This window comes from Loxodonta africana, chromosome 15, assembly GCF_030014295.1.
Source record: "Loxodonta africana isolate mLoxAfr1 chromosome 15, mLoxAfr1.hap2, whole genome shotgun sequence".
NCBI classification, from domain to species: domain Eukaryota; kingdom Metazoa; phylum Chordata; class Mammalia; order Proboscidea; family Elephantidae; genus Loxodonta; species Loxodonta africana.
The window spans coordinates 77508610-77651098 of NC_087356.1; the positions used below are offsets into that span (position 1 = coordinate 77508610).

Consider the following 142489-nt stretch of genomic DNA (forward strand, 5'->3'; position numbering starts at 1 on the left):
ATCTCCTTCCAAAAGGTAGGACCTGAGGACCTCCCCCACTGTGGTCCACCCCAGCATCCAGGCCTCTGTTGGCATCACCTTTGAGCTGAGCCTATAGAGAGGGCCCTAGACTCGCCCACCACCTAGAGGGTACCTGAGCACGAAATAGGAGCCTGGCCCCTGGGAAGCCAGATGGGGCTGTGATGGGGTCAAGGCTTCCTGCCTCCAGTGGAACGCTCATTCCCTGTGAAGCGGCATCTCTCAAAGGTAGGGCATCCAGGAGAACCCAACTACATCCCCAGGGATCAGAGATGCCATTGAGTGTTTCTTCAAACAGGGAGTAGAGCAAGAGGGGCAGGCAGCTGGATCTCTTAGCTGGAGGGGATGGGCCCTGAGTGCCTGCTAGATGCAGTGTGACACCCATGTCCCCATGGCAGCATAAATATTCCATGTCACAGTAACTGAGTCTGACGTCTCCTCCCCAGTGCTCCTGGCATGTGCCTTCCCCAGCCATCTCTGCCCCTGGACCCAGAAGGTCAGGGCCAGGCAAGGGAGGGCCCAGGAAACCCCCATGTTGTCAGAGGGGATTAATATGGCAAGAGCAAACCCTGTACGTGTCAGGGGTGGGGGGCAGGAGAAGGGAATTCTTCTAGACCTGGGAGTCGGCTGGGGCAAAGGGAAGGGCAACCCAGGAGGATGGCAGTGGGGTGGGGTAGGGAGAGAAGGCAAACAAGTTGGTACAACTGGGGGCAGTTTGACAGGATAGAAAAAACCCTGGAAATGAGGAGCCCAGATTCCTGTCCCAGCTGGGACACTCACTTTGGGCAAGATACTTAACCTCCCTGAACCTTACTGGTGGTGCAAAAGGTTAAGCGCTCAACTACTGGGCAAAAGGGTGGCAGTTTGAACCCACCCAGAGGCGCCTCGAAAGACAGGCCGGGCTATCTACTTCCAAAAGTCCACATTCTTGAAAATCTTAGGGAGCAGTTCTACTCTGCACACATGGGGTCACCATGCTTGGAAACAGATTTGACAGCAACTAATAATAACAACAGCAACAACCACATAGAGTTCTTGTGGGAAGCAAAGGGAGTGATACATATGACAATCCATTGAAAAGAAAATGCTGAACAAAGGTTATAGAGAGATGACCCTAGATCTTGTGGCAGGATTAGCCACGGGGAGGTGGAGGGCAGTGGTAATACAGGACTAGAAGGCTGTGTGAGTCCGGCTCTACCGCCTGCCCCAGGGAGTGGTCAGGCATGGCGACTCTGGTGATTCACCCTCCCCAAAGCCTTAGTAAACTGTCCCTTCCCACAGTCTTTCACAGCCTCTCACGACTGAAGGAGCAGGTAGCCACTAGGGCCGAGGATGCTTCAAGGACACAAGCCACCCTACCCCAAGCCCATCACCCAAGGCCCCACCCATTACCTTTTGTGGTGGACAGCTTCAGAATCCACCTTGGCCTTCAAGAGCAAGCCATCTTCCTTACCAGAACCATCTTATGTTTTCAATTGTATCAAGCAGAAGTAACAAAACTGAGTGCCTTTATGGCTAAAAATAACAGTAACGATAGTTACCAGAATTTATACAGCACCATAGAGTTTTCAAAGCACACTCACATTTAATTATCTCCTTTAATTTTTACTGCAACCCTAGGAAGTAGATGCTTAATCACTGTCCCCATTTTTCAGATGAGGAAACCGAGGCTCAGACAGCTGTGCAGCGATAGAGTCAGTGCCTGAACCCGGTCCCATCCTACTGTTCCAGCAGCACAAACTTCTATACTCTTGAAGTTTCTCACAGAGCTCTACATGTGCTTTACCCACTAACTGGCAGCCCAAAGGAGAGCCTGGCACGCTAACTCTGTTCTCCAGAGGGAAGGGGAGAGATTCTGGCTGGGGAGGGGTCCAAGGTTCCAGAGATGAGCATGGGCTCAATTCTGTTTGCTCCTGAGCTGTAATATCTGTCCCACCTGGGAGATCTGGGGAAGGGGAGGTGGCAGCCACGGCCCCTGCAGGCAAGAAGCACACAACCAGTGGGGAGGGGTAGAGCTGCGCTGCCATACTGCCAGCGGCCCCTCCTGAGCTGGGCATGGGGTGTGTGCTGGACCCAGCGATAGAAGGAGAGTGAAACGCTCAAGGACAGACCAAGAACGATGGGTGCAGAATTATGTGATTTCACACCAGGAAGGAACCTTTGTGGTATCTAACTCAGGCCCCTCGTTTTTCAGATGAGGAAACTGAGGTTCAGACAGAGGCATCTAGAGCAAGGGCTGGCAAGCTTCTTGTGTAAAAGGCCAAGAGAGCAAGTGTTTCAGGCTCTGTGAGCCACATATGTCTCTGTAGCATATTATTCTTTTTTTTTTTTCTTTCACAACTCAGCTATTTAAAAATGTAAAAACCATCCTTACTTAGCTTGAGGGTCACACGAAATAGGCTGGCACAGGCTGCATTTGGCCCACAGATTGTAGTTTGCCAATCTTTGTTCTAGAGGGTCTTATAGCCAGTTGCTTCCTGAGCTAGAGCTCTTTCAAGCAACCAACACACCAGTTTTTGAGCACCTGCTATATGCCCAGCACTCTACCAAGTCCTGGAGGTACAGAGAATAGAATCTCATAGTCCCTGCCTACAGCTTGGGGTGAGACAGATAGACAGGCAAGGAAATAATGTCACATCGACACATGGTGGAAGGCTGTGCAGGGGCAGGACACCGGGAGCAGGGAGAAGCCAGCTCTTCTGGGGGTCTTCCGTGCGCCACCCACCATGGATGCAGGCATCACAGGGTATTTTAATCTCCTTCCCTCTCCCCCAGTCCTTACATTACATGAAGGCAATGATCTGTGTCCATCTTATTCCCTACACTATCCCCAGCACCCAAAACAATGCCTGGCAATAGTAAGAAAGCAATAATTTTTGAATGAATGAATGAATGAGTAGTAGCAACTACATAACTATAGCTCCCGACGCTAGGGTGGGTGGATGGTGAGAACTACTACAGGAACTGAAGAGCCTGAGGGATTGTCAGCCTAACCCCCTCAATTGTTGAACAAAGTGGGTTTATTGAGCCTGGGAAATACAGCCCTGGGCCCCAGAAGCCTTCTGCTCCATTCTCTCTCCAGCCCCCTCAGTCCTCTCCCGCCCTGGCCCTCTCTGCTGACTCACACAGCAGCCGCTAATCACACCCTAGTCAAGCATGCTTAATTAAGCCCCACTTACCCACAGCTTCTTAGCAAGAGGAACGGATGGGACTCCCATCACGTGCCAGGCCACAGGGACCTGCGCTGGGGGTCGGATCTGGTGGGGAGATGCAGACTGAAGACAATGAGGCAGTCATTTGGGGACCTGTGGTAGAAATAATAATAGTTAAGATTTACAGAGTGCTTCCTCTATGCCAGACATTGCTCTAATACTTTATGTGCAGTAACGTAAGCACCTGCATAACAAACTTATTACACAGCTACTATTATTAGGTCCGTTTTACAGATGAGGAAATTGAGGCTCTCAGAGTCTACCTGGCTTGCCCAAGGTCACACAGCTAGTAAGTGACAGAGTTGAAAGGGAGTGTTCAGGGAGAGGAAGGAACCCATGTCCAGAGCCCTGACCCCACTGCGCAGTGGCCTGGGCTCTTCCAGATAGCAAGGCCCATCCTGACTCACACAGAAATGCAATTCCATTTTTGATTCAACTCATATTTATCATACACCTTTTTTTTTTTTTTTTACCATGTGCCAGGAGACAGGAGGCTAAGGGAGCTCGAAGATCAGTGAGGGGCAAGCATGCCCACCATAAAGACAGTGTTGTTTAGGGCCCACTGGTGCCTGGGGCTGGGGAAAGGGTAGGAGAGTAGGATTTATGGAACACCTCCTAGGTACCGGACACCAAGGCTATCATGCCCTTTACTTTTTCTTCATAATCTGTAATTATGTGTTTATTGGTGTAACTGTTTATTTAAAGTTCCCCTGGCATAAAGCTAGTGCTCAATAAACATTTTTAAAGTAAATGAATGAATGAAACATGGCTCCTGTCCTCAAGGAACTTGCAGTCTAAAAGGAAAACTAGAGACAGAAAGAGATGGGTACATATGGAGGGATAAATGTGACAAGAATGAGACAAAAGGTACCACAGAGCAGGGAGAGGGGAGCCGCCCCAGAGCAGAGGAGCTGGACAAGGGGGCCTGGAGGGGGAGATGCTGATGCCAGGTCTTGAAGAATGAGGGGGAGCTTCCCAGGGAGACGGGGGAAGGATCCTAGGGGCTGAGGGAACAGCCCTTGCACCAGCTCTGTTTGAGAAACTCTAAGTGGCTTCAGGAAGGAGCCCTAGTGGTGCAGCAGTCAAGCACTCAGCTGCTAACCGAAAATTCAGCAGTCTGAACTCACCAGCTACTCTATGAGAGAAAGATTCGGCAATCTGCTTCCGTAAAAATTATAGCCTTGGAAACCCTATGGGGCAGTTCTGCTCTGTCTTACAGGGTTGCTGTGAGTCGGAATTGACAAGGGGCAAGGGGTTTAAGGCTTCATGATGCTGAATTGCGGGTAGGCGCGTGAGAGGCAAGAGATACTGCTAGAGGAGGAGGCTATGATCAGGCCCCAGAGGGCCTCAGCTGCCATTCCAAGGACAGAAGCCAGACCTGGACTTCATTCCTGCAAAAACAGAAGCCACTCCAAACCTTTCAGACACAGGGGTTCGGATCCAGGGATCTGGTTGTTCAGGTGACGGAAGAGGCGAGGAGCCAACGGCAGGCAGTAGGGCAACCCAGAAATCAGCAACAGCAGGAAGTTGCTACCTTCCCAGGGACAGGCCAGAGCGGGGAGGGTGGGAGTGGGCACAGGCCCATTCACAGAAATTGGAGCCACTTCCAGCCTGTCGGTGGCACTGGGACCACATAGGAAGCGGCTGTCCAGCAGGAGCCAAAGGGGAGACATAGGTGATACAGAGATATGCTGGAACTGGCTTCTCATCTCCTCCCACTTCTAATGCCTCCAACTGTCTGGACCTTTTCAGAAGCCAGACAGTAAGGGAGCCTGGGAAATGGAGTTCCCTGTGACACAAAACAAGGCAGAGAAAGGCAGTGAATGCATCTGAGACTCAATAGGCAAGTGAACCACACACCCATTTCTTCTTTCACTCACTCACTTATTCACTAGGTTCTGGGGTGGGAACTACAAACAAGAATTTAGGGTCCTGTCCACACTCAGCTTACAGTCCAGCAGTACCTGCCCCACCCCTCATCACCCACTGCCAGCTGATCATGGGTACCTGCTCAACTAGCCTGTAGGTGCAGACCTTCTGGGGCCCCTGGGAGGCTTCCAGTGTGCAGAGAAAATGAAGCCACGCTCGGCCTCCTCCCCAGCTGAAAGCTCACAGCTCAGAGTGAAACGTCTCCAGAAAGGGAAGAAAACCCTTAAATCCCACTGTTTGTCTTTGGAGCCTGGGAAGCGAGGATCTAATGAACATGAAAAGTGCGGCCGCTCAGAAGTTGTCTTTGAAACTTCCCTAGGCTGGCTTTGTTAAGGAGCAGCATCGCCTTTCAAAGCTGCCTGGCTCCAAACTCCCCTCTCCTCCCTCCATCGGTAGCAGGCAGCAGCTAATTACCCCAGAGATGTTAAACTCTCCCTAATTCTGTCGGAGAAGTCCCCAGGTTTGCGGGGAACAGGTAGCAAGGCTGACAAACTGAGTACTACTGCCCCTCCTTCTACCCCTATGCTGGCCACCCCTCCCTGCCAGCCACTGCTCCCAGCCTGGGCCCCTCTAGGGTCTCTCCCTCCTTCCAAGCTTGCCTTCTCCATTCTTTCACACTGGCCTGTGTTCAAACACAACCTATATTTTTTACCTGCCCCTGAAATTCTGCCTCTTCCAAGAAGGCTTCCTGGATTTACCATGAGTGTTGACCAGCCTCACCCTGGGTCTTGCCCTCACCCAGGCCCTTGGACACACCTCTCCGCCTGTGTCCAGGCCATGGTGTCCCCCTCTATGGCCACCATTCAGCACATCCTCCCTGAAGGAATAGGTCTCCAACCTAGCCTACTCCTGAGCTTTATGCCAGCCAAACGAACCAAAATAAACCAGTTGCCATTGAGTCTATCCTGACTCATAGCAACACTATGCATGTGTATGTCAGCCAAGGGACCAAAAAACCAAACCTGTTGCCATCAAGGCAAAGGCAGGAACCATCTACAGCTTCACATAGGCTTTGGTGGTTCCGTCGTGGAATTCTTGCCTCCCACCAAGAAGAGCCAGGTTCCGTTCCTGGCCAACGCGCCCATGTGAGCCACCACCCATCTGTCAGTGGAGGCTTGTGTGTTGTTATGATGCTGAACAGGTTTCAGCAGAGCTTCCAGACTAAGATGGACTAGGAAGAAAGGCCTGGTGACCTAGTTCTGAAAATCAGCTCATGAAAACCCTGTGGATCGCAATGGTCCACTCCCATTGAGCACAGGGTTGCTGTGAGTCTGGGCCAACTTGATGGCCGCTAACAATAACAACACAACAACCTGGCCTATCGGCTGTTGCAGCCTGACAATAATGCTACTTTCTGTGACCTCGAGTAAGACATACCTCTCTCCGTGCTTCAATTTCCTTATCTGTAAAGCAAAGGGACTGTCCTAGACCAGGGGCTCTCATACTTGAATATATATATCAGAATCACCCGGAGGGCCTATTAAACAGAATACTGGGCCCAGCCCGAGTGTCTGATCCAGGAGGTCCGGGGTAGAGCCTGAAAGTTAGCATTTCTTACAAATCCCTAGGTGATGCTGATGCTTCTGGTCCAGGGACCGTACCTGGAGAACCATTGGACCAGATGGATGGGTTCTAAATAGTATTTGTCCAAGCTCCAAGGGTTGCAGGAAACTCCCTCACTAAATGCAGGTAGGAGAGGTGATGAGAGCGGGGGGGGGGGAGGGGGGAGGGACGCGGGTAGCCTGGCTTTACTGTGTTTTGTTTGTATGTATGCCCAGGTAAGAGGTAGTCAGAACCAAGGTTCCCTGCTTTACTTAAAATGTCTGGAAAGCTGTTGATCAGACTAGCTGATCAGGAAAGTCCCTTCCAGCTCTGACAGTCCCTGACCCTGGGGTCATTTCCCACCCCCTCCCTGGCCTCGCCTACCTCCCTTTTCTGCTTCACAGACAAGGGGGGCATGGCAAGACCAAGGCTCAGGCCTCGGGTCTTTACTCTCAGGTGAGGGGGTACAGGCATGGGGGTTGGCCAGCCAGGAAGAAAGGCTGGGGAGGTCCCAGGAGACTGTATTCAAGAGGTACATGTCAACCCAGAGATGTACCCAAAGCGGTGGGGCACTTGTGTCTGAGCACATACACACACACTTTCCTCTGCACACAGCACCCCCTGCCCAGAGATGCCCTGAAGAGGGGCCTGGGGTCCAGCTGAGTTAGGGAAGTTCCTGGAAAATGTAGAGTGGCTAAACTGTATCTGGATCTGGGAGGGGGGAATGCACGCATGTGTTTGTGCATGCGTGCTTGTATGGGTGGGTGGGTGTGTGTGTGTGCAGTTTGCACGTATGACTTCTGTGTTTACAAATAAGTTACAGAGAGAGGTTTTAACTGGACTGATCAGGGTACGGACAGATTCTAAATAAAGTAGAAGTCTCCCAGGATGTCAAAATTTTGGAATTAAAGATCATCAGTTCTAAACCCTCGTATGACTGCTAAGGACACTGCAGCTTCGCTAGAGCTAGAACTGGGGTTTCCTGCTCCCGGGCCACTGCGCTGTCCACCGCATGATGTGATGTCGCTCTGGCCCACCCAACACAATTACGTCAGCTGGAATCAATGGTGCATCGTGGCAAAAGGACAAACATTTTCACAGAAAAGTAATCCAAGGCAAACAAGTCCCTTCCCAAACCTGCATGTCCCCACCCACACAGTCGTTCCCTGGCCAGCTGCTCCGGGGGATGCCACTTCTCAGAAGGGTCCCCGCCCAGCCCTGGGGGAGCCTGCATGAAGGGGGTGCGGGGGGTTACACAGACAGAGAGGTGATGTCAGGTATGGTGGAGCCGCTTCCAAATCCAAGCCTGTGGGAAAGCAGGAGGCAGCGGGTAGTGGGGAGAGAAACAAGGAGGAAATTGCCCAGACCCTTTAAAGATTAATGGGGTTCTCTGGGACTCAGGGCTGTGCAGTTACTAGAGAGAAAGAAAGACCAGCAGACAGGCAGATGAGAAGTGGAGGGATAGACTGAGGGGTGTATGTGTGTGTGTGTGTGTGTAAGGGAGACACAGCAGAGAGACTCTCAGACTGTGCATATGTGTTTGCACAAGCCCCAAACAGGCCAACAGACAGCAGAGCAGTCTGCAGACCATGGAGGGAGACACACACACAGACTGGATGAGGGTGGGGCTGGGAACTGGGGAGCCAAGGCGAGTGCCAAGAGGTGAAGCACTGTCAGAGTGAGCTGGGTGCAGGCTGTTTGTGTCTGTGGTGGCGGGCGTGTGACAGGATGGCAGAGAGTATCTGTGCGTGCGTGTATGTGTAGGTGAGCACCCCAAGGATGTGGAGAGAGACGAGGAGGGCAGGCAGGCCATGGGCATTCCTGCAGTGAGCAGCCCACAGGCTTGGACACCCCTCCCAGGCCTGCTCTCATCCCCCTGCCTGGGACCCCTGCTGAGAACCACCTCAGCTGTGCAGGTCCTCTCTTGCCTTTGCCTCCCACGCTTGCCACCCCACCCCTGTGCTAGGGAGTGTCCTCCTCTTCCCCAGGGATAAATATCCCTGGAATACAATAGTCCTCAGCCCTGGGACAAGCCTCTCTGCTCTGGGACAAGGGATGGTATACCAGTCTGAACAGTAACCACCAAAACTGCTCCAACTCCAGCCCCTTCCTCTTCACTCAGTCTCTCAGAGCGATGGAACAAGCACAGATCTTGAGTCACACCGCCCTGCTTCAGGTTTTGTCTGCTTCTTACCACTGTGTCACCTTGAGCAAGTTACCTAGGCCTTTCTTTGGTGGAGGGAAAGCAGGAAGAGAGGAAGGAAAGAAGGAAGGAGGGAGGGAAGGAAAGAATGAGAGAAGGAAGGAGGAAGGGAAGGAAAGAAGGGAGGAAGGAAGGAGGGAGGGAGGGAGAAAAGAAAGAAAGGAGTTCTTGTGAAGATTAAATGAGATAACACATGAAGCCGCTGGCGATGTGCCAACCATGAAGTAGGTAACCCCATTTTTAGTCTGTTTAGTACATTCTTCCAGGAGTCAAGTTTTCATTTAAAACTCCAGATTCTTCCCAAGTAACACCATCTTCTTGAAAATCCTAAAACCCTAGACGTTACGCCCATGTTACAGATGAAAACACTGGGCTCTTGCAGGGGTAACTCGTATTACTAATGGAGTTGAGGCCAGAATGGAGATTCCCTGCTTCACAACCCAGTGCTTTCTGCCTTTAGCCAGAGCCAGATGATATTCACGGTGATATTGTTTGAAGGTTTGTCCGACATTGACTTGGAGGCGAGACTGAGCTCCAAGTAGGTGTGGGCTGTGGGCTGTGGGCCGAGACAAAGGCCAGAAATGAAGGATGGTGCAGGACAGAGTTCTCCAGAGTCCTAAGCAATTCAGCTCTGGCCCCAAACTTGCATTTCCACTTAGCGAAGCAGAAGCTCTACAGTGAACTGGATCTCCTTCCACTCCCTCCACCTGCCACTTGGAAGGCAGTTTAGTGCCCATCTGTGGCCCCTCTCACATGCCTCACATGTCCCCACCCTTAGCAACGGATCAAAGGATTTCTCCCAATCACTCCCAGCACACTCCCTGAAAGTCTCAAGTCATTGCAGGCTTCTGCGCCTCACATTTCTGCAGCACAGACCAGTGCCAGGGAGCCACCCATCTCTCCAGACCCCAAGTCTGGCTCTGCTGCTATCACACCTTATTCATCTCCAACAGGATGACAATGCTAAGGACTGTGAGGGAAGCTGACCATCCCTTGAGGCCAGGCATCCCAGGGGAATCGCTAAGGATGGATGGAGAGATTACAGGCAGGGAGTGTGTTGCTTCTGGTCTTTGTTCCTCATTCAGGATAGGAACGCTTCTGGGAGAGGATGCTAGTGCCTGGGAGGAGGTGGCTGCTGCAGGGGGAGGTCTGGCCTGAAGAGAGAGCCGGACATGCCAGGAAGCCAGCAGCTGAGAAGTACCAAGGGGGGAGGAGGGATAACAGTCAAGGAGGGGCCAACTGAGGGACCAGATGACTAGAACCATTTCCAGGCTCATCTTCTTCAATGCCCTCCTGCAATGACAGGCATCCTTCCTCCTCCAGCCCCCCACCCCCACCCCACAGGTGCCTCCAGGGACACAGGTGGCCTGGCAGTGGGCAGAGATCAGGACAAGGAATTCAAAGCTTCCCATGCCTGGTCTCCTTGCCCTTCCTTAATCCTAGAGTGAGGGAGCCAGGAACCATGCCCAAGTCAGAGACCCTTGAGTGTACTGGTCACCTCCCACCGTTTAGCAGCTGACTGAGGAGGGGGCAGGGAATGGGAAAGATACACCCCTCAAAAGGTTCCTCATGGGCTCCCTGTCCTTCTCTGGGTAAACAGGGGCCAGGTGTGCCCTACTCATCGGTACCATGTGGCCTAAACTGGAGGAGCCACACCATTCCATTCACTCTCTCCCCCAAAATTCATTTGTCCAAGTGCAATACACATTACAAATATCTAATGTGATTTTTTCACTCATTTAGACGGGCAGGATAGCATAGTTGTTAAAAGCATGGGTACTGAAGCCAAATTGCTTGGCTTGGGTCCCAGCTCCACACACTGATGGCTGTGTGACCTCAGGCAAGTTACTTAACCTCTCTGTACCTCCATTTCCTCATCTATAAAAAAGTGACAATATTAAGAGCTACCTCAAAGGAGTGTTATAAGGTTTAAGTGAGTTAATATATGCCAAGTGCTTAGAATGACAACTGATACACAATAAAAACTAGACAAGTATTAACTACTTTTATTATCCATCCAGTCACCAAAAAACTACTGAGCACTGAGTGTGTGCCAGGTGTTGTCCCAGGCCCTGGGATTCCGTGGTGAGCCATCCCAACGCGACCTCTACCCTCCTGGAGTTTACACTTCAGTGGGGGAGGCAAACATTCAATAATCACAGAAAAATTACAAATGACAAGCTGTAATAAGAGCCATAAAAACTGTCTCAGATACTTAATGCTGCTGTGACAGAAATACCACAGGTGGGTGGTTTTAAAGACGGGGAGTTTATTTTCTCACAGTTCTGGAGGCTAAAAGTCCAAATTGGGTCCCAGGTGTGCCGATTCCTTCCTTGTAGGTGGTCCGGGGCATTTCTTGGTCCCTTGGCGATCCTCACATGGTGTCTGTCTTTCTGTGCGTTTGTCTGCCTGTTCTGTTCTTTTTGTAACTCAGAAGCGATTAGATTTAGAATTCACCCTACTCAAGTATGATCTAGTTAACATTTAAAAAAAAAAAAAAAAAAACCTATTTCAAAAGGTTTCCATATCTACAAGTAAAGGGGTTAGTATTCCAACACATATTTGGGAGGGAACAACTCAGCCCATAGCAACGACAAAGCAGAGATAGTTCTGAGCACACAATAGGGGACGTGCGTTTTGCAGCCAGGGGAGGCTCTTTGGAGCCCACAGTGCGCCATCGAAGTCACCAAGGCCTGCTGTGGACGAAGCTGGGCCTGTGCCCTTTGCGGGTCTTGTCACAGCAGTGTGTCTGCGACACCATCAGTGCAGGGCTGAGTCTGCGTCACCTCACCCACCGCCCACCACCACCCCACTTCTGGGTCTTTCTCACCCAGGAGGGCATGGCGTAAAAGACAAGGGTGAAGGGGCAAGGATTGAAGATGGTCAACCTGGGAAACTGGAGAATTATTTTGCTCTTGTCTTTTTAGCCTTTGTCACCATCCTGCCACCACCAGCAGAGAGGCATGGGAGGGTCTCTACAGTTCTGGTCGGCACACCTTTTCCCCAGGGGTGGGGGACGAGGGGAATAAGGGGAAAGGTTCGGTCAGGAGTTGCCCTTGGAGGGGGAGTTACTGTCTAAGGAGCACTGAGTTTCTGTTCTCCCCAGTTGGCCTCGATTCAGCTCTGACTCACAGCGACCCCAGAGGGCTTTCAGTGGCTGATTTTTCGGAAGTAGATCTCCAGGCCTATCTTCCGAGGTGCCTCTGGGTGGACTCGAACCTCCGACCTCTCATTTAGCAGCTGAGCGCATTAACCATTCGCACCGCCCAGGGACTCCGAGTTTCTCTTAAAGGTGATGGAAAAACTCGGAAACGGATGGTGATGGTGCTTGCACGATAGGGTTAAGGTAATTAACGTCACCGAACTGAACACGGAAAATGGTTGAAATGGTGAATGTGTTGTTATATATATATTTTACCACAATTTTTAAAAAATAGAGTTGCCCCCGGTAGGGACGTGGAAAGCCCCTTCCCGCTGGCCTGTGGCATGAGAGCGGAGGGGAGAGAAGGCCAGAGCAGAGGCAGCCCAGCCGAAGCCCAGAGCCAGCCAAGGTGACTCTTGAGCATTGCACTCCGTCCTCCGGTTACGGTCTCAGCTCTCCGGAGGTCTCGTGCGGAGGGCAGAGCCAGAGCTTACAGAGAAAGGAGGCAGTGGTGTGGAGCTGAGAAGGGCCCAGGGACTCAATGCTGGTTTAGGGTCCCGTGGATGGGAAAGCAGAGCAGGCAGCAGGCTGGGGAGGGGCTGCAGAGGGGCTGAAGATGCTGTTGAGGTGGCATCCTCCCCCCAGGTTGCCCCGAAGCATCTTGATGAGACCTTGTGCTGAGCTTGTGTGTTTCTGCCTCCCAGCTGGACCACAAAATGGGAGGAAGCATCCATAAACCTGCCGAACTGCCTCTGTGGCCGGAAGCGCTGCCAGGGGCTGCCCCGTTCCCCCTCTAATTGGTCTTAATTTCCATGATTTGCAGGTCCCAGGCTTGCTGAAGGCCCGTTCACCATTGTGATGGATGGGCAGGAGTTGTCGGCCTGGTGAGCCAGCCCCTGCGGGCTGATCCAAGGCTATCAGGTCTCTCCTCCTCCACCAGGACCTACCCAGGCCCCTGGCCCAGAGCACCCCCAGAGCACAATCGTTTCCCGGGCTGAACTCTGTAGGTGAACCCCACCTCCCCATCCCTTTCACAAAGCAGAGTACCTGGTTCACATTGGATCTCTACCACAGCCTCCTGAGAGCCCTCCCGGGGCCTGGCACTTAGTAGGTGCTCAATAAATGCACGTTGCTCCCCTGCTTCAGCGAACTAGGGGTACTTGGCCGAACACTGCGTGAAACATGGGCACCTGCCTCCTGCACTCTGTTTCTGCTTTTGTCACAGTGGTTAAGGGTACAACTCTGGTGTCGGCTGCTTTGATTTGAATCCCAAACGCACTATTACTGGCAAGTTAATCTTGAGCAAACTATTTAGCTTCTCTGGGGCTCAGTTTCCTTATCTTTAAATTGGGGGCAATAATAATAACTACTTCATTGGTCCATTATAAGAAAAATTTTAAGTGTGTTGTGGGAGGCAGAATAATGCCCCCCAAAGATGGCCACATAGGAGCCCTGGTGGTGCAGTTGTTAAGTGCTCAGCTGCTAATCATAAATTTGGCAGTTCAAACCCACCAGCTGCTCCATGGGAGAAAGATGCAGCAGTCTGCTTCTGTAAAGATTACAGCCTAAGAAGCCCTATGGGGCAGTTCTGCTCTGTCCTATAGGGCTGCTATGAACAGGAATCAACTCAGTGGCACTCAACAACAAAAAAAGATGTCCATGCCCTGAACCCCAGAACCTGTGAATATGTCACCTTACCTGGCAAAAGCAACTCTGCAGATGTGTTTAAAGCACAGCCCTTGAGATGGGGAGATGATCCTGAATGACCTAGGTGGGTCACCCTAGCACATGAGTCCTTAAAAGTGGAGAACCTTTCCTGGCTGAGTTAGAGAGAGGGAGATGTGATGACAAAAGAAGCATGAGAGAGATGCAGCATTGTAGCTTTGACGATGCAAGAAGGGACCACAAGCCAAAGAATGCAGGCAGCCTCTAAAAACACACAGGCAAACCCATAGTCATTGAGTCTATTCTGACTCGTGGTGACCTCTTATGTTACAGAGTAGAGCTGTCCCATAGGGTTTTCTTGGCTGTAATCTTTATGAAAGCAAATCTCTAGGCCCTACTTCCATGGCCCTGCTGGGTGGTTTTGAACCACCAACCTTAAGGTTAGTAGTCAACCACAAACCATTTGTGCCACCCAGGGACTTTGGACAGCCTCTAGAAGCTGGAAAAAGCAAGGAAATGGATTTTCCCCCGGAATCTCCAGAAAGGAATGTAGCCCTGCAGACACTTGACCTTAGCCCAGGGAGAACCATGCTGGACTTCTACAAAACTGTGAAATAATCAATGTGTGTTATTTTAAGCCATTAAGTTTGTGGTAACTTGTTACAGTAGCAATAGGAAATAATACATTTTGTATAAGCGCTTCAAACAGTGCCTGCCACTTAGCAGGAGCTCAATAAACGTGAGTGCTTTTTTGTTGCCACTGTTACTTCCCAGGGTAGAAGGCACACTGTTGCCTCCACCCCCAGGCAGCTGCCTCTCTGATGTGAGCCCCCAACTCACTTCACGGGGTATTGGGGAGCGAATGCAAGGCAGTCAGGGGGTAGGAAACAGCCCCCAAAGAAAATGTCACCACTCGGCACAGCCACCTACCTCTCAGAACACAGAGCGGAGACGGATGATCAGTTTCCCTGTGGTCCCTTTCTTTTAAACAACAGGAGTGGTGGGCACCCCGGGAGAGTTGGGCGGACCTGCCTGGCCCAGGCAGGATGACACTCCTGTAGTTGTCACTGCAGAGATGACAGCCCTGGAGCGAACCACACCCCTTCCCACCCCCGCGTCACTAGGACTGCGCAGGAAACATCAGAGTGGCCGAGGAAGGCTTGGCCGTTCCAACTGTTTGCCTTCCAATGCTTGTAACTGCTGCGTCATGTGGGGAATGAGCAGGACCTGCAGGAGGAAGCACTTAGAGCCAGACAGAAGGGGGGACTTTCTCTTGTGCCGAATAATGCAGAATTTACTCAGAAGAGCCAAAGGAACGGGAAGGGCTGCTTCTCCTCCTGGGCAGCTGTGTGCTGAAGTGGGCAGAGTGGAGAGGACAAAATGTTTCCCAGAGGCCCTGTTCCGGCTGACCAGCTACCAGTCACCCTCCCGGAATATGCCTGCTCTCAATGCCCACTCTACCACAAGCGCCTCGTTCTCGACCACTCCCTCTGACCAACTGACAGTGAAGTTTGTCCTCCACAGAACCCAGCCTGCCTGTCTCCCCTGTCCCCCTTGCAGAAGCCCTTCATGCCAAGTTTTCCTTTATGGTGACCCCCATGTCCTCCCTGAGTATTGAGTGGGGGTGGGCGGGGCCTCAGGAATCTGTCCCCTGATAGATTTACTTCTCAGAACCCAATGAGGCCCATATTGGGAGCCTCTCGTAGTCCTCAATTCTAGAGTATGACCCTTGAGCCCTGCCCGGGAGACAAGGGCCATTTCCCTTTAGGCCCTGGGATAAAAGCATAGTTAGACTGTAAATTCCCTGAAGGCAGGGATGGTACCTATCTCTTCACCACGGGGCATGGGCCAGAGCAGCTTCCAGAACCATTTGTTGCATAAGGGAATACCCTCTAAGAGAATCTACACCCTCCCCTCGCAGAGCCCTGGAAAAAAACCAACCCTTTCCCATCTTCCTGCAAAGAGGACACCCCAAAAAGAGCCACTCCAAAGAGACCAGCTGCTTGGGGTCACAGGAGTGGGCTGGGCCAGGGCTCACTGCTCCCTGAGGTACACTGACTTCAACCAAAGGGCCCATCCCAAATGGGTCGCCTACTTTAAGCTTGGCTCTGCCTCCCTCATGCTCTCTCCACTTCCCCTTCTACCCAAAGCTTAGCTCTAAGTTGGTGTTTCCCCACAGTGCCCTGCTCAGCTTTCTCCTTCTCTCTCCCCATTCCTCCATCCATGGCCTCTGTCCTCAAACCCCCACTGCCCCCCCAGCTACAATCTGACTTTCTTATCTAGAAACTTCCCATACCCTTCCCCACTTCTCAGATTCCAACTACTGGGGACCAATCTGGATCTCCAAGACCTGGCAAAACCACTTGCAAGAAAGCCATTCTTTCTCCAGGCAGGTGCAGGCCACACCAGGGCACATAGCCTGGTAAGGAGAACAGGGGCTGGGCTTCAGCCCCCACCCACCCTCTTGGCATCCTTGCACCGTGCACAGCCTGCCCACCCCCACACAGCAGCCCTGTTTGATGTATTCCGGGAAGTGCACCCACTGAAGGGACCTGATAGACCATCTGGTGTTAACACCTCATTTTACAGGTGAGGCAGTGGAGACCTAGAAAGGAAGAGTAACGTATCCACCGTGACATAGCAACCCGGTGAAGGCCAAAGACCCGGGAGTGCTGAATCTCAATCCAGTGCTCAATCCTTCACCCACTCAATTCACACCTCAATTTTGGGTACAGATGGCAAAGCCAAGACAGAGGGAGAGCTCCTGAAAGCAGCGCCTGGGGTTGCCTTTGTGAGTTAATTAGAAGAGAAGTGATAACCTCATCCCAAACTCTGTCTAGATGTAAAATTGAACATAAAATTCTCTGAACCGTGTACCACCTAACCCTTGGCTGGTGTGGAACATAAATACAGGTCTTCCCCACTAACTTCCCATCTACCAGCCACATTTATCCTGTGCTGCTTTGTCGTGAGTACATCCCCTAAATGTCTGTCCAATCGGCATGTCTATCTTGGCCTGAAAACTCCCAGAGGGAGTCTCCTGCCTCAGGAGAAGCCCTGAACACACAATGGTGAGATGGCTTTTAATTAAGTTGAAGGTGAGGGCAAGGGTGATAAAGAGGATGAAGGAAGAGGAGGAGAAAGAGACAGGAAAGAGGAGGAAGAAAAGATAACAATGCCCAATGTCGTAATTTCTAATCCAGGGTCCCCAGATGTTTATAATACTACTGCACTCTGCTTCCCAGGCATAACTGTGAAGATACACACACCTATGTCTATGCGTGCACACGCACACGCACACACACACACACTTTCTACTCTCTGGGTGGTGCCTGCTCCCAAAAAACTCCCTGGGAATGGCAACATAGTATGGTGATTAAGCTCAGGCAGGGCCACACCTCCTGCTTTTGAATCCCTGCTTTTCCACCTTCGCGCCTCAGTTTCTTCCTCAGTATAGTGGGGGTAACAACAAATATGACCTCACAGAGTTTTATGACGATTATGATAGTGAACATATGTGCAATACCTGCCCTGATGACTGGCCGATAGCAGGTACTCAAAAAATGTTGGCCATAATTATCTCAGGGTGTCTCTTGACTCCATGTCTTGGTTCTGTTTTCTCACGGTCGCTGTCTCAGGAGGGACCCATTGTCTAGGCTGCCTGGCACTGTTCTGGACACAGTGGAAAGTGGCCACACACACCCTTTTTGGGAACCAACAACATTCAGGGAACTGGATATTTGCAGGTGTCTCCTACCTGTCTCCCTGTTTCTGCCCTCGTCCCCTGCTGTGTACTCTCAAGCTGGCACATAGCAAGCCTGTTAAAATCTAAGTCAGGTCCTGTCACTGCACTGCTCAGCTCCCTGTACTGGCTCCCAGCCCACTCAGCAAAGCTCACAAAGATCCTCCACAATCTGGCCTCAGCGATCCCTGATCTCACCTCCTACTACACCTCCCCTTTCACTCAATGCCAGCTACCCTGGCCCCCTGGTTGTCCCTCCCAAATGCCAGGCATACTTCCAGCTCAGAGCCTCTGCACTTGCTGTTCCCTCTGCATGGAACGCTCTTCCCCCAGGCATCCCCTTGACTTGACCTTCACACCCGTCTTGTCTTTGCTCACACTTCTCATCACCCAGGCCATCCTGGACATCCTATCGAAAATCGCAATCTGACCACCTCACACTCATTCTCCCCCTACCTGATTTCGCTTTTCTCCTTAGCACTTAGGAGGGCCTCACATTTGTGATTTACTATTTGTTTCTTGTTTGTCTCTCTTGCCTGGAATGTAGGGACCACGAGTACAGGGGTTTTGTCTGTGTTGTTCACAGCTGTATCCTCGGTGCCGGGAACGGCACTTGCCCCACTATATGTGCTCAATAAACATTTGTTGAAGGAATAGATAAATGAATGAACGGACTTCTATTTGGGGTAATCAATTGTGGCTGAGACAGCAAGATGGAGACAGGAAAGGCTGCTAGGAGGGAAGGAGCCGCATACACAGAAACCCAGAGATAGTGTATACCAAGATGGTGGCAGAGAGAAATGAGACAGGCACGGTCGATGAAGATGCAGGGACACTGGAGGTAAAGAATAAGGTGAATCTCTGCAGTGGAAAGAGAAACTGAGGGGAGAGCAGAGGTCAAGAATGGTAGAGCCCAAGAAGGTGCTAAAATCTAGGACTGAGCCCCTCCCAAGCTTCTGACTCCCCCATCTCTTTATTTTTAATAAAACCAACTACTCAGCCTGCCAGCCAGAAGGACCATGAGCAAATGCTAAAAGAGCAGTTTCCGGCTCCAACAGATCAAAAATAGGTTGCTTTGGGAAGTAGTGAGCTTCCAGTCACTGGGAGCAATCAAGTAGAGCTCAGATGAGCATTTGACATGGTGTGGCAGAGAGAGAGAACTCTGGTGGCGCTGTGGTTAAGAGCTCAGCTGCTAACCAAAAGGTAGGCATGTTCAAATCCACCAACCATTCCTTGGAAACCCTACAGAGCAGTTCTACTCTGTCCTATAGGGTCTCTATGAGTTGGAATTGACTTGATGGCAATGGGTTTTGGTTGGCAGAGAGAGGGGTCTCTTCCAAGGTCTCTCCCACCCTGAGAGACTGAATAAACCCACACCTCCAAGCACACACATGGGCACAACCTTGCCTACAACTAGGAACATACAGGTACATATGGCTTTGGGGACTAGGAAGGAGCACTTTAAACCAGACAGCCAATACCCCATCCAGCCCCTCCCCAGGACCCAGCCAACTACTGTGTATACACAGGCAACCAGGTGGCAAGCAGGAGCTCAGAGGGAGGCACCAGGTGGGACTTCAAGGAGCCTGTTTCCTGCCACTCCCATTTCTCCCTTTATGGGCACCAACTGCCAGCCACTCCCCACTCCATCAAAGGCCCTGCTCTGAGCAGGGTGGGAGCGGGGACCAGGAATAGGGCAAGGTAGCAAAGTATTTGTTCTACCTCTGCTGTCACTGGACTGATAGGGAACCTGGGTCAATCCTGGCAGTCCTTGCCTCTCAAGGGCCAGGGTGCCCAGAAACCAGCTGCCACCATAAAGAATTTTCTATCTAGAGGGAATCAAGCCGTAATTGTAAAAGAATCAGAAGCCCCACTTGTAGCCAAGGCTCAAATCTAGTTCTACCCTTAGGTCCAGGCAGTTCTCTTTTAGGGGTGGGTAGGATTGAAAGAGAGGCTTGCAATCCTTGCTGCCCAAACTCTTCCTTTCCCTGCTTTCTCCCCACCTCACTCACAGCCCCGCAGCTCTCCTTTCTCCGGGTGCTGCGCAGCCCTCTCCTCAGTTCTATGGAGGGGAAGGACGGTGTGCTGATAAACCACAGCAGCCCCACATTCCCGCCTTACAGGTTTTTTACAGGTATCAGCCAGGGATGCATTCCCACATATTATTTGTTTTTGCAGCAGCTGCGACAGCAGTTCTTCCTCCCGAACAATATTGGCTTCGCCTGGTATTAAAGAGAGGGCCCCTAAGTGCAGGGCCCATCTTTGCTGGGGACAGGTGCCCATACTGGGCTGGGGGATGGGGCGGTAGGCCTGCCTGGGATGAACTACTTACTTGCTGCAGATTTATCCAAAAGGTGGACGATCTACTTGCAAAAATTCCTAAGAGGGTCGAATAGGGGTAGGGGGAGTGGGAAGAGGGACAAGAGCCAGGAGGCCGAGCTTTCTCCAGGACGGTGCACAGGGCCCAGCGCGGCCTGGCACCCCCTCCCCCTTTCCCGCCTCCCCTCCTCCCTCCCCCCCTTCCTCCCCCTCCCCGCCTCCTTCCCCCCTCGCCCCCTGCAGAGAGGTGGGCGCTGCAGGAGGCAGTGCGTGTGTGTGTGTGCGCGCGCGCGCGCGCGCGTGTCTCCTCAGCTTCCCTACCACAACCCGGCTACTCTTCTCAATCAATGACCCCTTTGTGGCTGAAGAGGGACAGGAACGACGACAGGGCCCGCAGGGGGAGGGGTGGGGAGCCGCGCGGCCCGGTGGGAGGCGCCTCCTAAGCACCCGTGCGCGCCGACCTTGACTCTATTGCCGTCGAGGGCTAGGGCTCCCCGGAGCCCAGGAGAAATGCGCCCCTCGGGGGGTGTCCACGCTCTCTGGACGTAGAGGATGGGGTTGACGGGAGCAGTGGTGGAGCCTCCCTGACTCTGCGCTATGGGGCAGTCTCCTGTCCCAGGATCCTGGGAAGACGCGGACGCACTCGCCCCAGGCCCCATGCCCGCTAGGTGGCGCTGGGCCGTTGCGCTCGTCCTACCTCCAGGCCGCTCCACAGCTTTGGAGGCGCCCAGTGAACCTGGAGGTGGGCTGGGGTGGGCAGGTGCTTTGTCAAGGACCTGCAGAAGTAAGGGAAGGAGATAAGAACAGCATCGACTCACTCACCTACTCATTCATTTATTCATGTCTACTGAGTTCTTACTAAGTCCTCAGCACTCAGTTGCATCCTTACTTCTTGAAGATGTAAATGCCCTAGCTAGTCCCTGGGAAGCCAACAACCTCAGGGAGGAAAGAGATACACTCAGAAAAATTTAATCCACAGTAATCTGTTTTAAAGGCCATGTGAGGGATGTAGCCAGTACTCTGAGTTCAGCAGCAACCATGGAATAAGACAGCGCAGAACTCTGAGATGGGCTGTCTTAAACTAGTTAGATGGGTGACAGCCATTCATTCACTCCAGTGCCAGGCTCTGGGCCGGGCCTGGGCATTCAGTTGTGACCAGTCAGACACAGTCCCTGTCCTCGAGGGCTTACAGTGAGGGAGTAAGCCATCAGACAGAAAGCCATGCAAATAATTAACTCCAGTTGTGATAAGTGCACAGATACACAAAGACTTAAGAGAATGATTCCATGAGTGGAAGTGGGGGAGTTTTCAGTATGAAGAACATGAGCCTACTTCCTATTTAGTTCAGAGGAGAAATAAGAAACAGCTATTTAACACCCAAAGAACAATCAAGGCTAGGGTGACATTTTCCTCCAGGTGAAACAGGGACAGAAGGAAGGGAATTGATGTTTACTGAGCACCTACTTCTTTTTCTTTTCTTTTCTTTTCTTTTCTTTTTTTTGTGCTTTAAGTGAAAGTTTATAAATCAAGTCAGTCTCTCATACAAAAATTTATATACACCTTGCTATGTTTTTTTTTTGTTTTGTTTTGCTATGTACTCCTAGTTGCTCTCCCCCTAATGAGACAGCACACTCCTTCTCTCCACCCTGTATTCCCCGTGTCCATCCAGCTGGGTTCTGTCCCCCTGTGCCTTCTCATCTCCCCTTCAGACAGGAGCTGCCCACATAGTCTCATGTGTCTACTTGAGCCAAGAAGCTCACTCCTCACCAGTATCATCTTCTATCTTATAGTCCAGTCCAATCCCTGTCTGAAGAGTTGGCTTTGCGAATGGTTCCAGTCTTGGGCTAATGGAAGGTCTGGGAACCAAGACCTCCAGGATCCTTCTAGTCTCAGTCAGACCATTAAGTCGGGCCTTTTTACAAGAATTTGAGGTCTGCATCCCACTGCTCACCTGCTCCATCAGGGATTCTCTGTAGTGTTCCCTGTCATGGCCGCCATTGGTTGTAGCCAGGCACCATCTAGTTCTTCTGGTCTCAGGCTGGTGTAGTCCCTGATTTATACGGCCCTTTCTGTCTCTTGGGGTCATAATTACCTTGGGTCTTTGGTGTTCTTCATTCTCCTTTGCTCCAGGTGTGTTGAGACCAACATCTTAGATGGCCGCTTGCTAGCGTTTAAGACCTCCAGACGCCACTCACCAAAGTGGGATGCAGAATGTTTTCTTAATAGATTTTATTACGCCAATTGACCTAGATAGCCCCTGAAACCATGGCCCCCGGACCCCAACCCCTGCTACTCTGGCCTTGGAAGCATTCGGTTTTTTCAGGAAACTTCTTTGCTTTTGGTTTAGTCCAGTTGTTGAATGCCTACTTATATGTGTCAGGCATGATTGACATTGTCTCATTTAATCTTCACTCCATCCTGTGGAGTGGCTGTTGACCCCACTTTAGGGAGGAGGGGACTGAGGCTCAGGGAGGTCAAGGGACTGGCCCAATGTGCCAAGAGCTGGTCTGTGGCGGAGGCAGGGTTGGGACCCATAACCACCAGAGTCCAAGGACCACACCTCTTGTGCTGTAACACTGTCTCCGGACCAGGTCTGGATGCCCGGCTGTGGGCCAAAGCAGGGAGCCTGGGGAGGGGGGGTAGGGAACAGGAAGAGAGGGGGACAGGGCAGGCTACGAAGCCACTAGATTGGGACCCTTGTCACCACCTCCAGCTCCAGCTTGCCACAGCAGCTCCTGGCCAAACCACCTCCCACTTAACATTCCGCTCAGTTCCTTCTCTGCTCCAACTCCAAATGTTTACCAACACATGCTGTAATGTAATCAGCTCCTGGGAAAATACACACCAGGTAACGGATGCTGACAAGAGTGTCAAACAGATGTCCCCTCCCAGTCCCTCCCTTGCTCCCCCCCAAGGCCGAGACGGCACACCCAGGAGGCCGGGGAAGCTCTTCCTTCCAGGACTCCCCTGCAGCCCTGGCAGTACCGGCACTCCTCAGGAAGCTGCCTGGCCGGGGATCGGGCCTGACACCTTGGAGCCCAGCAGTGTGACAGGCACTGTGCCAGGAGCCTGATACAGCTCACCTCAGCTCATCCTCACAGCAGCACTGGAAGGGTGGTCTCACTATCCCCATTTTGCAGATGCAGAAACTAAGGCACACACTGATGATGAAACCAGAGTGAAGCGGCAGCAGCGCAGAAGCAAGAGACAATTGCTCTGCCTGACCTACACCCTCAGGCCACCTCCCATCCCGAGCGCAGGCCTTTGAAGGAAGCTGCCCTCATCACCTTTCAGAGTTGTTGGGACACTCTTTCTAAGGGCCTGGCCTCTGTGGATTTGGCAGGCCAGGAGTCAGGGGCCTTCCAGCCTGCTCCCCACTTGCTGCCCCACCCAGGTGGGAGACAGGGTGCTGAGTGTGTACTAAAGCCTCCCGCTGTGGGTGTGGGGCGATAGAGGGGCCCTGGAGGAGACGGCACCATCTTTGTCCTTTTCTGCTCCCCATCTCCTCCAACCAGAGTTTAAGGTCCCACAGGCCAGCCTAACAGATGGCAGAGGAAGTGCACCGAGTGGGGGAGAGTCAAGATGGAACAGGACCCCCTAGAACCTCCTGGGCCCTCCCAGGATCTGGCCGTCTGAGGCTGGGCAGTCCTAAAGGAAATCAGTGTTTGTTTTTCCCTCCAACACAGTCAATTGCTGCTTTCATCTGGCAGGGAGTCATAAATGAGACTTTATGGGATTTCTAATGATGGCGATTTCCCTTTCTCAGCCTCCAATTCCCACTTCTTAGCCGGGGTTGACTCCCGGGTTGACTCCGGGAAATGTTTTGACCAGGAATCAAGAATCTGCCCTGGTTATTGCTTTTCAGTGAGCACTGAAAGTTGTTAAACTGGCCTCCAAGAACCACGGGGAGTTCACTACCAAGAAGTCAGATCTGGGTTCAGCTGCACCTCTCTGGCTCCTGCTTCCTCAACCGTAAACCTGGGCTAATAATGCCTGGTCCACCCACATACCTCACAGGCTGCTGTGGGGATCAAATGAGATTATAAACCCAAAAGCCCTTTGAAAAATATAAAACAACCACCCAGCCTGGTTTTGCTGTTAGTATGATTACTGTTGTGATTGTGTGTAGGTGCAACTGTGAGAGCAAATTATGGCAACCTGGGTGTGTGAGAGAGAGCGAGCTTGTTTGTGTACATGGGGGCACGTGTACCAGCTTCATGGAAGGATGGAGTCCTTACGTGGGCACCTGCCTTTACGGGAGCGTAGGGGGCAGTGTATGTGCAGCTCTGAGTGTGTGGGGACACGTTCACACATCTGAGTGTTTTCATATAATAATCTAACAATTCCATATTCAAATATAACAATATATGGTATCTTAATATAATAACACTATGTGCCAGGCATTGTGCTAAGCCCATGATATGAATGCTCCTGTTCCATCCCCATGACATGTTTATAAGGGCAGGAGAAAGGGTGTGGGCCAACGCAGGCATCTACACGAGGCTGTGTATAGGCCATTTGCAACATGTGCGTGTCAGTGTCGGAAGGGGCATGTCTTGGATGGAGGTAAGGTGTGCCTATTCATCTCATCCAGGGAGCAGAAACGTCTCTGTGTGCTGAAGTATCAATGGAAGTATGGGCATAAACGTCCACGAATCTGAGTGTATGTATATGTGTGCGTGCCTGTGTGTGCACGCACGTGCATATGAGCTTACATCCACCTCCTGTTCCCAGGCCCATTAGTAAAACTGTTCATTATTTATCAGCTGCCTGGGCTGCACCAGCCCTCTGTGTGCCCTGAGCACCGCTGCCACACAGCCATCAAGCCCACACAGACACATTGCGGTGACAGCAGCATGCCTGGGAGGGGACTGCCACTCTACTCTCTGGAGCCCCAGTCTGTGCCTGGCAGCAAGACCCTGCCAGGGGAAGGGACAGATTGATGATGCCAGGCTTGGAGCCATAGGAGCGCTCAGCAGATGGGCCAGGCTCAGGGGCCTTCAGAGCAGGACAGACAGAGCTGGCATCTTCAGGTCCAGGGGACCTGAACACAACAGACTAAACCCTGTGCCTGGCTCAGAGGCTCCATCTTAGCACAATATGGACTGGGGCTGCAGTGACCAGGTAGAAATCACCCCTGCTCCGCTAAAGCCCTACCGTGGCTCCTCACAGCCCTCAGGATTAAGTCCAGACACCATAGAGCGATGTACAAGGCCAATACAACCTGGGTACGTGCCTCCCAGCCTCCTCTCCCACCTTCTCCTCTTGCACTGCACAACCAGACTGAACTGTTCTCATCCTTCAATGCCCCTAGCCCTCTGGACCTTCTTGTTGCCATTACCTCTGCCTGATTCCTCCACAACATCACACTTTGTGCTTGGCAGTCTCACCTCTTGGGGCTCAGTTCACCTCTGCAGGTACCTTCCCTGAACCTCCCTGACCCCCTCAGCTAAAGAAGGGTGCCCACACACCTGACATTCCCCTGGAGAGGCCCCTAGATTTCCTGACTATACCACTTCCTATAGAGCCTTGTCTTCCCCAGTAGACTTTGACCCCAGGAAGGAAGGCTGTCTCATTGTTGGTGGATCTATGCCTAGCAAAGTACTGCTCGAAGGTGGTCCACAAATATTTGTTGAATGAATTATTGTCGAAAGCCTGTTGTGGGAGACTGGTTGCCCTATGCATTCCATGTAGATATCACGGTGTTCAACTGGGCAGGCTCCAGTCTCTTAGATCTCAAGGCTGGGGAGAACTTCCCTTTCCCCCACCCCTCTTCCTCCATCTCACCTCACCAGTAATAACCATCACCCCCAACAGGTGTGGAGATGCTACAATTGACAAAGTGCTATCACAAAGGTCCTGGGAGTCATCAACAACATTTTACAAACGCAGAGACTGAGGTTCAGAGAGGTAATGTGGCTCATTAACAGGGCGATGGAGGAGCCCTAGTGATGTAAGGGCTTGGCTGCTAACCAAAAAGTCAGCATTTTGAACACACCAGTTGCTCCACATGAGAAAGGTGTGGCAGACTGCTTTCATAAAGGTCTGCTGCCTTGGAAACCCTATGGGGCAGTTTTCTGTCCTATAGCGTTGCTATGCATTGGAAACAACTCCACTGCAGTGGGTTTTTGGTTTAATAGGGTGACCAACCCATCTAGGTTTGCCAGGGACTTCCCCGGTCCTAGGAACTCCATCAGTCCCAGGTGAACCACGCAGCTGGTTGGTCATCGTCCTAGTCCAAGGTCTCATGGTTAGTAAATGGCAGATGAGGGCTCAAAAGCTAGTCCTCCCCACCCCAGATGATATGCTCTCTCCCTGCTCGGCTGCCTCGCCAGCAGTAGGGGGTCTCAGGTGCCTCAACATTCAATTAGCTGCACAGGGATTGTCGGCCCTTTGAATGTCAGCTCCGGGCCACCTGGCACCTTCCTTGAGCACCTCTCTGCAGTACCATGAGCTCAAGGAGTGCAGACATTAATATTAACCTAAATCAAATATAATTTAGAAGCTCATTTCTGGAGGAAAAGAACCTTACATAATATAGAAAAAAAAAGTAAATCTATTATTAAAGTAACTCCATAAAGATCTTAAAGTAAATTTCAAAATTAAAAAAAACCTTCACCCACAAATTGTTTTCATTTCTCCATGGTGATTTCCCATTTCTCCCATAGGTGCATAGTTTTACAGAATTGTAATGCAGTGTGTGTACAATACTTGTTCTTCTTTCCACTTCACATTATAGAACTCCGGTTTGGATTTCCCTCACTCGAGAGTCTCTGTGTCACTAACATCCCTCATTAGCTCAGATCACTTGCGGGCTCAGGGCTGCCTCCTTCCCAAAGGGATCTCCTCAGCGGGGGATTCATAACCCAGGGCCCCAGCTGGGCTTTTGTGTGTTGCCATGCAAACACTTCGTGTGCCAGTGTGTGGTTTTCGGGGCAGAGGGACGTAGCTTCCATCAGATCCTGAAAAGGTATGAGGTCCTAAAAGGTTAAGACTCACAGTGCTGCAACACCCCCCAGAAAGAAGGACATCTCATCTCCCTGCTCCCAGGACAGGTGTCCACCACGTGCTTTCTCCACTGGGTTTGGGCTGACCCAGGAATTCTGCTCTTTCCTTACAATCGATTCCATTTCTTGGCCTCCATCCAGCTCTCAAAAAATCTGGCTCCTCTAGATGGAAGTCCCTCCTAATAATTATCCTGACCACAGCACCCACCCCCCCTGAATATAAAGGCACTATGTAAGGTAAAGGAGTGTGGGGGAGAGGTTGAGTGTCTTCTTTCTCTCTTGAAGTCCCTTTCCCTTTTGCCTCTTTCTCCATCAGGTATTCTCCAGGCTGAAGCTGTACCCAGTCCTTTCTCATCCTTTTTGTCTAAGCCCCTGCTCCATGATAACCATCACTGGAAATCACTGGTCACTACTGCTCTTGAGTTCTAAGTGCTCGTCCCCCCAAATTGGCAGATCTTCCAGACTAATATGGACTGGGAAGAAAGGCCTGGCAATTTACTTCTGAAGATCAGCCAGTGAAAATCCGATGGGTCATAACGGTCCCATCCCTATCTGATCACGGCGATGGCACAGGACTGAGTAGTATTTCGTTCTGTTGTGCATGGGCTGGGGGCCAATTTGATGGCAGCTAACAACAACAAATCAGGAATGCTGCCTCCGCTCATGCCCGGAGTTCTTGGATGAGTGATTCACAGGGATATGTGGAGCACCTTCTCACCAGGGGCAGGGTGTAAACTAACTTATCTTCTGGAGTCCCTTCTTTCTGGAGAACTGGGTGGTTCAAGATGTAATGGGCCTTTCCATCATTCCTCACAGCTCCAGCCCCAGCAGCCATGGAGACCCCTGGGACACGGTGGCCCACCAGGGAAAGGCTGGATACTTCTCCTCTGTCTGGGTACCACTTTGACACTACAGAGCATTGACCAGAGGTAGGGGAGAGGACAAGTGTGTTCAGTTGATCCATTCCCAAGAGTAATGGCAGCCATGGCAATAGGGAGACTCTGCAGTGGTCCCTGTAAGAATAACAGTAATTAAGCGTTGTTAAGCACTGTGGGATCCAGAGGCACCAGCATAATCACCACAGCTACCAGGGTGATAATAACAGGTGCCGTGGTTTCCCAATTACCCCCCAGGAGCACAAATTAAGGAAGGGGCACCCATGGTGGGTGGCTCTTCTCTGGGGTAGTTTGCAGCTTTGACCCAACTTCCTCCATAGGCTTCCTCCTCCTCCTCTCCTCTCCCCTTGCTGTCAGCATCAACTGACCTCAGAGAATGGACTGGGGACACAGGAGGGGGTGACCCCCACTTGCATACCATTCCCAACAGAGGTTCAAGTCTACCTTCTCCTTTCAATAGATTTCAGGGGGCTGGGGACTTCTTAATAGGGTTTTTCTCACATCAAAGTGAGCTTTATTAGCTAATTGCTGAATGACACAGAGGGGCCTGGGATACGGCTGGGAGGGGAAGTCATTATTGTATCAATTTTGGGCCTTTTCCAAGCCAACAGCTGCCTCTCTAAAAGAGCCTGTGCAAGCCAAGGGAGGGCTTTGGGAGAATTTCCTGGAGATGGTGCCTTTCGGGGCTGATCTCTGTCTGATCACCCTCCTTGCTACCCCCAGCCCTGAGGTAGGTGACGAAGGGGAGCCCAAGTGCCCACTTTTCAAAGGACTGCCATTCCTGCAGCCCTCATCTCAGAGCCAGGAGGGAGCACAGAGCTACTGGTTTGCTCTCCACGCCAGGGCAAGCATCCCATCTACAGCATCCCTGATAAATGGACCTGTGGCCTCAGTCTGAAAGGGACAGGCAGTCCATTCCATTGCTGCTCATCTCAGATCCCTAAGCAGTCTTCCTGATGTTAAAGTGAAATCTACTGCCCTGAAATGTATGCCCATTGGCCCTGGTTCTTCCCCGTGAAAGCACACAGATTATACTTGTTCTTTTTTCCTTTCAGGTTTTGGAAGATAGCTAATCACACTTCTCCTCCATCCCCTTTGGCCTTCTCCTTTATTAAGTCTGTAGCCACCTTCCATCCTTTCTCTGCAGGTAGCTTCAACTCTACTCTATTGGGATGACCTTATTATCAACTTCTCTGCTTTCCACCTCAAAACTTCCATCTGTACAGCCCTCTTCGCCTTCCTTCCAGGTTCAAAGAAAGAAGTGTCCTCTCCTCTCCAAGTATGACACCTCCTTCCCTCTCAGTCCCATCGCCCACCCACCCCTGGGTCTACTCCATGAATTACACATTCTTTCACTTCTTTCTCACCACCCGTCTGTCAGTTTGTCATACTGTGGTGGCTTGCATGTTGCTATGATGCTGGAAGCTATGCCACCGGTATTTCAAATACCAACAGGGTCACCCATGGTAGACAGGTCTCAGCAGAGCTTCCACACTAAGACAGAGTAGGAAGAAGGGTCTAGCAATTTATTTCCGAAAATTGGTCAGTGAAAATCTTATGGATCAGAACAGACATTGTCTGACTTGCTTGCTTTGGACATGTTATCAGAAGGGATCAGTCACTAAGGAGGATGTCGTGTTTGGTGAAGTAAAGGGCCTGTGAGGGAAAGGGAGATCCTCGGTGAGCTGGACTGGTGCAGTAGCCACAATGATGGACTTGAGGCTGTCAGCAACCATGAAGATGACGCAGGCCTGCGCAGTGCTTTATTATGTTATACACAAGGTTGCAGTGAGTCAGGGCTGACTCAACAGCAGCGACCTATCATCTGTCTATCCGTCTGTTCGTCTATCTGTCTCGCTTCTTGCACTTGCTATCCCAATCCCTTCCTCTCCACTAGGTCTTTTCCCTCTGGCTACAGGATGCTCAGACCTTCTCATCAGAAAGGGGAAAATAAGCCCCTTGGCCTCTGTCACGCTAAACTTCCTCAAGCTTCTGATTCATTTGGCTCATTCAGCCCACGACCAAACTTCTCAAAAGCGGAGTAGACACCTGCTGCCTCTGCTTTTTCCCCTTCCATTTGCTCCTTGTCCCCCTTTGATCCACGTTCTGCCCCTGTTCTGCCACCAATACCACTCTTTCCCAAAGACCCCTTCTGATTCTCACCAGCTTTCTGCAGCATCAGACACCGCTGGTAACCTCCTCCTCCATTCATTTCTCTCCTCACTTGGCTTCCATGACAACCCTCTCTCCTCGTTGCCCTCCTCCCTTACGGACCAATCCTCTTGTGTCCATCCTACCCACGTTGCTGCCAGAGGCGCCTCCTGAAAGCACAGCTCCAACAGCTCCCAACAAGCACTTCTCTGTTCAGAAACCTTCAATGGCTCACCATTGCCTACAAAAAAATAAATAAATAAATCATGAATTTGTAAAAGAATGCAACTATACGCAATATATCATATGTAACGCAATAATCTATCAGGGGTTTTCAAACTTTTTTTAAACAGCAGGACCCATTAAGAAGGCTCTTTCTCAGAAGCCCAATGTTTAAAGTGAAAAAAAGAAAAAGAAAAAATGGCTCCAGTTGAAGCAAGGAGTAGGGAACGCAGGAAATTCTAGGGCTCTCAAAACACAACGTGAAAACCACTAAACCAGTTAAATTCCTCAGTCTGCAGATGAGAAAACTGAAGCCCAGAGAAGGGAAAAGATTTGGCAGAAAGTAAATCAGAATGTGAGTTAGTTAGTCAGCACGTTTTCATTAAGTGCCTACCTTGTGCCAGGTACATTCTAGGTGCTAAGGCCACAGCAGGGAACAACGTGGACATGCAAAGCTCGGGGAGCTGACAGCCCTGTGGGGAGTGAGCCGAGCCTCATAAACAATTACTGAAGTAGTTGCAAGTCTGCAAGGGAGCTGGGCAAGCATATAGGAGGCGACTCAGCTGGCCTGGAGGGCACAGCGGGCCACCTAAGAAGGTGGCACACTTAATCTGAGCCCTAAAACGTAAGTAGCTGACAAAAAAGAAGGGGAAGAGTTTGGGTGCAGATGGAACAGCTTGGACGAAAGCTGAGGAGGTGAGTTTGGTGGCTGGAACCCCGAGTAAGCCCCAGTGGCTCCTACTCAAAGCCCTGGGTAGGACGAGACAAGGCTGTAGAAGCAAGCAAGTGCCCTAGAGGCCTTGTTGAGGATTTGATACTGGCCTCAGAGTCAGGCAGGCCAAGGAGGGCCCCTGAGGGGTTGAGACCTGATTATTCCCATTATAAAAATATCCCACTACTAAATGCAATGTGGTATCCTGGATGAGATCCTGGAACAGAAGAAGGACATTTGTAGAAAAACTGGGAAAATCTGAACAAATTCTGTACTTCAGTTAACAGTAGTATGCCAATGTTCATTTCTTAATTTTGATAAATGCACCATGGTTACTGTAAGGTACTGACTTTAGGAGAAGCTGGGTGAAGGGCATAGGGAACTCTATCATCTTTGCTACTCTTCTTTAAAATCCAATATTATTTCAAAATAAACATTTTAAAAAATACATCTATCCCTCTGGCACTGTGGCAGAGGAAAGCAAAACTGGATGTGGGGAGACAGATGACAATAAAAATGGTAACTTCCTGTACACCAGTAATGGCTCCAAGGATTTCACATGTTTAACTCATTTAATCCTCTCAACTCCCTGAGGTAAGTACTCTTTTTCTCCCATTTTACAGATGAGGAACCTGAACACAGAGAGGTTAAGTCATTTGCCTAAGAAAACACAGCGACTGAGCGGCAGAGCTGAAATTTAAGGATTCAGACCTTGGCAATCTGGCTCCAGAGTCTTGTGGGATTGACTACAACATTGCATTGTACTTTTTCCTCTCTGGAGGGGATTATCAAGGAATGAACTAGGAAGTGACCTGTGAAAATGAAGCAATGTCACTTGATTTAAGATCTATACTGAAGACAGCGTCAACTGGATTTGTGTTTGAATTGGAATATGGTGGTTGAAGAAGAAAGAAGCGAGAATGACTCCTGGGTTTCCAGCTTAAGACTACTGGCCTGAGTCTAGTCTCCTGATGCTTGGTTCTATGCTTCCTCCTGTCACTGAAAGAAACCTTCAAGATCTTTTGTAATCTGGCTGCACCTACCTGCCCCTTTCTCTGACACGTAGCCAGAATGCAAAGCAAACTGGTCCACCAGCTGTTTCCACACAGGCTCCAACATTTCCCACCTCCATGTCCTTGCACAAGCTGTTCCCTCCACCGGAAATTCTGTCCCCCACCTCCCCTAGTCCAAACTTAATCCATCCTTCAGGGCCTCGGTCAAACATCACCTCTTCCAGAAGCCTTCCTTGCTTTCCACAATGAGAAGCTCTTGCTCTTTCCTTTGGGTGCCAGCTTTTTTCTTTTCTTTTTTTCCCTCTTTTTTTTTTTTTTTGGTTGGGGGGGGCCTCTCTTTGGGCAGCTAACAACTTCGATCCTGTAATATGGGTGAGATTTGAGTAGGGTCTTTGCTGCCTCAGTACCTGACATAGTAGGTACTCAAAAAAACATTTGTTAATTATTCACAATAGCAAAAAGATGGAAACAATGTAAGTGCCCATCAACAGATGAATGGATAAACTATGGTACATACACACAGTGGAATACTACACAGTGATAAAGAACAATGATGAATCCATGAAACATCTCACAGCATGGATGAATCTGGAGGGCATTTTGCTATGTGAAATAAATTAATGACAAAACGATAAATATTGTTTACACACAGAAAAAAACAATCTTTGATGGTTATGAGGGAGGGGAGGGGTGAGGAGGGGAAATCACTAACTAGATAGTAGACAAGTGGTAACTCTGGTGAAGGGAAAGATGCGGTGTGATGAACCACTTTTGTGTGGCCTTTCTAGACATGGTCTTGTAATTCCCACCCGAGTGAATGGGTGGGACTGCGTGATAGGGTAATTGAGGCCCACCAAAGGGATTGGTCAGTTTTGTCATCCTGTTGGGCTTGAAATGAGCCACCCCAGATGCAGGAAAGAGAGGATCCCTCCATCACCAAGGAAGAACAGCCGGGAGTGGAGAGCATGAACTTTCAACCCAGGATTCCTGAGCTGAGAAGCTCTGGGAATGAGGAGACTGAGACAGAGGGCCAGCTGTAACCCTGGAGATGGTGTGAAATGGTGGCAGAGAAGTGGCGGCAGGAGAGACCGTGCAGTGGGCTTCCCAGTCCATAGAGTGAGAAAGCTGAGTGCCTTTGGGCAGAGGCAGAGAGGCAGGGAGAGGCCTGGCTGGGAAGAGGCTGTCCTGATGGAAGAACTGTAACCTCGAGCAGTCTTGAACCCAAATTATAACCTGTTACTTCCCTAATAAACCTCATAATCATGAGTATTGTCTGTGAGTTCTGAGTGGCCATTGCAATGAATTATCAAACCCAGTAGAGAAGTAGAGAGTGCCGTGGGAGGGACGGTTGGTGTCAGAATTGGTAAACATGGTGGAGGCAAGAGGCATGTCTGACCTCTACCTCATAGGAATCAGCCTTGGGCTGTTGATCTTGATTCTCCTTCCTCCTTGTGAAGTTAAAGGAGATAAGACACCACCCACATACCATACCATTGTTACAAAAGAAAACACACAATATAGGGGAAGTCAGCACAACTTGATTAAGGTAAAATCATAGAAGCTTCCAGACACATCCGAACACCTTAAAGGACCAAGTTACTGGGGCTGAGGGCTGGGAACCATGATCTCGGGGGACATCTTGGTCAATTGGCATAACATAGTTCATAAAGAAAATGTTCTATGTCCTAATTTGGTGAGTAGCATCTTAAAAGCTTGCAAGCGACCATCTAAGACACACACTTTGGTCCCATCCCGTCCAGGGCAAAGAATGAAGAAAGCCAAAGATACAAGGAAAATATTAGCTCAAAGGACTAAGGGACCACACGAACCAGAGCCTCCGCCAGTCTGAGCCCAGAAGAACTAGATGATGCCCAGCTACCACCACCAACTGCTCTGACAAGGATCACAGTTGAGGGTCCCCGACACAGCAGGAGAAAAATGTAGAACAAAATTCAAATTCATCAAAAAGAAAAAAAAAAAGAGCAGACTTTCTGGTCTGACAGAGACTGAAAGAACCCCCAAGACTATGGCCCTCGGATACCCTGCTAACTCAGAACTGAAGCCACTCCCGAAGTCTACCTTTAAGCCAAAGATTAAAAAAAAAATTAGACACCCTTAATACCAACAATAGCACACGAGAAGACCGTGCTTCTTAGCTCAACCAAGTATATGAGACCAAATGGGTAACACCTGCCCAAAAGCGAAGACAAGAAGGCAAGAAGGGACAGGAAAATTGGAGGAATGGACACAGGGAACCGTGGTGGAAAGAGAAAGGGAGAGAATGGTGACACATTTTGGGGACTACAACCAATGTCACGAAACAATTTGCATATAAATTTTTGAGTGAGAAACTAATTTGCGCTGTGAAATTTCATCTAAAGCACAATAACATTAAAACAATTTTTTTGTTGTTGAGTGAATCAGCTCTCTGAGCACACAAGTTCTATCTTATTTTCCTTTGCCCCCTCCCTGGCTCTCTTTTTCCATCTTCTGAAACCCACTACACAGACACTCTCACAAATACACACCCTATGCTTCGGTGCTTTGCATGTTTTAGGGGACTGTTTAAAGATGATGACTATCTCATTTACTCTCATCAACCTTTTCCATCCAGCCCATCTCCAGGCAGCAACAACCCACCCACCAGCCCCAGACACACGCTGTCTAGAAGCCCAGGTAAGAGCAGAAGATCAAAAAAGCCTTAGCCAAGGTTGGAGACAGTAAGAGAACTTGAGCAGGGAACCAGTAAGCATCGGGGAATCTGGAATTGTCCTCACAAATCCATCCATCCAGCTCTTTCAGCCTGCCAGGAGCAGGGTCCGGGGCTGCAGCAATGAACCCAACACAGCCCTGGCCCTTCAAGCATTAGCAGTTAGAGGAGAGGTTCCTGGCTGCCTGGGGGAGCTACCACACACTCAACTTTGATAGGACATTCGCCAACTTAAAACTCGCCAGGGGCTTCCCTGCATTTAAGCTCAAGTCTGATACTCAAGCCACATCCATGTGTGGGCCCCTACTCACCCAGCAAGGAGCCCTGGTGGTGTAGTGCTTAAGTACTCGGCTGCTGGCTGAAAAGTTGGTGGTTCAAATCCACCAGCCGCTCCATGGGAGAAAGATGTGGCAATCTGCTTCCATAAACATTACAGCCTTGGCAGCCTTGGCAGCCCTATGGGGCAGTTCTACTCTGTCCTACAGGGTCCTGTAGGGTCATTATCAATCCAAACCGACCCAAAAGCAATAGGTTTTGGTTTTTCCTCACCCAGTTGTTTGTCTTCAGCCCTTCCTCACACATGCTGACTTTTCTTCTTTAAATCCAGTCTCCTGAATGCCTCATTCCCACATAGCTTGGTTGATAAATGACTCACTTTGCGCCTGTGTCCCCTGCCCCTGAAGCCTTTGCTAACCCCTAATCCACCCCGGGCTGAATTGAACTAGGCACTTTCTCTGTGACCCACCGACCGAACTGTGTGGGCACACCTTGGACACACACCACATTGAATGCTTGTTTATAACATTGGTTTCAATCTATGTCTGCCACCCCCAACTAGACTGAATGCCTTCAGGGCAATGAGGATGTCTCTGTATCCCCAAGCCTGGCACAATCTTTGGTATAAAGTGTGAATCTACGAGTGTACTCTGTGTGACAAATGAGACCACTTGCTTCAGCCTGAAACCAAGAGACTGGGGCTGGGGGTAATCCCAGATGGTGGGCCTGTGGTGCCCTCCTTGCCCCTCCCCCTCCAGCTGCTCTTCTTCCCAGGAACTAGAATTTACATTTTATCAGGAACTGACCACTTCCCCTTTGCTCCCTGCTTGGAGGGTGGGCAAAGGCCAAAAGGAGCACTGTCTGGTCAGGCGCCTGGGGAGAGCTTGATGGGAACTCCTGCCTGTCGGCCTCGTCTTGGGCGAGGGGAAGGGGGTAGGAGGTTCAGAAAGGAGGAGGAGAGGGCAGGCTTCAGGCTGCCAAGGGCCCGGGGGCCCAGTTGCCTTGGCAGGGAGCCAACCCCACCCGGATGTGGCGGGTGGTGAACGGGATGGGGCGGAGAGTCCCTGCCCTGCCGGGCCGCTGACTGGATGGGGCACTTTCGCCGGAATGCTGCAAATCGCTAAAAACAAAAGTGCCACAAAGGGAGCAGAGGGCTAGTTCATGTTCTGTTTGAGGTGAAGGGCTGCAATATTTGGAAGAGGAACCCCCGAGGGGAGTGGGGATTAGAAAAGAAATCCTACTAGAAACCTCAGTGGCTCCGAGCTCATTCACGAATGCCCACTACGGACTTCTCCGGCAGCTTCCGGTCCCTGGCTTAGCTGCCCCTCCAGTGAGCGCCCAGGTGATGCAGAGGCAGCCTCTGGCCGCTGGGTTCTAGTCCCAGCTCTGTCACTGTCTGCCCTTGTGTCCGTCGGCAAGACGCCTTACTTGCCTTTGTTTCCTCATCTGTCAAACGGGGGCAGGGTTGGAAAGAGGTCTGTAGAAGCCCTTTCAGCTTCGACCCCGCGCGGTACAGCACGCCCCTCCACAGCCCCCCATCTTAACTCCACCCCCACCGACAGCCTGTCCCCCGACGCTGGCCGCTAGGGGTCACTGCCTCCCTTTGCCAGCCACGGAGGAGGGCGGCTTGGCCTCCCGCCCTCTCCGGGGCTGAAAGGAGACCGAAGGGGCATCTCACGAGCGAGTGGGCCTGAGCGTGACCCCCACGGCCCTCACGCGGGCTCCGAGTCTCGCCTCCGGCCAGGAAGGTGTGCGCGGCCGGGCGGAGGCCGGGCCCGGGCCGGCGCGCCTCGGAGCCGGGAGGGGGTTAACGCTAACCCCTCCCCTGGGTCTGACATCACAGCGAGAGCGGGTGAGAGGCTGAGCCGTGCGAGTGAGAGAAAGAGAGGGAGCTGAGCGAGCGCGGCGGACTCGGCGCTGGAAGCTGCACATTGTGGCGGATCGCCGGCCCGGCCCAGCGAGCACAGCAGCACGGGCGGGGACGCGCCGCGCCAGGGGCTCGCTCTGCTCCCGCGGCCTCGCCGAGCCGCACCGCCGGAGCCGCCGGGACAGCTCGCTGCGCGCCCGCCGCCTGGGCCCCGAGCCCACCCCGCCGCCCGCCCGCCCGCCGCCCGCCGCCCGGGCTCGTCCCGCCGCCCCCCGAGGACGGCCGGCCATGGACGCCTGCAAGTTGGAGCCGAGCGGCTGCGTTTGAGCGCGCCGGGCAGCCGGGCGCGCCGGGGGTGGGTCCCTTCTCCCAGGCCGGCTCTGCGTGGAAGAAAAGGGCGGGGACCAGCGTGGGGCGGAGAGCAGAGGAGGGGACCGGGGCATGACTCCTGCAACTCGCGGCGGGCATCTGCCGAGCCTCTGAGCCGGCGGAGGCCCGGGCCCGATTGCGGCCGCGCGGAGCCCAGCCCAGCCCACCCGCCTCGGCCGACGGCTGCGGGCTGACCTGGATCATCCAAGCGATCGCCCGCCGGCAGTGATCCACCCTCGTCTTCCGGGCTGGTTTCTGGAGAGCCAGGAGCGCTCTCCCTGTCGCCCCTCTCGCTGGACCCCTGGACCCCGATGGCTCGGATGGGGCTTGCGGGCGCCGCTGGACGCTGGTGGGGACTCGCTCTCGGCTTGACCGCATTCTTCCTCCCAAGTAAGTGTGTTCGGCTTCTACCTCGTCTTTTCCATCCATTGCCTCCCCGGGGCTGGGAGATGGATGGCGGGGACGTTTGGGTTGTAGGGAGTGAAAAGAGCCAGAAAAGTTGGGTCACGGCTTAGATAAGGGGGCGGGGGGGGGCAGCAGAGGAAAGGAGGTTGAGAAGCGAGCAGCCTGCGGTGCAGGGAAGCAGTCGGATGCACGTCTCTCTGTAGCAAGAAAGCACTTTCTGGGCTCAGTTTTTCACAAAAATAATATGTAATAGCGTTCTATTTATTTAATAACCAGCTCTCAGCTCGAGAAGCAGCTTGGAAACACCGTATGTTACATAAATGCAAAATAAATAATCACCGTCTCGGCGTATGCAGACAACAGCCCCAGGGGGAGGGCATCAGTCTCGGAGCTGGGGGGCTGTGGGTTTGAAGGATGGCGGGGGGCTGCGTGTCTCTCCGATCCCTCGGTCAGATGCTCCGGGCGCTCGGGCCGCTCCGGCCCCAAGTCGCCCCACAGCGGGCGCGGAGAGTCCGCTCCTGCAGCAGAGGCGGCTTTTAGCTCACCTGCGGTTTCTTTCCTGGAGGGTGAGGCCGAGGCCGCGGGGATCGCATCCGGCCGGCCTGGCGCAGAGCTGGGCTCCGCCTCGGAACTCCGCTCGCTGTTTGGGTGGCTGTCCCCCGAGGAAAAGCCGCAGGCTTCGTGTCAGCCAGGTGGTTGCATGACCCACTTTCCCAAGGGGCTCCGAGGAGTCCCATGTGTCCTTCCTCGAGGTGCAGGCTGCCGGCGGCGGAGGGGTTAACTCAGCGCCCGACCGTAGGGTGGCCCCAAAAGGTGGCCGGTTGTGGCCCACTCTGACGGTTGGTGTGGGGGCGGAGGCTGGGACCGGCCCGGGCGCATTGTGCTGGGGAACGAACTGGAAAATGCGTTTAGGAGGCAAATCCGACCGAGTCCCCTGGCCTGGATTTAACTCTTTGTGTCCCTGGGGAAGTTCTCCAGCTCCCGCCTTGGCTGATGATACTGGCGTGGGGGCGGGGGGGGGGGAAGGGGGCTTACTCCAGCCCCCTAGAAAGAAACCTGAGACGACCTCCCGCCCTAGCAAGACGGGTTTTTTAGGAAGAAGGGCTTGGCTGAAGCACGTGGCCCTCACCTTGGGGTGGCAGAATAGGGGAGTAAGGAGACCAGCCCTGTGTGGGGCAAAAATATTATTACATCGAAGGCGCCGCTGGCAGCGATCAGGAGGGGTGCCTACGGTGTCGCAGACTGGCCGTGCAGTTTGTGAGGAGGGGCCAGCCTGGCTGCCAAGTTGATAGGGGATGGGGGTGTGCCCTCGTGGAAGGCAGGAGCTTTGCCTCACTTTGGTGCCTCTTCTCCTGCTGCCTGCTCACTGCTGAGCGCCCCGCAGATCTCGCTGAACCGCTATGGCATGAAGTCAGCTTGCGGAAACCTGCACCGGGGTGCCCCGGCCCCCAGCCCCTGAGGTGCTGCCCTGCTAGGTGTGTGTGTGGGGGGTCATTTCTTCAGCGTCTTGGAATTCCAGGGCACAGGTGGCACTGTCCACTTAAAAAGGGCATGACCCAGCGCCCTCCCCTGACACGTTGTGTGCGCGTGGTTAATTCCTTCTTAGGGGAGCTGGAAGCTGGCTCTGCTCCTTTCAGTGGGGGTGGGGAGGTGACATTCTCACCTGGCTTAAATATGGACACTCCCCCCACTGCAAATCTAGATGGGGGGTGCAGAGAAGGAACCACAGTTCAGACAGGCACTTAATAAGTGCTCTTCCATTGATTGTAAGCAATGGATGGATAGCGGCAGCACAGCCAAAGTTCCCGGACTTGCCCAGCTCCTTTCTAACCAGTACCTGTGGTCCTGGAGGCTCCTCTGCTTACTCTCCTTGGTCTGCTTGCAGGAGAGGCAGGTGGGTATGGCTGTGCCCAGTAGTACACTTGGACAGAGGCCAGTAGGCCCTGAAGTTGCCAGCTCACACCCTATTTTTCATCTCCCTGCAGCCTTCTTCCCGATTGCTGGCTACTGCTTTTCTCTGGGGACCTGCCAGCCTGATGTTCTTTTCTGGGTTGTCCCTGGGCTGTGGCCGGAGATGGGAGGTGAGGGGAGAGCCCCCAGTGTGCCCGATGGTCCCCGACTTTGAAAGACTCCCACTCTGGCTATTGAAATGTAAACACAGAAATATGTTTTCAGCAACACAGACTCCCAGGCAGGATGGTGAAGCCCTGTGAGCCTGTTTGTTTCCTGGGATGGCAGTCTGCTGTTCCCTCCTGTTAACTCAGAGGAGAGGGCAAGGGAGGTACGGGGCTGCCTCCCAAAGAGGGCAGGGAGGGAGCCCCAGTGAGGAGGCCCAGAACCTGCCTGAGAAGCAGGTGTACTGCGCTGGTGTCCCACCTATGCCGCACCCTCCCTAATTGGCTTCCCCAAACCTTGTCTGGAAAGAGAACACACACCCCAGGTGTCATGCACACCCTCAGAATTAGTTTCAAGACCTGTCGGGCCACCACACACCCCTTCTCTGCAGCCTGCACAGAACTGGCTGCTATGGTGGTTTCCTTTGAAACTTGAGTGTCAGGACTGTGGAGTTATTCTCCTCAGTTCTCACGACAGTGATGTGATAGGCCTCGCTGGGCCAGACGTTATGGCAAAACCAATCCTGCTGGCCTGGGGTTTACGTACGTGCAAACGGGAATCTCAGTGCCTGTTAAGAGGCAGCGCAGTGGAGTGTATCTCACAATCAAACCCAAGGCCTGAGAGCCAGGACTAGAGGGGAGAAAGACTGCAGGGCCAAGGCCCAGCAGCCTGGCTGGATGGAGGTGGAGGGCCCTAGAACGTGTCTCCGAGCCCGAACTGCTGCACATTTGAGACAGCTGGCCTCTTGGAGCCCAACACTGGCTAAGACCAGGACTGTGATATCAGTTTCCTTCCCAACCACTCAGCTTTGCACAATGACTCCACCTCATTGGCCACTGCTGACCCCTGGACCCAGTGTGTGCTGCCAGGACCCTAGAGCTGAGGGCTGAGCAGGTGGGCCAGGCCGCTGGGGCAGAGGGTCGGTCCCAGTCGCTGTGCCTGCGATACTGCCATTGTTTAGCAGCTGACTAACGTTCATTGTTCAGTACAAACAGAAAACACCCCAGGGAGGTGTGAACGTACCTTTGATTTCCCGATTGTGTCTTTCCTGGTTAACCTGGTAAATTGAAAGACTTCTACCTGGGGGAGGGGCAGAAGGAGAGGGTGTCTTTTTATTCGCCTGTTGTGATGATTTTTTTTTTTTTTTTTTTTTAACCTTGAATGTCAGCCAGTGTGCCAGGCTGGAATAAGCAGTAGCCAGTGGGGAAACTTGGGCTACAATGTTTCTGACCCACTGCGTCGAGCCTCACCTTCGGTGTAGAGTGGCTACGGGCACACACAGGCTCAGGGTTCCGTGTGTTCGTGTTGGTTAGCTATGATTCAAAGTGTACCTGCAGACCCAAGGAGAACTGGGATAAGGTGTGTACGCTGGTATCTGTGGGTCAGCCTGGGACTGTGTCCATAAATAGATGCCAAATGTATGTTCACACATAACTAATTGTGTATGGCTTTCCAGCTAGGATTTTGTGAGTGGTTCTGAGCCTTACTAATGTCTGTGTGTATGTCAGAGTGTCGCTGAGGGTGACTTTGGGAGGAGATCTTGGAACTCCTCAGAGACCTAGGATTTGCCCTTGGCAGGCTCCCTCCAAGATGTGCTGTGCCCAGTCCTTTGGGGATGGGAAGCCTAGACACTGCTTTCTTTTTCTGCTCTGCCCTTGGCTTTAGACTGGCCTCTCGATCCTCGGAGGAGGATGCCCAAGACCTTGACAACACCTGGAGAGGCTTTCTCCTCTTGTCAGCCTTCTGTTTCCCTGGCAAACAGCATCACCAGAACTCAGTATTAACTGGAGCCCGGCTTGCCCCACAAGTTCTCATGATTCCTGAATGGCTGGGAGGGGCTGTGGGAGACAGGTTTTTAGCTATGAATTTGGCATCTTCGCTTCCTGCGGGAGTACTTGGGGAAAAGGGATCATCTGGGGGGTAAAAGATGGCATATTCTGGGCATAAGTATGGGCTTTGGTCTTCCATGAGCAACCCTGCGGAGCCATGTGTGCCCAGGTCAGTGACCTATGTGTGCCTGGAAACATCTGGGCTCATACAGCAGAAAGCAGGGGCCGAGCCCCCTTGTTGGAAAGGCAAGTGGGAATGAGGTGGGCAGAGAGTGGGAAAGAGGACAGCTCTGGGAGCCCAGCACCCTGTGCCCAAGCCCAGCTGGAAAGGATTTCTCCTGCACGATGCCTGCCCCTCTCCACGGAGACAAGGTCTGCAGATCCAGCAGCAGATGTGCTGGCTGGGACAGAAGGTAACTTAAGATCTGACTAGGGATCACCTTGCAAAGGGAGGGCCCTGAGCTGGAGATAACACCCCTTAGTCCAGTTAACTCCTGAAGCCCTGGATTCTCTTGTGCTGTTTGAGGCTGGGAGAAGGGAGAGGGGAGAGACAGGAGAAAACCCACTGAACCTAAGATTGCAACTCTGACCCCTCCCACAAGGAGAAATGGACTCATTGTAGCAGGCGAGACTCAGGAAGGACACAAAGAAAGACTTTCTGACAGCAGACTGTAGGCTCTTAAGGGCAATGGAAAATCCAGGTTTACCCTGGGAGCAGGGGCGTGGGCAACAGATGTGTATTCTTTGGGGTTTGTGGGATCTGTGCCTTTCACAGTCTTCCAGGCAGGGCAGAGCAGCAGTGGTCCCAGGCCCCAGATTTTCTGGGGACAGCCCTGGCCTTATCATAGTGAGAAAGCAAAGTGGGGCCAGGTGACTGGGTTTGAATCCCAGCTCTACCAATTGCTGGCCGAGTGAATTTGGTTTGGTCACTTTGGAGGCCTCTGTTTCCCATCTGTAAAATGGGTTTCTGTTAATACAGATTTCAAAGGAGGTTTGTGGAAATTAGTTTGAGAATAATGTATGACAAGTGCTTAACACATTGCCCTGCATGTAATAAACATGCAATGAAGTGGTAATTCCTACTATTCACTCTACATTTCTTCTGAGTGGTCCTGGTTCTCTCTGAGTCTGCTGCTTGGGAAGTGCCAACTTTCCTCTCTCTTAAGAAAGCCACTCAGCTGCCTGCCTGCTTCCTGGCTGGCCTCACTTCCTTTGTCTCCAACAAGGAGCTACCCCTCCCCCACTGGAAATGATGGCTGTGAATGCAAGCAGCCCCAGGAGGCTCAGGTAGCTGGGCTGACCTTCTGGCACCTGCCTGGGTCCAGCCTGGGTGGTCGTGCCATTTGTCCTTCAGCATGTCGCCTTTTGTCCTGCAGCATGTCACCAAGGGATCTCCTGCCACCTGCCCCCCACCTCGCTCCCTGGCTGCAGCCCAGCTGGGCACCATTGCCCATCTGGAGCCCTCACTGGGGCAGCGCCTGGGGCTGGCAGGCAGGGCCTGGGATTCACCCTTGCCTTCCTTCGGAATTCCACGTTGGGCGAGGAGGGGGTTGGGCAACAAGATCCTCTTTCTGGGGGTCCACCCATCCAGCCAAATAGGGGGCAAATCCTCTCTGGAGGCACCCCCTTCTCACTGGCAGAAAGCCCTTCTTTCAGTTTCTCCTGTTGCAGATTGTACCTTCCCTCAATGATAATAATCACGTTTGTGGCACTCTTTACAGCTTACAGCATCCTGTCATAATTTCAGCTGATCCTGCCAATAATCCCCTGTGAATGGGCGTTAGTATTGCTTCCATTTTACAAATGAGGAAACTGAGACTTAGGTTTAGTAGCTTGCTGATTATCTCATGCCAGTGTGGCCTAATTAGATGCCAGGTCTTCTGCCTCCGAATCCAGTAGATCAGGAAGATGAAATGGGGTAGGACGGGCAGACAGAGAAGAGGCTGAGCCACACCAGAGTGGAATGTGTCTAGTGAGATGGCCGTCCCTTCAGCCACCATCAGCTTACACTTTCCCCTCAACAACCACGGTGCCAGGTGTTGCCTTCATACAGCATGGTGACTCCCTAGGGAAGTGAGAGATACTTTAAGGATACAGGCTGGAGGGTGGCCCAGCTGGAGCTGACCATGCAGCCTAGGTTGGCAGAGTGCACGGGACACCTAACAACAGAACAGCTAGGTGGGCCAAAGGCAGTGACATCACCTCCTGGGGATCTGAACAGAGACCTGGGCAGGGCCTCTGAGATGTGAGCCTGGAGCCCCAGGGCACAGGCAGACATGGGGTCAGGGTGTGGCCTGGCCCAGGAGCAGAGCGTGGGTGCTCAGAAACCATTATGGACTGAGTGGAGCAGCAGAGAGGGGGAGAGGGATGAGATTTGGCAAAGTCGACTCTCCTGGGCCGTCCCCTACCCTCTCTGGTCTGCGCAGACCCCAATTTCATTCTCATTTTATGAGGAATCTCATTACCAACCCACAGACAATAAAACCCGCCTGGCCACTCTGGCCCCGGATCTCATTAGAGGACATTACTTCCTCTGGCTGGTGGCTCCATTGGGACATAGCTCCAGGCATGGTCCAGGCAGCAAAACAGGCCAGTGGCCATGGGCACAAGGATGTATGACTAGGGAGTTTAAGTTCTATCTATGGGCTTAAATGGAGCCCCCCATGCCTAGAGTGTGTGCCTCCAAACCTGGAAACACCACGGAGTGGGGGTCCCTCCTGCTCACATGGACCCTCAGTTCTACCCTCTACCTGAAGGGGAGAAGGACATTTATTTCCTTCAGGGCTATTTAGAGCCCTGGTGGCGAAGTGGTTAAGAGCTTGGCTGCTAACCAAAAGTTTGAATCCACCAGCTGCTCCTTGGAAACCCATGGCTACTCTGTTCTATAGGGTCATTATCATTACATGGAGGAGGGGTCAGGTGGAGGAGGGCCTGCGGGAATGAGAGACAGCACGCCTCCTGAACTGTAGGTCTGGACATAGTGAGAGATATGTCCTAGCAGTGCAGTCAGTCTGGAGTTCTCATAGTACCCTTGGCCTGAATCTTGACCCATCTTTCAGGCCAAAAGATGGGGCTAGGAGTCTGATGACCCTAGACGGGAGCATTTTCCCTCACCTGCAGATAGAGTTTCACCCAAGACCCCCACTCAGGATGCCAGAGCCTGCTGGTAGCCTTGACAGGGGCTTCCTGGTGCCACTCCTTCCCCCAAAAAACAGCCCTCACTGCAAAGGAAAATGGTAGTAACAGTCATGCGGCTGAGTAACTGGTCCACATCACCCAGCTGGGCTGTGATGGGACCTCGGATTCCATGTCAGGGCTCTTCCCACCATTGATGGGATTCTTTTTTTCTTGCAAATTCTAGAGCTTGTTGACAAGTTCCAAAATACTCTGCCCAGCCCCCTGTCCGCCCGTACCCTCCCCTCTCTGCTGGTCACCCAGAAGACTACAATTACTCCTTGGATGTTTACATACAAAACTTTATGAGGGCAGCCTTTACAGTGTTGTCTGGGGTTCCCACTGCAACTTAAAGGGGAAACTGCCACAATGTCCGCAGCCCTTGATGTCCTGCAGATAAAGGAGGAGGATGCCCTTAAATTCCTTGCTGCAGGAGCCCACTTAGGTTGCACCAACCTTAACTTCCAAGTGGAACAGTATATCCACAAAAGGAAAAGTGATGGCATCTACATTGTAAACCTGAAGAGGACCTAGGAGAAGCTTCTGTTGGCAGCTCGGGCCATCGTTGCCATTGAAAACCCAGTGGATGTCAGTGCCATGTCCTCCAGGAATATCAGCCAACGGGCTGTGCTGAAGTTTGCTGCCACCCCTGGAGCCACTCCTATTGCTGGGTGCTTCACTCCTGGAACCTTCACTAACCAGATCCAAGCAGCCTTCCAGAACCTGCGTCTTCTGGTGCTTACTGATCCCAGGGCTGACGACCAACCTCTCACAGAGCGTCTTATGTGAACCTGCCCACCATTGCTCTGTGGGATACAGATTCTCCTCTGTGCTACGTGTGCATTGCCAGCCCATGTAACAAGGGAGCTCACTCAGTGGGTCTGATGTGGCGGATGCTAGCCCAGGAAGTTCTGCACATGCGTGGCACCATCTCTGGGGAGCACCCATGGGAGGTCATGCCTGATCTCTACTTCTGCAGAGATCTGGAAAAGACTGAAAAGGAAGAGCAGGCTACTGCTGAAAAAGCTGTGACCAAGGAAGAATTTCAGGTGAACAGACTGCTCACGCTCCTGAATTTACCGCTGCTCAGCCCCAGGTTGCAGACTGGTCTGAAGGCATGCAGGTGCCTTCCGTGTCTATTCAGCAGTTCCCTGCTGAAGGCTGGAGTGCTCAGCCTGCAGCTGAAGACTGGGCTGCAGTCCCCACTGCCCAGGCCACTGAGTGGGGAAGAACAACCATGGAGTAATCTTAAGCTGTTCTTCCACAGTCCCTAAGAAAATGGAAATAAAGTCGACAGAAAATAAACATCAAGTTTCTTAAAAAAAAAAAAACGTAGAAAACAAGATGAGGGCAAAGGAAAGCTTGTTCCTCCTTGGTGCCTTCATCTTGTGGAGGAAAATAAACGCCAGGCCCAAACACCTCAGTGCACAAGGGCTCACTTAGTATACTCCAGTGCCAGGGTGGGGGGGTGGGCAGGGGGGTTAGGCAGGTCAGCCCACGCTTTGGCATGGAAGCAGGTGTTCCGGCCAAATGAGTCAGTGGAGACGGGAGCGCCAATCTGTTTGGGCAGACGTGAGAAAAGGGCACTGGGAAACTCTTCAGGCCCAGGTTGCTCCCCAGAAGGCCCTTGCCTGCAGGCAAGTGGGAGTGCACAGCTCGAACCATAAGCTCCATTCTCTGTGCTCCTGAGTGGTGCCCCAGAAGCCCTACTCCCTCAGTCCTGGTGTCCTGGGCAGAAATGCTGTCAGCTGCTAGGACAAGGGGAATAGAGAAGGTGCCCCAGGGCCAAGCCAACCCTGTTGCCACTTCACTTGGCCCCACTGCTGAGGAAAGCAGGTAGCAGCATCTTCAACTGTGGGGCTGTTGCAGCATAGCCCCTGGCTTATCTATCTCCCTGACTCTCCGGCTCTAACCTGCCCACATTGCCTCTTGGCTGAATGATACCTAAAGCATGCCTAGGAAGGTGTGCTCGCAGGCCCAGAAGCATTTGATGGCTGCTCCAACCCTGGTTCTTCTCTCACCGCCCTTCCCTGCATGCCAGACCTACTCATCCACACACTGCACTGTACATGCCCTGTGCCTTCCCACCTCAGTGCCTTTGCACATACTATTTCTCCGCATTTCTCCCTCACTTCCCATGTCCAAAACCTAAAGCCAAGAGCCATTTCTTCCATGGAGACTTCACGAAACCCCAGTCGGAATAACCCCTCTCATCTGCAAAGGCCCCCAGCACACCTCGTGCTAACTGCTTTCCATCTTGCTGCTTAGTTATTGGGCCTGGGACTTATTTTCTCCGTAAGACTAAGAGCTGTGTTGCTGATGGGGCCTCACAGCACAAGACCGGCCATTGGTGAACATGCTGGGTGGTTAGACGGTTGCTTGTTTGGACAATTGATATTGATGATGGTGATGATGATGATGATAGCAAACTTTTATTGAGAGTTCTCACGTGCCAGGCATGGTTGTAAACATCTTCATGTCATAATGTTTTTACTCTTCATAACCACTTTATATGGAAGGTACTTTCTATTCTCTCCATTTTGCATGTGGAAAAACGAGGCCCAGGCGGAGGTTAGGACACTGGCCTGAGATCACGGAGTCAGGGAGTCTGGCTCCAGGTCCATGTGCATACCACTGCACTAAGCTACCTGTCTCCGGGTAGGTGGGTAGGTGATGGAAGTGGACAGCGTACTGAGCCTGGGGTAGCTCACAAGATCCTGCTTCCAGAATCGCCTACTCCCCTAGGTAGCACTGTATGGCTTCCACTCCTGCTCCCCTGACTGTGCAGGAAGTAACCTGGTGCTGTTGCTGTGTATCCCTGGAGCATTTGGGGAGTCACTAGTGCTGTATCTTCAGAGTGTCTTGGTATAACTATTGTATCCTTTGGATACCTTGGAAATACGTGTCTTGGCAGTATTGATATGGCTATGCTAGAGTGACATGTCTTGATATTATCACTCTTTATCCCCTGAGTCTTTGGGGATCACTGATGCCGTTTGGGGGACCTCCTACCTTGTTTCATTGTGAGACTAGAGACAGCTGCAATTGCTTCTCCCAGAGACCCCACCCGGAACTGCCCCCAGCGGGGTGTTCCCAAGCTGGTCCCAGATTTTGGGTGGATCCAGGGCTCAGCAAGCTGATCCTATGCCAGGGATGGTCCTAAGCCTCTGGAGAGAGACCCCAAAAGATGGCAAGGGAGGGGCCCCAACCTAGAGAGTGGGGGTGTTCACCTGTGCTAGCTGCTTTGATCTCCTGGGATGAAAGGGCTGGTGCTTCCTCTGCCCCAGGCAGGTTCAGAACAGGGAGCTAGAGACCAGAGGCTGGATCTGTGTGCCCTCAGCTCCCCAGCTGGGGTGGAAAACTGCCCCAGAAGAGAGGAAAATGGGAGCAGAAAAAACCAAACTTCCTCCCAATGTCATAGCTAAGGACCAATAGTGGACACCAGAAAGTCCTCTCGGGGGTCCCAGGGCAAAGCTCTTCCCAGAGTGCCCCACAGGTCACCACGTGGACTCAAGCCTCCTCTCAAACTCACTGGCTTAATTAGGGTGGTAGCTCAGCTGCAGAACAGTCATCTGATACGTTTCGACGCCAAAGAGAAATTCCTCCTAGACCCTCTGCTGTTCTAGATTATCCATGCTCCGTTAGCTTGAATTATCGCTCGGCCTCTGTGGCCCAGACACAAACCAGAGCCATGCGATCAGCTCCTGGGACTGGAATGTGCACTGCACCCAGGAAATGCTGGAAAGAGATAGGAGGAAGGAAGGGCTAGGACCCACTCAACTCCTGTCCAAAACCAAGGGTTGCCTGGTGAGAACAAAGGGACCAGCTCTGCCCATCCTGAGCTAAGCCACTTCCATGAGAGTGGAGGGAAAGAGAGACTAGGACCTCTTTTCTGCCTCATGGGGCCAGGCCTCTATTGAGAGTTTTGAGTCAGTGGCAAGGCTTTCTGCAGCGGCTCCTGGGCATAAATTGGCCAGGCTTCCCGAAGTGTAAATGAGATCTAAGCGGAGCAGCACACACTGCACTGGCTGATTTTATTGCCATTCCCCATCTCCCCCACCCCCCAAACTGTCCTGATCTCATTGGCCTAGATTGCTGCATCTCTCACAATGATGGATGGGCTGCCTGTCCCTGGCCAGGCAGGGTGGCTGGCCCTGCTATGGAGACACCCTCCTATCTGGCCCCTTTGCAGATTTATTCTCTGTGTTTATGGTGTCCAGAGAGTAATCAGTGGCATGGGCCGGCTGAGCACGCTGATTATTTCCACTGGGTTGATCGATGGGCCTTTGGGGGACTTATGGGACACAGCCCCCTCTCCCTGTGCCTGCCTCCACCCCAGGCAGCACCCTCTTAACCCTCCCCGCCTCCGACGACAAGTCAGATCATGGACCTCCGGGTCAGAACTGAAAGTGGCCAGTGGAGGAGGGGAGCAGCGGCGGCCTTGGCGCCCCCCTTGGCTCTGCCAATGCTGCCGCAGGGATCGCTGGGAAGGATCTCTATGGCCACCCCCACCCCTGCAGGAGCCTGAGGAAAGGGGACAGGCAGGGCCACCGACAGCTTCTCTGGGTACCCCCCCCCCCCAAGCTCTCCTGCGCAACACCGTTCCCAGGCACTATCCCCCGCCTACAGTCACTCCGTTACCCCCATCCCCTCGGCGCTTGTGTACACAGTTTTCGGCTGTAATGATAATTTGTGCTGGTATATGTGTTTCTTTACAAGTGTTTTTATGTCCTTTGTGTGTGTATGAGAGAGGTTTATGGTTTGTGTGAGGGTGTGAGACGTTTGAGGTCACTGTTGTGGGGGGCGTGTGTGTGTGTGTGCGCGCCTCCTGATTAGACCCTGATCGTCATCTTCTGTCGCAGGACCAGGTCTCTCACCCAGCCCCTGGGGAAGAGGGCAGAGCCTGGATATTGGGGGTCTGGCGAGGGTGGGGAGGCAGGCGATCAAAGCTGGTGACTGACCAAGGCAGTATCTACACTGCCCCCCAGCCACCAGTTAGAGAATGGGAGAAGGTTCATCTTCAATAATTGTTTTGTCTATAGGATCACAAATGACTGGTTTAACTGTTTGTCCCCGCTGGATTGTCTGAGCCCAGTGGTTAGTTTGGAGCCACGTGGTCTCAGCCTTTGATCACTTGCATGTGTCAGCTTGTACACACAAGATTTCTCCTGTGTCTGACTCTGCTAGACCTTGGCTCCCTTGGCTGTAAAGTGGTTGAGATAATGTAAGCTTAAGGAGAGGTAAACACTGTATGTGGTATGATTAGCATGGTGCCTGGTACACAGCAAGTCTTCACACCACGCAGCTATTATTAGCTACTGCTCATCCCAGGACCCTGGCTAAGGAAGGAGAGGCAGTTGGTGGGGGGCGGGGGGCTGGGAAGCCAGGCCCAGGAGACTTCCCTGCAATGCATGGTGCCCAACACTGTGGGGGGTGTCCCTCAGCTGGGCTCCTGTGACCTGTCCAAGGTGGTCAACAGAGGCCAGGAGTACTGGGGGGATGGGGCCCTGGGCTCCTGGAAAACTCTCCCACCCCGAGATGTTCACCTGGCACAGTACCTGATGGCTCTTTGAAGCCACTCTGTGCCTTATTCTTAAAGGATAGTTAGAAGCAAGAGTTACATACCCTCTACCAGGGATCCCAGGCACAAGAGTCTGACTGCCCCCCGGTGGGAGACCCCCACTCTCCTTGCCAGTGGTATGGAACCCTGCTGCCCTGGGTGTGTGTGGTGAAGGGATTGGCATGTTTGTGCGTTTATTCAACAACTGTATATTGAGAGCTCCCTGGATGCCAGGCACTGGGGTGGGAGCTGCGGGTGGATACGGCAGTAAGCATAATGCCCCTGCCTGCCTGGAGCTTCCAGTCCAGGCTTGGACAGCATCGATCCTCTGACCTCATACACAGCCAGTGACACCCGAGGGTACAGCAGCCTAGCTGGGAAATGAAGAGAAGGAGACCTTTTGGGGCAACATGGGTGACCCCATCACTCTGCCTAAGCCCTCCCTGCTTGGATAGGAGGGGCAGGTATGGCTAGATAGTGCATTCTCCTTCACCCCCTCCCGCCCCCCGCCCCCCGCCATGTGGATTAAACACCTGCGTCCACTTGTTCCCCTCCCAGGTCCAGGGGAGCCTCCCAGTTGGGCCCACAGCTGAAGGTGCCTCCCTGCCCTGTAGGAGAGGGCGGAGAGGACAGGGAAGGTAAGTCAGAGAATCCTAGAATCTCAGCATTGGAAGGGAGGTCAAAAGTAACACCCCATTCACTTTCTAAAACCCCTGAATAACAGCCCTGCCAACTGGCCAATCATCCAGCTTCAGCATGAATACCTCCGGTAATGGGGAACTCATCACCCTCCCTAAAAGCCTGTGCAGCTCTGGCTGCCTCCAATTTTTTCTTGTACTGAACTGAAAGTGTTCCGAAAGCTTCCATTCATCAGTCCTGTTCTAAAACCAACAAAAACAAACAGTTGCCATCGAATCGATTCTGATTCATGGCGACCCCATGTGTTGCAGAGAAGAACTGCTCCATTGGGTTTTCTTGGCTGTATTGATTATAGCAGATCACCTGGTGCCACTGTGTGCGTTTGAACCACCAACCTTTCAGTTAGTAGTTGAGCACTCAACCATTTGCGCCACCTGGGGACTCCAGTCCTATTCCTACCCCCCTTGAAATCACGTGGAGCATCTCTGAGCTTGCACATAGTATTTCTTCAGGCACTTAAAGAAGGGCTCAGCTTCCAAGGCTTCTAAGGGCTCATTGGACAAGTCTCACACACCTCACCCTCTCAGCTGCTGTCCTCAGAAACAGCTTCACTAGATCCCCAGTACCAAGTGTGGTTCTCAAAATCCAACCCAGGGCTCCAAATGGGAACTGCACGCCAGGGGTTTCAGCCTAGTCCCCAGCGGCCACACCTGCCAGAGCTGAGCTGGCTGTCTTCACACCTCTCCGCCTCCCCACCTCCACCTCAGCCCTTCCAAACCCTGTTTTCCTTTGGATTAATGATAAATTGCAGTGAAAGAGCTGCTTATCTCCAGGGGGAATTAAGGAATTAAGTTGGCGATGGGGAGGGAGGGGACCGGAGAAGGGAGCATATTGCTGAGGATCAGGGCACAGGGGGGTGAAAGGAGAAGTAGGGGGCAGGCACCCTCCACCTGCAGTGTCTTCACCTTCCACCTCCTGGTGCCCTCATGGGCACGGGTTAGGGGCTGGGTTTGGGGTGGCGTGGTGACTCAGTGGAAGGTGGCGTATCACTTCATGACCTGGAGCAGCGCCTCTGTGGCATGTCATGGTGCTGGGAGAGCGAGCCAGGGCATGTGGCAGGGTGGGGCACTCCGTGTGTGTGTGTGTGTGTGTGTGTGTGTGTGTGTGTGTGTGTGTGTGGTAAAACATATATAACTAGAAGTTTGCTGTTTTAGCTATTTTTAGTATACAATTCGGTGACATCAATCACATTCACCATGTTGTGCTGCCATCACCACTGTCTATTTCCAAAATGTCCTCGTCCTCCCAAACAGAAGCTCAGTACCCCTTCAGCAATGACTCCTGTTCCCTCCTGCCCCCGGCCCCTGGTAACCACGAATCTACATTTGTCTCTGCATTTGCCTCTTCTAGATATTTTATATAAGTGGGATCATGCAGTATTGGTCCTTTTGTGGCCGACTTATCTCACTCAGCATAATGCTTTCAAGGTTCGTCCATGTCATAGCCTGTACCGAGCTTCATTCCTCTTTACGGTTGAATAATATTCCACTGTGTGGATATACCACATTTTGTTTATCTATTTATCTGTTGGTGGACACTTGGGTTGTTTCCACCTTTTGACCATTGTGAATAATGCTGCAGTGAACATTGGTACAAGTATCTGTTTGCATCCCTGCTTTTAAGCCTCTTGGGTATATACCCAGGGATGGAATTGCTGGATTGCTGGGTCATAAGGTAATTTTGGAAACCCTAGTGGTATAATGGTTAAGAGCTACGGCTGCTAACCAAAAGGTCGCCGGTTCGAATCTACCAGGCGCTCCTTGGAAACCATTTGGGGCCGTTCTACTCTGTCCAGTAGGTTCTCTATGAGTCGGAATCGACTCAATGGCAGTAGGTTTGGTTTTTTTTGGTAAGGTAATTTTAGCTTTTTGGAAAAACCATCAAACCGTTTTCTGCAATGACTGCTACCATTTTATATTTCCACCAGAAATAGATGAGGGTTCCAAATTCCCCACATCCTCAACACTTGTTATTTTCCATTTTTCTGATAGTAGCCATCCTAGTGGGTACGAGGTGCTATCTCATTGTGGTTTGGATTTGCATTTTCCTAGTAACCAATGGAAACCCCGGTGGCATAGTGGTTAAGAGCTACAGCTGCTAACCAAAAGATTGGCAGTTCGAATCCACCAGATGCTCCTTGGAAACCCAAAGGGGCAGTTCTACTCCGTCCTATAGGGTCACTATGCATCGGAATCGACTTGATGGCAATGTTTTTTTTTTTTTTTTTTCCAAGTTCTTTACCCTTTTTTTAAATTGAATTGTCCTTTTGTTGATGAGTTGTAGGAGTTCTTTATATATTTTGGATATTAAACCCTTATCAAATATATGGTTCCCACTTATTTTCTCCCATTCTGTATGTTGTCTCTTCACTTTCTTGGTGAAGTCTTTGGATGCACAAAAATTTTTCATTTTGGTGAAGTCCAATTCGTCTGTTTTTCGTTCTGTTATTCATGGTTTTAGTATCACATCTCAGGAGCCATTGTCTAAAACAAGGTCTTCAAGTATCACTACTGTGTTTACTTCCAAGAGTTTTACGGTTTTCGTTCTTTTCTTTAGGCCATTAATCCTTTTTGAGTTAATTTCCATGTAAGGTGTGACGTATGGATCTAACTTCATTCCTTTGCGCATGGGGCTCCAGTTGTCTCAGCACCATTTATTGGAGATACTTTTCTTTCCTCATTGAGTGGGCTTGACACCCTAGTCAAAAAACAATTAGCCATAGATGTATAGGTTTATTTCTGAATTCTCAGCTTTATTCCATTCGTCTATATGTCTATCCTTATACTGGTACCACACTGTTAGGAATACTGTATCTTTATAGTACATTTTGAAATTGGCAAATATGAGTACTCCTACTTTGTTCTTTTTAAAGATTATTTTGGCTGTTCAGGGCTGCTTGCTGTTCCGTATGAATTTGAGTGTTGGCTTTTCTATTTCTGCAAAAAGGGTTTTGGAATCTTGATTAGGATTGCACTGAGTCTGTAGATCGCCCTGGGTAGGATTGTCATCTTAACCATATCCAATTTTCCAATTCATGAACATAGGCTGTCTTTCCATTTATTTCGATCGCCTTTAGTCTCTTTCAGCAATGTTTGGTAGTTTTCAGTAAACATGTCTTTTACCTCCTTGGTTAAATTTAATCCTAGGTATTTGTCCTTTTAGATGCTTTTGTAAATGGAATTGTTTTTTTTTTTTTTAATTTTCATTTCACATTGTTCATTGCAGGTGTATAGAAACACCTGATTTTTTGGGTGTTGATCTTGTGCCCTGCAACTTTGTTAGATTCATTTATTAGCTCTAGTAGCTTTCTTGTGCGTTCTTGGTGATTTTCTATTTACAGGACCATGCCATCTGCAAACAGAGATAGTTTCACTTCTTCCTCTCTGATTTGGGTGTCTTTTTTTGCTTTTTCTTGCCTGATTGCTCTGGCTGCCACTTCCAGTACAATGTTGAGTAACAGTGGAGGCACTCCACTTTTTGGAATCATGATAAAGAAGTAAACTCTGAAGTCCAGAGGCTACTACCCCATGGAGAGTTATCAGTACCTTCCAGACACTAAATAACCCCTAGGCAGATCCTCGCTGGCTACCAGAGGATGCCTTGTCTCTGGCTTTGCTTCTTCAGTGAGGCCAACTTAGTCACAGCCAAACACTGGCACACCTGGATGCACGTGGGCAATGACTGGGTCTGAGCTTTCATTTTATCAAAGAGTAACCCTGAACTCCAAGAGAGAGGGTCACGCAGGATCTGCCTCCTAACACCTCCCCAACGCCTTGCACCTCCTCTCCACTCAGCTCTAGCTCCCCTCACTCCCAAAGCCTAGGAGGCCCAGGTTTGGAGCCCTCTCCTCCTCCCCCAGGTTGGCCACTCCTTCACACCCTCTGCATAACCCTTCCTGGTGTCAGACTCTTCCCTAGCAGGGAGTGCTGGCAGCACCCTCAGCGCCTCCTGCTTCCCTCCTACAGGCACTTCCGGCCTGCCCTTGCCAAGCCCTGAGGCTGGGGAAATGATGCGGAGCTGAAATATCTGTGGAGAGCGTGTGGGGCGAGGGGTGAAAGTGCAGAGGACGGGGCTGCCTCCCAGGTCACCAGGACCAAGCACCAGGACATGCCTCAAATCAATCTCAGTCGTTGCCATCCAATTCTTCCCTGAATCCCAGGGCTGGGAATAGGGCTTGATAGTCAATAGCAGCAGCCACTGTGGCCAGAAAATAAAGAGCAAGGCCAGGCTGGAGATAGTCTTTGAGGGAGGAGTGGAGAGGGAGGGAGGCAGGGGTGGGGGTGGGGATGGGGTGTTGTAGAGGAGCTTGGGATTCAATCCTGGTGAAGAGGTGAAGCCAGAATTGGGCCCTCAAGTCCAGGAGTTTAGCTGGTTAATAATTAGTAGCCCTGGTTAATAAATCATTGGGTTTTTTTCCCCAATTTCAGGTTCCCTGCCCCCAATCCTATAGACCCTTCTAGTACCCTGCCCAAGCCTCAGAAAAGAAACCCTCACCACCCCCACCCCCATTGCCTTCTCCATCTGCCCACCTCCCAGCTGGTTTCTGGTCTCCAGAGCCAGCGTGGTGTTTAATCTCCAAGAGAGATTAGTGACCTGCTTTAGGTGCCCTCCCCCACATGCTCTTTGGACATCCCTAGATATTTCCTGCTGGAAGGGCAGGCATCCATGGCCACCCCAGAGACCGTCTCCAGGTGCCCCTCCTTGGCAGTGATGCTTTGTGCCCCTCTTCCCTCAACGATTCTTGGCTGCGGGCCCTTTCTGCTGGCCAGGTGGTGTCATGGGCGACCCTGTTCGTAACATCTCTAATTCTTCTCCTGAGGTCCGTTAGTCAACACATGTTCTCGGAGCATCTACTATGTACTGGGTGCTGTGTATCAAGAACAAATATTTGAAGTGACTCAGATTGAGATTAAAGCCTTTATTTGGCAGACGTGCATCAGGAGCACCCAAAGACCAGGTAACCCCTAAATTGAAGCAGGAATGGAGGGGTGAGAAGAAGGGTGCGTGTCCTTGTGGTTTGGCAGTTTGGTAGCATTTCTTCTTTCTAGCTGCTGTGGACCCACTGGTTGGAGGTAGTTCAGTTTCCAGACCTCTTACTCGGGATCCTTGGTGCCACCCCATCCCGATAACTGTCAGAAAAGTTCTTTCTAACAGGACTTCGAACCAGTTCCAGTTCCAACCCCTGCTGAGAATTTGCCTTTCCAACAATTTCCCAGGTGATGCTAATGCTACTGGTCTGGGACCAATTCTGAGAACCCCTACTAGAGCCCTGGTGGTATAGTGGTTAAGTGCTACGGCTGCCAACCAAAAGGTCAGCAATTCAGATCTGCCAGGCACTCCTTGGAAACTCTATCAGGCAGTTCTGCTCTGTCCTATAGGGTCACTATGAGTTGGAATCAACTCGACAGCAATGGGTTTTGGGATCTAGTAGAGAAGTGGTTTTCAAAATTTATCATACATAAGAATCACCTGGGGAGTTGTTAAAATGTAGATTCTGATTCAGTATATCTGGGATGGAAATGCAAATTCTCATTAGGGGTTTGAACCAGAACAAACCTGTGTGAAGCCCTGCTTTCTAGAGCCTGTGGTCAGGGAAGGGGCCACAGCAAGGGGAGGGGGAAGGGAAAAAGGGAACGGAAGCAAGGGTTGAATCAAGGAGAATCGAGGCTGTCTCTAGTGCCTGCTTTAATCCTTCACCTTTGCTAGTGGCTAAGTACAGTAGTGATATACTGGACTCAGAACAGGCATGGTGCCTGCTCTCATAGGGTAATGACAAAGTGTCGCAGAGCAGTATTTGGGTAGTTAAAATATGCACAGGACTGTATAGGAGACACTGGGGGACCTACTGGGGGGTAGGCCAGGGGAGGCTTTGGAGTGGTGGGGGGAAGTGACCTTAGTCCTGAGGCCTGCCTGTTGCACAGGAGTGGGCTGAAGTAGGCAGCAGAGGAGAGTGAGCAGGGCAGGGGGCAGCCTGAGGGAGGCCCAGACATGGGGACACCGGGAAGAAGACCAGCACGGCAGGAGACTGTGGAGGGGGGAGAGGGCGTGGCTGTGGAAGGGACTGAGAGGATTTTGGATTTAAGAGAACAATCCCCCAAATCTGTTCTAATTTCAGCCTGACCTATGCCCCAGGCCAGCTTTCCTGGCTGCCAGCTGGGCATTTCCCCTGCATACCCAGCCTGTACCCCAAGCCCTATAATTCCAAAGCCACCCTCATCCTCTTCCTCCTGACACAGCCTCCTCCCCTGCTGCTCCCATTTCTGTGATCAGAACCCCATTTCTGCCACCCACTGGAGCTGTGTCTCATCCTTCCCCCTCCCTGTGTCTGGTTTGTTGCCCATGCTTATTGGTGCCATTTCTGCAGGACCCACTCCAGCTGCCATACCCAGTCCCACCACCACCCTCTGAACTTGGGTACCATTGGCTCCAAGACGTCCCTCCCATCCCTGTAGACCCCGTATATCTCTGGAAGAGCAATCCTAAGAAGTTCTGAGCATGTCGCACTCCTGCTCCAAAGCCCTCAGAGGGCCCCCAGTGCTGCTGACTTAAGTACAGACTCCATGATCTAGGTCAGGGTTTCTCAGCGCCAGCACTGTTGACATTTGGAGCCAGGTAACTCTTTGTCCTTCACTATTGCAACTCGAGGCTTGAATTTTTTCTTCGGTTCTTTCAGCTTGAGAAACGCCAAGTGTGTTCTTCCCTTTTGGTTTTCCATCTCCAGCTCTTTGCACATGTCATTATAATACTTTGCCTTCTCGAGACGCCCTTTGAAATCTTCTGTTCAGTTCCTTTACTTCATCCATTCTTCCTTTTGCTTTAGCTGCTCGACGTTCAAGAGCAACTTTCAGAGTCTCCTCTGACATCCGTCTTGGTCTTTTCTTTCTTTCCTGTCTTTTCAATGACCTCTTGCTTTCTTCATCTATGATGTCCTTGATGTCGTTCCACAACTCGTCTGGTCTTCGGTCACTAGTGTTCAATGCATCAAATCTATTCTTCAGATGGTCTCTAAATTCAGGTGGGATATACTCAAGGTCATATTTTGGCTCTCATGGACTTGCTCTGATTTTCTCCAGTTTCAGCTTGAACTTGCATATGAGCAATTGATGGCCTGTTCCAGAGTCAGCCCCTGGCCTTGTTCTGACTGATGATATTGAGCTTTTCAATCGTCTCTTTCCACAGATGCAGTCAATTTGATTTCTGTGTGTTCCATCTGGCGAGATCCATGTGTATAGTTGCCATTTATGTCGGTGAAAGAAGGTATTTGCAATGAAGAAGTCGTTGGTCTTGCAAAATTCTATCACTCGATCTCTGGCATTGTTTCTATTACCAAGGCCGTATTTTCCAACTACTGATCCTTCTTCTTTGTTTCCAGCTTTCACTTCCAATCGCCAGTAATTATCACTGCGTCTTGATTGCATATTCGATCACTTTCAGACTGCAGCAACTGATAGAAATCTATCTCTTCATCTTTGGCCCTAGTGGTTGGGGCGTAAATTTGAATAATAGTTGTATTAACTGGTCTTCCTTGTAGGCGTATGGATATTGTCCTATCACTGACAGCATTATACTTCAGGATAGATCTTGAAACATTCTTTTTGACGATGAACGCAACACCATTCCTCTTTGAGTTGTCATTCCCAGCATAGTAGACTATATGATTGTCTGATTCAAAATGGCCAATACCAGTCCACTTCAGCTCACTAACGCCCAGGATATCAATGTTGATGTGTTCCATTTCATTTTTGACAATTTCCAATTTTCCTAGATTCATACATCATACATTCCAGATTCTGATTATTAATGGATGTTTGCAGCTGTTTCTTCTCATTTTGAGTCATGCCGCATCAGCAAATGAAGGTCCCGAAAGCTTTACTCCATCCACGTCATTAAGGTCGACTCTATTTTGAGGAGGCAGCTCTTCCCCAGTCATCTTTTGAGTGCCTTCCAACCCAGAGGGCTCATCTTCCAGCACTATGTCAGACAATGTTCTGCTGCTATTCATAAGGTTTTCACTGGCTAATGCTTTTCAGAAGTAGACTGTGGAGTCCTTCTTCCTACTCTGTCTTAGTCTGGAAGCTCAGATGAAACCTGTCCTCCATGGGTGACCCTGCTGGTATCTGAATACCAGTGGCATAGCTTCCAGCATCACAGCAACCCACAAGCCCCCACAGTACTACAAACTGACGAACATGTGAAAAAATTCAAGCCTCAAGTTGCAACAGTGAAGGATTCCATGGGGAAAATATTAAACAACGCAGGAAGCATCAAAAGAAGATGGAAGGAATACAGAGTTATTGTACCAAAAAGAGTTAGTCAATGTTCAACCATTTCAAGAGGTGGCATATGATCAGGAACCGATGGTACCGAAGAAAAAGTCCAAGCTGCTCTGAAGGCATTGGCGAAAAACAAGGCTCCAGGAATTGATGGAATATCAATTGAGATGTTTCAACAAACGGATGCAGCGCTGGAGGTGCTCACTCATCTATGCCAAGAAACGTGGAAGACAGCTTCCTGGCCAACTGACTGGAAGAGATCCATATTTATGCCTATTCCCAAGAAAGGTGATCCAACCAAATGTGGAAATTATAGAACAATATCATTAATATCACACGCAAGCAAAGTTTTGCTGAAGATCATTCCAAAGCGGCTGCAGCAGTGTATCAACAGGGAACTGCCAGCAATTCAGGCCGGTTTCAGAAGAGGCCATGGAACCAGGGATATCATTGCTGATGTCAGATGGATCCTGGCTGAAAGCAGAGAATACCAGAAGGATGTTTACCTGTGTTGTATTGACTATGCAAAGGCATTCAGTGGTGTGGATCATAACAAATTATGGATAACGTTGCTAAGAATGGAAATTCCAGAAGACTTAATTGTGCTCATGAGGAACCTTTACATAGATCAAGAGGCAGTTGTTTGGACAGAACAAGGGGGTACTGATTGGTTTGAAGTCAGGAAAGGTGTGTGTCAGGGTTGTATTCTTTCACCATACCTATTCAATCTGTATGCTGAGCAAATAATCCAAGAAGCTGGACTATATGAAGAAGAACGGGGCATCAGGATTGGAGGAAGACTCATTAACAATCTGCGTTATGCAGACGACACAACCTTGCTTGCTGAAAGTGAAGAGGACTTGAAGCACTTACTAATGAAGATCAAAGACCACAGCCTTCAGTATGGATTGCACCTCAACAAAAAGAAAACAAAAATCCTCACAACTGGACCAATGAGCAACATCATGATAAATGGAGAAAAGATCGACATTGTCAAGGATTTCATTTTACTTGGATCCGCAATCAACAGCCATGGAAGCAGCAGTCAAGAAATCAAAAGACGCATTGCATTGGGTAAATCTGCTGCAAAGGACCTCTTGAAAGTGTTGAAGAGCAAAGATGTCACCTTGAAGACTAAGGTGCGCCTGACCCAAGCCATGGTATTTTCAATGGCATCATATGCATGTGAAAGCTGGACATTGAATAAGGAAGACCGAAGAAGAACTGACACCTTTGAATTGTGGTGTTGGCAAAGAATATTGAATATACCATGGACTGCCAAAAGAATGAACAAGTCTGTCTTGGAAGAAGTACAGCCAGAATGCTCCTTAGAGGCAAGAATGGCGAGACTGCATCTTGCATACTTTGGACATGTTGTCAGGAGGGCGCAGTCCCTGGAGAAGGACATTATGCTTGGCAGAGTACAAGGTCAGCGGAAAAGAGGAAGACCCTCAATGAGGTGGATTGACACGGTGACTGCAACAATGTGCTCAAGCGTAATGATTGTAAAGATGGCTCAGGACCGGGCAATGTTTCGTTCTGTTGTGCATAGGGTCGCTATGAGTTGGAACCAACTTGACGGCACCTAACAACAACAATTCTTTGTAGTGTGGAGCTGTTCCATGTATTGTAGGATGTTTAACAGCATCCCTGGCCTCTAACCAGTAGGTGCCAGTAGCCCTTCCACACTGTGTGACAATAAAAAAATATGTCTTTAGACATTGCTGAATGTCCCCTGGGCAGTAAAGTGACCCTGATTGAGAACCACTGGTCTAGGCTTTCACTGTGACCAGAACCTACTTTTCCAAAGATACCTCTCACTCCTACACATGCATGTATTTTAGGTTGGGAGTTCAAGTCCACCCAGAAGTGCCTCAGAAGAAAGGCCTGGCAGTCTATTTGCAAAAAATCAGCCATTGAAAACCCTATGGAGCACAGTTCTACTCTGACGTACGTGGGGTTGCCATGAGTTGGAATGCCCTCAAAGACAACTGTGGTTTTGTTTTTCAATTCTAAGTTTCAGTCAAAATTACCTACCCTCGGCTTCTCCTGTGCGTTCCTGCCGCCTGGGCTTGGCTCCTGCTGATCTCTGAGCCTGGGGCCCCAGTACACCACCCGTGTGATCTCTGGTCTCCAAAGGCATCTCTCCCATGAGGCTGTCCCCCTCCATTCCTGGCATTGTTGTTTAGTACTTACTTTCTCTTCTCCCTTTACCCCAAACTCCGAATTCTTTGAAAAGGACCAGCTGAAGACCTCTTGCGGCTCTATCTCAGTGCCTTGTACACAGTAGGTGTTGTATAAATGTACAGTACACAGACGGAGCTAGCTGGCTTCCCCCTTCTTCTGTGCACCTCCCTCTGTGTTTTTCTTGGCGCATTGTTTATTCCCGGTGGCCAAGCTATGAAAACTTCTGACACTTCCCTTTCTCCTGACACCTCCCATCCCCACCTCATTTTGTTTACAGCAAACGAAATCATCTTTTTTCCATTTATTCAGCATTTATTAAGCATCTCCTATACACCGAGCCCTGGGGAACAGGAGGCTCTGTAGGGGTGTGTGTGTGTGTGTAAAGGGGGCCGTGGATGTGTGGGTTTGCAGGCAGGTGGTGGAGGATGGGGCATTTCTGTGGGGTGAGTGGTGATGTTGGAGTCAGCAATGTTACCATCCAGCCAGTGTGCGCTTTGGGGTCCTCTCATCAACTAAGTAGTGTATACCGCCAGCCCCATTCACACGGGGTGGATTCCTTCCTCACGAGATGACCTTTCGTTCAGCCAGATCTCTGCTCTTGCTCTCCCCTCTGCTCGGAGGACCCTCCTTCCCTGCCTGGGAGACTCCCACTCATCCTTCAAGGTCCAGGGAAATGTTACCTCCTTTGGGACATGGTCCTTTCTCCTCCAAACCGCCCCCCCAAATTCATCGTATCCTCACTGGTATCGTGTGTGTGTCACTGGTATCATCATCGCACTTTGTAAACATTCCTACCATAGCAAATGATCGTGTTTTAGTTAACTTATCCTCTGTCCTTGAGGCCAGGGCCCATATCATGTGTGTGTGCGTCTGTGTGTGTGTTTATAGCTCTAGCTGCAGGTGTGTGGTAATTGCTGGCACATTCCTTATCCAAATAAATTGCTTATTCAAAGCATTTCTTAAAAGTGTGCCTCTGTGCAGTGAGTTTGTTTCACCTTTCTACCTGTGTCCTTGTGCCTGCGTGCGTTCCTGTGCCTGTGGAAAGGTACGCATACATAACAGCATGCTTAGTTCCACGCGTGTGCTTGGGTACACACATATGTATGCGTGTGTGTGTTCACCTGTCCCTGCAGATGTAATTGCTTGTCCCCAAGGCTACCCCTCCCCAAGCTGGCATTCCCTTAGCCTCCACAACCACCCACCTTTGTGAAATAAGGGGTGAGGGTAGGCGTGACTGGGTGGTGCCCAGCTTTCTCCAACCAACTGAATCCCTCTCTCAGAGTTTCCTTAGAGTTCTTGGTCTGCTGAGAGTGACCGGGGTTTCCTATCCATCCAGGAGTAGCCCAAGGTGGGCGGTTGGGCTGGGGGTTCAAACCCTCGGTGGCCCAGTCACATCACACCTGTTTCCCTATCCATCTCTGCCCTGTTTAATTGGAATTTGGCTAGTGGAGACCATCTGTTCTAGTCGGCCTGTTGTCATGACAACCAAGTGGCTTGAGACTGAGGTTTGTGGAGAGAGAAGTGGCCTGGGGAATGCTGGGAAAAAATAGCTAGTCCACCCCCTCAAACCTGCTCCGCCTCGCTTTCTCTCTGCCCTGCCCTCGCCCCCAAACCTGGAGTAAAAATAAAGCTGTTCCTTTCCAGACAGCTAGGGAGTTCCTCCAGCATCACTCCCACATCTTAGTCCCCAGACCTCATTTTGGTCTTCCCACACACGCGACTCCCTCCTTCTTCCCCATCCATTCATAGTACTGTCCACCCTCACAGACCAGCACAGGCACAGCCCTGCCCTTCTACCTACCCACCTGGGATGAGGAAAACCTGGGGGGAATCAAAGCTGGGTTTTCACCTCTGCTTTATTTGAGCCTTGTCTACCCCACCTCCAGAGCACTCCCCAGGAATCTCAAAATCCTGTTCAACCAGAGATCTCACCTCCATCCCCTACTTTATAAGCATCAGAAGTTCATTCTTTACATGTGATGGTTCAACCCCCCACCCCCGCCAGCCAGTACCCAGGATACGCCCATCCTGGCCAGACGCCGATGAGTTGACTCCAACTCATGGCGACCCAGTGTGTGTCAGAGTAGATAGGGTTCTTTTCTTTTTTTCCTCAGTGTGGTAAATACATATGTATCATTGTTTGCCTTTTCAACATAGAGTTTTCAATGGACTGCCCTACCCCCATGGGATTCCCAGATTGTAGGGCTTTGAGAGTGGGGTCCTGTGCTTTCTCTTCCCTGGAAAACAGGTGCTCCCTCGAAGCCTTGTGGTAGATGTTCAGGGCCCCACAAAAGTCACCTGTCTTTCGAGAGTGGTCACTGTGACCTCTGCTTCTCTCTGAGCTCCTTCCCTGGCTGGGTATCACCACCATCCTGCTACCCCGTCATAAGCAGATTGAGCTCCAGCCAGTGTGTGGCAGAAGGAAGGACTCTGGACATAGCAACTGGATGGTCCCAGCATCCCAGGAGCTCAGACAGGCCCTGTCACTCAGGCACCTGAGGGAGATTTTCACTCTCTTATTTCTGGACAGAGGTTCTGTTTTCATGGCGTTATTTTCTGCCCTAATTTCCCCATTTGTGGCAAAGCCTCTTCCGTGCCTTCTCTATTACTAGGGGACCAACTGTCTTCAAAAATAAGTGGTGTGGCTTGTCAGGTGATCTGTCTGTCACTCTGGTCACAGGCATAGCATGCCTGCTAGCATACTTCCTGCATATGCTGACTAGGGGGGTCCTGTCCAGAAGTGGGGAGCTCAGGGTCTCTCAAGTGCCCACCCTCCCTGCAGCTTCAATTCTGGGCAACGGGGAGGGGGGGAGCAAGATGACAATCTCAGGCCTCAGAAAGTCATTGCTCATAGCAGCTGTGCAGAGCTGGAAGACCTCCCACATTTTGGGGGCACAACAGCTTTGCAGAGGCCTCCTAATGGTCTCCCTGCCTCCCATCTAGCTCCCTACCATCCATCCTTCTTCTTGTGCCTCTTTTTTTTTTTTTTACTGAGATATAATTCACATGCCATAAAATTCACCCTTTTAAAGTGTACAGTGCAGTGGGTTTTAGTATATTCACCGAGTGGTACCACCATGACCGCTATCGACTTCCACAACATTTTCACTACCCCAAAAGAAACCTCGTACCCATTAGCTGGCATTCCCCTTCCGCCCAGCCCCTGGCAACCACTCATCTACTTTCTGTGTCTATGGATTTGCATATTCCGAACACTTCATATAAAGGGGATCGAACAATACGTGGCCCTTTGCATCTGGCATCTTTCACTCAGCGTTCCATGTGCCTCTTTCTATAGCATAGATGTGACCACGTCACCATCGCCTGGCTCAAGGGTGTCAATGGTTCCAGTTGCCTACAGGATGAAGTTCAGATACTTGGCTGGTACAAAGCCCTTTTCCAACTGATCCCGACTTCCCTTTCTATCCCCCTCTATTCCCCTCTCCTCTGTGCCTAATATACAATGCTTTAGCCATATCCAGGCTTTTGATGATACTCTCTGCTTCCTCTTCCCTCTTCTCTCTCTCTGAAGGGCGCCTACTTTTCTTCAAGGCCCAGCTAAAAATACCACCTTTTCTGTGACATCCCCATCACCCTCAATAGAATTAATCACTCCTCCCTCTGGCCTCCCACAGCTTTTGGTTTGTACTTTAAAAAACAAACAAAAAACGGCACTTATCACTCAATAATTATTTGTTTTCATGTCTGGGTCCCTTGCTAGATGGAGCTTCTGAAGAAAAAGAAAATGTCTTATTCTTTCTTATCCCTCTGCCTTCCCACCTCTTATCACTACCAACATGACCTCAACCCAAAAGAAGCTTGCACGTAGTAGACACTCAGTAATGCGTTTTGAATAAGAGCAGGGGAAAGAGCAGAGCCAGAGTAAATGGTGTTAATCTCGGCGAGGTGGCCCTGGAGAGGGAGCTGGAAGGAGGGGAGGGTTCACCAACCTGTCAAAGCAGAGACAACGAGGGGTGTGACTAGGTCTGAGAACTGCCTCTATGGATGCTCAGAGGTGCGAGAAGGTGGGGAGGGGTCGTTCCTCTGGTTAGACAGCCTTCCTGGGGCATCCAGGTGGTCATGAGCATGAGTGGTGGGCGGAAGCGTTGGCCATGGAAGTGGCAGGGGAGAGAGCAGGATGGGGAATGGGGAAGGGCAGTAAAAGCGAGGGTGGAGATGACCATAGCCAGACGAACAAGCAGTGGGCACAGGGGAGGGTGCTCCCAGCAGCAGAACAGCTTGTGCAAAGGCCCAGAGGCCAGTGGGAGCCAGTGCTTGAGAGTGCCTGGAGTAGAGTCCAGAATGGGAGAGGGAGAGGCTAGGGTGGCAGAGAGAGCAGGAGCCTATTGGTCCAGGAACTGTATGTCACAGTAAGGACAGTGGCCTTTCCACGGGTGTCTGTTGAAAACCTCCCCATCCTTGAAGGGTCACTTTTCCCTGACCACCCCAGCCAACAGAGGATCTGCCAACCCCCGCCAGCTTTAGGTTTTTGCCCACTTGCCAGTGGAGCCTATACCAGTAGGCGCGTCCTGCTGCCCTTGCCAAATGGAGAACTAATAGAAGACAAGCAATGATTTTAAACCCCTCTCCCTCCTCACTCAGTTTCCATGGCAGGGATGCATGGAAGACTTGTGAGGAAGAACAGTCGAGGGACCAATGGATTTGGTTTCCCCACCACATACTAGCTTTGTGTCCTTGGGCAACCTACTTTACCTCTCTGACCCTCAGTTTCTTCTTCTATAAATAATGGCCAGTGATTATGAAAGGGGGATAATAATACCTATGACACAGGGCTTTCATGAAGATTGAATGAAATGGTGGATACAAATGCTTTGAAAGGGCTGTCCCAGTCTCTATCCTCATGGTGCACTGTTAGCACAAATTAACTGAGCGAAGGAGGCAGAGGCCCAGGATCTTGACTTGGAAGGAATCTCTAAGGCTGTCTCTCTCTTCTTGTCTTCTATGCCGTTTCCACAGGACTAGAAGCCCTGATGGGGCAATCCCGTGCTGTGTATTTGAAATAGACTCGAAAACAATCAGTACTGTATTTTCCAGGGGGTGGGGTAAAAAATTTAGCCCCCACACTTACTCCTAGGGTGTGCAGAGAAAAGATACGGAGGTGCGGTTGGGGGTTCCCTCCCTTTTCCTGAGCACCTGACAGTTCTCCGCGCTGCTAGTGGGGTGGCAGGGGTTGGGAGGGCTTGGTGGTGCTGCAGTGTGGGCCGGGGCGAGCCAGCAGCCTTCCCCATGGGAGTTACTGGAGCCACCAGTCCTCCCCACAGTGGGATCCAGTTCCCAAGAAGGGTGCCAAGGAGACCTTCTGCCCCTACAAAAGCAAGGCTGTCTTAATTGCCTTTTAATCTGGGGGTGTCGGTCCGCTGGTGTTGGTGCTGAGTTGTGAGGGGAGATAATATCTTTCCCTTTGAGTGAAAAGTTATTTGATCTCTGTGTGTCGGAGGGAAGCCTGTGCCCAGCTGTGCTCCAGAAGAGGTGGGGACGGAAGGGGAAGGTGGAAGGAGAGAGGAGCAAGGGCCTGGCTCCCGGCCCAAGAGGAGGCTCGCCGCAGAGTCCCTTATTTCTCTCAGTAACAATCGTAAATAAAGGGAAACAAGCATCTCTCATGTCCTGGCTCAAGGCCATTGTTTTTTGTGCAGGGTTTCCTCCCGCCCTGCCCTCCCTCCTCCCTTTCAGGCCTGAGATGGGAAAGACAGCTTGTCTTCAGGAGAGGGAACGGGCTGCCAGCTGTCTCACCTGGGCCGAGCTGGAAAGGGCGTTCCGACGGGGCTACCCGGCCCCAGCTCTGGCCTTGGCACTCCCTGCCCAACTCTGCAGAGGCTGCCAAGCTGCCCCCAACGAGTCTCCCTGCCTCCATCTTTGCCACCCTACACTTTATTCTCAACAGCTGTCAGCATCACGTCTGTCCCCTGCTCACACCCTTCAAGGCTGCCTCCTGATTTGGAGGAAGAGTCTGGATCTGTACAATACCAAAGAAAGCCCTACATCATCTGAGCCCTGCGTTTCTCCCCTCCATCTACATGGGCCCAGCTTGCCAGGCGCACTCCCGCCTCGGGGCCTTTGCACTTTCTATTCCTTCCTTCTAGAATGTTCTCCCAAGTAGCCACACGGTTGACTTGCTCACCTCCTTTGGTTCTTTACTCAGATATCCCCTTTCTCAGTGAGGCTTTCCCGGGCCACCCTCAATCTAAAATTAAAGAACCCTACACAGTGGTTAAGGGCTACTGCTGCTAATCAAAATGTCACAGTTCAATCCACCAGCTGCTCCTTGGAAACTATGGGGCAGTTCTACTCTGTCCCACAGGGTCGTTTTGAGTCGGAATCAACTCGACCGGCAAAGAGTTTTACACACACAAATACACACGCACACAGTCTTTATCTTACTTATTGTCATCTCGTAAGCTCCCTGAGTACAGGGGTTTTGACTGTTTTGTTCAGTGCTATATCCCCAGCTCCTAATAGATGCTCAGCAGTACTTTCATGGTTAAATACCCAGATGGACAGCCAGCTGTCTCCCACCCTTGCATACCCTGTTCCAGTGTCTCCAGCTCATGTGCGCACATGTACACTGTCTCCTTAAAACCCCTGCTCCTGTGGCCTGCTCTACGAGGCCCTCCATGACCAGTGCAGCCCCAGGGCTCCCTCCAGTGTGTTATGTGGGCTGCCGACATGCAGGGCTTTCTGCCACCCACAGAGGACTCTCATCTCATCTTCATCGCCATGCTCTGAGGTCCGGGTGTTGTTCCTGTTTCACATTTGAGGAAAGAAAGCTCAAGGAGGTTAATGACTCCCCTGAGAATGCCACAACACATATATGGTCAAGACTCAAACTCGAGTCTTCACCTGAGTTTTGCATTTTCCACGAAAGCTCACTTAGTTGCTTGAATCTTCACCCTGGAACCTAATGAATGAGATAGCAGCAGCCCTCCACCCCAGGGAGGAGCTCTGGGCTCAGCCGTGGGCTCTGGGCCCTGGCCTGGGTTGCCTGCTGTCTTCTCCTTGGGCTACAGGGAGTTCAAGTGGGGAAGTGGAGGCAGCAGGCCAGATGACCCTCCTAATCCTGGCTGTTGATGAGATGTACCCCCTCCAGGGCTGGGACTCACCTGGCTCCTGCTGACCACTTGCTGCCCAGCGTTCCAACTCACCTGGGTCCTCTCCCATGCTGTCCACCCTCCTGCCACACCCCTCCCCACTGCCCTTTATGCTCACAGACACAGCTGGTCCTTAGCCCTTTATCTGCATCTACCTATCAGGCAGGAGGGAACCCCCTGAGGTACACCAGGGCTCTCTCAGTGCCTTCAAGGCTACCCATTAACGTCAGGAGGAAAGAGACAGAGCCTGGCTCTCAGCCCTCACAACGCCCAGTAAATCAATTGACAGACAGGGAGGTGGAAGCTGGGAGAGCCCAAGGGACCTCTTCCTGGACTCTGTCATGTGACTCAAAACCTCTGGCTCAGGTGGGCTCTCCATCCAGGGAGCCCTTCTCTCCCAGCTCCAGCCTGTCTATGAAACACAGGGGGTAGTCCCAGGAAAAGGCCTAGAGGAAGGAGGGAGAAGCCCTTGCCCACAGATGCAAATTCAGAAAAATGATCCCAATGAGGAAACACAAGTAGGCACCAGCTGTGTGGCCCCGGGGAAGCCACCACGGCAGCTCTTTGTAGCCCCAAGACGCATGTTCCTGGTGCTCTGGCAGGTTCCTGAGCCGGGAGCTGGTGGAGCTCACTGAGCAGGGTTCCTGAAGGAGCTGAGTGGGGAGACTGGGAGGAGTCTTGGAGAAGAGGCGGCAGGAAGGCACATTAAACACGCGCTCCGAGCTGGTGTGGAAGGACAGGCGTGATGAAGGCCATTCATTCCCATGGAAAACATTTCCTGAGCTGGGCGCGGGTGGTGAAGTGAAGTTGGCTGTCTGGAAGGGCTGGCCACCACCCGGCAATAAGCCATCGCACTGTTGACATGATTGATCTCACTTAGAGCATTATGGGGGGGGGGGCGGGGAATACTTTAACAGTGATCCAAAGTGACTGGAATCCAGTGTGGGAGTCAGGCTTGGCAACATGCGCCAAGCAAGCTGTTTTGGAAAGAGCATCGGCCTTAGAGGTAGGACCACTTGCCACCTGAACCCCCCTAGGTATTCTCTGGCCTCAGTTTCTCCATCTGTATAGAGGGTTGGGCTGGTTGCTCCTGTGGAGCCCTTGGTGTCTTCTGGGCTGGCACATCCTAGGTGCACAGTGAGCATCTGTGGGGCTAATGGCTGTGTACACTGCCTGGTGTCCAAGTCACTCAAAGACCAAGAAGGGTAAAAGAGAGTGTGAAGCCATGAGGGGCAAGCTGATTTCTGGGCTCTGGAGATGTCTCTGCTGCTTCCTGTGTGACATTTATCTGTCCCTTTGGTGCCCAACACAAAGGCCCTTCCTGTCTTCTTTGGGCCTCCAGCATGGGGGACACAGAGGGGAGCCTGGCAGGAGAAGCTTCTGGTAGGAACTGGCCTTTCATCTCCCAAACTCACCTGGGTCCCAGACACTTGCCGCTGGAGCAGGGAAAAGCCTTGAAGCACTTTTGCCTCTGGACCCTTAGCCTCTGGCCTGATTGTTGACCTCTGATCATGCCCTCCATCAATCAACTCTTAGTTCATGATCACCTCCTATGCCCAGGTTTGAGTAAGGCGGATGCCATTTGTGTCCTCGTGGAGCTTAAGAGCTAGTGAGGAATCAGGCATTAAACGCATTCTTACAGATGTGTCCAGAGCCTGGGTTTGATTGGAGCAGAGAGCAAGGGGGTTTAACCAAGACCTGACTGGAGAAAGAGAAACGGGAAAAGCACTTGTGAAGGCCCTGCTCCAGAGAGGACCAGGAACACATGATGGCCAGCAGCAGGCAACGGCTAACGTTTATCGCCCACTTCCATGGTGCCAGGTTCTGCTCTCGGTGCTTTGCTTATATAAATTCATTTCATCTTCCCAACAACCTGTGAGGAAGTTACTATTACTTCTCTGTTTTTATAGATGAGGAAAAGGGCACAGAAGATTTAAAGTCACACAGTTAGCAACTGCTGGAGATGGGATTTGAACCCAGGAGCCTAGCTCCAGAGACCATGTTCATCCTCACTCTATGCTATAACTGGAAAGAGAATGAACGTGGGTCTCCAGCAAATGCAAGGGGCAGGCCCAGGCCCAGGTCCAGCCAAAATCAAAAGGGAGCATGGGAGCTGGCTTGGCAGTCACAAACAGCCTCCTCCCTAACCCAGCGCTGGCCAGGATGGTGTCTGGTTGTGGCTGACCCTCTCCCGGGCTCTGTATCAAAAGGCATGGGGAATCAGGCTTTCTCTTCAGTGAAAGAGATCAAGATTAAGCAGCAGGAAGAATTTCCCCGCTGTCAAGCCGTACACCATTAAAACAGGCAGCCAGGGGAGGTGGAGGCCTTCGTGCAGAAGGTTAATGCCTGTTGCTCAGAGTTGCCGAGGAGGTGAGTGGAGGCAGGGGGAGGCAAAGTGACCTGCCATCCCCTGCTCCACCCCTGGAGTCTCTAACTCGGCATTGAAGGTGCGATCATGTCAAACAAACCAAAGACACTGTCCTCCAAAAAGGAAAACCCATCAGCCATCCCTAAGCTGGTGCCCCCGACTTCCTGGGACCCTGTCTGCCCTGGCCCTGCCCCCAGACTTCATTAAATTGCATTTTCCCAGAACAGGGCAGGCTGGTGACAGAGTGAGTCAATGCCAGCTTGCTACAACTGTCTCCCCTGGAGCCGGCGGGCATAGAGGGAGATAATTCGGAGTGGTTTGACAGCTTCGTGAATGGGGTTGGCTTCCTGGAGCAGTGGCAGAGTGGGGTGGGATGGAGGGGAGCAAGCAAGCAGTGAGGAGGAAGCTGGTTGACTTGGCCTGTGTCTGTCTTCACGCTGACCCTGCCCCCCTCCCCACCACCACCACTGTCTTTCCCCTCCCCTTCCCTAGCAGCAGCTTGTTGGGCAGGAAAATAAAGCATGGGGAAGGAAATTAGATCTGGAGAATAAATTAGGCTTTCTTTATTAATTTGTCAGAACGAATTAACATCTCCCCTAGATTCCTCTCCTCTCCAGATGCCCCCCTAAGCCAGGAGGAAGGGAGGAGTCTGGAAGTGGCCAGATTTGGGCCTCAAGATCCCCGCCCTGGTCTCTACCCAGCATCCCCAGCCCCAGGATGGGGAAGGACAGAAGAGGTGTCACTCAAAGGGGGACCCCACAGGGAGCACAACAGAGAACCCCTGAAGGAGCCGGAGATCAGTGGGATACAGACCCCAAATTCTCATAAAAAGACCAGACTTAATGGTCTGACTGAGACTAGAGGAATCCCGGCGGTCATGGTCCCCAAACCTTCTGTTGGCCCAGGACAGGAACCATTCCCGAAGACAACTCATCAGACATGGAAGGGACTGGACAATGGGTTGGAGAGAGATGCTGATGAGGAGTGAGCTACTTGTATCAGGTGGACACTTGAGACTGTGTTGGCATCTCTTGTCTGGAGGGGAGATAGAAGGGTATAGAGGGTTAGAAACTGGCAAAAATGTCACGAAAGGAGAGACTGGAAGGAGGGAGCGGGCTGACTCATTAGGGGGACAGGAAGTGGGAGTGTGGAGTAAGGTGCATATAAGCTTATATGTGACAGACTGACTTGATTTGTAAACGTTCACTTAAAGCTCAATAAAAATTATTTTTAAAAAAGGATAAACACCTTGTTAAAGTTGCCTCTAAGAGGAAATAAGTTGAAATAACAACACTAGACATCAGAATTAACCCAGTGAGAGACCTGAAGCTCAGAGAGACGAACAGATTTGTTAGCGATAATGTTCGTGGCAAAAGTTGAGTTGGAATTCAGGTCTTCTATTTCCTAGTCCAGTTCTCTGCCTAAAGAGTACACTCTACCCTCTTGGCAAAGTCAAATAAAAGAAAAAAGAAAACAAAACAAAGGGGGACCCCACAAGGTCACCTTGTCTACTGACCTGGTGTGCTGGGTCCCACCATGGGGTGAGACACATCGGGGTAGAGCCCAGAAAACCCATAGCAACAAGCCTCGGTTGCTTGACCTCTCTGAGCCTCCGCAGGTCACCAGTGAACAGAGTAACAGTGCCTGTCTCCCTCGGGGTGGTGGGGAGGACGTCAAGGAACAAGTGCCTGCTCGGGGGACACTGAGCTTCTCTGCAGGGTGATGCTATGTATGATCTGAGAACGGAAAGGGTGATGGTGGAACAACATGATAAACGTAATTCACGTCACTGAACTGTACCTGCGAAGATGGTTGAAATGTCACATTTTGTCACATATGTATTTACCACAATAGAAAAAACACAGATATGGTAATTGTGGTGGCGGGGGAGGGGAGGGACAAGTACCTGCTTGGTGTGAAGTAAGCTCTCAATACTGGGGAGACAGAGCTCAAGCAAAGCACTGTAAACTTGTCAGATTCCTTCATACTCACAAGGCCACTTTGGTTCGACCCTAGCAGCAATCTCAGGAGGTGTAAGGAGGAGCAATTAATATTCCCAGGTCTCAGATGACAAAACTGGAGCACAGGGTGGTTAAGTGCTTCATCAAGGTCACGCAGCAAATCAGTGGCAGAGACAAGATTAGAACTCGGCTGAGCCAGTGCTCTGCTCTGGCCAGTCCTGCTGACACCTCCTCCCCTGCTCCCTGGGCCCTGGCAGAGGCCTGACTCAACTGCTGGGAGTCTTCACTTGCTAACAGACACCTCACTTCCTGGGTGTGAGTTCAAGGTCTCCCAGCCCAAAAGCCTGGATTTTTTTTGTAGAGCGGGTGTCTTCCCCTATTCACCCCCGTCTCAGAACAGGGCCCAACCCTGCCATTTCAGAGAATCACCAACTCTGAGAAACACCTTTCCACAGCCAGGCACACCTTGCTTCCAAAGCCTCAGAGGGTTGCAAAATCTCCAGTTTGTTTTATATCCCGCTGGGCTGTGATATGCCCTAAACTAAACCCAACCCATTGCCGTCATATTGATTCCAACTCGTAGCGACCCTATAGGACAGAGTAGAACTGACCTATAGGGTTTCCAAGGAGCAGCTGGTGGATTTGAACTGCCGAACTTTTGGTTAGCAGCCAAGTTCTTAACCACTGCACCACCAGGGCTCCTGATATGTCCTAGAGGTTACGTTTCTGCCAACCAGTAGTCCCCAGCCACATGGAACACATGGAGTTGGAAACCCCAGCCCCAGCAGCACACTCTGAAGCCTGAGAGATTGTGACCTTCCATACCCGGAACCTGTTGGTGGCTGGCTACAGAGCAGAGACTCCCAACTGGCCAAGCCACGAAGATCATTGGTTCATGGCAGCATCAGGACTGGAACCTGGGTCTCCTCACTTCCAGTCCAGGCCCCTTTCATGAACTAGGTTCTAAAACCCAGAACCAAACCCATTGCCATAGAGTCGATTCCGACTCACAGCGACCCTATAGGACGGAGTAGAACTGCCCCATAGGGTTTCCAAGGAGCGGCTGGTGGATTAGAACTGCCAACCTCTTCGTTAGCAAGCTCTTAACCACTGCACCACCAGGGCTCCAAACTAGATTCTAGTGCTTGATGAATGGCATAGTAAGGATATGAATGTGTTACACCAAGAACCCTCAGGGCCAAGAATGTGCTGGGGGTGAAGGGAGGATAGTGCCACCTCCCTGGGACATGTGCCCAGTGAGGCCAGACCACAAGACCCGTGTCCAGGGGCTCAGTGTCCGTCCACCTTCTTCCTGCCTCCCGTGAAATGCGAGTACATATTCTCCCACAGGCCTCCTGGCAGACCTCAGGCAGGACTTCACCCCTCCCCCACCAGGGGACGGTCAGGGCTGTTCCACGGCGGCAAATAATGAGAGCGATAATCACTACAGCACCTATTCTCAGATAACAGAGTTCCCTTTTCAGAGCTTATCTCATCTGATGCCCCCCCCTCCCCGACAAACCTGCTCGGTCAGGTGTAGGGTGGTGGCTGTCATTCCCATGTTACAGATGGGAAACAGACCCAGAGAGGTTGTGTGTCTTCCTGTCTTCAGTGACCGGAAGCGTTGGAGAGGTCCTGGAAAGCAGTCTGCTAATTCTGGAGGCCTTGGAGAGGGAGGAGGGCCAGTGAGGAGCCACTGGACTTGAGTCAGGCAGACCTGGGTTTCCTTCCTGGCTCGGCTGCTAACGTGACTTTGGCTCTCCTGGAGTGCCTCGGGGCTGCAGTGTCTCAGCTGTCTCAGTAATGCTTGCTTTGGAAGGTTGTTATGAGGATGTAATATGAGATAGGTGTGTGCAACCTCCAGGTCAGTGCAAGTACCTAGTGCTTAGTGATCTACCGGTGTCTCTCAGAAGACCCCATCCTGGGCTCCTGCCACTCTCTCTCACATGTTTGTGGGTGATGAGGGAGGCAGCGAGAGATGCTAGGATGGGGCCCTTCCAGCCAGGCCCAGAGGCTGGCCACACCTGCCCCGCCTGAAGTGCCAGAGGGCAGGGGTGTGGTGACCGTGGGGATGGGGCTTCTGCTCTCCAGGACTTGGGGCTGGCACTGAGAGCCCTGGGTGTGACCAGCCTAGGGGTGAGGGGGAGAAGGACACAGGGAGTGGAAGGAACTGGTATAGTTGGTGTCTGCTGGCTGGACTTGGGAAAGAGTCCCAGAGTTCCCTTGAGGACGCTAGTAACTTTCTTAGACTCCAGGAATGGGAGAGGAGATTGGGGAAAGACCCCTCGGCCCACAGCAAGCCCCCGGCACCCCGACCCTTCTCTGCTCCTCCTCCTCAGGGCCCATTGCATGCCACGTGAGCATAGGTCTGTGCCCGTGCCCACCCCAGAGGCCAGCAGAGAGAGACTCACAGGCACTGCCCCTTACCCTCTGAGGAAGGACGCCCTGGTGGTTGGCAGAGCTCTCCTCAGCCCACTGCCCACTTGCCATGGGGCTCCCAGACCAAGCCAGGCACCACAGGCCAGAAGGAGGGTGCAGACTTTTAGGGAAAAACAGTTGAGCTGGTTGAGACCCATGTGGAGCTTTGAGGTGGCCCATTCTGCAGGAGGGTGCAGGGCAGCTTAGAGAATCCAGACAAATTAAAGTAGCCTTGGGCATTGGGGAGGGCCTGGAGCCCACTTTGGAGTGCTAGGAAGGGCCCTCCTCCAACTCCGAGGGACGTCTCAGCTTGTTGGCTTCTCCCATGACCCCAAAGTACCTATATACCACCCACCGCCTTCTGAATAAATACTCTGCCAGGCGTTTCGGTAACTGTGTACATACATTAGTTTATTGAATCTTTACAGCAACTTTCTGATAAAATATTAAGTCCATTTTGCGGATGAGGAAACTGAGGCTCACAGGGGTAACGCAACTTGCCAGTAAGTAGAAGAGCCCAGCCAGAGGTCTATCCGCCATCCACGGTCCCTCCCTTCCCCCACTGTTCCCTCCTTACGGGGAGGAACTGCCTGATCTCCAGCTCTGGGACCTGATCCAACAGGCCTACCCACACCGCGGGACAGAGCGTGCTTCCATTGCAGCAAGAGGAATCGAGGACAGACATCAGGAAGAACTTCTCCTCCAGCAAAGGAAGTAGAACATTTTAGCCATTTCCCAGGGGAAATGGTCAACTCTCCTGCCATAAAGACCTTGAAAGAAGAGGAAGGGGTTTATTTATTTAGACACCTAGGTGGAGTTGTTTGGGGTGAAGACTTGCCAGAGGCAGAGGGTAGTGTATAACAGCCCTGCTCCCCAACCTCTGAATGGACAGTTCCAGAGGATCGGACCCCCAGCTCTGGCTGGGGCATGCCTGCCATCTGCCACCACCTGGCCAAGAGGGTCAGGCACAGGTGTCACCTATCCAAGGACAACCTTCCTTGCCCAAGGCCACTTGAGAGCCTCTGCCAGCTGGTGCCTGGGGCAGCATGTTGGGCAGGGCAGGGCCTGGGCAGGTGTGGTTCCCAACTACCCTGTCCCAGTACCAGCTGGCTCTGAATTGAGAACTTGTCCCCTCCAAAACTCCAGTCTTTGCTCCCTTTCGCTGTCCTGCCCCCAGAAAGGAGCTGGGAGACCAGGCTAGACAGGTCACCAACGGCTTTGGCCTCTGATGTCCATGCTGTTTTCTTGGGAAATCCACCCCATTCACTTCAGCAAACCTGGTGAGATTCTACGATGAGCAAGCCAGTGAGTTAGGACATGCCTGTCTAGAAAGTTGGAATCTGGCCCTAGAAGAGTTCGAATTGAGCAGACAGAAAAACAGAGGGCACAGTACACAGGAGCCAGAAGACTCAGGCTCAAGTTCTGGGTCCACCACATTTCAGCTAGGCAACATGACAGATTTCCCCCTTGCCGAGTCTCACTTTCCTCCTCTGTAAAATAGGAATGTCAGTACTTGCTCCAGAAGATAGAAGTGAAAATGAGACCCTAATGCCTGATACGTAGAAGGTGTCCAGCCAATATTAGAGGAAACAAAAAACTTGCTGCTAGAATTCTGGGAGCACAGGTGCTATCCACCACTGTTTATTTTTAGGGGCGAGGGAGCCTACAAAGGAGGGGGCCTGAGCCTTGTGAAAACTTAGGCGCACACTCAATCTGTCTATTCACCCTGAAGATGAGACGCTACTGTGAAATACCCCCTATTCTGATGGGTCCAGGGCCGGAGCAACGATGAAGAGGCACACCAGGGCAGATTGTGTAAAATGAAATGCATAATTTTAATTGCTTAAGTTCACATCTCATAAAAGAAAAATAATAATAATAATAAGGCACAAGCCCTTCCCAGCTGCCCCCTCTTCTCTGCCATGAGTCAAGAACCAGTTCCCACCAGTCTTTCTGGGGTTCAAAGCATCTCCCCGCCCTAATCCTCACCCCAGCCTTCCCACCCTCTGCATCCCCTGGGCCAGCCTCTGTCCGCTGAGGTGGGAGCCCCATTCAGGGGCTGGGAGGCAGAGAAAGGTCCTCTAGACAAAGGATGCTCTCCCCACCTCCTATTGATTGTGGCGCTGTCAGGGTGAAGTGGCAGCGATTCTCACTATTCTCAAGCCTCAGCTAGGGCTTACCCCTGAACAATGGAGGAAGATACTGCTTCCCACTTTGCCTTATCTGAGCCAGCAGCCCTGCTTTATGGGGCCTGTCTGAGCCTGTACCCAGGGGGTGGGGGCCTGGGGCCAGAGACACGCCAAGTTAACACTGTTGTACCCCTACCCTGGGAACCCACCCTGCTCCTGGTTCCTGCCTGTCTGGGTCCCCATGTACTATGAGGTGGGACATCCTCCCCCAACCCCCTGCAGCCCTGCCTGTCCCTCTCTCACCCCCACCTCCCAGCCCTGACTCACTTCCCGCTCTCTCAAGCAGTATCTCTGGGACATGTCAGGACAGGGTGTGGGTTCTGGTCCTACAGCTCCGGCTGCCCGCTCTCTCGGTGGGGGTGGGGGTGGGGGTGGGGGTGGGGTGGGTGGGGAGGATTTGCTTTGACCTGCTTCTTCAGGCTCCATCCTTCTCTCCTCTCCCTCCCTCCCTTTTCCACCCCTACCCCAAGGGGACAGGGCGGGGGTTGAACTCCAGAGCACCTCCTGATTATACCAAAGAGGACCAGCCTGGGGCTGCTGAGTCCTAGTGGGGAGGGGGGTGCTGCCCATGCTCACACTGTGCGCTGGGCTGGGACACCCACCTGCACTCCAGAGAATCTTACCCAAAAGCCTTCACTCAGCCAGGGGCTATTTCTACCCAGCTCCTCTTCCTCATCCATTTAGGACAAGGAAAGTAAAAGAGTCAAGGGACTTGGATTCGCTCCTTGGCTTTTCAACTCGTTTATTGTGTAACGTTGAATAAATTCCCTCACCTTTCTGGATCTCAGTGCCAGCATCTACAATATGAGGGAGAACCTTCCTCTTGACCATTCCAGAATCCGGTATCACCACAGTAAATGAGGCTTTGGGGGGACAGTGATGGGATTAGCCTTGGCAGGCTTGACTGGGTTGCAAAGGAAGGGGTGCCTCCCACCTCCCATTAGGGCTCGAGTTGAATGCACCCCCCACATATGTGGCCCCTTATCCTTTCTCTTATAGAGAATCCTTTGTTTTCTCAAATAATGATGGCCTTCGCCAGGGAGTCTACTCCTCCTTGGGTCATTCAGCTTCCTAAGAAGTCTTGATGAAAAGATCTCAGTGCCTGAGAAGCATGAGGAGTCCCACAGTTCCCAAATCTGCTCTCTGTAATTTGACTCTCAGCCTGGCTCACCAATCACTGGGCAAACACAGACTGAACTCCTCCCATGTGCCAGGTGCTGGGCCGGGTGCTGGAGCTTCAGAGATGACCGTTTCTCCATTCCTGGCAGAGCCACGCATGGCATTATGGTGAGAACTATTGGAGCCAGCAGGCCGGTACTGTGGGAATTTTGAGGACAGAGCTGGCGGCAGTGTCCAAGCTGCGTGTTGAGGGGTGGGTAGGAGTTTTCCTGGCAAAGGAGAACCAAAAAACCAAACCTTTTGCCCTTGAGTGACCCCATAGGACAGAGTAGAGCTGCCCCATAGAGTTTCCAAGAAGCGCCTGGTGGATTCAAACTGCTGACCTTTTGGTTAGCAGCCATAGCTCTTAACCACTATGCCACCAGGGTTTCCAGCCAAGGAGAAGGGGGCAGTGTATGTACCTGTGAGAAGTTGGGCGTGGCTGGTGAGGAGGAGGGTGGAGACATAGGAGGGGCAGGTAGAGAAGCTGAGAAAACAGGCAAGGACAGATGGTGAAGACCGGACAGTGGGACAAAACCCAAACCCACTGCCGTTGAGTCGTTTCTGACTCATGGCGACCCTATAGGACAGAGTAGAACTACCCCATAGAGTTTCCAAGGAGGGCCTGGAGGATTTGAACTGCCGACCTCTTGGTTAGCAGCCATAGCACTTAACCAATACACCGCCAGGGTTTCTGACAGTGGAACAAGGGACTTTAAATCAGAGTGACAAGATCTGATTTGTATCACATCCAGTTATTAGCAGTATGACTTGGACAAATCACTTTGCCAGCATGAGCCTCAGTTTCCCTCCCACTATAAAATAGGGGTAACAGTAGAACTTATCTTACAGGATTTAGGGATGATGAAATGAGATTCAGTGCTTAACATGATACCTGTTAGACCATGTGTGCCCAATAAAGCTTAGCTGTTCTTCGTGTCAGCAGTACCATTGTCCCAGGGTGAGCTGCAGTGAGGACAGGGAGAGCAGAAGCCGTATTTTAGAAGTTCAGCTACAGGACAGTCAAATGGCCATAAAGAGGTGACTGACGTCATTGGGCCCTGGGAGGGGTGGGGGTGAGGGAGCAGCTAGAGAGAAGAGTTTATTGTGGGAAGGTGGAGATGCCCAGGTACCCAGGTGGACACATGGGTTCAGGGCCCTCAGCATGGAGGCCAGCAGAGGGGGTTAGTATGTCACCTACCCTGGAATGGACCAAACATCCATCCCCTTCTCATCTCATATTCCTTCCCCCAATCTCCTCCCTCCTCAGAATAGTACCAAACCTATAGATCACCATAAAGTTCAAGGCACAAATGTGTATGCACCCATCACTTCAGGCTGCAGCTGGTGGGTATGAGCCAGAGAAAGCTAAGAGATGACCTTATCCAGCCCCTTCCCTGTAGGCCAGGAAAAGGGGGCACAGAGAGGAGAAAGGTCTGCAGCTAGAGGTGGTGGGAAGTGATGTGGAGGTGGCACTTCTAGCACGACCCAGGCCTCCTGACTCCCGCCCACTGCTCCGCCTCTGACACCTGGCTGCTGCCTCCTGATTTGATGAGCTATTTGCTTATCTACTGACCCAGAGGAGAGGTGGCCTCTGTAACCAGAACAAGAGAAACAACTGCAATACGTTTCTGAGGGCTGGCGTCTGGCTGATAACTGGTCCCCAGGTGCTTCCAAGTCTGTGATTGCATTACTGAGCCGTCACAGGGTAAAGTCACACCTGCCCACCCTGTTCTTCTAGGGCCCAACTGTGCCGGCCCCTCCCTCCCCGGGTTCCCACTGACTTTCTGTGCAACCTTGCACAAATTGCTTTTCTCTGCACCTCAGTTTCCTCATCTATAAAACGGGGAGCTTAGGCCAGCTGGCCACCATCTGGGGGCCCAGCTAGCTGAAGGACCGTCTGTCCCCCCACCCCTCGTTACCTCCCGCCCTGGTCCCATTCTGGCTTCTCTGTCCCTTTGTCTTTCCTAACTACTTATACACAAAACGCACCCACAACATTTCAGTTTTCCAGTTGAATCATTAATTACCCCAGTCATTACATCCAGTTAGCAGTTGCAAGGGCCCTTCTGAGAGAGGAGCCATTATTAGCTGTGGTGAAAATGAACAGGAACGAGGAAAGCCACCATTTCCCAGCATTAAAAATGAAAGCAGGGGCCGGTGCTGCAAATCAGAGGGCCCCAGTTAAGGTGGGGGCCTCACTTATGAAGCTAATTTGACAGCCTATCCCAGCAGCCTTTGGTGGGAAGCGCAACTGTGGAGCTGGGCAGCGCTCACCGGTGGCCTGGAGGTGTACCTGAGCCCCCTGCCCACCTTGGGGGCTGAGCCGGGCCTCGAAGTACCCCCTCTCCACCTGGAGACCCTGCTCAGGGAGAGCCGTGAAGAGCCCCTGCCCTTTTTCATCAGTACCTGCTGCCCACTTCCTGGGCTTCAGGGCAGCTAAATAACCCTGAGTGGGGGCCTGGCTGGGGCTGGGGGTGAGAGTCGGGGTGCTGCATATCAGGAGGGAGGAACAGAGATGACCAACGAGAAGGAAAAGAATAGCAGAAAATAAAAATAAGTAAGACGATAAAATGACAGAGCCTCACGTTTCTGGGGCCGTGGGCAAGGACAGAGGTTGGGCCTAAGGCTGCTGAGGGGGCTCCCCTCAAACAGCTGGGAAAGTTAAATAAGATGACAAGTGTAAATGCCGGACCCATCATGGGGGCTTAATAAATGGTGGCCATCATTAGCCTCTGACAGTTTCCAGAAGTGCTTCCACATAGTGTTGCATCTGGTCCTCACAGCCCAGGAGGCAAGGGAGGGAGATATGATGACCACAGGCAGGGCATGGTGGAGTATGGAATGGAAGTCAAGTCTCAGCTCCCACACCAGGAGGAAAAGGGAGCAGGGAAGAAGTGGAGGTTTCCTGTTTGAAGTGCTCAGTAATACCCCTTTGTAGCTGGGGCTCCCTGGGATTCGGCCATGCCATGCCTCGAGCTTGCTAGACCCTGTAGCCATGATGGGAGTGATGGAGTGAGGAAGGGGCTCAGCCTTGCCCCAGAGCCAAGGATGAGAGGTGGAGAGGGGGTAGTTAGTATCTGCCCTCCCTACAGGGAACCCTCACCAACCCCACCATTAGACCCAGGCCAGGACTGCCAACAGACAAGGTACCCCAGTAACTTCTGCACCCTCACCCACGTCTCTGGGCTTGGAGGGTGCCGGCCACTCCTCTCCCCAGGAAGCAGAGACAGGAGGCAATGGGGCAGCAAGTGGGGTGGTAAAAAGCTTGGACTCTGGGGCCAGACTGCCTGGATTAGAATCTGCTTCACTGGCTGTGTGTCCTTGGGCACGTTAGTTGACCTCTCTGAGTTTCCTCATCTGTTTAAGATGGAAATAACAATGGTACCTAGCTCAGAGTTGTTGTGAGGATTAAATGAATTAATAGGTGTAGACCTTCAGACCAGGGCAGGGCACAAATAAGTGCTATACACGTGCTGACTGTTCTTGCTGTCCGTTCTTGCTGTCCGCTGCAGGGGCCTGGCAAAGAATGGGATCCTTTTGTGCTTTCTCTCCTAGGGAGGGAGGGAGCATCTGAGATGCTTGGCTTTGGCTGCTAAGGGAATGGGCCCAATTTTGAGGTAGGGGGCAGTTGAAGGTGATGGGCAACACCCTTCCCAGGCTTGGCAGAACGTGGGGACCTGTGCCTCGGCCCCTATCCCTGCCACGGGCCTCTCTGGGCTCTCAGGGCCACTCCAGGCAGTGTGGTGGGCAGGACTGGGAGGCCATGGGAATGGGGAGAGATGGGACCAGAGGGGAGGGAAGGGAAGGGGAGGGAAGCAGGTGGCCACAGAGGTTGGGATGCTTCTCTGCAGAGCGCCATGCCCTGTTGCGTACGTGCTGGTGCTGGCTTCCTCCTCGAGGCAGGATGAGAAGCAAGTCCTAGCATGCCAGGCCCCCACCCAGTGACTCCTGAAACCCCGACAAGTCTGAGCTGGAAGCGGGATGGGCGAGGCTCCTGATGGATTCATGTTGGGCAGAGGGTGGTGGGGGGGGGGGGTGTGGAAGGCAGGAAAGATCCCTCTCAAAACTGACCCCTCTTGCTACAGGGGAAGCTGGGAGAGAGCGGGCAGTGGTGGGGGGAAGTGGCTGGCGATGGGGCTTTTGGCCTCCAGCTTCTAGGAGCCCTCACCCCACATGCCCCTGCCTGGCGGGGCGGAAAGAGGACAGGCTGTGACAACAGCAGGGCTGTACCCGCTCAACATTTTGCCCAGAAGTGGGTAATGATTTCAGTGCTGCTGAGATAGAGAACACAGAGGGAGCAGGAGGGGAGGGAGGATGCTGGCCCAATGCTGGGAGCAGAATGAGGCCGGCAGAAGGGCTCCCAGAAGACCCCCCAGTGCCTCCCTGGGACTGTTAATTCCAGAACTGTGGAGGTTATTTTGAACAGATGGCCTCACTTCATCCTCACAGCCCAACAGAGTGAGGAGGACGTGAGTGGGCCCATTTTACAGGCAAAAAGGGTAGGTTTCAGAAGATCGTGGGACTTGGTTATGGGTCCTCCTGCTAAGTGCTGAAATTAGAACCCAGGACTAACTGGAAATTCTGTGCCACCACCACCACCCCTTTTAGTCCCCTGGGTGCCAGGGAAAGGGACAGCCCAGGGAAAGCTTTCCAGGACCTGGACATTTCCACAGGGCCCTGCTGTGGTGGGGAAGAGAGCAGGACAGAGCATGGGGTGCAGAAGGCCCCAGCCAGGGAAACGCACCCACATGCTGGGTGGCCTTCAAGTTCATCCAGCCTCTCCCACAAAGACCATTATCAGGACCCTCTGAAGGTCCCACTTTCTCTGCCCACCCCACATTGGGGGGGGACTCTCGAGAAGGAAGAAAATTGAATCACGCCTCTTCTCCTTCTGGGGTGCCACAGGAGCTGAGATTAGTGCTGTTGAAGAAGCGGTGGTCACGCTTAAGGTTCTGCCTCATTCTGTGGTTAACACTAGGAAGTTAGCATTCAGGGTAGGGTCATGACCCAGGTTTTTGTTGGGATCTTAATTGACTTTATTAAGAACATGGTGAGCATTATTGAGACCTGGACTGGGGCTAGTATTGGGGTTTACACCGGAGATGGGGGAGTGATGCTTTGGGGTGGGTACAGGGAGTTGGATATTCCAGCTGAGGCTGGAATTCCAGAAGCGGAGTGACTTTGGGGGGCCTGGAACCAGCTGAACTAGGGGCCGTCGCTTACATCTGGGGGAGAAATGTTCACCTTCACTCGAGCCTTGCACCAGGGAAAGAATTGGGGCTGGGGGTGGTAGCTGAGCCACAGAGTGTGAGGGGTTGAAAAATAGGGGGAGCCTGAATGTGATGAAGGAACCATGAGGCCGTGGAGTTGGACATGGCTGTGTGGCTGCCCCACACATGGTACCAGCCTTGCCGGTGCCCATTCTCCCTGCTTATCGAAGGTGGGCACAGGCTGAGCTAGAATCTTCTCACCCTATCTGTTCTAAGTTTCCTGGGCTTTGTAGGTATGGGCGAGCCTGGCTGGCTGCACAGTGTCTTGGGTGGCCCATTCACCTGGTGAAAAGGCTGTGTACCAGGCTGCGGGTTGTGGAGCTCTGCTGCTGGGAGCTTGGCAAAGTGCATAGTTGGTGGGAACCCCTCAGGGCTGCCCCTAGGGGCATCCGTAGCATCTCCATGGGGGGCTGGGTTTCTAGAGAGGAGCTTTCTGACTTTGGCTGAACCCCTGCTCAAATATGGTTCCTACTAACCCTCCCTTCCTTCCCTCCTCGGTCTAAGACCTGCCTCTGCTTGCCTGTGCCCCAACCCCCTCTCAGGACCTGCTCACACACATCTCTGGGAGTATCTCCCCCTCTCCTCCACCAAGATGCTCACTCCCCTTCCCCTGAGTTCTGCTGGAGGCTCACCTCCTCTGGGAAGCCTCCTGGATTGCATTCTGTGATGTCCACCCCAGGTCCCACTCCGATGCTCTCTAGACGTAAGCCTGAATGGCCTCATAATCACTTTCAGTGAGGTACTGGGAGGTCTCTCCTCTGTGGGGTCTGGGAGTCCTCATCAGCCAAGGGGGCACAAGGACTAGAGGATTTTGCCTCCTCCTCCTCTCTACCCCAGCAGTCCTGAGGCCCGGATGTGCTGGGGCCTGGAGCTATTTCCTCCTAGCCTACCACCAGCACCCTGCTGGAGACCCTTTTTAGGGAAGGCTACTGGGGCTATAAGAAACCCTGGTGGTACAACAGTTAAGAGCTCAGCTGCTAACCAAAGGGTTGGTGGTTCAGACTCACCCTACAGTTCTGCAGGGGAAAGTTCTCCCATAAAGATTACAGCCTAGAAAACCCTATGGGGCAGTTCTACCCTGTCACATGGGGTCGTCATGAGTCAGAATTGACTCGACAGCACTTAACAACACTGTTCCCTAGATCCTGCTTGTTAATAAGGTTTAATACCTTCTGGAGGTCCTCACGTCAAGTCTGCTATCCTCTAGCCTGAAGTCCCTGGTCCAGGAAACTTCATAGGGTGGCAAGGAAGGCTTGTTTTAGATGTGGAAAGGGAGCGGCCCTGCAGGAGGCTAGGTCCACGCTAGGTCCAGGGCAGAGTGCCATTAAGGAGGGCTGGGCAGGATGAGCAGTCCCTGCTTGGGCAGGGTGCTCCCTCTCCCCGTCTCACATGAGTCCAGGTACAAAGGAGGCCCCTCAGCAGGCCCCAAGCACCCTATTCCAGTGCGTCCTGCAGAGCTTCTGCAGAGAGAACTGCAGCACCCTGCATCCCAGGAGCTAAGCCCCAAGGTCTGATGCAGTCTGGTGTTGTCTGGGCAGTTGTGGTGTTATCTGGGCAATGAGGGGCTCAGCCAGAAGACCTAGTCCTCCCAGCCCTGCCTGGGAATATTGTGTCTACTCCAAACCTCGTGCGGCAGTTTGACAACACTATCACTTGTTTGGTCTGGACCAAAATGAGTCCTGCACAAAAATGAAATATAGGTTTGGTGCCTGCAGCAGACACCTCCCCCTCCCAGGCATCTTGTGCTTCTTAAGCTGCTTCCGAGGCAGGTGGAGAGGAAGAGATTGCCTTAAGACCCTAGTCACTGACTCCCTCCCTGTCAAAGAGTTTGGGGTCACCACTGTGCTGTGGCTGCGAATCATCGCCCCAGAGATAGCTGCATTTCAGCCTTAGGGCCTGGGGAGACCAAGGCCTTCCTAAGGGGGTAGAGTTGAGAGCCACGCCTGGTCCCAGTGTCACTGCAGCGGCCTTCAACACTGCCCCAACCATGAGATCCATGCTCAAAGTCCCAATGCCTTGTTGGCATATGTGAGCTATGAAGTCTCATCATCCTCACTGCCCTCCAGCAGTGGTGCCCAGCCTACACCCAGAGGCCGGGCTGGCCCTCCCACTCCAGTCCTAAAGGCCCTCTGGGCAGGAAGGATCTGACCATAAAGCCTGGCCTCAGAGGAAGCCCCTCAAGACAGGGGTGGCAGGGCCGGCCTATGGACAGAGGTGCCAGGAGCCACAGATGCCAGCCCAGGGAGGGACTCAAGGGAGGGCAGGTAGGTGCTGGAGTGTCCGAATGCCACAGGCAGAGGGCGGCGCGTGTGATGCCACCTCAGACCACAAGGCTGGAACAACCTGTACGTGTGCAGATCCACCCGCCCGAATTCAGAGGCCAGGCCTAGAGTGAGAAGAGCAAACGGCAAAACTTAATGACTTTAATATGAAAGAATTTGCCACTAATTAAGCACAAACACTCCACTAATGCAGAGAACACATGTTGTGGATTTCACTTAAGCAGGAACCAAATGAGGTGAAAATCCTTCCAAAATGATAGCAGTTTACCAGCCGAGGGAAGATGCTGCCCACCCTCGTTTCCGCTCAGAAACACAGCCCATCCCCTGCCTTCGCGGCCTGCTGCCCCCCGGGGAGGACTCCACCGTCTGTGTCCCTGCCTGCGTCTCTTCCCCTGGCTGCCCCTTCTCCCTATGATTCCATTCTTCCGAGGACGTGCAAGACACTCCATAACCCACGTTCCGTTAACAAGTGGCAGTTGGATCCTTCCTGTTCTTGCCACCTGTCTCCCCTAAACACACACCCCACTGCCCTCCTTCCCTAGAGCCTTGCTCTCGCCTGCTGCTGGACCCCCTGTCTCCGGACAAAAACCCAAACCAAACCAATTGCCATCGAATCAGTTACAACTCATGGCGGCCCCACGTAGGTCAGAGTGGTACTGTGTTCCGTGGGATTTTTGCCAGGCCTTTCTTCTGAGGTGTCTCTGGGTGGACTTGAATCTCCAACCTTTCAGTTAGCAACCGAGGATGTTGGCACCACCCAGGGACTTCATATTCCTCTTATCCCCTTCCCTCTCCTGTCTCCCACCCAATCCCTAGGGCTCTCCTCATCCCTCCCTTCTTAGGAGGAGCCTTCCCTGAAGGCAGGCCCATGTACTCACCTGACTGCCTACCCTCAGCTCCTGCAGCCTAGTGCAGGCAGCTGCCCATAGCAGGACAGGGCAACAGCAGAGACGGGTATTGGGGTGGTCTGCCAGGTCCCTCCTGTTTTGAGGCCGAGCAGGAGATCCCCACTTCCAAACAGGTGTAGAACATCAGTGCAGAACCCACAGGGCTGAGACAATGCGTCTGTCAATACTGAGCTTTCAAAAAGTTCTCCTGGGGAAACCCGGGAAAGTCTCCCTCCTTCCTGGCAGCCCCCAGCCTCTCCCACCCCTGCATTAGCCTTCTGAAGAGGCTGCTGCCTACACTCCCCAAAATGTGTCATTAAAAATGCACGATTTGCAGAGGGAAATCCAGGTTGAAATGTCTGCTGTGAGACAGTGTTTGCTGCAGCTGGGTGGAGAGGGCTGGCATCGGCTGCTGAGAGCAGGGGCCTGCCTGCACAGCCTGTGGTGAGATCTGTGGTTTTAGGCCTGAGAGGCCATGGAGGGCCGGGCAGGAGAACCCAGGCTGTCCTTGGAGCTGGAGAGCAGGCAGACTTTGCAGGGCTGAGATCTTGGGAGTGGGGACTCGAGGCTGCAGCCTGCTTGGGTGAGAAAAATATTTTTCACCCTATGGCCTAGAGTGAGGAGGGGATGGGGACTGGATGCTAGGAACTGGGGCAGAGAGGGGAAAAAGGATTCAAGAAGTGGCCGCTGGGAAGCAAGAGGAGGCTATGGGGTCGGAGGGTTGGCCAGAGGTCAGGCAGAACTACAGCTGGTTTGGGTCTGGGCAGCTGTCTGGTTCAGTCCAAGGAAGAAAATTCAGACCCTGACCTTCTTCCCTTCTGTACGGGTAGGAGGCCTCACCCTCCACCTCTGTCATCTCACCCTACCTGCGGACACTGCTAAATCCTCCCAGTATGAGCACTGCCCCTTGGCCAGGGGGAGATTATCCAATAGGCAAGGTAAGCAGAGGCTTACTTGCGCTTACTTACTAATCTAGTGAATAATTTCACGCTTACTGGGTCATCCGCCCGTGTCAGGGATTGTAGCTTTGAAAAGAGGCTTTGATTCTACAGGAAGGTACTGTGGGGTTGGAAGAGAGGTAGATCGCAGCCATACCTAGAAGCAGGATCTTTGATGTGGTGAAAAAATGTGAAATTGTTCACTACAGATGATCTGGTAAGCAAGGTAAGCACAGTGCTTACCTTGACTATTGGATAATCTACCTCTGCCCTTGGCTAATGGGAACTTCCCAGAACGCTGCAGCCAGGCCTGAGAAGTGGCTCACCCTCACCCAGGGCCCCAGCTGGTTCACAGCCTCCTCCACCTACCACTTGGGGCCCCCTTATGCTTACCAAATGCCAGGTGCTGGGCTGGGGGCCCACCTATGATGAGGTCTTGGCCTGTCCCCTCAACAACGGGAGAAACACTGTGGCAGAAGCATGCACAGGCCCTGGGGACCACAGGGTGCAAGACATGTAATCCATTAGTGGGGAACGTGCCAGGAAGCCTGAGAAATCAAGGCTACGAGAACATTCCAGGGGCAATTGCGGTTCAGCAGTAGGGTTCTAGCCTTCCATGAAGGAGACCCAGGTTCAATTCCAGGCTAATATTAGTACCTCATGTGCGGCCACCAGCTGTCTGTCGATGGAGGCTCGTGCGTTGCTCTGATGCTGGACGGCTTTCAGCAGAGATTCCAGGCTGAGACAGACTGGGAAGAAAGGCCCTGTAATCAACCTGCTTCCGATGAATCAATCAGCCAGTGAAAACCCTATGGATCATAACGGCCTGCTCCACTACCAATCATGGGGATGGCACAGGACCACGTAGCATGTTGTTCCATTGTGCAGGGGGTAACTGTGAGTGGGGGGCCAACTCAACAGCAGCTAACAAGAACAACATTGCAAACATTATGCTGAGTGAAATAGGTCGGTCACTAAAGAGCCGATATTGTACGATCCCCCTTACGTGAAATATCCAGAATAGGCAAATGTGTAGAGACAAAGTTTTTTGATTTTCCAGGGGTGGGACAGAGAGGGCAAAGAGGTCACTGCTTAGGGGGCACTGAGCTTCTGGTAAGGGTGATGGAAAAAACTGGCAATGGTTGCGCACCGTGAAGAACGTAATTAATATCACTGAATTGTACACGTAAAAAATGTTGAAATAGCAAGGGTTTTGTTATATATTTTTTCACCACAATTTAAAAAAAAAAAAGTCAAGGCTAAGGTGATACCGGAAGGATAAGAGGACCTGGGCAGGTAAGACAGGCTGTGCGTTTTTTAGTGGCAGGAATAACATGGCAGGGAATTGACAGTATCCTTTAGTGGGACAGAAGGGGAGAGAGAGAGTAGGGAAGAAGGCTTTGGAGACTGGGGATGCCTGAAATGAGGCCCAGGGCCTAAAAGGACTTTGGACTCCATCCTAAGAGCTACAGGAAGCCACTGAAGGATTTTAATAACCCTTAGGAGCCCTGGTGGCACAGTGGTTAAGAGCTATGGCTGCTAACCAAAAAGGTCGGCAGTTTGAATCCAGCAGCTGCTTCTTGGAAACCGTATGGGGCAGTTCTCTATCCTATAGGGTCATTATGAGCCTGAATCGACTCAATGGCCACAGGTTTTGGTGATCCATGGACGTACGGTGTCCCAGCCATTTTTATGCCTCTGGGCTTCTTTGGGAGTGTATGTTTCCCACTGAAAGTATTTGCTGCCCTTCAGTGGGAACTTGTGTAATGGTGAAAGGCAAAATAAACGTTCATTGAAGCAAAACACCTGGAGTATGAAATTGACTTGCAAGTAAGGTAGTGCAACCAGGAAGTGTGATTGGGTAAAAATTTTGCCTCTTTTGCCTTTTGTGCCCCTAGATAGGCCTTGTAAGCATATTTATGGTTTCCTTTGTGATAGTTTGGAAACAGTGGTGGGCTTGATTTTGGGTTTTTTGTGTCATATTTGGAAAACCAGAAGTTCCCCATATAACCTAACGGAAGGCACCCCACCATACTTTCAGCAACCAAGGTTCATTGGGACAGACAGTCACCCATGAATTGGGAGGTGTGAGAACACAAAGTTCAGTGGTAACCACGTAGTCCCAGATAATATTTCTCAAAATCCATATTATCAACCAGAAATTTAAACACACCCGTGATTCAGCATACTTCCATTAATGAAAACACCTAAAAAAAAAAAAAAAAAAACAACCCGGTGCCGTCGAGTCAATTCCAACTCATAGCGACCCTATAAGACAGTGTGGAACTGCCCTATAGAGTTTCCAAGGAGCACCTGGCAGATTTGAACTGCCAACCCTTTGGTTAGCAGCCGTAGCACTTAACCACTATGCACAGGGTTTCCAGTGAAAACACAGAGTATCCAAAAAAAATTCAAAGGGGAAAATGATAGGATCACCAAAGTTTTATTAAGTGGAGAGTAATTTACATTTTAGAGAGCTCACTCAGGCTGCTGAGTGGAGAATGGGTTAGAGGGGGAGCCTGGAGCCGGGGAGACTACAGAGCTAGCAGGGCACCAGTGTAGGGTAGGTGAGAGAGGATAGTAGCCTGATGAAGGGTAAGGCTTGGGCAGAAGTAGGGGAGAGGGTGGGAGGGATGATATGGGGGGTGCTAAAGTTCAAAGGAAAGGGGCTGGGATTACCCTCACTGCTTGGAGTCCCAGCCAGGAGTGTTGAGAAAATAAGGAAGTGAGACTCTGCTGGAGGTGGGGAGGGAGGGTGAGCTGGTGGGAGGGGGCTTGGAAGGTGTTTGGATTGGGGCCACCGGGAGTGGAGAACAAAGATGGGTTAGAGTTAGAATCAGCTGGACTTGGTGATTGCTTGGCTGTAGAAGAACCCTGTGTGCCCAGCTTTGCCATGTGGAGCCTGCATTTTCCTGGAAGACAGATAGATAGAAGACCACATGGAACCACCACCAACCCCCGCCCCCCCGCCCCCCCCACATCAACCACCAGTTGTTGTTGATTTGGACTCGTGGCCCCCCCATATGTGTCAGAGAAGGACTGTGCTCCACAGGGTTTTCAATGGTTGATGTTTCGGAAGAAGATCATCAGGCCTTTCTTCCGAGGCACCTCTGGGTAGACTTGAACCTCCAACCACCAACTTGAACCTCAGCACCACCCAGGGACTCCAGGCACTCCACTTAATCCAGGAGGTCTTCCTGGAGGAGTATATAAAGTGGAGCACCCACTCAGTAGACAAACTCCTAGAAATTGACCAGGGAAGGTACAAAGCTGGGGCAGAGAGGAAGCTGGACAGGTGATGACCCAAGTGCAATCCTCTGGAGTTGAGTTCAACACTCTCATTTTACAGAAAAGGAAACTGAGGCCAGAGAGGGGACCTATACTACCCAAGACCATACGGAAAACAGGGACCAAGTACTGGGGATCAGAGCCTGCCTCTCCCATTTTCCAGTCGGTCGCTAAGTGTCAGAATCCACTTGACAGCAATGGGTTTGGTTTTTTAGTTTACCCTTCCCCTCCTCTACCTGACTAAAGTAGAGGTGTCAGGTAAAAGATGAACAGGAAAGAGAAAACCAAGGGGCAGGGCTGAGAGAGGCCCCATGTTCCTGGCGCTCCCAAGGGCTGCCTTGGGGCTTGGGCAGCCAGCATGAAGCAGGGCTGCAGGTAGCAGTCCAGGTATCCTTGACAACTTGTCCTCCAGTGGGAGAAGCCAAACTCAGCTCCCTGATTCATCCCTGTCCCCCAACCTGTCCTTCTGGGTTTCAGGGAGAGATGGACTTGACAGAGCACCCCCCCACCACACCCCATCCCCCCCTCCACCCAGGGCTTCCACACCACTGGGAGAGCAGGGTGGCCCAGCCTCCTGAAAGCTCCTAGGCTCCAGCTCCATCTCCTTCTCTGGGGCTTTTCCCAGGCTGCCGCCCCCCCCACCCACGCACTCTGCCCAAGGCGCCAGCCCCATAGCCCATCATTAACCAGCTCCATGTGGGGAGCTGAGGGGAGGGGCACCAGCCAAGAGGAAAACATCGGCAGTTTCTGTGACCCCAAATGAGGGGCGGAGGCGTCTGGGCTCGGACAGTAGCAATTAGCCCCTGACTGTGGGATCATGGGATGTTATCACTTCTGCCCGGCAAGGAGAATGCGGAGGGGGCCCAAGGCCCCAGGACAACTGGCACTGTCCCAGCAAGCAATGAATCCAGAGAGAGGTCCCAGGGCCCATCTCCCATCAGCTCAAGACCACACTGCAGGAGGCAGGGGATGCTTCGAGGCTGGCCTAACATTGGATCTGGTCCAGGGCGTGCTCCAGCGCAAACTCATCCCTCAGGCCGTCTTCCTGGGAGCGCTGGGACAGGCCTGGGTCAGCTGGTGCTTCTCGTCTCACTGAGCCCCCGGCCTTGGTCACTCTGGACCCCATCCTGAGTGTGGAAGGGAGTCTGGAGATAGAGAAGACACAACCTTGGCACTCGGGGAGCCCCTGGACTAATGGGGAGACATGCCTGGGGCATAGACATGAGACAGGACAAGTTCAAAGGACTTTAGCGAGAACCGCGCCTGTGTGGGTTCTGGTTGGTGGGGTGCTTAGGTCCAGGTGACACCACTTAGCAAAACCTTTCCACAGCGGGGGACCCTAGCAAGGGGATTCCCTCCTGATCTCACCCTCTTCCTCCCAGGTGGATCTGGCCTTGGCACCAGAAAGTGAGGAGCCAGCCAGCCCTGGGAGTTGCCACGGGGAAGTGGCTGTGCCTGGAGGGGGGGCTCTAACCTTTCAGTCACTACGCTGAGTCAGCAGAGTTTCGGCTAGAGGCCCCCCAGGGGATGAGTCATTCCCACTTACCACTTAGCCGGTTTCTCACCGGACGTCCTGCTCCTTTCTGCCAGTTCCTGGGAGGTTTGGGGCACATCCCTGGAAAGCCCTAGAGATGGATCCCAGAGGATGTTGGTTTCGGAGAGGCCCTTGTTGGGGAGCCCAGTGCCCCTTCCCCCCCACCCATGCACACACTTCCTGATGTGGTTCCACTTTATTCCCGACCAGCCCTGCCACTGCAGCCCCCAGCCCGAGGACACCCAGGCAGGGTGTGAGGAAAGAGGGAAGGAGCAAGGGCTGGCACAGCCAGGACAGAGGAAAAGGTGGTCCACACCACATAGGCAGGCCACCCTGGAGCTCGGAGGGTGGTCAGTGCCTGGGGTCATCCCTGGGATGAAGGAACCCCCTGCCAGAAATCCCTGGAGCCCCTTCACCTCACTTGGGTGCACCCTTTCACCCACCCACACGTGCCCAGTCCCACCCAGCCTGCTTGTCTGGGGAGAGAGGGGTCTGAGGTTTAGAGGGGCAGGAAGAGAAAATGCTCCGGGTAGGTCTGAGGGGAGCAGCATGTCCCCCACACTCTGCCACACCCCACTGCGTGGGAACCTGTGGCACTGGCTGGCGGATTAGCTCGATGGTGGGCAGGGCAGGTGGGCAGGGCCTTGGGAGCAGGTTTGTCTGCCACAACTGAAGAGCCTTTGTGTTTTGTTGCTGAGTTGGGCTTTTGCAGGTCCATGACGTCTCGGGGGGCTGGCCTGACGCCTGTCTTGCTGGCTCAGCACTTCTGGGAACCCAGGCAGCCTGAACCACCCAACCCAAGCACATGTAGGGAAACTGAGGCACTTGAGCACAGGGTCTAGGGCCCTGGGTCCTAGACCCTGGAGCTCAGAGGGTGGTCAGGGAGAATATAGGCAGTTCCTGAGGTCAGGAAAAGAGCCTCATTCTCTTCATACCCCTGGGATGCAAGAACCCCCTACCCAGGGCTCAGGTTCCCATGGGTGCCTCCACCCTTCACTCTCCCACCACTCTGGCCCCTTCCTGCTCATACTTAGCAGCCTCCTGTAGGCGCCCCCTCACCTGGGCTTCCAAAGGTCCCTGTTTCTGACCCACCACCTGGCACCTAGCCACTCTCCCCCAGAGACAGACAGACTGGGGACAGCAACACTGAGCTGCAGTCACTGGGCTTGACTGGGGCCAATTCATGACCCCCAGCCGCTTGACCCACCCACATGCTGAGCCCAAGTGCACTGCGCCAAGCCCAGTGCAGGATGGCCTGTGGGAGTGGGGCCACAGTATAGTAACTGGTATTCATGCCATTTCTCAAAAGGGACAATGGGCACTGAGAGATTACATTCGAGGGACCCACCCAGCACAAGGCCCTGGGGAGTTAGATGGAGAGCCCGATTCTGTTTATGAGGTAGGCGAGAGGAGCCCAAGGCTGGGTGCAGCTGGTCTGTGTCCCTGGGCAAGTGATGCCCATGCTCTGGACCCTGGTCTCCTCCTCTGCAAAATGATGGATTGTCTGGTCCATTGGGCTCCAATGTGCTCCCATTTTAGTGGTCCCAGGTCCCACATCTGGGACAGCCTTTGCTTCCCATGTCCGAGGGGCCTGGGGGAGGAGAGACGGTGCCTTCTGTGGACCAACCCTAGCTGCCTGGGGAGTCGGCAGGGCGCTCTGCAAGCCTTGAACCCTGCCAGCATTGGGTGTGACAAGGTAACCCCACAACAAGGCCAAGCCTGCTCTATTCCACTCCCACAGGGGACTTGCAATCTGTTACGGGCAGTACAGCATGTCCAGCTGGAAATAGACACGACACACAGGCCAGGAAATAGAAGGCCAGAGGTTACTGTGAGATGCTGTTTGAGGCTGGGGTATCAAAAGTATCAGCTGAGTAGGAAGGGATGAGAGTCAGCAAGGGCTTCCTGGAAGAGGGGGACATAGGAACTCCCAGTACCTGCTAAAAACAACAACAACAAAAAATCAGTTGCTGTCACGTCGTTTGTGACTCATGGCGACCCCATGTGTATCGGAGTAGAACTGTGCTCCATAGGGTTTTCAATGACTGATTTTTTTCAAAAGTAGATCTCCAGGCCTTTCTTCCAAGGAGCTTTTGGGTGGACTTGAACCTCCAACCTTTCAGTTAGCAGCCGAGCCCGAAACCATTGGCACTACCCAGGGACCCCTAGTACATGGTAGGTGCTCAATAAATACTTGCTGAATGAAGTTCCAAGAAGGGAAGCCCACTCTTTCTTAGATAAAAGGTGATGATGATGATAGCAACTAACATTTATGGAGCATTTAACTGGTGTTAAATGCTGTTCTCTCAAGTTTCACATGTATTTACTCATTTAGTCCTCAGAAATTTTATGGGCTAGGTATACCTATGCCCATCTTACAGGTGTACAAACTGAGGCACAGAAGGGTTAAGTCATTAGCTACTGAGGGCAGAGGTGGAATGCAAAGCCACACTGTCTGACTCTAAAAACCCCACTATGCTTTGTGAAGGGGATGGTGATCGCACAGCCCTTAGAGGGTAAGAGGAGCTCAAGCAATGCGGGGGAGGCACAAATGTCAGTCTTGGGGTTATCGGGGCAGAAGTGGTGGATGGAGATGGACTGTGTAGAGGAGCTGTGTAGTCTGAGGGGCCTCCTCCCCTGCTGCCCACCCTGGAGCAGACCTCTCTCAATCCTGGTCCTTTTCCTAGACCTTCCAGATAAAGGCTTACAAGAGGGGGCACACTCCACCCCTTCCTACACCAGGGAGGGCCCTGTTCCTGGGTTCTTCCCCCGACCCAGCCCCTTCTGAAAGCCTTTCAATCTACCCTCCAAAGAACTAGGGACATTCTCCCCATTCTGCATCCAGACCAGGCCCAGGCCTGGGTTCCAGGACCCTAGGCCTGGAAGTGGGGACAGAGTGGGTCTTCAGGCCTTGCCAGTCTTCCCAGACCCTCCCAAGCTCCAGAACTCTGGGATCCCCACTCTCAAGGACCCCAAGTCCCATACTCCAAGAGCTCCCTATGCCCACCCCCAGGCCCACCTCCCCTGGCCCTGCTAACACAGTCAGCCATGGGCAGAGGGAAACAGCAGGAGTGAGTCCAGGCCTACTGCTTACAGGTCCTCCCAGCTGTCTGCTCTGCCCATCACTGGGGCAAAAGGCTAGGAGCCAGGGGCCGCCCACTTTTTGCAAAGTGAGGGAAGACATGAGCCGCTTTCCTCACTGCCGCCGTGGGGTCACTTCTGGGAGGGCATGAGGCTAGGAGCCAGGGGCCACCCACTTTTTGCAAAGTGAGGGGGGACACCAGCCACTTTCCTCACTGCCGCCGTGGGGTCGCTTCTGGGAGGGCATGAGGAGGTCACCCTGGAGAGAGAGCAGCCTCAACCTTAAAGCAGACACGGGTGGCTGACCGGCTGAGGACTGGTAGATGGGAGGGGCCTTTGGGGTGCCTCAGTCCTTGCAGCTGGGAAAAGCACCCCTCCCCCGCCGCCCCACACCAGGCTGCTCTCAGCAATCTCCCCTCCTGGCACTGATGCTCTGAGGGTGAGGTCGCTGGTGAAGATGCAGCAAATGGGTTATCAGTCTGTGAGCCAGATGATGAGCCCTGCCTGTCCCCATACCTGCCAGGGCATAAGGGAAGGAGATGGGGTCCCAGTGGGCCTGGTGGGCCATGTCCTGCCATAGGCCCACCGTGCCTGGCACCAACCCCAAATGGCTCCTGGGAACCCACACCCTTCCCCCACCCCACTCTCACCTGTGGCCCAAGCCCTCCCAACTGGCTTTTCCTGTTTTGGCTTTGTGTGTCGAAAGTTCCCCAATTATACCCACATTATCTCAGCCCCGGGCAGCCTCCAGCAGGTTTGCAGAGGGGCAGAGAGCACCCGTTTATCCTGCTAGGGGGGACCTAGGGTTAGCTGTTCACCACTGGCCAGTCACCAAGAGTGCTGGGCTGTCTGGCCCACTGACCTCACCATGGGATTGTATCTGGGGTGGGGCACAGCTGGGCTGCAGTCAGGAACTTGGACAGTTAGAGCAGAAGTGCCCAGTGAGACCGGGATGTCCAGCCTGCTCATTTGAGAGAGAAGGAGAATGGGACTCAGAAAGGGGAAGCGACTGGCCAGAGTCCCTTCCTTGGTGTTGGGCAAGCTAAAGTGGAGCCAGTCTAGAAACCAGCTCTCGTGACTGCCAGGGGGGGCTTCTTCCCAGCCAGCTGCACCCTGCACGTGGAGATGTCAGATGGAGCCCTGGCCAGCTTGTGTGGATGTGAACAGGTGTAGATAAGGCGGAGCATTGGGGACAGGTGGAAAGCTTTCAGAGTATAGCCAGGGACTGGCTCAGTGGGGCAAAGATATATTTATTCAGCAAGCATTGAGTTCCTACTGCGTGCTGGGCACAGCGACTACCAGTGACCAGAACAGACCAGGCCTGTGCCTTCCTGGGGGACTCACTGACCCCGGGCTTTGAAGTCCTCTGAGCAGCCTGCCCTGCTACCAGACTGCCATCACTTAGAGAAGGCGAGTGTGAGCCCAAGTCCCATTCTAATACCAGGCTCCCTTTGGGGGCCATTTAGGCCACTCTCTTGCCTCGAGGTCAGTACAGGGCCTGGCATTATTGATATGATTGATGGTGCTCAACAAACTGGGAGGGTGAAGTAAGGATGCAAGGACATGCATTGTCCAAATGCGTGGCCAAGGACACAGCTTGCGGGAAGCTCCCAGAGCTCTGGGGTGAGCTCGCCAGGACAGAGCTGGAAGACTGTGCTGGAAGGCAGAGCCTACTGCCAGGGTGGCTGCCTCAAGTTAGGGAGCTGAGCTAAGTTCAGGAAGCTCAGGCCCTTGGGAGCTCAAACAAAAGACCTTCTAGATGGAATAAGACAGCTGATGGGGAGACTGGAGGGAATTCATTCATTCATTCACTCAGTGCCACTGACCACTTCCTCCTTCTTGCAAATACTCTCTTGGCTTTTCCATTGCAATTTGTCTGGCAGCAAATATTTACTGAACGCCTATTGTGTGCCAGATGTGCTGGGCACTGAGGCTCCAGAGAAGGAAAAAACACAGACCCTGCACTGGTGGGGAAGTCAGACCTGTAAACAACCACATCCAAGGCAGAAAAGAGCCAGAATAGAGGTGGCGGGGTGGGAGGTAAAAGAGACGGCTGGAAGGGTTGGGGAAGCTTCCCGAAGGAGGTGCGACTAAGTGGGATATCCGCAGATGGAGAAGGAGCCTACTAGGCTCAGAGTACAGAAAGAACCCAGAAGTGCTGCCCCAACAGGCTCTGTGCTCCTTAGGGGCCCGGACTGAGTTATTCATTGATCTGACCCAGGTACCTAGAATAGGACCTGGAATACAGTTACTCAGAAAGTGGTGTTTAAATAAATGGGAAGAGCGGTGGAGGGAGGAAGGAAACACAGGAATATGAGATGCTCTGGGGATAGGCTGACATGGTTGGAAAACAGGGTGTATGGGGAGATGTGGACAAAAAGGCAGGGCCCAGATGGGCGAGAGTTAAGGCATTTAGACTTGATTGTGAAGGCTGGTGGGGAGTCAGCAAAGGCCAAGCCTTGTGCAGCACCTTCTTCTCCCTGCCTGGCTGGGTAAGAGGGTCCAAGCCCATGCACCTCCCGGGGGTCACAGGAATATAGTGGGAATGGCCATAATAACTGTCACCGTGGGCCTGTCCCCCACCCAGAGCTTTCTGCCTCCTGACGTACTTTCTTATCCATTAGGCCTTTTGGTTCCCCCAGCAGCCTGGTGAGGCAGAGAGGACTGCTTATCTCCCCCATTTATCAGATGAGGGCACTGAGGCCCAGAGAGGTAAAGCAGGCCCCAAACCCCAGGCTGGCTCTACTTGAAAAGCACCCGTACTCATTCCAAACGAGGCTGTGGGTATGTGTTTGCTGACATGGAGAAACATTTATAACATAGCACCAACGAGGAAGCAGCTTATGAAACAGTGTACATAGTACGATTATGATTTTGTGGAAAAAAAAAAAAACTAGATGGTTATATGTTTTCATTATTAGTTGCCATGAGTCAGCTCCAGCTCACGGCAACTTTACGTACAACAGAGTAAATCGTTGCCCATTCCTGCACCATCTCCACGGTCACTGGTATTCTTGACTTCTTTGTTGCAGCTGTTGTGTAGTGCCTTCCAACCTAGGCGGCTCAGCTTCCAGCACCGTATCAGACAACACGGCTTTCGTTGGTTGATTTTCAGAAGCAGATCGCCAGGCCTTTCTTCCTAGTTTGTCTTAGCCCAGAAGCTCTGCTGACACCTGTTCACCACGGTGACCCTGCTGGTATTTGAAATACCAGTGGCAGGGCTTCCAGCATCATAGAAACATACAGGCTGCTGACAACCTGACAGATGAGTGGAGGGATGATTGTATAGAGTGAGCAAAAAAAGGGAAGAGCCTACAAGATTATTAGTGCTATTTCAGAGTGGTGGGATCATGGGTTGTTGTCATTTCCTCTCAATATTTTTCATTATTGCCCAGAGTGTCTACATTTTTTACAACAGGCAATTACTATTTTTATAAGGAGAATAAAAAGAATAATGACTGCTGTAAAAGAAAAGAGCACAGGAAGCTGGGGATGGGGACTATACCTGTGCTGACCGTCCCCTCCTGTCTGCCCATCCAGGTGCACACACCCAGGTGGTCCAGGTGAACGACTCCATGTACGGCTTCATTGGCACCGACGTGGTCCTGCACTGCAGCTTTGCCAACCCACTGCCCAGTGTGAAGATCACCCAGGTCACATGGCAGAAGGCCACTAATGGCTCCAAGCAGAACGTGGCCATCTACAATCCAGCCTTGGGTATCTCCGTGCTGCCTCCCTACCAAAAACGTGTGCAATTCCTGCAGCCCTCTTTCACTGATGGTACCATCCGCCTCTCCCGCCTGGAGCTGGAGGACGAGGGTGTCTACATCTGCGAGTTTGCCACCTTCCCGAAGGGCAATCGTGAGAGCCAGCTCAATCTCACTGTCATGGGTAAGCTGGCCTGAACCCCTTAGGATGGACCCTTGGGCCAGCAGCCCACGTGAGAGTCCACTGTGTTCTCTAGCAATGGGGGGCTTGGCCATTTCAGCGTGTGCCTTGCTGGCCCCAAACATTCTCCTTAGGTAGGCATGGTTCCATAGTTCCAGGCATGGTGCTTCCAGTCCCTTCTAGTCACAGCTCACCAGGAGTTGGGGTCTGGACAAAGCAGAGGATCAGTATTCAGGTTGGAGCCCTCCATGCATGGGGCACTTTGTGGGTAGCCAGGAAGCAGGCAGAGGCATCAGACACCAATGTAAGGAAAGGAGCCACAGCAAACGATGGCGTGAGCACGCCAAGAAGACCTGTTTGACAAAAGGGGATACAAATAGTAGAGCTGGAAGGACAGGTTAGACATGAAGAATTCCCTGTGAGAATTTCTGGGAAGAAGCTTTGGTGAAGCACAGCTGAGAGACAGGGTTGGCCAAGGTGGCCTAGAGGGCAGTAGAGCTGGTCCCATGGCTCTGTCTGGTTCCCCACAGCCAAACCCACCAACTGGATCGAGGGCACCCAGGCAATGCTTCGAGCCAAGAAGGGGCAAGAGCACAAGGTCCTGGTGGCCACCTGCACCTCGGCCAATGGGAAGCCTCCCAGTGTGGTGACCTGGGAAACGCGGCTAAAGGGCGAGGCTGAGTACCAGGAGATCCGGAACCCCAACGGCACAGTGACTGTCATCAGCCGTTACCGCCTGGTGCCCAGCCGGGAAGCCCACCAGCAGTCGCTGGCCTGCATTGTCAACTACCACATGGACCGCTTCAGGGAGAGCCTCACCCTCAACGTGCAGTGTGAGCGGGCAAGAAGCCAGCTGGGCGGGTCCCTGGGGGGGTGCCCCCATCCTTTCCCACCATGTGTCTTTCTTCCCTCCACCCACCCTGTCATTCCTCCCCTCCTCCTTTGCATTCCTCTCCTGCGGCTCTCTCCTCCCTTCCTTCTCTACCCCTATTGCCCACCTTACACTCTTCTTCCCTGAAATGCCCCTATGCTCTTCCCGGGTCTCCTCCCTTTCCTCATTCTTTCTCTCCTCCTTTCTTGTTCTCACTTCTGCTCTGAGCTTCCCTTCCCTCCCCCTCCCTCTCACTCTTCCTGATTGTTTCCACGTCCCTGCTTCCTTCCATCTGTTCCTCCTCAGAGTCCCCCTCCCTCTAAGCCCTGTTCTCCTGTCCTCACCCTCTTCAAACATCCTCATCCCTTGCCCCACAGATGAGCCTGAGGTGACCATTGAGGGGTTTGATGGGAACTGGTACCTGCAGCGGATGGATGTGAAGCTCACGTGCAGAGCAGATGCCAACCCCCCAGCCACTGAGTACCACTGGACCACGTGAGTGCCACACAGGTCACAGTGAGACCCAGCCACCCACCTCAGGAGCCCTTGGCAGGGTCTGGGTGCATGTGAGACCCCCTACCCACACCCCCGTGTCTGACATAGCAGGGTCGGTGGGTGCCAGAGGGGGTTCCCTCGTGATCTGCCACTCTTCCTCTCCCTAATAAAGAATTGTATCCATTCCGTTTGGTGATTCAGCCTGAGTCACTCCCACCCCAGCCCCCAGTATTTATTTTTATCGAGGTGTCCCCAGGGAAGCTGGCTTTCTGGAACATCCCAGATCTCTCTTTGTTCCTATTCTCTTCAGCACCCCCAGATTCTCGGGGAGGGGGAAGCAGTCAGCCCAGATATATGCGCTCATGGAGTGTTCTCCCCACCTCCCATCAGCCCACCCTTGGATTCATGTCTCTGAGCCTGGCCCTCAGAGAGTCCTGTCTCCCCTCCAGCCAGCTCTGATGGCCTGGGCCAAGTTCTCCCCAGAGAAGAGTCGGGGGAACATATAGGGGGAAACCAGGAAGAAGGTCGACATGGTGGCCAGAAAGTGGCTGCCTAGGATGCATCTACACTCTTTTTCGAGGAAGTAGAGGGCACTAGCCCACCCTGCCTATTATTTTCTACTTCCCGGACCCAATCTGCTTCCAAGGATGCAATGGGCAGGGCCTGCTTGCCAACTTCAGCGCTGTGGACCGAGGGCCTGCTCATTGAGCAGTGTAATAGCTTTGCGGCACTGGGGAGCGGGAGGAAGGAAGAAGGTGCCCTGTCCTAAGGAAACTCCCAGGACGCTCCCCATGTGAAAAAGTCTGCAATAGCCCCAGCGAGAATCCAGATAGTGAGGTGGAACACAACCGTTACTAAACACAGTCTGTTGCCCAAGTACCTTGTTAAAATACAGATTCCCAGGCCTTGGCTCGAAGGTTCTGATTCAGTAGCTCTGTCGTTGGGACCCAGGCATCTGCATCGTTAACCAGCTACTCAGAAGATTCTTATGCATTTAGCCCAGCACCAGTCCAAGGGCCAACAACCAGGACCCTGAGTGGCAGAAAGAACACTGAGCCAGGAGTCCAGTGATCTGGCGAAAGCTCCAGTTCTGCCACTTGCTAGCTGTGTGTCCTGGGCCTTGAATCTCAGCTTCCTCATCTGTTAAGTGGGACCAGTCCCTACCTGTCCTGCCTACATTTCAGTGTTATAATGACCACATGTGAAAACACCAAATAATATGAAACTACCACATGGAAGGGATTATTATATTTGTTATTGCTTTTCCTCCTTCCAAAAAGACCCTACTTATTACCTCAGCAAGGGCTGGTGGGCTTGTAGCCAAGTAGGGGACACAAGGGAGGTTTCCTAGGGCTGGAGAGGATGGAGATTCCCCTGAGGGAGGTGGGCACACTGATCCTGGGAGCCACACCCAGGTAGAAGGGCCAAGGCAATAACCCTGTGCCGTGTCCCCCGGTCCCTGCAGGCTGAATGGTTCTCTCCCCAAGGGCGTGGAGGCCCAGAACAGAACCCTCTTCTTCAGGGGTCCCATCAACTATAGCCTGGCAGGGACCTACATCTGCGAGGCCACCAACCCCATTGGCACACGCTCGGGCCAGGTGGAGGTCAATATCACAGGTAGGAAGCTGCACCCTTCCCTGTCTCTTCCCACCCACTGGTTCCTCCGCTGCCTGGGCCCCTACCTTTGGGTAGTGTTGTTGCAGGAAGTTTATTTCTTCTCTTTCTGCTTCTCTGTTTCTCCCTTGAGTGCTGGCCATTGGCAGGCCTTGGCGTTGCTTTTCTCTTTTCTCCATTTAAGGCTCTGTGTGTTTAAGGCATGGGCAAGACAGTCAGGGCGCCCCCCAGTCAGAAGGAGGGGAGGAAGTCATTGCTGTGTGTGGCAGTGCTGTTCGGGGGGTGGAGCCTAGCCATGATCTGTCAACAGAAAGCACCACCTGAGGGTGGCTTGGCATGTGTGGGTTTGCATGGGGAGTCCCTTCTCTCTAAGCTCTGCACTTGGGGTTCAGGAACCCTGCATGGGCCAGATGGTGAGGCTTACCTGAAGCAGGGATGCTGGGGGGAAAGCAAGGACAGAGCCCAAAGTCATGGTGCCTGAACTGCTGTTTTCCCAGCATCTTTCTCCCTGTCAGCACAGACGAGCAATTTCCATCACCTGATTTCAAGGCATAGGGAGAACGAGGGCTGGGATATCCCGGGAAGAGACTTCACGAGGCATGTGAAAGGAGTGTGGGCTTCCGTGTCAGACACAGGTGACCCTGCACAAGCCCCCTTCTGCACCGTGGGCATGACATGACCTGTCTTGAAGGGTTGTTGTCAAAATTATACAGAATATAGGTCACATACCTAGCACATACCTGCCTGTCAGTGAATGGCTGGTGCTCTGTTATTAGGATCATGACCTCTATCATTATCATTACTACTAATGGCAGGATCAAAACAGACCAATAGAGGGGTAACTGCGACCACAACTTCACAACCAGAAGAGAGAATGACTTGAACATGGTCACACGGAGTGACATGCAGAGTGAAAAAGGGACCGAAAGAGCCTCCGAGAACAGGAAGTGCCATCGTGGTGCTGAGGACAGGAAGGAACATCGGAGGGTCCCTGTAATGCACAAGGGCTGACCTCAGGGAGGTGTTGGTCGGGCTCAAGGGTACAAGAACTTGGGTGGTGGTTACCAGGCTCCAACCGCAGGGCTTGGGCAAGCCTGGGGGATTCGTTAGCACTGAGACTGTCTTGTTTGTGAGTACATTCAAGGCATAGCTACAGAAAGAGCAGCCCAAAGCTGTCCAGGGGCTGCGCCTACCTGTCCTCAGGGCCACTCTGTCACCTGTCTCGCCTGGGGGGAGTCACTTGCTGCTTTATTTGCCTCCCTGCCCTTGGCTCTGGGACTATTTAAGGGAGTGGAAGTGTCAGGCTTGGGGCCTGGATAAAACTGAGCAGCCCCTCCCCCGGGCTGGGGTTTGGGGGTTCTCACAGGTTGGCAAGCGGTTGTTAGGGGGTAGAATCGCACACTTCTCCCTTCCTGAAGGAAGTTTGAGTGAAACTCAAGCAAGAGCCTCACAGGGGCCTGAGCTCTGACACTGGGGTCAGGAGGCAGATGCGGGTGAGGAGGGCAGGGCGGGGCAGTTGTCCTATTAGGAGAAGTCATAAGAGAGTCTGATCGCCCCACAGGGAGGCAGTGTCACAACACAGCCGGCATAGACTTGGCCTGAGTGTGTGCACAAATTGGTTTGTCTAGCTGTGTGGCCTTGAGCAGGCCCTTCACCTCTCTGAGCCTCAGCTTCCTAACCCGTAATCTGAAGATAATTATACTTATCTCAGGCTTCTTGTGATCGTGCAAGAACATATGTACACGAAATACCTATTCACTGCTTAGCACGTAGTGAGCCCTCCCGCTGCACGGTGATACCATCCCCCTAATGGTGGACAGGAAACCCTGGTGTCATAGTGGTTAAGAGCTATGGCTGCTAACCAAAAGGTCAGCAGTTCGAATCCACCAGGCATTCCTTGGAAGCCCTATGGGGTTTGGTTTGGTTTTTTTTTAAAGGTGGACCACCAACACCAGCACACATCCCCCTCTGTCACTGACGCTCTCTAGGGAACTACCGATGGGAAATCAGGGAGGAGACCTAGAAACCCAAGAGCAACTTTCTCCTGTTCATCCGACTCCCAGCATGAGAGGATGGGCATAGGCCCTGCCAGGTTTATGGGGCTGTCATGCTGCCCAGAGGCAGGGCTGGGGCAGGAGAGCCAGGATCTCCCTTCCCCAAAGATCAGGAGGATACAGGACAGCGGTGAGTGCAGGGCAGCTCATCAGGGAGTCACACCAGATCCAGGAGGGAGAAAGGGAAGGGGGCACTTCCCCAGCTCAGGTGACAGAGAACAGAAGGAGGAAGAGAAGCCAGCTGTGGGGAGGGCTGTCTCCTCGCAGGCACTGCTGTAGTGGCACACTCGGCAGTGCCTGTGGTCAGGGCCAGGTGGTAGGATGTGCCGTGGTGCCTGCAGCCGACATCACGATAGTGGTGCGAGCAGGAGAGCAGATGGCCCAGGGGCCGCCGAGGGCCCACGCTGGGAAAGGGGTAAAAATCCCCTCCTGGGCTCCTTGAAGGCAGGGGTGGGATGGGGTGGTAATCAAAGACACACATACTCTGGGTGGTTAGAAGCGCCTTTTAATGGGGTGACTTTGTTGACAGCCTAGGTAGGGAGGAGCCAAAGAAGCCTAGCTTTCACTGACTCATTGATGGGCCCAGAGTTGTTAGCTGCCCTCCCAAGGGAGGGTCTCCCAGCCCCCTCAGGAGGACTCAGCCAGCTGAGTTCTCCTCAGGGCTGTTTGTTCTGTGCTTACAGGCAATTTCTGAGCAGCAGCCAAGCTCATAAGCCTTCATCCCACGTGGGCTAGTGCCCGCCACATTCTCTGGGGGGGGCCCACCCCATGGGGCATGGCCATGTCCTGAGCTCCAAGCCCCCTTCATCCGCAGGGAATGCATGAGCGAGAAGGATAAGTGGAAATTTAATTTTTCATTCTGGCCATCCATTCGGGTAATAGGTTTGCCCTGGGCGTATTCGAGGAGGGAAATGAAGAGCAACCAGGGCAGAGGCAGAGATGGGGTGCAGCAGGCCCTCACATAAGAAACAAACAGCTGAGCGGGGCAGTGTGCAGAGCCAACCACTCCAGTGCACAGACGCACTTTGGCTCCGACTTCTCCAGGCCCCTGGGCTCGCTCCAAAGCACCATACAGATGGTACAGGTGGACACCAGGGCCGAGTTCTCAGCCTCCTGAGCCAGCACGAACACCGGGCAGGGTGGGGGCAGCAGGCTTTGCTCTGGCTGAGAGGATCCAGGCCAGCTTTAGAGGAGGAGGCACTTGAGTTCTTCCCACAAAGATGAGTGAGGGGGCAAAGATGGAAGGTTGGGGTTCCCAGGCAGGGAACCACATGGAAGGAAGATGGCTAGAGCCGAGTGGGCAGCCATATAAGGAGCGTAGCATTTGTTCTGTGGGCAAAGGAGAGCCTCTAAAGGGTTTTTAGCAAAGAAGAGCAATCGTGAGGCTGTGTGGGTAAAAAGGGCCCAACCAGACACTGAGAGACCATCCCGGGCTGTCACAGCAAGTGATCCAGGCCCAGGCTGTGGGGACAAGAGGAGAGGGGAGACAAACCCCATGGAATTCAGGTTTATATTTCCAAGGTGCCCAGGGCTCTCCAAAAAAACCATTTCAACAGTCTTGATACTGAGAAGTAGTTTGGCCCAGGTCACAAAACAAACCAGTGGAGCTTCTTTCTTGTGCAGGGTGGGGGAAGTCACGAAAAGAGGGATACCCAGGGGTTGGCCTTGACCAGACTAAAGAGGCCAAATGAGGCAGCATCTATGTCTGGGACTGAGGGTGTCAAGAGAAGTGCATCCAGGCCTCCCTGGCTAGGACCCAGCCTCCCACCACCCGCAGGCCCCACAGAAGCAGGGCCGGGAGGCACTGGGACGTAGGGTGTCTGACCTGTTGCCCATTTCCCAGTGAAGCCTCAGGACCCGTCTGTTCTCACTGGAGGGAAGGTGACAGGATCTGTTGTGGTGGGCCTTTCAAGGACAGCATCCCTCTGGAAGAGATATGTTAGCCTGAGAGTGTGCGTGCCTCTAAGCGTGTAAACAGGACCAAGTGTGCAAACAGGAGCCTGCAGCTGTGCTGTGGGTGAGTGTGCCCTTCTAACAGGCAAATGAGAGTGTGGTGAGTCCAAAAGCACAGCTGCAGCTGTGCCTCAGGGAGGATTCTGTTCTCCCCCAGCCTGAGGAGGCCCTGCCCTCCCCCGATGGTCTGACGCCAAGCACAGCTGCTGCAGCTGCAGAACAGCCAAGGAGAGGGCTTCCAGGGTTTGACCTCATGCCTTCCCACTGTCTCCATCGCCTAGCCACACTGCACACTGGGAGGTGTAGTTCTCACAGCTCCCAGCCTGATCCTTGGATGCCTGAGCATTTCCTGCTTGAGGGAAGCGCCAGGGATTGGTTTTGGAAGCAAGCTCAAACGTTCTCTTGACCCCAAAGCTGCCGTTCCTAGGTCGAGACTTTACACCCTAACCCTTCAACTCCACCTCAGATCCTTGCAAAGCCCTGCACCAGCCCACCAACCTCCATCAGAGAGCCAAGATCCCAAGGAATACAGAGCCCCCTCTGCCCCATGGCCCTGACCAGCCTGGAATCCCAGAGGGGAGGCTGCAACTCTTCAGAGACAGGAGCCAGGCTGGGCTCCTGCCAGCAGTGCCAAGGACCCCACTACCCAGCTCTTCTCCCAGCTGCGGCTCTGAGGCTCCACTCCTGGCACAGAGACAGGAACTACTGGCTGAATGTGACAGCTAGTGGGGTGGAGGGGTAAGGGAGAATGCTCCATCCCACACCAACAGCCCCCTCTGTCTGTGAATAAATCAGGCCCCCATACCTACTTTCTTTCAAGCCTACACTTAGCATCCTTACTCCGAAGTCTACAAGGCCAGAAGGTCATCTTAGTCATTCTTCTGCCTCTCAACAGGCCTGCCTTTAAAGTACCCAAAACATACCAGGGTTCCCTTTGGTCCTGAAAGATCCCCAGGGAAGAGTGAACGTCCTTAGGACTTTTTAAAAAGTTAAACAGCAGGGCCCGGAGTGAAAGAGACGCGGTATAATCTGGCCTCAAGCCCCCGCTCTAGTCCTGCAATCACCAGCTCCAGGGAAATGGGGTTGTTCTTGGTTTCACCTATGTGTTCCATTTATTGAGTGTCTCCTGAATACTTGTTCTGCATAGAACAGGGCTCCCCTCTAAGACACAGCCTTGTCTTTATAGAATTTGTTCTTTTATCCAACAAATAGTTCTTGAATTCCTGCCATGTGCCAGGCAACCTAGGTGCTTGGAATACAACAAGGAACAAAACAAAGTTCCTGTCCTTTTGTAGCTTACATTTTAGCACAGGGGGGCAGACAAACAATAGATAAAGTATGTTTTAAAAATCATGCAGTAATTTTAAAGGTAATAAGTGCTATGGAGAAGAGAAGAGCAGGGTAAGGGGGGTGTCACCAGCTGCCATTTTAAACAGGGTAGTCAGGGAAAGTCTCCATGACATTTGAGTCAAATCCTGAAGGAAGTGAGGGAGTGAGACAGGGGACACCTGGGGAACCATCTACAGGGGGAGGGGCAGCCAGTGCAAAGGCCCTGAGGTGGAAGTGTGCTTGGAGTGGAGGGAGCCAGGAGAAAAGCAGGAGATGAGGTCAGAGGTGGGGACAGGGGCAATAGGTCATGGAGTATATTTTAAGCTCTACAGATGTGGGCTTTTACTCTGAGTGAAACAGGGAGAGCCATTGGAGGGCTCTGAGCAGAGATGCGATGTGATGTGACTTATATTTTAACAGGATCTCTTTGTATTGAAAACAGGCTATAGAAGAAAAGAGGGGAACCAGGGAAGCCAGTTAGGCTGATTTGTAATAATTCAGATGATGGTAGCTTGGACCAGGGTGGTAGTAATGGAGATGGGTTCTAGATTCGTTTTGAACTAAAATGTACAGGGTAGTTTGGAACACAAGCCATATGGGTGAAACAGGTAATAAACTCTACCATGCTGTTATTGGTGGCATCCAAAATACTCATTCCAGTCATAGGACAGCATTAATTTTCATTTGGTCTCTGCTGCCACAAAAAGCACAAAAGTAAATATAGTGGGACTTCTATTGTACACAACTACAACACAGTGAATTGAGTCCATCCGAAATGGTCATGAGGCTGCCACTTCTAAACCCCTCTCATCATTCCTGTGGAAGGCAAGAACTTTCACCTGCCCCCATTTGAAAATGGGCAGAAGGGGCAAAGCCAATCATGGTAGATCCTAGTTTGCATTTGTGGTTTTTTTTTTTATTCTTATCACAGGCTTTGCTGTAATACATCAGTATATGATTGATGGAATAGTATTGACAGTTGCTTAAACCATTAAGAGGTGCAGACCATTAGTATGAAAACAAAATCTAAAAAGATACGTGTGAGCTGGAGGCTGTGTGAAGAAGGGACTGAAGAATTGGCATAGGCAAGGGGCAAGAGGAAAGGCATTCTTGGCAAGGTGAAGAGCGTGAGCAAAGGCAATAAGGAATGAACTTCGATAGCAGGGAAAGCGAGCTGGCCGAGCTCAAGTTCAAGTTGTCTGATGGGAAGCTTTGAAAGCCATACTGGCCTGGTCCAACAGGCAGTGAGGAGTCATTGATGGTCAAAGGCAGTAGCAGTGTCTACATAGTGAAAATTAACCTGGTCACTGTAAATGGGATGACTAAGGGGGGGAGCAGGGTCAGAGGCCAAATGAAGGTGGGAGATTCAGGAATCTATTACAACTGTGAAACTAGGCATAAAGCAATGAGATATTGAATATGAAGAGTTAGCAAAACTTAGCAGATTTTGACCCAGAAGATGAAGAAGGAAGAGTTAAACGAGAGTCTGAGTTGGAAGACTGAGTTGGTGTCAGTCACTGGTGGAAACAGGGGAGCTGTGGTGTTGAACGGGAAGGTTTAGAGAGAAGATAGTGAAGCAGGTCAGAACAGATGGGTTTTGAGGTGGTGGTGAGAATTCCAAATGAGGATGAGCTAGAGAAGAGCTTTTCAGAGTACCCCTGAATATTTGTCATGTAAGGTGGTCCTGGAGACAGGACAGGGAGTGGGGCTCATGCTCAAAGCAGTTGGGAGACTGCATCTTGCATGTCCCTTTCACAGGTTCAGTGTGCATGAGCTGACTAAGGGCTCTGAGGCTGTGTTGAAACCAACAGTTCCCAAATGTACTTGACCCTAACATTTTTGTTGATCCTCTGAACCAATGGCTTGAGGTTCCATAGGCCACAATTTGGGAAATGCTCTCCATGAGGCCTTTAGACATAAAGTCCCAGATTTGGGTAAGAATCCAAACCTGAGATGCTTTGGAGACTCGGTGATAAAGGTAGCTCATGAAACTGAGACCAGATCTGTCACTAAGAAAGACAGCCTAGGGTAAAGGCTGAAAGCCTAGAGACAGGGCCCCTAATGAGGCAACTAGAGCACCAAGCAAGCCCAGCAATGTGTCCAGAGACAACACTGAGATGAAAGCCAACGACCAAGAAATCCTTGTCTTGGATGGCAGGGGAAACATTTCAGAAAAGAAAGGCTGGTTCCCTCCACCTGGCCACCTTTGTTGTCCTTTTGGCCTCTCCAAGTCCTTGCCATCCTTCAAGGCTTGGCTTCACTCACCTCTCCTCCCAGAAGCCTTTTCCAACTCCAGATCACAGTGTTCTTCCTCTTCACTGCTATGGCACTTCACTGCCCATTCCCTTGATGTTTGCACGATGATTTGTCTTTAAGAGTGGCATTTGGGTCCTCAGGCTATGATTGGCATAATATGCTCAGTACATGTTTGCTGATTGGATGGATGGATGAAGGCAGGTGTAAAGAGGAGAGATGATTCAGATTTGAAGCAAGAACTGAAGAGGGGGCAGGCAGGGTAAAAGTGCAGAAGAGGCTAGGTTCCTGCCAGCTGCCTCTGGAACAACCCTTGAGAAGGCGGCTCCCACCCCATGGGGAGCAGGTGTGCAGCCCTATTACAGACGGTAAACAGATGGGGACCTGATGAGCCAGGAGAGACTTGAGGTTCCAAGGAGCCGATTCAGGACTCAGTGACCTGCACTGAGGACACATGGATGACAACTGGGGAGCCGAGTCTTCAGTGGTTGTGTTTCTCTCTTGCCAACTCCTGCATGTGGAGAGGCCAGGCACAGAGTATCTGGGTGGTCCCAACTCAGCCTTGTGACCTTGGACAAATTGGGCCCCAGGGTTTTAGAGGCATTAGCACTTCCAGCCTGAACTCCAGGGAGGCCTTTCCTCTTCTCTTCTAGAATCTCTACCCAGCCCCTGCCTGCTGCAGATGAGGCACACACACAGACACACACAGAGACAGACAGACAGACACACACACACACACACACACACACGCTGGCTCCACCGCTGGGAGGAGGGATGGGCTCCTAGGAGGAGCTGGATTCTGGTGGAGTGAGTGATGCTGAGACAGGAATGAGCTGGCGGGAACAGGCTCCTAGGGGCCGGAACATATGCCCCAACTAACCCTTTTACCTTGGCCTGAAGAGAGGAGGGGGGAGAAGCCCAGATCAGCCTTCTGGGCTTGCCCTGACAACCCGCTGACCTGGCCTCCAAGGCCAGCCATGGTCTCCGGTGCCACCCTGTGGTGGTGCTGGGAACCGCCTCCCCTAGCCTTGCCTCGGGACCCCTTTGGCCTCTGGCATGGTTTCACCCACCTTCTCAGGCCAGAACAGTACTCTGGCCAGACCCACTAGCAAAGAAAATTGCCCACCCAGCTTTCTCTGCCTTCCCACCTGCTTCCTTTCACTTCTTTTCACCTTTCCTGCCTTCTTGGCTCCACTCTGTCGTCAGTGTACACATATTTGTACACATACATTCATCACACAATGACCAGGCTGTGAGCCCCTACCTTGCCCTCCTACGTGTACTTGTGTATGCTGTCTTTGCTGGGTGCACATAAGCCTTCACTCCCCCTTTCTGCCCTGCCTGCTCTGCCTGCACCCCCCGATGCTGGGTGTTTTCTGCAGGCAGTATCCCTGGCCCCACTTTGCCTTGCAGGGCCAGACCACACACAGCCCTCATTTCTTGGCATCTGATTGGCGCTTATGGCACCCCTGCTTGCTGGGCCAGTACCTGGGAACCCATTCTTCTCCCTGTGCCGAGGGGGCAGACAAAATCAGGTGTAGAGCACCCAGCCTCCAGGTTTGAACTGACTCTACGAAGCCAGAAACTAAAGCCAATTTGGGGGGCACAGCGGTGAATACATGCAAGACAGCCAGCTCTGCCTCATTGGACGTGTGGCCTTGGGCGAGTTACTTAACCTCTCTAAACCTCAAGTCCTCATTAAATGAAGTTGGTGGCATGCCTACCTCCAAGGGTGCTGGGACGATTCATAAGCTGCAGTGTTATGCAGGGCATGGCGCCGGGCAGCACTGGCATATGTCCCTCCTGGACCCCTGGTGGGCTGAGCCTAGCTGGCACGCATCCAGGGAGAAAGTCGGGGTGGAAAACTATCTTCGCCTCTCTCTTCTCGCCTGTCTCTCGCTCCAACTACCAATGCCGCAGTCCGGTGGGGTTCCTGGAGGGGTGGGGTACCCAGGGCTTCTGGTATGGAGCTGCTCAGACCTGGGGTGCCTGCTCATAGCCTGTCTTCACGCCACCTGCCCGGTTCCTGGCCTTTCCCTCCCCTGCCTTCCTGCCGCCTACCCCAGAAGCAGACACTGACTCTGTCCCCCTCCACCTCTTTTCCTCATCCAGAATTCCCCTACACCCCGTCTCCTCCCGAACACGGGCGGCGCACCGGGCCTGTGCCCACAGCCATCATCGGGGGCGTGGCGGGGAGCGTCCTGCTGGTGCTGATTGTGGTCGGCGGGATCGTGGTCGCCCTGCGCAGGCGCCGCCACACCTTCAAAGGCGACTACAGCACCAAGAAGCACGTGTACGGCAACGGCTACAGCAAGGCGGGCATCCCCCAGCACCACCCACCCATGGCCCAGAACCTGCAGTACCCGGATGACTCGGATGACGAGAAGAAGGTCGGCCCGCTGGGGGGCAGCAGCTACGAGGAGGAAGAGGAGGAGGAGGGCGGGGGTGGGGGCGAGCGCAAGGTGGGCGGCCCCCACCCGAAATACGACGAGGATGCCAAACGGCCCTACTACACAGTGGATGAGGCAGAAGCCCGTCAGGACGGCTATGGGGACCGGACTCTGGGCTACCAGTATGACCCTGAGCAGCTGGACTTGGCTGAGAACATGGTTTCTCAGAATGACGGGTCTTTCATTTCCAAGAAGGAGTGGTACGTGTAGCCCCCTCCCCAGAGCCTCTTGTCTGCACCCACTTCTCCCCAGCCCACACCCGCACGCCCCCTGCCCGCCCCCCACAGCCCACTCCTCGAGAGTTCAACAGACTCACCAAGCTGTCCAGAGCCAGCCCCAAACTCCTGGGGAGCAAGGGGAGGCCAGGGCAAACAGGACTTGGCTTTGTTTTTTATTTCCTCCCCCTCCAGGCCCTTCCCCATGGTGTTGTGTTCGCCTGTGGCTTTGGTGTTGCTGTACCTCTCCTTTACTGTCGCCACCCGCCTGCCCTCTGTGCAGGGAGCCCCGTTCTCCTCTTGTGTTCCTGGGCGTCCCTCCAGGGTTTGGGGAGCCAGCCCTCCCCGCCCCCCAACACTGGAATTTGTTTGTGTTCTCTTCATTGGGGGTGGAAGGCGAAAGGGGCTCCAGGAGGGAAACCCCCGCCCTGCCCCCAGATGCTGCTCCTCCTTCCCCAGGGAGAGGGAACTGTGCCCCCACCACATGCTGTCACAGACAAGGTTGGACCCCTTGTCTAGACAGCTATTGTTCCCCAGAGGTGGGGGTGGGGGTGTGGCTTCTCCAAAGCACCCAGGGGAGTCTCCTTTGCTAAGTGAATCAAGTTGAGGCCTCCACTCGGGTCTTTGGGCGGTGTGTTTGCTGGTGAGCTTGGGTTTACATTTTTTTCCTCATTGGCCTACAGAAAGTTCAGTTGAGCCAGCTCTGTTGTGTCCCTCATTTTTCACTGCCCCCCCCCACCTGCCCCCATACATAGTGGGACTGCAGAGTGTGTTCTCCCTGCACTTCCTATCTGCCTTCACCACACACACACATACAGACATGCACACCCCACTTGTGGCTGCCCTGCCCTCCCCTGAGGTCACATGCCTTACCCAGGCTGACACTGGCCAAGGCTCAGCCTCTCTCACCACCTCTTCCCCCTTCCCAGCTGAGAATGGGGGCAGCTGGTAGAAGCTTCTAGGGCAGCTGAGATTAGGCCCCCTGGTGCCTCTGCTGTAGGATCTCAGATCTGGTCCAAAACTGCCTCTCACAGCACAAAAGTTTCTAGAATTTCTCCCTTGTTTATCAAGTGCTAAAACTCTTGATTCTCCTGGGGAAGAGGGGAGTAAGGACTGGGACCCCAAAAGGCAAGGACCTCCAGGAGACGGAGAGGAAGAGGTGTCACAGAGAGGGGAGCCACAGGGGAGAACCTCTCTGGCAGCCTTCAGAGGCAGTCTGATAGGCTCCGATGATAACAGACTAACGCCTCTCACACACAGGCCAATGTAGAAGATGTCATGGGCTTACCAGAAGGTGCAAGGGCAGGGGAAGCCAGGGATCCTGAGTCAGAACCTTCTACTCACCCACAGTCCATTCTCTGCACAGATGTCCCTGGTCCCCATTCTGGGATAAAGGGGAGGACCTTGGAGAAGCTCTCCCTTTTAATGCAGACTCCCTTCCTTGGATGGGATATTGGGTACCCTGTCAGTCACCCATGACTCGGGCTTCCCATCTGTACAATGGAGGAAGGCTGCCTCCTAGCCCTCTCTGTACCCTCAGCTCAAAGTGCCTCCATTCCTCCATCTGCCCACCAGGTCCCCCCAGCACTCTAGACAGGCATATTAGTGGGGAAGACCCCTGGGATGGGAGAGGCAGGCTCCAAGGACCCTCTCATGCCTGTTACTAGGATTCCAGTTAACTCAGCCCAGAGCATCAAGAGCTCTGTGGGATGGCAAGTGTTGGGGGAGAGGAAGGCAGAACACTTTGTGCCCCACGGGCACTGCCTTGCCCTACCATAGGCTTCCCAAGGGAGCTGCCCAGCCTCCCACCCTACTCCTCCCTCCCTGGTGCTGCTATTTGAACCCCAGCCAGCTCTATCTCTGCCCTAGCAACTCTGGTCCCACCTGCTGGGCCACCCTTGCCCAGCTCCCATTGCCCTAGCCCCAACCAGGCCGCCCAGTAGCCAAGTAGCAGAAGTCAGAAGCCATGCCAGCCCCGGGGTGGCTCTCCCCTCTTGGCATTGGGGGTACTGGTTGGGTTAGAGTTGGGGGAGAAAATTCTGGAGTCTTTCTAGCCACAGGGCAGAGGGAAGTGGAGGAGCTGGATCCAGAGAACCCCCTGGGCTGCTTCTCCCAACAGTATTAGTGCCCCCTTCCTAGGGCAAAGGACCTTTTCCATGTTACATCACTGCTGCATACCACCTCATGTCACTTCTTCTGGTCCTTGTGCTTGGTCCCTTGCCTCCAGGCAGGAGGCAGTCTCAGGGGCCTGCCTGATAGAGGCCCTCCATATCCCCTTGAAACCAAGAGACTGAAAGGACTTCTCCTTCTGTGTCTCCCCTTCCTTATCCTGCACTGCCATCCCTACTCCTAATTATATGACGGACTTAGGAGGCCCCCGGGCCCAGCCAAAGCACTGAGTCCCCCTTAAGCACCTCCTCACCCACCCCTCAAGCAAAGCACAAATTGCGGGGCCCACATAGAATAGGCTGTGCTGGTAGCTCCTGCCTCCCGAGGAGCCTAGCAGCAGCATCCGCACCCCAGACAGCTGCTACCCTGGGCTGCAGGTGGGCACAGGGTAGGGTTGGCACTTGGGCCTAGAGAGATGGGGTTTTTTGTGCCCCAAGTTCATAGGAGGATGGACACTGCTGCTGGGCCCACAGATACAGCCAGAGGCCTACCGAGCGGCGAAGGGGAAGCCTGGCCTGGCAGAGAGATGAGGACACATGGCCTCTCCTCCATGCCCACAGCACGAGCTGAGCTTCTGCCTCTGCTGGAAATGAGGTGAACTTGGTACTAGTTGTGCCAAGGCCTCCTCAGTTGTTATCCTGCCTCTTGTTGCCCTGCCTCTGCCCCTGCCCCTGCCCCTGCCCCCGCCCCTGCCCCTGCCCCTGCCCCTGCCCCCCTCGGCCCATACCCCTGTTTCCTGACAAATTTTGATACTGTTGTAAAGTGTAACGGGACCATCCGTGTCCCCTTTTTCCAGAAGGATCTGGAAGTGGCAGCATGAGTCCATACTCACACACCAGCAGAGGCAGCCCCTCACATGCACCTCTGCACACAGTGGGCACACACTGAGACAGACCCGGGCACAGTCACCCTGTACAAGCCCGGCACATGCAGACGGAGCGCGGCCTGCGCAGACACACACGTACATACAGAGGGACAGGCTTGATCCTGCTGAAAGCCCTTGAGGAGAACCCTTGATGCCCCAGTGCTCAGGCTGCTTCCCTGGGCCATGCACCCCCTCTGCCAGCCACCCCCCATGTACCCAAGTCACTTGTACAATACTTCCTCTGCCATCCTCAGAGCAGAGGAATCGGGAATTGTGTTAGGCATAGGCGAGGACCACGTGAATGTGGGCAGCTCGCCTGAGCTAACGGTGCAGGAGAGGGGCCCAAGACCTCCAGGGGTCCAGGCAAGAGATTGTCAAAGCCTGACTGCCAACAGCAACCCCCTCCCAGACCCCCTACACCTAAGGGAGACCTGCTGTGGCCGCGTGCAGGCACACAACCACCCCGTGCCAGGGATGCGTGCCAGGAATGCAAGGGAAGCAGGCCTCTGCTGTGCCCACACTGAGGGCCCCTGGGCCTTGCTGCCACTGCCCTGATCGAAAGGCCAGAGGAGGCCCTCCCGCACAGGTGCTGCTGCCTTTCTGACCCTGCTGTGAGGAAGGGGATCCCTTTTTGTATAAATGGAAACAAAATCAAGGAGAAGCTGCCAGTCCTCACCTCTGAGTGTGACCCTTTGCTTCAGCTTCTTCGTCATGGTTTTGTCTTTGGTCCTGGGGCCTGCCCAGCAGATTCTCCTGGTTCTGACCCAAGGGGTGTTTGCATCGCCCCCTTTTACTTGTATAAAAAAGATTCTGGGTTAAAGATGTACTGAGGAAAAAATGTACTTTTTTATAAATAAAGTGTTTAAAACAAACCTGCGTGTCATGCCTGTCATTCCCCAGCTGTGGCGCTTCTCCATGGCACTGAGGACTGGGACAGGTAAAGCTGGCTACGATGGGCAGAGCCCTCACAGCAGGACCATGAAGGGAAGGGTCCCTGCGCCTCTGTGTCAGGTCCCATGGCTCTGACAGTGACAAAGAACCCCATGCCACCATCTTGCGGGAGCCCTGAGGGAGAACGGGGCACCCCACCTGAGACCACTCACAGCTCAGAGGCTGCCCCTGAGCCCCTTCTACACCAATAGGGAGACATGGATGGAGATATCTTTGTTGGTGTCTGCAGGCAGTCAGGGAGGGCTTCAAGGAAGAGAGGGCTGAGTTGGGAAAAGGCAGAGAAGAGGAAAAGGCTGTGGAACAAGAGTGGGGGCAGGGCACTGTGCCTGGCTGGGAAGGTGTCCCTACTCTCCTGGAGCTCAGAGCTGAGGTCCTTCTCAGTCTCCTCCCTGACTCCCCTTGTCACCCCACACCCTGCTGTCTGCCACCCCCCCTCCAAGTCCCCTCCTGTGGTGTTTGGAGAAGAAAACCAGCAGTGTCACACTTGTCGTGTTAGACAGATCCCTGGGGACAGAAGAGTGGGAGCTTTATCCTTTCATCTTATTTTTCTAGTATGCTTCGGCCCCCACCCCTGGCAAGCTCTCTCTGAGATCCTCCCCCCATCTCTCTCCAGGGGGCTGGCTGGAGGGAGGGTCTCACTGTCCCTCGGTTATGCCCCCCTTCCCACATCAGCACCATCTGCTTCTCATCTCCTGGGCTGGAATGCAGGACAAATTGATCCCGGGGGTGGGAGTGGCAGGGGGTTCAGTGGCTGCCCCTTCCCAGTCGCCCCCGCTAGCATCTCTTTTCACTGAAATCCATACCACAGACCCCTGGGGAAGGGGGTAGGGAGGCTGGAAGCCAAGGGGGCTGCTTAGCAGAAAGCTCTCCTGCCCTTCTGGGGCAAGGTGCCTTTTTTTTCAGGCCTAGGATTGGGACAGGATGGAGGGGCGGGAGCAGGGAGAAGGCCACAGCTGTTAGCAGCTGGCTTGGGCCTGCCACTGACAGGACAAACCAACCCACAGGCTAGACCAGGGCTGTGTTTAGAGGTTGGTATTTGAATTAGATACAAATTGCTCGTTTAAGCAGTCACTTCCTCAGTTTTCCAGGCTGTCCGTTTAAGTTAATTTTTAATTCATGCAGGCAATAAACGCTTAAGTACGTTATTAATATATTGGAAGAGTGCAGTGGACAGAGCGTCCTAATTGGCATTTAACTAGCAAATTAGCCACGACTTTCTCTGGTGGAGGGAGGAGGGCAGGCCAATTAGTCCCAGCCAAAGCCTCTCTGGGCGGAGCTTTGGGCTGGAGAAGGCAGTCCCAAGCCCTCACCCAGGCCCAGGTGCCGGGATGCCTCAGCTCCCCTTGCTGACATCCTGGCTGTCTCCCCTTGTGCTACCCTCTTCTGGGTGCACATGACTAAGGAGGTAAACTTGATGAATTGAGGGATTCATTTACTCATGCAATCATTCATTTATTCATTCATTTAGATCCTATTTTTAGCCACCCTGGGCCAGGCACTGTGCTCAGAGCTGGTAATACTGTGATAGTCCCACACACTGTCCCTGCCTTCGAGGACCACAGAGCCCCTAGGAGCCCCAGATTCCAAAACAGCCAATACCATGCTGGCCACAGGCCGTAGCAGAGGTGTGGGTAAAGGGCTGCAGTAGCACAGCTTGGGAGTGACTAATTTTGTTTAGGAGGGCCTTCAGGACTTGGCAGATGAAGCAGTACGTCAGCTGGGCCTTGAAGGATGTGTATAGGAGCTCACCAGACAGGGGTCAGTTAAGAGTATTCCCAAAACTAAAAAAACCAAACCCAGGGCTGTCGAGTCGATTCCGACTCATAGCGACCCTGTAGGACAGAGTAGAACTGCCCCATACAGTTTCCAAGGAGCGCCTGGCAGATTCAAACTGCTGACTCTTTGGGGAGCACCTGTAGCACTTAACCACTATGCCACCAGGCTTTCCCCCAAGTACCCAGCAATTCCACTCCTAGGTATATACCCACAAGACTTGAAAGCAGGGATTCAAACAGATACTTGTATATCAATGCTCATTGCAGCATTATTCACAGCAGCCAAAAGGTAGAAACAACCCATATATATCCATGAATAAACAAAATATGGTATATACATGGAATGGAGTATTATTCAGCCATAAATAGAAGTGAAATGCTGATACATGCTACAACATGGATGAACCTTGAAAACATTATCCAGAGTGAAAAAAGTCCAAGACAAAAGGACAAATATTGTATGATCCCACTTACATGAAATCCCTGGGATAGGTAAGTGCGTAGAGAGCAAAGTTTATTCATGGTTGCCAGATTCTGGGGAGGGGAGGAAATGGGAGTTAGTGCTGAAGAGGCACTGAGTTTCTGTTTGGGGTGATGTAAAACTTTGGGAAATGGATAGTGGTGGTAGTTGCACAATATGGTGAAAATAATGTTGCTAAACCGCACACTTAAAAATGGTTAAAATGGCAAACTTTTTGTTGTTTTTTACCACAATAAAATAATTACATTTTTTTTTTAAAGTATTAAAGTATTCCAGGCAAATTTGATAATAGAACATTTTAAGGTAGGTTGTCTAAAAGGACCCATAGAGACCACCCTAGGCCGGCACTCTCATTTTGGGCAGGGAGAGGAGAAGCCTAGAGGGAAAAGTAAGGTTTTGCCAACCAGACCGTTAGAAAACTTGCCCTTGATGTGCTCAAGGGTAGGGCCATGACCTGAGAACAGGGGGAGGGGGAAGGGATGGAGGGGGAAGGGATGGAGGGGAAGGAGTGGGGCCTGCCTAAGGCCTGGGGTGATACTAAACCTGATAGTGGTTCAGTTCACCCACAGAGCAGCAAGAATCCCCATTGGGGTTTTAACTGGGTTTGCAGGAGCCCACTTGTTGGGTGGAGCCATCAGAGTCATGTGGGGCTCATTGAGGAAGACTTCCTGGAAAACGTGGAGGGGAATGGGAAAAGTTGGAGGAGGAAAGGCCTCTGAAACCCTGAGGAGAACACCATTGAGACCCGGCTCCTTGAATTCCCTCTACACCTGGCCCCATGCCAGACACTTCTGGGGTGCAATCTTTGGACTCTGCCTTGCTTCTGGCTTCTGTGGCGCCCCACAGACCCTATTTCCTCCCTTGGTTTACATGTATGATGGCAGAGCCAGCCAGCTCCTCCTCCATGGGGGCTGCTGTCCCATTCTTTATCCCCACCACCAACTCCGCTGGAGCTAAAGCCCTACCATCATTCTCTTATCTTCAGGCAAAATTTCCCTCCTCTACGTTTTACCCCAAAACCCTGGCGGTGTAGTGGTTAAGAGCTATGACTGCTAACCAGAAGGTCAGCAGTTCGAATCCACCAGCTGCTCTTTGGAAACCCTATGGGGCAGTTCTACTCTGTCCTTTAGGGTCTTTATGAGTCAGGATCAACTCAAGGGCAATGGGTTTGGGTTTTGGGTGTTTTTACATTTCACCCATTGGTCTAGGCATTTCCCTAGACATGGCTAGACAAACTCTCTTCCCAAAACAGTTGTTCAGCTATTTGGAGATCATTACACATACTCACCAAATCTTGTTTTCATACACTTAACCCTAGCTAAGGAACCCTGGTGGCATAGTGGTTAAGCACTCAGCTGCTGACTGACAGGCCGGCGGTTCCAACGAACCAGCCACTCTACTGGAGAGAGATGTGGCAGTCTGCTTCCATGAAGATTACAGCTTTGGAAACCCTATGGGACAGTTCTACTCTGTCCTATAGGGTTGCTATGAAACAGAGTCAGCTAGATGAAAACAGGTTTGTTTGTTTTTTTTTTTGAAACCCTGTGCTAGAGTTGGAGCTCTGGTGGCACAGTGGTTAGGAGATCGGCTCTTAACCAAAAGGTCAGCCTTTCTAATCCACCAGCGTCTCCCTGGAAACCCTATGGGGCAGTTCTACTCTGTCCTGTATGATCACTATGACTCGGAATAGACTTGATGGCAATGGGTTTTTGGTATGCTAGAGTTGGAGCCCTGATGGTGCAGTGGTTAAGAACTCAGCTATTAACCAAAAGGTTGGCAGTTCGAATCCACCAGCCACTCTTTGGAAACCCTGTGGGGCAATTTTAGTCTGTCCTACAGGGTCGATATGAGTCAGAATAGACTCGACGAAAACACGTTCTTTGGTTTTATGCTAGAGTTATCATTAGTATCACACACAAGTAAAATTTTGCTGAAGATAATTCAAAAATGGTTGCAGGAGTACATCAACAGGAAATGCCAGAAATTCAAGTGATGAATAGGCAGAATAAGGGATATCGTTGCTGATGTCAGATGTTGCTTGAAAGCAGAGAATACTAAAAAGATGTTTACCTGTGTTTTATTGACTAGACAAAGGCATTCAACTGTGTGGATCATAACAAATTATGGATAACATTGCCAAGAATGGGAATTCCAAAACACTTAATTGTTCTCATGCAGAACCTGTACACAGACCAAGAGGCAGTCATTCGGACAGAACAAGTGGATGCTGTGTGGTTTAAAATCAGGAAAGGTGTGCCTCAGGGTCATATCCTTTCATTATACCTATTCAATCAGTATGCTGAGCAAGTAATTGGAATAGCTGGAGTATATGATAAAGAACGGGCAGCAGGATTGGAGGGGGATTCATTAACAACCTGCATTATGCAGATGACACAACCTTGCTTGCTGAAAGTGAAGAGGACTTGAAGCACTTACCAATGAAGACCAAAGACTACAGCCTTCAGTATGAATTACACCTTAACATAAAGACAACAGAAATCCTCACAGCCTGACCAATAAGCAGCGTCGTGATAAAGAGAAAATACTGAAGTTGTCAAGGATTTCATTTTACTTGGATCCATAATCAATGCCCATGGAACCACCAGTCAAGAAATCAAATGATGTATGCGTTGGGCTAAATGTCAACATCCTAGGCATTAGTGAGCCGAAATGGACTGGTATTGGCCATTTTGAATCGGACAATCAAATGGTCTCCTATTCTGGGAATGATAATTCAAAGAGGAATGGTGTTGCATTCATCATCAAAAAGAACGTTTCAAGATCTATCCTGAAGTACAACGCTGTCACTGATAGGATAATATCAATATGCCTACAGGGAAGACCAGTTAATACGACTATTATTCAAATTAACGCACCAACCACTAGGGCCAAAGATGAAGAAATAGAAGATTTTTATCAGCTGCTGCAGTCTGAAATTGATCGAACATGCAATCAAGATACATTGATAATTACTGGTGATTGGAATGTGAAAGCTGGAAACAAAGAAAAAGGATCAGTAGTTGGAAAATATGGCCTTGGTGATAGAAATAATGCCGGAGATCAAATGATAGAATTTTGCAAGACCAACGACTTCTTCATTGCAAATATTTCTTTCACCTACATAAACGGCAACTATACACATGGACCTCACCAGATGGAACACACAGAAATCAGACTGACTACATCTGTGGAAAGAGACGATGGAAAACCTCGATATCATCAGTCAGAACAAGGCCAGGGGCCCACTGTGGAACAGACCATCAATTGCTCATATGCAAGTTCAAGCTGAAACTGGAGAAAATCAGAGCAAGTCCACAAGAGCCAAAATATGACCTTGAGTATATCCCACCTGAATTTAGAGGCCATCTGAAGAATAGATTTGAAGCATTGAACACTAGTGACCGAAGACCAGAGGAGTTGTGGAATGACATCAAGGACATCATAGATGAAGAAAGCAAGAGGTCATTGAAAAGACAGGAAAGAAAGAAAAGACCAAGATGGATGTCAGAGGAGACTCTGAAAGTTGCTCTCGAACATCGAGCTGCTAAAGCAAAAGGAAGAATGCATGAAGTAAAAGAACTGAACAGAAGATTTCAAAGGGCGTCTCGAGAAGACAAAGTATTATAATGACATGCGTGAAGAGCTGGAAATGGAAAACCAAAAAGGAAGAACACACTCGGCGTTTCTCAAGCTGAAAGAACTGAAGAAAAATTTCAAGCCTTGTGTTGCAATAGTGAAGGATTCTATGGGGAAAATATTAAACAGTGCAGGAACCATCAAAAGAAGATGGAAGGAATACACAGAGTCATTATACCAAAAAGAATTAGTCGATGTTCAACAATTTCAAGAGGTGGCATATGATCAGGAACCGATGGTACTGGAGGAAGAAGTCCAAGCTGCTCTGAAGGCTTTAGTGAAACACAAGGCTCCAGGAATTGATGGAATATCAACTGAGATGTTTCAACAAACAGATGCAGCGCTGGAGGTGCTCACTCATCTATGCCGAGAAATATGGAAGGCAGCTTCCTGGCCAACTGACTGGAAAAGATCTATATTTATGCCTATTCCCAAGAAAGGTGATCCAACAGAATGTGGAAATTACAGAACAATATCATTAATATCACACGCAAGCAAAATTTTGTGGAAGATCGTTCAAAAATGGCTGCAGCAGTGTATCGACAGGAAACTGCCAGCAATTCAGGCCAGTTTCAGAAGAGGACGTGGAACCAGGGTTATCATTGCTGATGTCAGATGGATCCTGGCTGAAAGCAGAGAATACCAGAAGGATGTTTACCTGTGTTGTATTGACTATGCAAAGGCATTTGACTGTGTGGATCATAATAAATTATGGATAACGTTGCGAAGAATGGGAATTCCAGAACACTTAATTGTGCTCATGAGGAACCTTTATATAGATCAAGAGGCAGTTGTTTGGACAGAACAAGGGGATACTGATTGGCTTGAAGTCAGGAAAGGTGTGCGTCAGGGTTGTATTCTTTCACCATACCTATTCAATCTGTATGCTGAGCAAATAATATGAGAAGCTGGACTATATGAAGAAGAACGGGGCATCAGGATTGGAGGAAGACTCATTAACAACCTGCATTATGCAGATGACACAACCTTGCTTGCTGAAAGTGAAGAGGACTTGAAGCACTTACTAATGAATATCAAAGACCACAGCCTTCAGTATGGATTGCACCTCAACATAAAGAAAACAAAAATCCTAACAACTGGACCAATGAGCAACATCATGATAAATGGAGAAAAGATTGAAGTTGTCAAGGATTTCATTTTACTTGGATCCGCAATCAACAGCCATGGAAGCAGCAGTCAAGAAATCAAAAAGCACATTGCATTGGGTAAATCTGCTGCAAAGGACCTCTTGAAAGTGTTGAAGAGCAAAGATGTCACCTTGAAGACTAAGGTGCGCCTGACCCAAGCTATGGTATTTTCAATCGCATCATATGCATGTGAAAGCTGGACAATGAATAAGGAAGACCGAAGAAGAATTGATGACTTTGAATTGTGGTGTTGGCAAAGAATATTGAATGCACCATGGACTGCCAAAAGAACGAACAAATCCGTCTTAGGAGAAGTATAGCCAGAATGCTCCTTAGAGGCAAGGCTGGTGAGACTGCATCATATATACTTTGGACATGTTGTCAGGAGGGATCAGTCCCTGGAGAAGGACGTTATGCTTGACAGAGTACAGAGTCAGCAGAAAGGAAGACCTTCAAGGAGGTGGATTGACACAGTGGCTGCAACAATGAGCTCAAGCATAACAACAATTGTAAGGATGGCTCAGGACCAGGCAGTGTTTCGTTCTGTTGTGCATAGGGTTGCTATGAGTCGAAGCTGACTCAACGGCACCTAACAACAACATGCATTGGGCAAATCTGCTGCAAAAGAACCTCTTTAAAGTGTTAAAAAGCAAAGATATCACTTTGAGGACTAAGGTGCATATGACCCATGATTGAAAAGCCATGATATTTTCAATCACCTCATATGCATGCAAAAGCTGGGCAATGAATAAGAAAGACCAAAGAAGAACTGATGCCTTGAATTATGGTGTTGGTGAAGAATATTGAATCTACCATGGACTGCCAGAAGAACGAACAAATCTGTTTTGGAAGAAGTACAGCCAGGATGCTCCTTAGAAGTGAGGATGGCAAGACTTCGTCCTATGTACTTCGGATGTATTATCAGGAGGGACCAGTCCCTGGAGAAGGACAGCATGCTTGATAAGTAGAGGGTCAGCAAAGAAGAGGAAGACCCTTGATGAGCTGGACTGACACAGTGGCTGCAACAATGGGCTCAAACATAGGAATGATTGTGAGGATGGTGCCGGACCGGGCAGTGTTTTGTTCGGTTGTACATAGGGTGGCTATGAGTTGGAACCAACTCGACAGCACCTAACAACAACAACAACCTGCTAAAGTTAACATGCCACTTAGCAATATAGCTGTTAGGAGCTTGTGCTTTGGAGTCAGGCAAACCTGGGTTCAAGTTTTGGTTTAGTTGACCAGCAGCTGTGGGAAAATATTATCACAATGCCCACCACAGCACAGACACTCCAGCGGACAATCCCCCTAGCTGTTTCTGAAAGAAGCATATTACCAGCTTCCTCCCACTGTGAGAACCGGGGATGAAATACTGTTCCTGGAACTGATCTGACCAGCAGGAAATGTGAGGAGGCTATCTTCTTGTCCTCCCTGAGCCTGGCCCTACATCCTCTTACACCATGGACACAGCCAACCTAGCTGATCTCATAGTGGTGGCATGGAATGGAGAGGGATCAATCCTGGTGGTTAAATTTGTGGACGAAGAGAGGAGTGGATGGATGGATGGATGGGTGGGTGGGTGGGTGGGTGGCAGGATGGATGATGGATGGATTGGGCAAGTAAACCTCTGGGTTTTTTCACATGTGCTACCTCTAAGTAAGCCTCCCTCACTCTGTACCTGAAAAGCAGCTGTTTTCCCCCCTAAATGCGGTGCTTTTCATTTATCTCTGCTGTTTCATCTTAATGATCAGGGGGTCAGCATTTCAGCCTCTTGCAGTCCTTTTAGATGCTGATTCTATCACCAGTTCAGTTCACAGCAGACGTTTATTGAATGCCTGGTGAGAGGAGAGAGGCAGAGTTTTGAAGTCAGACTGACCTTGATTCAATCCCTAGTTCCACCACTTGCCGGCTGTGTAGGCTTTAGATGAGTTGCTTGCCTTCTCTGGGCTTTATTTCTTAATCTATGTGAACAGACTGCTGGGGCGAATAAAGATAGTTCGAATATAGAGACAGCTATTTGTAAAGCAGATAATAGTGGCACCTACCACAGAGGGCTGTTGTGAGGATTAAAGGAGAATCGGCTCTTTGTAGTACTTAGCACAATGCCTGGAACAGAGTGGTGCTCAGTCAAGTTGAGCTAGGATAGTATTATCTCTTACTATTCTCACCACTGTGCATCTACTCTAAGGAGCAAACTGCCCCACAGAAACTGAGACTGCCATGGAAAGGGTATCAGGAATTAGGACACTTACCAAGCTCTTGGTGGTACCCCTGTGCTGTGCCTTCCTGGCTGTGTGGTGACCACCATCCCCCAGTTTCTTCCTCCTTGGTTTGCATCTCCTCACACAGCAACCCCTCAGCTGGGGGTAGGGGCACATGCATGGAGGACCTGGAATGTGTCCTTTCAAGGTACTAGGACTGGGGCCAGCTGCAGGAACATGAGGCCATGGGCAAAGGCTTTCAGCATGTCCTCCAAAGTTTCATCCACAGAGATGCCCCAAGAGTCACCTTAGGTAGGGAGCCAAAGGCAGGGGCTCAGCTTTTGTCTGTTTTACTTTCCAGAATTCTGGGTAAGGTTTTGGTATTTTGTTAGATTTTAGTTTTTTAACGGTTCGATTGAGGAATACCATATAAACAGTAAAAAATAAATAAAAACCAAACCATCTGCCATGAAGTCAACTCCAGCTCATGGCGGCCCTACGTGCATCAGAACAGAACTGAGTTCCATAGAGTTTTCAATGGCTGGTTTTTCAGAACAGACAGTCAAGCCTTTCTTTCAAGGTGCCTCTGGGTGGACTTGAACCTCCAACCTTTCAGTTAGCAGCTAAGCATGTGAACCTTTGGCACCACCCGGGGAATTCTATACAAACAGCAAAGTGCGCATATCCTAAAAATGGAGCTCTATATGTATACACTCCTATCACCACCCCCCAGATCAAGACACAGAAGGTACACTCATACTCTTCCAGCTAGCACCCCCTTTTGGAACTTCACATAAATAGAACCATATAAAGTATACTCTTTGGAGTCTGACTTCTTTCACTTAGTATTGGGTGTGTGAGATTCATCCACAGGGATTCTTTTTTCATTGCTGTGTAATATTCCATTGTGTAGACATGCCTCAATGGAGTTCTCAGGGTTATGTGGGTGGTTTCCAGTTTGGAGCAATTATGAACAAAGCTGCCACAAGTCTTCTTGTGTGTGACTTTGGAGCACATAAGCACTCATTTCTGTTGAGTATATACCTAGGAGTGGAATTAGGGTTAGGAGATACAGCCAGACAGTTTTCTGAAGTGGTTGTGCCAATTTATGTTCCCACCAGCAGGGCATGAGTGTTCTAATCGCACCACTTCCTTGCCCACACTTGGTATCATCTGTCATTTTAGTTATAGCTACTCTGACAGGGGTGTAGTGGTATCTCGTGATTTTGATTTGCATTTCCCTGATGACTAATGATGATGAGCAATTTTCATATGACTATCAGAGATTTTTGGTTTTTATAAGGGTCCTACACTTTAAAAGGACATGGCCATGCAAGTGGTTAAGGTGTTTGGCTGCTAACTGAAAGGTTGGAGGTTCAAGGCCACCCAGAGGAGCCTCAGAAGAAAAGCTTGGCAATCTATTTCCCAAAAAATCAGCCATTGAAAACCTTACGGAGCACAGTTCCACTCTTACACATATGGGGACACCGTGAGCCAGAGTCAATTCCATGGCGACTGGTAATCGGTACACTTTAAAAAAAGTTTGAAAAATCATAGTCATACATTCCCTGGAGCTCTGGAGACAGGAAACACTGGCATGCAGTCCATCCAGCCAAGCTGTGGTCCCACAGGTCTAGGAGGCACCGGGGAGGAGGGCAGGATGGGTAGAGCCAGAGGAGGAGGGGCGGTGTGCGCCCTCAGGGACCCCAGATGAGCAGGAAGGAGGGAAGCATTAGCAATTAGCAAACAGGAATCCCGACTCCCAACACGGAACACTGCCCTGTGGCTGGGTGAGGTGTTGAGGTGTCATGGGTGACCACGCCAGGAGCGGTGAGCTGGGACGCCTTCCTCTGCTTCCAGGATTGATCCCTAGCAGAGCACAGCAGTTTCACAAGAAGGGCAGGGAGCAGAGAGCTACACCCAAATCCAGCCTTCACTGATGACTGCACTGTTTTGGAGGGGGCAGGCAGGTGGTCTAGGCTGGACGGCAGGAGGAGAGGCAGGCCAATGTACTGGAAAGGGCCCTGGACTGGGATCCGGGTGGGGGGGGGGTCTGGTCTGTGCCTCCAGCTTGCCCACTTTGCACTAGGTGATATTTTAGTATGCCCTTTGCCCCTCTGACTCCATGACTGAAGGCCTGGGGCATAGCCCCTCCCTACACAGGGAACAAAGGGCCTGGGAGATGGGAGGGGGAGCTGGTTGGTCTCTCCTGAGCTGCTCCGGAAACAGAGTGGCCAGACACTGAGCAGGATGTGGTGGTGGGTCCATGAAGCCTCCTCGGCCAGTCCTGACAGTGATGGATCACCAACTTCACTCCATCTCCTTTATCTACCACAATTGATCCTGAGACCTGGTGCCTGGGTGATAGTGCCCGGCAGCTTCCAGTGGAGTCTAGTTAGCAGCAGCAGCAGTGGGCGTGTGGGGAAGGTGGACAGCAGCCCTCTGTCAGCCATTCTCACCACCCCACCTCTACACTGGGGAGAGCACCCTGCTTGGCCCTCCCCTGCAGAGAAGGAAGGACCCACCCTGCTAACAAAACAAACAGCTGACAGAAGGGTCTCCCCAGGGAAGGCATGGTAGATGTGGGCTCCACGTGTCTCCTCTCCCAGCCCACTAAAGGAGTGCCAGTGGGGAGGCTGGAGCCCCAAGAAAGAGTGTGCCTGATACATGTCTCCAGAGCATCCTCCAGAAAAGGATCTGTTCACCCTAGAGAGATTTAGGGTTTTAATCAGTGAAAGTGTAGGACCTTCACATGTGGCCCTTTCAGGGACATCCTCAGGTCCCTATGGAACTGGAGCCCCCATGGTTGATACAGACTCTGGGATAAAGATGATGCCCAGGTCCTCTCTGATTGGTAACGTTTGCCCCACCAACAACCACTGCTTCCTCTGGGGTGTTTTCTGCCATCACTTCCCAGAGATCAGGTTCTCCCTTCCAAAACTGGGCCCATGGGAGCTCCTGCCCATCCTCTCTTCTCCTGTGCCCACAGCTCAACACATGCAGGTGCCAAGCAAGAGCTCTAACTGCCTGTTTCGGAATTACAGATGGTTAGAACCAGATGGAGCCTCAGAGATCATTTTTCCCAGCCCTCAAATGGGGAAATCGAGTCCCAGGGGACTAACAACAGTAAGAACTCTTTACATTTATATAATGTTTGGAAGTGACAAAGTGACTCAAGATATCTTAGTAATAGTTAAGGCATATAATATCACTCACTAAGTGCCATGCACTGTTCTAAGTACTTCACAAAATTAAACCCTCACCTCAACCCTAGAAGGTAGAAACCATCACTACCATTGTCTCCCAGGACCCAGGGAAATGAACAGAGTTGCCTAAGGTCGCAGAGTTAGCCAGGGGGAGCTGGGCTTCGAACGCAGGCAATCTGGCTTCAGGGACCATGCCTCCTGCCTCCAATCACTCTGACCACTGCCCCCTACTGTTTGTTGTTGTTAGCTGTCATCAGGTCCTTCCCAATTAATGGCGACTCCATGTTCAACGGAAGGAAATGCTGCCCAATTCTGTGCCATCTCCATGATCATTTTCAAATCTGACTGTTGCGATCCATAGAGTTTTCATTGGCTGATTTTTCTAGTCTGTCTTTAGTCTGGAAGCTCCTCTGAAACCTGTTCACCACATAGCAAACCTCCACTGACAGATGGGTGGTGGCTGCTTATGAGCGCATTGGCTGATCCTGTCTCCCGAAAGAAAGGCAAGAATTCTGACACTGAAACACCAACGTTCCCTCCTCCCACTGTAGAGAGAATCTAAAGGGCAGAGTCATGTGCTGACAGCAGGGCCATACGGCAGGAGATCCAGGGGAAGAGGGCTGCAGCACCCTAACCCCTGGGGGATCCTGGGTCACAGATGAGCTTCAGTACACCCACAACGCAGCAAGCGCCCCAGGCGGATACAAACTGAGCTTGTGGGAACCACATTTGTTATCAAGTAAAGTCATCAGAGGGAGGCGAGGCTCATGGGAACGATTTCCTGGAAAAGATGGTATCGGAGATGACTTTGTAAAATGAAAGGGACCTGGAAAATGTGTAGAATACACAGACCTGGGGATGTGTTAGAGGCGAGAATCAACTAGACTAGACCAGGACCCTTGGGCTGCAGGACAGGGACCTCAGCATCCTAGGATCTTCCAACCACCTGGGGGCTGAGCAAGGCAGGTCTTCCTAACCCTATTTAGTGATAATCACCCTGAGGCTCAGCGATGCCTCACCCAAAGTCACACAGGTGACTCATAACTTGGATCCAGCTTATGACTCCAAGCCCAGTGCTGTTTGCACTGAATTCCCGTTAAAAAGAAACAAAACACCACCATGGCTTGAATTTTTACGTTGGCTTACAGATTACTAAATGCATTGAACAATGTGTGGTCCCATTTGAGATAAAAAAATCAAAACCAAACCAGCTGCTGTGGAGTCGATTCCGACTCATGGAGACCTCATTGTGTCCGAGTAAAACTGTGCTCCATAGGATTTTCAATGGCTAATTTTTTGGAAGTAAGTTGCCAGGCCTTTCTTCTGAGGTGCCTCTGCATGGGTTCCAACCACCAACCTTTTGGTTAGTGGTAGACCACTTAACCGTTTGTAGCACCCAGGGACTCCCCATTTGAGATACCCATTGCCATCAAGTCTATTCTGACTGACTCATAGTAACCCTATAGGACAGAGCAGAACTGCCCCATAGAGTTTCCAAGGAGCGCCTGGTGGGATTTGAACTGCTGACCTTTGGGTTAGCAGCCAAACTCTTAACCACTGTGCTGCCAGGTTTTCCCCAGTTGAGATAGCGTTCTGGAATCTCGAAGCAAACATTGCAGGCACCAGTTTTAGCGTTATACAGGCCTAGGCTCAGTCACCAACTCTGTCTCTTATTAGCCTGGTGACTTAGGGCAAGTTTAACTTCCCTGAACCTCCACTTACGTCTTGTGAAATGGAGGCAATAACGCCTACTTCTGCGGATGCAGTGGGAGGCAAGAGAGACGCAAAGCACATGCCCGCGCACAGTAAATATCACCTCCACACACACCCCGCTCCCGCCTAGTCCCACGCCCAGTTCTAGTCCAGATCAGACCTCTTCCAGCTTTTCTCCCAAGAAGAGCCACAGGCCAGCTGTCCCCATTTTTTTCTCAAATTGTTTGCCCTCAACTTGAGAGGGGAAAACAAATTAATCAAACCTTCTCTCCGAGGCTTCCCATGGTGCTGCCCATGGAACTTGCCAGAATTAAACCACCCCATTCCTCAACACCTCCCCAGACGTGTTCAGGTCCTGAAGTTCCTTTGTGCTTTCTCACAGTTGCCCAAAAAGCCCCAGGTTTCTTCATGCCAGCCAACCTTGAGTTTTCAGCTCCCTCCAGAGTAATAGGCCTCAACCCTCCGCCCTCCCCCCACCCCAACACACACATTATCTTAGACCCAGAGCTCCGGCTTAGTGTGTTAATTGTTTGCTCCACCCAGGGACTCTGGGACCCTAGAACCTGGCTCCTAGGGTGACACCGACCAGAAGTCAGTCATGTTTGGTTTCTGCAAGAACAGAGTCTCAGGCTCCTTGCTCTGCCCAACTCTCCTGCTGGGTGCTGGACAGTGGCTCAAGGGGGCGGCGACAGGGGAGAAGGGGAGAATCCGACTGGTGCTGGAAGAATCTGGATTCATGTGGAAGTGTGGGCCCCACCACCACTCAGGCAAATGAGGGAGAACGTCCCTCTCCTACCGACACTGGGACTTCTAATAACTCTAAGGACTGCCACTGCTGCTGTTGCTACCATTTAAGGGGCCGCTCTGTGCCAGGCACCTCACATGCGTTGTCTCAATTATTTCTACCGTTTCTCCATCTCACAGCCGAGAAAACTGAGGATTGGAACAGTTAAATCTCATTGCTAAAAAGTGGAGAATCCAGGCCATTGTTCTTCCCACCACATTACACACCTTCTCGTATTTGGTGCTTCTTTCCCTCCTTCAAAGCAGTGCTTCTTGAGGAGATGGGGAGGAAAGAGCTAGAAGGAGCTGGAGAGGGACGAGGGCACCCAGTAGGATTGGTGGGAGTGCCCACCAGGAGAGAGTAAGGCTGGCCCACAGAATGTGGTTTGGACTAATGGTTTCCCCCATGCACCCCACCCCTGCCCCAACTGGCTGGGAGGTTCCTGGTTCCCCCATCGTCCCCCTCCCCCCTCCCAGAGGCCTGAGGTTCAGCTCCTGCCTGGCAGAGTCCCCAACAGGGAGATAGCCCCTCTCCTACCAGGAATGTGCGTGAAATCCCAGTAACTCTCTCCAGCTGGGCCTGACCTTGGAGGGGGCGCCAAGAATAAGCCCCGTGGTGAGGGGCTTGTGTCTGGGAAAGTTAGTCTCAGTCATATTCCCTTTTTTTCTCCTAATTACAACCCAAGGTGTGAAGGGTTGGGTGGGAAGGCATGGTGACATTGGAAACCACATTCCAGGTAGAGGGAACATCTGCACAAAGTTGGAAGTGACAGCCCTCAACCCTCTTGGAGGGGTATCATGGTCACACACAAGCACTCACACACTAGAATGCCCTGCCCCCTTGTCCTGAGGCCCCCTCTGGCCTAGACAAGTTGGGGTTTCAAACGGTAAAGATTAAGGGACTTGGGGAAGCTAAGGGCAGGAGTGGGAGGGGCCAAAAGGCAGGATTAGAGTAGCGGGTCCCAGCCCCAACTTCCTGGCAGAGTTGCCTAAGAAACAAGCCCTGTTAGAACTATTGCTTTCTAAACACTGACTATGTACCAGACACTGCTAAGGGCTCTAACATGCATCAGTGAGCTGATGACTTTGTGCGTTTCACTAATTCTTTCTGACTCTACAGTTACTCATCTGTTAACAAAGGCAAACGGGGGTGGGGATCAAATGAGATAATTTGAGTAAAAGCACGTGTAAGATACAATAGATATTATTGTAATGTGGACACAGGTACAATTTGACCCAGAGTGCTAGCTTAAGTGCAGAAGCCAAGCTCCCAGGGAGGGAGGAAGTACCAACATCATCACCATCATCACTACCACCACCATCATCATCATCACCTTCATCACCACCATCAATTTCTGTTTATTGAGTAGCTAATAACAAAAATAGCAACCATTTATGACATATTAACTACGTGCCACATACTATACTAAACACTTTACATAATTTACATTTGCTCCAGGCAAATGGAAGGGAAGCCAGGAGCAAAAGAGAAAAGAGCCCAGGGCTACAGAGCCGGGAGCCTCTGCCTCTGACTTCCACCCAGGAGGTCTGAAGAAGGTGACTGCAAGATGACCCCCAAATGAGTTCAGAACCAGAGCAAATTCTGTGACCAAAGTGGTTTTTTACAACAAGGGACCCACCAGGGCAGGCTAGGGCTAAAGTGCAGCCCAGCCCAGGCCAGGAGCCCATCCAGGCAGAGGGCTCTGGGAGGGGCCTAGCTTTCTGGCAGCCCAGGGTTCCCTCATGCTATAGACCAGGGGTCAGGCTTCTGAGCCATACAGCCTGGGTGCAGGCTGAGTCTGAGTGAGGCTGGCCAGGCAGGCACTGGCTGCATCAGGCCAAGGAAAGATCTCTATGACAGCCTCCAATTCCAGGCTCTAGGTTGGTCCCTCCTGTATGGGCTGAACTCGGGAAGGAGAGGAACATGTCCATGTCCACGCAAGGGGAGAGGAGATGCCCATAGTCCCTGCAGCTCCCCCTGCAGGTGACTGGTCCTGCTCTATAGCCTGTGAAGCTGGGACTTGGGGGAAGAGATTCGTCACGGTGAAACCAGAGAGTAGCTGGGGGCTTGACACCAGGGCTCCAGCTGGGGCTAGCGCCAGGCCCTCTCCTCACAGCTGTCAAGGGGAGCCTCAGAGACAAAGCAATCAGGAGCCCCCAACTCCGAGCGGGAGGAGGGGGGAAGAGGTAGATTAGGGATGTGTCTGGTAAGGGATGAGAGGTAAGGACGGAGGGTTCCATGAGGGACCCAGCAGCATGAGGCAGAGAAAGCACACAGACACGGGCTCCAGGGCCTGCTCTGCCATCAATTAGCCTGGTGACCTAACCTCTGAGTCTCACTTCGCTCATGAGGATAGCATTATCTAACTTTGCATCTCCCTGTGAGGCTCAAACGGGTCCCAGGGGATCAGCAGAGGCACCTAGTGCAGTGCCTGGCAAGCCTCAGGCTCAAAGCCACTTCCTCCTCTTTCTCATGTGTCTTTCCTTCCCTTGTCTGGTCCCCTTTCTCATTTTCCCTCCACTAGAGTCACCGTGAGTTGGAACCAACGGCACACAACAACAACAGTGTTTCCTTCACTAGGATGGGACCCTCCAGGTGGACTAGGCAGGGCCCGGGGGCTCCAAGGCAACTCGCACTTATATTTGTGCAGAGAAGGGGTGGGACATGGAGAAAGGGGAGTTTGAGGTGAGCAAAACCAGAGAGGGTTAACCTAATGCCACGTGGGTGCATCCACCACTCATTTGTCACATATAATCATTTTTGCTGTAAGGATGATATAAAAACCAGTGCCGTGGAGCCGTTTCTGACTCATGCAGACCCCGTGTGTGTCAGAACAGAACTGTACTCCATCAGGTTTTCAATGGGCTGATTTTTTTGGAAGTGGATCACCAGGCCTTTCTTCCAAGGCTCCTCCTGATGGAGTCAAACTGTCAACCTTTTGGTTAGCAACCGAGCACATTAACTGTTTGCACCACCCAAGAGCAATGTATTTTTTTTTTTTAAAGCTCATTGTCATCGAGTCAATTCTGACTCACAGAGACACTAACAACATAGTAGAACTGCCTCATAGGGTTTCCAAGGCTATAATCTTTACAGAAGCAGTCTACCACTTCTAGCGGCTGGTGGGTTGGAACTGCCAACATTTTGGTTTGTAGCCAAGGGCTTAACCACCCCTTATAAGGACAGCTGCCTCCCTCTCTTGCTAAAATGGCCCCCAAGACCCTCGGGTGTGCTGGGTGGAATCCCTTGAGAGAGAGCTTCTGGAAGTAGGGAGTTAGGCAGGCGCTGAGTCCCAGCCCTTTGTCCTGAAACCTTCTTTTCCCCCCGGGTGGATCCCACGTGGGCCGGGCCCGCCTAGCCAAAGTTGGCTGTGGCAGGAGAGAAACCTGAACTCCAACTCCGTGAGCCAGACAGGGTATGTGCGCTGTGCTTCTTTGTTCAGTCCCCTATGGCTCCCCTCCCCCAGTCCTTCGAAAATGCCAGCCTGCCTCAGCTGTGCCGAGAGGAAGCGGGGATATAGGTTTGGGTTGTATCCAAGCCTTTATAGAGAAACAGAGCCCCCAGCTTCCAACTCTGAGGTCTGGGGACTCGAGGTGAGAGCACCCCCTGGTGGAAGGTGAGATTCCAGGGGACAGGGGAACCCTCTACCAGAACTGTCCATTCCACATTCATTCACTCATCAAATGCTTATTGTGTATTTCCTGCATACTCAGCACCGTGCCACGGCAGGGGCTAGGGAGACAGAGACAAGCAAGTCAGACATGAACTTGCAGTCTAGAGCAAAGACATTAAATCTTTTCTCATGGTGCCAATAGAGGAGGTAGGGAGGGCTCCCTGGAGGAAGCGTGTCTAGCTTAAATCTGGAGGATGGGTTGGCCTGGCGAAGATGGTGTAGGAAGGAGACCCTTGCAGAGACAGCAGCTCCTACTAAAACCTGCAGATGAGAGGAACCAGGGACCCACTCTCAGGGACCTGCAAGTGGTCCAGGCCGGCTGCGGCAGGGCAGGCAGGGGAACTTGTTGAGACACTGCCTTCAGAATGAGCAGGGGCCGGGTATCGAATGAACTCATAAGCCTTGGAGCTTGGGCATTTCACTGAGGGCCCCCAAGGAGCTCGTGGAGGATTTTGAGGAGGAACATGGCCTGATCAAATTTCTATTTGAAAAAGATCACTCGGGCTCAAGGGTGAAGAAGGGCTTGGAGAGGACAAGACTGGAGTCAGGGAGGCTAAGTGGACTGCTGCGGCAGCGATGGTGATGATGGTGGCGTGGACCAGGGTGAGGACTGGAGAGGAGGGGAAGCAGCCATACTGGAAAGCTGTTCAGGAGGTAGAAGCAAGGAGAATAAGGACTGTGCCTTAGGCATCACTGTTGCCCAGTGCCCAGAACAGTGCCTGGAGCACAGCACACACTCAATGGATTTTGCTAAAGAAAGTTATGGTAGGTGCAAAGGCTTAGAGAAAAAGGAATAAGGTTTGCTTAACTGATTGCAGTATTCCAGCCCCAGAGGTCTGAGAAACGAGGAAAGAGAGACAATGCTGGGGTAGAGGGTCCAAGGAGCAGTCCCTCTGATATACATGGGGCAGCGGCAGCTCAGAGGTAGAATTCTCACCTTCCACACAATCCCCAGACAATGCACCTCGAGCACAGCCACCACCTGTCCCTCAGTGGAGGCTTGAATGATGCTACGAGGCTGAGTGGGTTTCAAAGAAGCTTCCAGACTGAGACGGATTAGGGAGAAAGGCCTGGCAATCTACTTCTGAAAAATCAGCCAGTGAAAAGCCCTATGGATCACAATGGTTCCATCCGCAACTGATCGTGGGAGTGGCATGGGACCAGGCAGCATTTTGCACCGTTGTCCCTGGAGTCACCATGAGTTGACTCAACGGCAACAACGTGATATACACAGAGCTCAGGCCCTGGAGTCCACTCAGGCCCCTCCCGCCAGACACCACCCTCCCCAGGGACACAGCCCGCCAGCAACCAGCTGGGGACCCGTGGATGGATGCAGGGCCAGAGCTTTGCAGAGAGGCTGGGACCAGAGAGGGGCACTAGACTCACTGGGAGCCAGGCTTGGCTGAGGTCTCTGCCAGACATCCCCTCCTCTAGGGCACCAGGACGGACCTGAGAGAGAGGCCGGCGCTTGTCAATCCCACTGTTAGGAAGTTGGCTCCATGATGTTTACTGCAAACTGCAACTGAGCATCTCTATTCAGGTGCTCTACGTGTTTAATTATATATAATATGGCTGTGGGGAGGGAAGGAAAAGGGCTAGATGTGATTTTCAGCTCGGTCCCTGGTCCCTTCCTCCCTGGGTGTTATAAGGGTCAGAGGTGAGAAGTGGAGCCCAGCAGGGGGAGGACAACAAAGGGTCTGCACCGTCCAAGCTCGAGCAAAGCCCGGGCCAGCAGGGCAGCCAGCAAGCAGCGTGGACCCCTGGCTGCAGGCTCAGTCGCAGCAGCCTGTAGTGTTCCTGTCTGCAGGGGCAGGACAGGGGCTCCTGCTCAGATGGAGAAATAGCTCCACAAGCCCTCGCAGCCTCTCAGGCCCTTTTGTTTCCGAGGCCTAGAGAAAGCAAGTAGAATGCCCCACCATAAGGCTTTAAAAAAGGAGAGGGGCTGCTGGACACCCCAGCCCCACTTCGCTCCCATGGGGCGAAGGCTCCTGTGGCCAGGGACAGTGGGTCAGGACAGAGGGCTCACAGCCCCTCCTCCCCTTAGACTGTGTGCTATCCCTGCGGGAGAGACGTGGTTCCCTGAGGAGCCCTCCGCCCCCATTCCACTCTTGCAGTTCCCATCTTCCCCTTCTCTGATCCTCAGCCTCTTTCCAGAGCCAGGAGGGCAAAGCACCAATTAGTTCATTTGCTTATTTAATTGGGTAGGGAGGAGAAGGAAATTAAACTCCTCGACAGGAATCTTCCCTGTAGGACTAGACATGGCATAGAGGGGTGGGGACACCCATCTCTGAGCACCCCTCCTCCTGCCCAGTGTTCCCCATCCCCCCCCCAGTTGTACCCCACCTCCCCACCCCACCCCTGCCTCCGAGTCCCAGACCCTGGCATCAGACCAGGGTTTGGGACCACAAGGCCTGAGGGAGCCAGTGTGAGGGTCTGACCTACCCTAACAGGGACAGCCTCTCCCAAAGCTGGAGCGTGATGGAGAGGTGAGAGAGGGGTGTTGAGGACACTGACACAGGGTCTCATGCTCTCGCTTTTCTGCCACCTCTCTGACCCAACTTCTCCCTGGCTGTATCTATCAATCTGCCTGTGTGTCCTTCTCTCTGATTTTCTGCCTCGGTCTTGGTTCCAGAAAAGCCCCTTCCCCAGGAGGGCCCTGAAAGTGCGGCCAGGATCTTGGGCAGCACTATTGCTGTGGCCCTCATCCTTGGCGTGACCCTTGCTGTCGTTTTTTTGTATCACCAGCGGCAGAAGAACGGACTAGAGATAGGCAGTGACTGGTGAGTGTGGACAAGCCTATCCCTCTGCCCACCCCCACATCCCCTCCTCTGCTCCTGCCCACAGGCTCCCCAACAGGAACACGCCCGAAATGCCTGGCTTGTCAAAGCCTCAGGGCCCTCCTAGGTCTTCTCCCAGGGCCTCACTGGCTCCTCCTGCCCCTGTGAGGTGGGAGGGGCGTGAACTCTTTCTGCAGGAATAGTGAACCCTTAAAAAAAACCTTAAGAGTGCTTAAAATCAAAATTTTAAGTAAAGACAGGGTCAGTATTACTGATTTTTCCGTTTGCCTCAGGTTCCAGTGCGGCTCGACAAGGAACTGACACTGTCTTTATTTAAAAATTTGTTTATGGTAGATTTTTTTTTTTGCATGAATTTTAATTTTTTTTTAATATTGCATTGAAATATCATTTATCTTGATTGCCAAGGTTTTTGGTGCCCCTTAAACCTCGCACCTGAGGCCTCACTGGCCTCACATAGTCCTGGTCCTGGATGAGGCCCTGCTGGGCATGGCCTAGATTTCCCTCTGTCCTTCTTTTTTTTCACTCTAGGAAGCCTGAGACCCAGGCTAGAGGGAGGGGGAGCTGGGCTGGGCTGGGGATAGAAAAAAAATACCTGGAAAAGAAGAGGGGGGCCCTCTCAGCCTCCACCCGTTTTTGCTGAGTCTCCACATCCCAGGTTCTGGCCACTCAGGAGGCTGTCGTACTGCGTGGGGCTCAGGGACCCAGTAACTGCCATCCTCTTCCCCCAGGACTGACCCGACCCCCTCCCAGAAGCTGGAGCCTCCTCCGGACAGACAGAGCCACCTTGCACCTGAGGACATCCAGGTGTGTCTGGTACAGCAGAGCACAAGGTCCCTAGACTGCAAACTGGGGAGAAAAAAAACGGAAGATGGCCCCAGGGAGGAAGCTTAACCTGAAGACAGGGCCCTCCCACCTCCATGGGTCCCTGAACAGCACCCAGCACACCCTTAGCCCTGGCCAGTTCCCACAAGGCCAGGTCCAAGGTAGAGGCCTAGGTCCAGGCTTCCTTGATGCCCCCATTCTGGAAAATGACAAACTAGGACCCTCCCCACCCAGTGCCCCCAGGGGAATTTCTTTCTCCACCTCAGCCCATTCATTCATTAAAAAAAAAAATCACACCATTGAGCATCTCTGGGGTGGCTGGCCCAGTGCTGACCACTGGCAGAGCTGGCAAAGCTAAAGGGTCAGGCTGCATTTGAGCCTTCCCAGAGAGCCACCAGTGTGGTGAATACTAGGAGAATCCCAGTCAACCTGGGGGTCCAAGAAGGCTGCCTGGAATGGGGGGCATGGAAAAGTCCAAGCAGCCGCTCACCTCCTTCTCTTGCAGATTCTCCACCTGGATCCAGGGAAGCAGCAGCTGCAGCAGGAAGACTGGGAATTGCAGAAGCTACCCCTGCAGACCCCCTACTATGACCTGGGTGCCTCCCTCTCCTACCTCCCCTTGGTAAGGATGACTGAACCTTCAGGACAGTGTCCCCAATCCAGGCCACCCAGCCTGGCCATGTGCCCAGCTGCTTTAGAGGGAAAGAGGACAAAGGAGGATGAGAAGACAAGAGCAGGGAGGGTGCACAGAGGCCAGAGGGACCCAGCAAGGGGAGGCTGAGGGGAAGGAGAGAGGAGGCCCCGCCCTTCATTGCTGTGCTACTGTGGGTCTTCAGTTCAAAGGAGGTATTGGACAATGGACAGACCAGTGAGGATGGGTGGCATTTCCAGTAAGGCTGAGCCCCACCCGATGCCCAGGTCTCCCTCCCCAAGTCCCACTCCCCAGATCTGTTCCTGGCATCCCAGTCCCCAGTCCTGCCAAAGACCACCAGAAAGCCAGCCACAGCCCCTCCTCCTGGCCCCACGCCCAGCCGCCTAGAGGGCCAGCGTCCGTTTGAATGGCTGCCACCTCTACCCGTAGCCCATTCCTTTCATCAGACATGGGGGCGGCACCCATGTGGTACCAGCCCAGAGACCCAGGCAAGACCACCTGGGCCCAAAGATAACACACCTTCTCCTGGCATTAGTGGGAAAAATAGGCTTTGTCTCCACAGCACAGCCGTCCTCCCTCTTGGCTGGATATGTCAACATGGGCCCATCTGGAGTTGCCAAATCCTGCCCCCCAGGGAGGTAGCATTCCTTTTCCAGGGTGCTGAGCCCAGAAGATCAGCCTAGCCTCCTACTATCTGACTCTATCCAGGGGGCAAGAAGGCCACCAGTTATTTGTTATTCTTCAACCAACCTAGAGACTTGAAAGTGAGTTGGAACTCACTGTGGACGCAAAGCCCATTCCACAGACAGCAGCTGGGCAGCCCCTGTACCATTCTCCTTCCTACCTGAGGGCAGGAGGCACTGACAGTAAGGTAGGATGATGGGTATTAGCAATTTGGAAAGTTGTGGAAGACTCCAGTGGGATTCTCTGTAGAGTGGCCCAGGCTCAGCATAAAAATCACAGTGATGTAACGGGACAGCTGCAGCTGGCCCTAATCCCCACTAACGACTTCTCCTCCTGCTCTGACTGCTGCCCCCTCGGCCTGGCATGCACAGCCCTCCCTGGGGGCCCCAGAAGGAGCCAGGACAAGCCTGGCAGCTCCAGCTCCAGGCCATTCACCACCTCCTCAGCTCCCCTCCCCATACACACTCCAACCCTCCCTCCTCAGTGTAAAAGCACATAGCTCCAGCTCTTTCTTCTCCCTAACAGCCTTCTCTCCCCAGGCTCTACTTATGTAGATTGACAGAAACCCCAAATGAGCTTGTCTTGTCTCGGGAACAACAAGAGCCACTACTGACAAAGAGCAGAATGAGCCTACCTCTACTCACCAGCCATGGGCAGGAGGGCTAGCTGATTAGGGCCAGGAGAGCATGGCACTCAGTCCTGAACTCAGGGGCCAAGTTACTAGGGCACCACTCTGTCCTGAACTCAGGGGCCAAGTTACTAGGGCACCCTGTGTAAGAATAGCTGTAGGAGTGGTGTGTGGAGGTCACCAGAGGGCGGGAATCAGAAGAAAGGAAACTCTGGCGTCCAGGGGAGGCTCTGGTGTTGTTGCCAAAAAAAAGTGTAATTCCTTTTGGCTTACAGAGTAATTACTGGGCCAGGAAAGGATTTATTCCCAACACTCAGGTTTGTTGGCAGTGCAGTTTGTGTATAAGTCACATTATTGATGTTGTCATCAATTCTCCTTCCCAACAAGGAATGAGAGGGAGCCAGGCAGCGAGCAAGCACTGTTCACTGTGGCAGGGCTCTGGAGGGGGCAGGAAGGCTACAGGCAGCTGGCAGTGGCCAACAACTAGAAGCTCCTCCAAGCTCAGTGTACCCAGCCTAAGTGGATGGGCCAGACCCATGCTGCACCCACACCCAAGAACACTAACTAAGGTCATGGCACTCCCCTCCATCTCTGCCAAGTTTTCTGGCCTGGAAGTCAATTCTGGTGGCAGGTACCATTTGGACAGCCAGGTGGATCTAGGCTAGATCTCAGAGAGGGCTTCCAGAGGGTCCAAAGTAGATGTCTTGAAGAGGAAAAAGGAGGAGACATTGCCTTACTTTTAAGCACAGGGGCTCCCAACTCCTCAGCCTTGTGAGGACAGACAGCACAGGCTATCAGCAAAAGACTGAACACAGTGGCCTTTGGAGGGATGGAGTTCTGAAGCTATTGTGTCAGTTTAGGTCCTCCAAGAAGTAAGTCAGTCACTGGGGGAAAACCCCTGTGAAGGCTATAGGAGGGAGCAGTAATAGGTCTGATACCTGGGGAAGGAAGGAGGGTTGAAAAGGAAGAGTCTCAGCCTACAGCTCAGTTCTAAAACAGTTTTCCCCAGGCCACTCAGCAGTCCTTGAGCCACTGTTGCCTCTTAGAGAAGTCCCGCATTCCACTGAGCAGAACTGTCACGCTCAGTCCTTGTCTGGGAGCAGCCTGGGGAAGGTGTGGGCTCTGTACAAGGTGTGGTAGACCCAGAGGGGTGGCAGCTGGGGCTGTCCATTAACTGTGCTCCTCACAGCAGGAGAGAGCAGTGCCTGCCCCAAGTGGATCTTCTTCTTCAACCAGGCTCAGGGAGCAGCTCCTCCACAACTCTGGTGGACCTCTCTTACTGAGGAGAGACTTAGAAGGGTTGGCTAGTGGACTGAACTGCAGGCCCTGTTGCTTCAGTTGGTCTTAAAGCCACAACTGGTGCTCATCTTCTCCTTTCCCTGTCCATTCTATAGTCCCTCATCTTCAGCTATCATCGCAGCCAGTCTTGGTAGTTTACCCGGTGCTCTGACCCTTGATAAT

At 52.1% G+C, this 142489-nt stretch overlaps 1 protein-coding gene and 1 pseudogene across 1 annotated transcript; both read left to right on the forward strand.

Moving 5' to 3' along the window:
• Positions 1 to 36876: 36876 nt before the first annotated feature.
• Positions 36877 to 116703, forward strand: NECTIN1 (nectin cell adhesion molecule 1). Its single transcript, XM_064268943.1, has 6 exons — positions 36877 to 37385; positions 99261 to 99611; positions 100139 to 100441; positions 100857 to 100974; positions 102440 to 102591; positions 112290 to 116703. The coding sequence occupies exons 1-6, from the start codon at positions 37307 to 37309 to the stop codon at positions 112835 to 112837; spliced, it is 1551 nt and encodes a 516-aa protein (XP_064125013.1). The 5' UTR covers positions 36877 to 37306; the 3' UTR covers positions 112838 to 116703.
• Positions 40654 to 45956, forward strand: LOC111752841 (small ribosomal subunit protein uS2-like; annotated as a pseudogene).
• Positions 116704 to 142489: the final 25786 nt, after the last annotated feature.

What these genes read in the sequence shown, in the direction of transcription:
- NECTIN1 (XM_064268943.1), top strand. Translation starts at nt 37,307, where the DNA reads ATGGCTCGGATGGGGCTTGCGGGCGCCGCTGGACGCTGGTGGGGACTC. An exon ending in GACCGCATTCTTCCTCCCAA is followed by an intron (nt 37,386 to 99,260) that starts GTAAGTGTGTTC and finishes CTGCCCATCCAG; the next exon opens with GTGCACACACCCAGGTGGTC. An exon ending in ACTGAGTACCACTGGACCAC is followed by an intron (nt 100,975 to 102,439) that starts GTGAGTGCCACA and finishes CGGTCCCTGCAG; the next exon opens with GCTGAATGGTTCTCTCCCCA.